Genomic DNA, 121896 nt, shown 5'->3' with positions numbered 1-121896 from the left:
GCCGCTCAGAATGGAAGAAGCCACTGCTCCAAAACCACCATAAAAAAAGCCAGACTACGGTTTGCAACTGCACATGGGGACAAATATCGTACTTTTTGGAGAAATGTTCTCTGGTCTGATAAAACAATAATAGACCTGTTTGGCCATGATGACCATCGTTATGTTTGGAGGAAATAAGGGGAGGCTTGCAAACCGAAGAACACCATCCCAACAATAAAGCACCGGGCTGGCAGCATCATGTTGTGGGGATGTTTTGCTGCAGGAGAGACTGGTGCACTTCACAAAATAGATGGCACCATGTGGAAAATGATGTGTATATATTGAAGCAACGTCTCAAGACAACAGTCAGGAAGTTAAAGCTTGGTCGCAAATGGGTCTTCCAAATGGACAATGACCCCAAGCATACTTCCAAAGTTGTGGCAAAATGGCTTAAGACAACAAAGTCAAGGTATTGGAGTGGCCATCACAAAGCCCTGACCTCAATCCCATAGAAAAGTTGTGGGCAGAACTGAAAAAGTGTGTGCGAGCAAGGATGCCTACAAACCTGACTAAGTTACACCAGCTCTGTCAGGAGGAATGGGCCAAAATTCACCCAACTTATTGTGGGAAGGCTACCCAAAACGTTTGACCCAAGTTCAACAATTTGAAGGCTATGCTACCAAATACTAATTGAGTGTATGTTTACTTCTGACCCAGTGGAAATATGATGAAAGACATAAAATCTGAAATAAATAATTCTCTCTACTATTATTCTGACATTTCACATTAAAACAAAGTAGTCACCTTAACTTACCTGAGACAGGGAATTTGTACCAGGATTAAATGTCAGAAATTGTGAAAAACTGAGTTTAAATGTATTTGGCTAAGGTGTATGTAAACTTCTGACTTCACTGTATATTCTCCTCTATTTACTCTCAAATTGAAAATCATGCAAGACTACAAATCCCTGCAAGCACCTGCATGTCATCTCTAGCTGACACCTTTGCTAACAGGTATTGTCAATGTAAAACTTGCACAAGACCGTTCACAGAATTGTCAATTTAAAGAAATGTATCCAATTTATTCATTACTAAATTTAGCTAACATTAGATAGTTAATCCAGAGATTCTTACCTTTGCCTCGATTCGGCAGTCTCTTCCAGATCATCATGGTGTTTGTAGTTCTTTATCATTATCTGCTAATTACCATTTCATTTTTGTGGTAAATAGAAACGAGTATATTGTTAAAAGTCACCTTGTCCTAGAGAGATATACACATGCACACCAGGGTAAGCCTACACAAAACACAGCCGTTATTTAAGTGCATCTAAAATTCCCTATGGGAGAAATTAGTAGTGGGAAAACGATTGGAACCATTTCCCTGTTTGACCACTAGGTTTTATGGGCATTATGAATCATACTGTGGTACTCTATTGTCACCAGCACAAGGTGCACCTGTGTTATGATCATGCTTTTTAATCAGCTTCTTGATATGCCGCACCTGTCAGGTGGATGGATTATCTTGGCAAAGGAGAAATGCTCACTAAAAGGGATGTAAATAAATTTGTGCACAACATTTTTGAGAAATACTTGTTTTGTGCGTATGGAAAATGTCTGGGATCTTTTATTTAAGCTCCTGAAACATGACCAACACTACATGTTTTATTTATATTTTTGTTCAGTGTACATTGTCTACTGGTATAATTTTAAATTGAGAACAAATAGCTCAACATGTAAACAATGTGTGAAAATAAGCTATTCTCTGCTTCAGATACCCTTAAGGCCAGTAATGCCCTCAAACTGTAGGTCTATGGCTGCATTGGCAATGCAAGCTGCTAAATGGATTCACATACCGTAGCTGATATACTGAGAGAGAGTGACAATCAAATAAAACAGATTTGAGATCATACAACTAGACAAAAAGGAAATGTTCATTTGAGAATACAATCTGGAGGCGAAAGAAACGCACACCTGTTTAGGCGAGGTGCTGGATGGCGAAGTAGAACACCTGTTTAGGCGAGGTGCTGGATGGCGAAGTAGAACACCTGTTTAGGCGAGGTGCTGGATGGCGAAGTAGAACACCTGTTTAGGCGAGGTGCTGGATGGCGAAGTAGAACAAAATTAAAGGAGAGCCGCACACTCTAGGAGCTCAGATGCAACAATTGAATAACCCAATATCCAACGTTTCAACAGACTTCATCAGTGTATAATGACAAACACTGCGGGTCACTAGTTTATATAGTGTCAAAGGACACACACAGGTGTCTGTAATCATGGCCGGGTGTGGTCTGATATCGTTGGTTATTTCTCAGATTTAAAAAATACAAAAAACATGAATCAGAGCATACAATCATAGATACAATTTGGCTATATGGGCCTATAAACATTTACAATGAATAGCAACATAATAATCACAAGAATGGCTTCAGATCAAAGTCCACGTTGAGACTAAAGGGACCGAGGGTCTTTAAATTAAAGATCCAGGCAGCCTCTCGTTTTAACAATAAATTGTCGAGGTCACCCCCTCTCCTAGGGAGAGTGACATGTTCAATGCCTATATAACATAGGGATGAAATCGAGTGGTTCGCTTCCAAAAAGTGGGCCCCAACTGGGTATGTCAAGTTTTTGCACCTAATGGTGCTCCGAGATTCATACTTTTAATTTGCGCTTTGTTTTACCCACATAATTTTTACCACAAGGACAAGTTATAAGATAAATAACTGCCTTAGTGGAGCACGTGATAACACCTTTGGGGAAACAGATCCCAATCAAAGGTGTTATCACTTCTTGAAATGTAACATCCAATCAAAATCTTGCTGGTCCGCTGGCTCCCAGCATTCAAACTGTTTTTTTTCAATACATTCTCCAGACCTCCAAGGGAGGCGTGACACGATGTGATTTTGGAGGTTTGGCAACTTTAGACTATTTGTCTACCAATCAGTTCAGAGTCGTTTGACCTTGTTGTGTTGGCTCTGCTGTGTGGTCATTGAATAGAATTGATAGGACAAGAGACAGAGGGGTCATTGAACAGATGTCAGCTGTTTGCTGTCTACAAATGGCACTGCATGGATTGTTCTCTGTGTGTGCATGTTTTTGTCAACTGACAAGGCATGTAAGGCCAACATTCCACCATATTGTTAGTCCTGTTTTTTTTGTCTACAATGTAGCAACTTGATTCTTCTATTGGTCTTAAAGCCAATGTTAAGCTGAATCCTGGACTATAAAATGATTCTTCAAAAGGAGCTTGCTTTTAAGTCCAGGAGTAGGCTTAATCCGGGTCTGGGAAACTGTCCCTTGACAGTTCTATATATATTAAATTACTGAGGATATCGCCATCAATATTACCTATTCCATATCTAGATTGCTTTTCAATCTAGGTATGGAATAATACCTTTTCTGTCAGATGTTTTTTTTTTCACTGCCATAACAATCCTTGATTGAAACGTTACAATACTTCACTCTTAGCCATGTTGTCCTCTTTGTGTCTCTCTGATTTAATCAACCTCCTGCAGGGAAGCAGAGAAGACACAGATATGGTTATCTATTTGGGATGTGCATCTTTCCCTTTTAAGACAATTCGATACGCATCTAGGTACATGGGCCCCGATATGATACAGGAACAATGTGTTTTGTTTGAAACGATTCTGTGCGATTCGGTTTGATTAGAGAACGAATCGATGCGTTTCGGTTCGATGCGATTGAATGCACTAACATTCTTGCATAAACACATTCATTTTCTATTCCAAATTTCAATTGGCTGCTGATGGAGCTCATGAGCTAGGCTTCTGAGCTGGATCTACAGCGCTGACGTGTGTGTGTGTGTGTGTGTGTGTGTGTGTGTGTATGTGTATGTGTATGTGTGTGTGTGTGCGTGTCAACATTCTCTGATGTGTGGACCTCCAACCATCTTTGTGGTACCATTTGAAAGTTTACATTTGAATTGTGTTCCCATTTTAGTTCAGTTATCAGCAAAAAACAAATATTAAATAGCGTCTAAGCTACAAAATATGCACATATTTAAAAAATCAAGTTCATACATGTTTAAATAATTGAATATTTAAAAAAGTTATATATATATATATAATATATTAAAAAAAACTGTTTAATTTTTTAAATTGTATCAAACTCAACTGTTTATTTTTTCCAATGATTTCTCATGGAATGGTGGGGTGTGCAAAATGGGTCAACTTTGAGCACCTCTATCTCCTTTGGCATTCGGGTCCAAAAAGTCATTTTCAGCCATTTCTTCCATGGGAAAACGTATGGAAAGTTTTGTTTAAATCCTACGGGATGCTGTCAAAAGGGATTGAATTCATATGAATTTACCCTGTAAAATAAGAATGGAGAACCTCTGTCTATGAACTTGCTTTATTACAGTGATTCTCCCAGGGTAACGTCAAAGAAATGATGGCTTGGTGTTTTCTAAAATGGCAGACGAGCCCAACTACCACAGGGAGAAGAATCTGTGTGTACCCCAGACACTTTATCTTCTACAAGTAAAGTCATCACACAGTTCACTATATCACAGCTAAAGTAGAGAGCGTATGTCTGCCTTGAAAACCTCCCCATCTACATTATATAGGCTACACCTTCACAGCTTGGAAGCTTGGCTACATTTTGGCTCACTCAGCAGTTAGGTGCTCTCGGATATGACGATTTGGTTCAGTGTGCTGTGCGCTGAGGTCTGATTGGTTGCTTTTGGCTCAGGCCACATAGTGCTATGTGCAATCAGCAGAATAGTCCCGTGGGGATTCATATTCAGCGTTACTTAACAGAAAACAGTCTCTACAAGGCACAGTGAATGGTTGGTAATGTGGAAGCTGAAGCTATGCACTTTGAATGAAGCATAACATAGTGAGCCATATTTTTGTTTTTAGGCTCCAGTACAGAATTAAGTATAACACATCTCTTTGTGCTTCTGTAGGCTTTCATAATGTTTTCCCTTGGATTTTTTATTTTCAAAAAAGTCAAAAGAACTTGCATTGTGAATGTGATGAAAAGAAAACAGAATTACCTGGAGATGTATTCCTCATTTAATGTTGAGGCCCTTTGAAATGATACTTGATCACGTATGTAATTAAATTAACATGTTTAGAGTTGATTTAATGAGCTGACATAAGCATGCGAAGGAAATGTATATTCACAGATGACAGCGCAAATTGGAGAATATCGATTGGGAATGTGTTGGGAACTTGTTTTTCCCCAGGGAACACAGGCTTAGAATCTCTGCAGGTAGCAACATCAGCCAAAGCAGGGTCATTATCATTAGGCACCAATCGGAAGAAAGTGGACTGAACGGGGAGGGACTTGTCCAATAAGAAATGCTTGATTTCGTTTTCTGTTACAAAACATTATTACATTGTTTCTATTGCGGGCCCTAATGAACATGAGTCCTATGCCCTATCCCAAAACTTGTAAACTGCAGCCCTCCTTCCTTCCTGCAATTATTAAGACTTGAACAGGGTCGTAGAGTGGTAGGTGTAGTATGGCACTTGTCAGACAGCACCTACGGTCATAGATCAATTAAAGGTCACGGCGCAATCTTTCTGATAACCCTGTCAGTCTCATTTCAGAGTAAAATTGTTTGTTTATCTTACTTTGCACTGTCCCCCATCTCTCCTTTCATGTCTTATGGGCCGGGGAGGATGAGGGGATAGCGGGATGAAGGAAAGCTTGCGGTGTGTTCTGATGCCAGGCGCTCTTTAGAGCCAGCTGTGTGCTTGTTGGGAGTTGTGTCAAAATGCCCCCCCCCCCCCCCCCCCCTTCTCTTTGCCTCTACTGCTATCCATCCCTCTCTCTTCTCCCTCCCTCCCTCTCTCTGTTTCCCAACCTGTTTTTTTTTCTATCCCCCTGTTTCATGGAATATTCATCTGAGCATGTAGTGAAAGGAATATTGTTTTTTTCTCCACTATCACTGTGCAAACCAAAGCCTGAAGGCCTGATTTGATATTTTCCACAAATAAACGTTTCTGTATCTGAACAAAATAAAATGTCATAGCTGGAGTATATCGCCCTCCACAAAAAAACATTGTTTCCTAACAATAGAGGAATAAACTGGCAAACCGGGGTGTTAATGGTGCAAAAGTGTAAGTGAGAGAAGTGAGGGTTTGATGTGTGCGCGTGAATTCTTGCAGGTGTATGCGTGCGATCTCGCATGCGTGTGAGAGACAGACTGAGAGGAGAGGTTGTTGTTGTTGTTGGTGTGTGTGTGTGTGTGTGTTTGGGGGGAGGGCGGATGGGCTGACAGCGAGAGTTAGGTGACGTCAGCCAGTGCAGCTCCATTCATGAACAGCCTGAATAATTGACGAGCCGGCCTCCGGAACAGTGCTGCACCATGCAGAAGCCATTATGCAAAGCAGCTAGCATCGGCAGCCATCTCTCCCCAGCTTCAGCATCACCCACACCATAGAGAGGGAGAGAGGGAAGGGGAAGACATGTAACGGAAGCAGGGAGAACGGGAAGAGCGAACAAGAAGCCAAGGAAGGATAGAGAGAAGGGAAGAAGGAAAAGAGGAGGCTTTGCAGTAGCCGAATAACGTGCCCGTGAATCACTGCAGAGAGAGGGAAAGACAGCGAGAGGGAAAGAGGGAGCAAGAGAGGGAGGCCATCACGGTGTCTGTTTGAGAGAGGGTGTGCTCCGAAAGCCTGTATGCGAGTGGTATCGGAGGGCTAGACGGTCGTGTCTAACCCAGACCCCACACACGAACCCCTGTCTGGGATGCAACGGGAGGCATCCCCCCCATCTCCTCTGCCTCCCCTTCTCGTGCTGGTCACTGAGTAAATGGATGAATGAAGCAGGTGGAAGCCAACAGGCGGGTTGAGTCCTTCATGGCTACCAGGTTAGTTCTTATCACTGCTTCAGGGGTAATTCACATTCGCATCCTCACCTTGCACTGTCTAGTAGAAATTAATAGGAGGGCTAATTAGCTTAGGCTAATGCTTATCAGAGCATCCGATGACGGAGGAGACCGGTTATCTCGTCTGTAGACGTGCTGGCAATGTTGTTGTTTTTTCTCCATTCCCAGCACTTCGACTAACAAGGTAACCTGTCTCCTCCGTTATCGGACGCTCTGATTAGCATTAACATAGCGTGAGCTAATTAGCCATGTTAGCCCCCCTCCTGTTCATTTATACTGTACAGTGCAAGGTGAAGATGCTAATGTACATTGGCTATACGGAAACATCAGGGATGTCTTGCACGAATGCCCAAACTGTTTAATCTTAACTGTCTGGCTTTAGGGCCGATGCATGTTAAGCAGAGTATAATCAAAGTGAGTGACTCGGAGCCTTAGTATTCTGTAGCACGCTAATGCTAACAACCAATCATTTGAATAGCCAATGGATAACCATGATCGCTACAGAAAGAAAATGAGAGGAGAGAGATATTAAGAATCAGAAATGCTGGCTGCAAGATGCATCCATCATTCCGTATTCATATCACCTTAATTTATGAGCATATCTATACAATTACTCTTTTGTCACAGAATAACCTGAAACATAATCCATCGTTTCACCCTTTTCAGTGTTATTAGAAGTGTAACCTGTGCTGCTGGGCTCTTGTTTTCAAGAACAGGAGTATGACCTTATGAAGAGTAGCTTGACCTGTGTCAACGATAGTGCCGTTTGACGTCAGTAAGCATAGCAACAGTTGACCTCCACTTCTCCCTCTCCAGTGGAATTTGGGTTCAGTGTCAAAAAATGTTCTGCATTTTACCATTGTATAAAGACACAGATGCTAGTAGGCTCAACCTGAGATTTAGGAAATGGGCTTCACCTGTATAGCAGGTGAATAAGTGTCCTCATCTGAGTGCTGTCAAGCCACAAAGCGGATGTGTAATGACTGCTAATGGATGCCAGGACATTGTTGTTTCTAGACACTGATTTAAGATCGTTTTTTACTGATGATAACACCCTTGAGAAGATGCACAGGTACACACACCCTCGTCCTCCTACCCAGCTATAATAAGCATCCCAGTATGGTGTATCAAGCAGTCTTCCTGTGTGTAGCCTGAAATAGACCAGATAAGGATGGATAGAGTAATGAAATGATAGATGAGAGGGTGAGGCACTGTACACACATCCTCCCACCATCCCTTATGTAAGGCAACAGCACACACACACACACAGAATGTATTATACAATCACTTCCAACCAGGTGGGTACTGTTTCAATAATATCACTCTCACCTGCTGGAGCTAGTTGAGACACACCTGTGTGTAATTGTCTATGCCTGTAATGTTGCCCATAGCAGATCAAAGTTCCACCAATAAGCTGTAATCTACTGAATGCAAGTTAGATGTCTCGAGTGAATTAGGGAGTATTACTGAAGCGTTGTGTGTGTGCAATGACCCAGCAATTTAACAAGCATAAACGCATGCCTCAATAGTAAAATGGCACTATAATTTCTCATATTGTAGCTGTCTAGGATGTCCTATGATCTCCCTCTCTCTTTGTTGGAATCTGTTTGCTTTTCCAGCCTGACACACACACACAAACTCTGCTTAAATAATAGTCTTCACCCAAAGCCCTTGGTGATGTAGAAAGTGAATTGTGGAGAAAGAGATGGGAGGAGTGAGAGAGAGAGGAAAATAGTGTGTGAAAGCTGATGGCAGGACACTCCACAGGGTACACTCCATGGGAGCTTACTGTTGGGATAGAGCAAGAGGGAGGGTGAGAGGGGGCGCCAACACCTGCAGCAGAGCTGCTGTTCTCTCACCAACCATGAAGAGGGTTGAGTGAAGTTAGTGTTCTCTCCACTGAGCTACACCAACATGGCCAAAAGAGCCTCAGTTAACTGATATCAAATGAAGTACATCTGTTGAATCTGCCAGCACTTAGACCTGAAGTTCTGGGTCTGTGTTCATAAAATATATTAGAGTCCTGATCTAGAATCAGATCCCTTCTCTTATTCATTGATTTTAAAAAGGCAAACTGATCCTCAATCAGCATTCCTACTCTGAGACGCTTTATGAATACGTGCCCTGCAGAGTAGACACTCTAGTCTGGATAGGAAATCAGTTAGTCAATACATTGTCCTCTCTCGTCAAGGGCAGAGACAGTGCCTCATTGATGTGCTCTGAATCAAAGACTAATCTGGCCCTCTGGAGGAAGTGAACACATTGTCATTGGGGAGGTTCCTGCTATCTTAAATTGTCTGATGGTCAAACAACGTAACTTGCAATGGAGTGGATGTTTTTTATAGGGTCTTTGTAAATCATGCATCATGTCAAGACTTCTATTTGTTTAATTGAGTACACCAGCCATACTGTACTCAACAGGAGGAGCACGGTCCGGGTCCAGAAACACTTTTTTTTCCTGCTGTTTAGAGTTGTAATAGTAGAATGCATAAGGTGCAATTTTGATATGTGTTAGTGCATGGGCAGTTTTCCTCTTATGTCATTCACTGGCAGACCTTAGAGAGCTATTTATAACCTGTCAAATGTCCAGTTGATCAACTACTAGCCCACATTGATTATTAGGGCATGAAATTAACTTTTTGGTCTACCAGCCAAATATTTTTTGCTGCTTAAATTACACCAACAAACCACAAATTAACAGATAAGCATGCTTTGTAATGTTTCTAAAACAGTACATGAATTACTAGTAAGAAGTAAATAATGTTTGTGACCGGTCTTTTATACAAAATATCACGACTCAAGTCATGTTTGTACCTGTGAGATTGACTAGTAGAAGTGTTGTCTTCTCTTCCCTAGCAGTTGAAACTCAAACATTGAAAAACAACCTAGCTTCTGAACAAAACAATGTAAATAGCCAAGAAACACAAGGACAAATTCTCATTTCAGTAAATTTTTGTTTCAAGTAAATTAGACAAACGTTTATTCCTGTGCGCAGTGCATCTAAAAATGAATCTTTCACTCAGCTCTTCACATGCGCACAGCCCCCAGCCAGGCTGTGTTGCGGCGCAAGGTGGAATAGGTTATATACGAAACTTTGAAAATGGCTACCACAGCATTTATTTGACGATAAATGTGATCATACTTGACTTTTTTTCCGCAAATGCGAGTGAAATGCTCAAACTGTGGAGCCCCGACCACCCACCAACATTGCTGTTGAAATAGACATCTTACCCGCCAATGTCAAAATCCACCCGCAGGTGGTGGGTGTTAATTTTAGACCCTGTTGATTTTGTTGAGTCACTCAGGTATCATATGAACACATAAGACATGGAAAATGTGTAGAATTTCTGGAAATTAGCTTTAAAACTGCAACATTTTCTTCTTAATTAACCCCATGGCAAAAGGTGTAGAATTGCAGGAAATGACCTTTTAAAAAGGCTAAATGTTCTCTCTGACATCAACAGGGGTGTGGGGTTGCAAGGTCGGGGTTTGTTACTGTGCTGATAAATGATCATATCCATCCCTACCTTTTACACCCCTGTGTGACTGAACCTTCTCAAATAGTAGTTGAGGACCCCTAGAGTACACATTTGAATCTCAAGGATTCAGCCCATAAGTGCTCTGAGTATCTCAGAGTTTAAACAATTATTTTAATGATTCCCTCTCTTTCCATCTCTCACTGACAGCACTGCCAGCAATTCGAACCGGAGCACGCCTGCTTGCTCGCCCATCCTGCGCCATCGCTCTCGCTCGCCCACACCCCAGCAGAGCTTGGAGCACAGTGGTGAGAACATGGTGGAGAAGGGCCACTTGGACCCCGCCTCTGACAAGGACAAGTCCCCCTCCACCCCAGAGCAGGTGGTGCAGCGCACCTACAGCCAGTCGGTACACTCCGCCACACGCAGCAGTGGAGGCAAGAACTCCAAGGTGAGCCCATGCACCTGGACCAGACATGCATTGGATATAACACGCACATGGGACAAAACATAATTGTGTATAGGGAGGGGGTGAACATTTATGCAGTAACGCACATACACACACACACACGCATGCATATCATACACAGTGCAGACACACACAAAATACTCCACATTACATACCTATCATGCTCTTAAATCTCCATTGAAGGAGGGTTTCCCCCTATCTCAGTCCTGTAATCTTCGGGAAATAACCATGCTCTGGTCTGGACCAGGGGCCAATGGGCAGGTGTGGACACGCCCCAAATACATAGCCTCTCTTGCCCGCCCACTGCATATCCTCACACATTTGCTCTGCCTTTTAATCACATCTTCACAGGACAATAAAGTTGTTTGCCTTTTGGGCCTTCTGATCCACTGGGGCTAAAAAGTAATCCACGCTCTCACAACAGAAGAAACAGCAGAGATCTCGGTACAAATGGTAATCTTGATTACTTCATCCCAGTTGAAATGAATATACTGTAGAATAAACTTCAGTGTGGGCTGTCTGAATGAAATCGACAAAGTTTGTGTGTGAAGAATGTTTGTCTGCCACTCAGTAGTGGATTTTGAAAATCTGCTTCTTAGTCAAGTATCATCGTAAGGTTCTTCTCAACCTTTTTCATATCCCATTCCATGGTGATGTTTGCCTCATTTCCACTCTTAGGGATTGACTTGTCCGTCGGTTGTCATGCCATGTTACTCCGCTGTTTTACTTTCCAGACATTGTTATGTTTCTGCACCAGCTGCACCATGTTAAAACCACTCACAATCCAAGTCTTTAACTTGAAATTCTTATGGATTTATTTTTTCTGCCTTAGGTGTTTGCTGTTTATTTGTTTTTGTTTTCTGATTTTCTTTGTTCTTCTTCTCATGCATGCTAGTCTCACAAGCGACTTTCCAAAGTAAGCATCAATCTTTTTCTGGTCTTTCTCCTTTCTCCTTCCCGCTAGCTTGTGCTCATGCCTGGTGACCTTCCTACTATCCCTGCAATACGCTAATTGTTTCTCCTCTATGCCACCTTACATTATGCTAAGTTAACGTGTGCCTCTATCCTGTTTTTGCCTATGCTACTTTACGCTACCTGATGAGACTGCCCAACCATCTCTACGCTAAACTATGTTAGCCTAACCTAGCTTACCCCTTGCTAACCAACTGTATTAGCCTACCCCTTGAACTGACCTGATCTTGTTTCCCTCATGCCTTGATAGCTAGAAGCGCTAGCTCACTTTGCCCTGTGTTTACCTATCCCACCCTGTAACGCCTCTACTATTTTCTAACCAACCTTTTTATTTATTAGACTTGGTGATCCTAAACTCCATTTCTCCTTACTCTATGCTGCACTATATCAATACCGGTTACCATCTTTTTTTCTGGAGAATCTCATTTCTATACTGCTTGAGCACATGTTAAAATGGTTACCATGGTAACCGGAAACCCTCAGTCTATTCAACATTACCCTAAATTGCCATTACTTAACTTTCCATCTCTCTATCACACCACATTATCCAAACCTATCTTAAAGGTACGCTCATCAATATGATGTCATCATCCAGTGCTGGAGACAACTTCCTGTTTACAGACAACTGAATTCAAATCTGCTAAGACTGACACTATTAGCTTTTTACAATTTATGCACTCCTTTGAGGCATGCCCACTTTGTGAAGAGTTTAGTTGTTGTTGACGTCTGTATGCGGGAAGTGGCCCCGCTTCGTATGATATCATATTGCAGAGTGTACCTTTTACCCACCTTTCCCCACATTTACCTTTCATCTGCATACACAAAGCTAACTTATTACTGACTAAAACCTAATGAGTTTACTAAGAGTAGGCTATACTAAGATTTTATACTAAGAGTATGTATATAGTAAAGAGTAGGCTATACTAAGATTTTATACTAAGAGTACGGCTATACTAAGAGTACGGCTATACTAAGATTTTATACTAAGAGTACGGCTATACTAAGATTTTATACTAAGAGTATGTATATAGTAAAGAGTAGGCTATACTAAGATTCTATACTAAGAGTACGGCTATACTAAGATTCTATACCAAGAGTACAGCTATACCAAGAGTACGGCTATACTAAGATTTTATACCAAGAGTACGGCTATACTAAGATTCTATACCAAGAGTACGGCTATACTAAGATTCTATACCAAGAGTGCGGCTATACTAAGATTCTATACCAAGAGTACGGCTATACTAAGATTCTATACCAAGAGTACGGCTATACTAAGATTCTATACCAAGAGTATGGCTATACTAAGATTTTATACTAAGAGTACGGCTATACTAAGATTCTATACCAAGAGTACGGCTATACTAAGATTTTATACTAAGAGTACGGCTATACTAAGATACTATACCAAGAGTACGGCTATACTAAGATGCTATACCAAGAGTACGGCTATACTAAGATGCTATACCAAGAGTACGGCTATACTAAGATTCTATACCAAGAGTACGGCTATACTAAGATTCTATACCAAGAGTACGGCTATACTAAGATTCTATACCAAGAGTACGGCTATACTAAGATTCTATACCAAGAGTACGGCTATACTAAGATTCTATACCAAGAGTACGGCTATACCAAGAGTACGGCTATACCAAGATTCTATACCAAGAGTACGGCTATACCAAGATTCTATACCAAGAGTACGGCTATACCAAGAGTACGGCTATACTAAGATTCTATACCAAGAGTACGGCAATACTAAGATTCTATACTAAGATTCTATACTAAGAGTACGGCTATACTAAGATTCTATACCAAGAGTACGGCTATACCAAGAGTACGGCTATACTAAGATTCTATACCAAGAGTACGGCTATACCAAGAGTACGGCTATACTAAGATTCTATACCAAGAGTACGGCTATACCAAGAGTACGGCTATACTAAGATTCTATACCAAGAGTACGGCTATACTAAGATTCTATACTAAGAGTACGGCTATACTAAGATTCTATACCAAGAGTACGGCTATACCAAGAGTACAGCTATACTAAGATTCTATACCAAGAGTACAACTATACTAAGATTCTATACTAATAGTATGTGATTGCAAAAGGCATCCGTGTCAGGAATATGCCAAGGCAGGATACTCTGAGTGCAGCCCAATCCAGAAATCTGGCAGTGGCTTCAGATTTAAATTCAATTTTCACGAAACCGCTTGTTGCAATTTCGATGAGGCTCTCTTGTTCAGTTATTGGTACGTGGACTGGAGGCATGCATGAAAGGGATAACAAATCTAGTTGTTTGTGTCATCTGTTTCGGAAAGTACCTGCGTAATTGCGCATCCAACTCATTCCGGTGCTTCGCTATATCACATTTAACGTTGTCCGTAAGCTTGAGTTCATTTGGACACAAAAAATCATACCATGATGGAAAGACCTGTGTGTTGTCCTTGTTAATGCAGACAGAGAAGAGCTCCAACTTCTTAATCATAGCCTCAATTATTTTGTCCCGCACATTGAATATAGTTGCGGTAAGTCCTTGTAATCCTAGATTCAGATCATTCAGACGAGAAAAAACATCACCCAGACAGGCCAGTCGTGTGAGAAACTCATCATCATGCAAGCGTTCAGACTAGTGAAAATGATGGTCAGTAAAGAACTTTAAGCTCGTCTCTCAATTCAATTAATGTGATTGGATGTTAATTATTTCTCTAGGCTACCTTTATTTGACATTGTGTTATTTCGCTGAACAATAGATTGTTTAATCAGTGCCGGTCCTGACCTCCCTGGGGCCCTAAGCAAAATTCTGCTAAGGGGCCCTCCTACCTGACCCGTGAGAACATGTAAACCATTTACTATTACCACACAGTCACACCTGACACCTCGGTGCTCCCACTACAATCCTCCCTCCTTTAAAACGGTTTGCTCCATCTGTCAGTCTAAGAATAAGTAGACCAGAACAGAATGAGGTATATGCAAACAACGTTTATTGAATATAATATTTTCTAAAGCATCTTAAGATAAGTGAATATTAACAAGAAATTGTAGAAAATAATAAAATATAACACTGAGCTTTGGCTCTGCTGCCTGGTAATTAGTCCAGTCCTCAAAACATTATACAATTAACTTTGTCAATACAATGTAAACACAAGCCTATAGGCTATGGCTGCAGCTATATGTCTTAAAATAGTCAAATAAAACCTATACATCTGTGTGATTAACTTTGGTTCCCTCTACAGCCTGGGCATTTTCAGCATCAGCATGGGTACCAGTCTATCTGGACTGTCTGGAAGAAATGGAGAAAGTATGTCATATAGTTAGTTAAGAAGTCATTTACACACATGCACTTCTGCCATACAATCTTAAATGTTACTAAGTATATAAACATTTAAATTTTTTAATTAAAATCTTACCATCAAAATATTCCTCTTCTGCACTTTATTAAGGCAAAATCATCATCAATGATGTCATCAAAGGACATGTGTTTCTCCACATCATGATTTATGCTCATGATGGCCAGACCACTATGACATGGGAGACCTCAGGTAGCTTTTGATGTGCTTTCATTTTGAAAAGCTCTTTTCTGCCAATGCTACTGTTACTGGTAGAGTGACTGCAATTATTAGGGCCATCCAAAGGTTAGGATAGATTTCCTTTAGGTTTTTCTCACAGAGAAAGAAAAGTGGCTCAAAGGCTGTCAGTCATCTTATCTGTTGGCAGATCAGGTCAATTCTGAATGTCGTGTGCCAGATCCATTCCACTGATGTCACAGTCATTTCTGAAGGTTAGAGTTTTCAACTTCCATGCACTGAGCCTTTAAAGATTCACTGGACATCTGAGAGGCAGTGCTGATGTTCAGCAGCACTCCATATTTGGTTTACACCTGGTTGAGTGTTTCAAATCTCGCATCCATGGATGTCACAGCAGAGTCGACCACAGTGTTGAAGTAGTTGACTTCAAGGTTTTTCAGTGCATTAGTTCATCAGGAGCCTCATAGCTGAAATGCCTCTTGCTGTTTCTCAGACTCTTTTCTTTCAGAACAGCCTCCACATTAATTTCTTCACAAATGCTTTTGGCTGTTATATGGGCCTCAGAGAATCCAGTTTCCCGGTATGTAGTGAGGGAGGTCTTTGCATTTGAGATTAAATTCACTGCGATATCCAACTGCATTGAGGGGGATTGGAGGAGCTTGTTCATCTTTTTTGTCATTGTCAGTATCTCACACCATACGACACAGCAATCAAGAAGAGGTAGGACCCAACTTCCTCTGCAAGTGCTTGTGCCTCCACTTTGGCCACAGGATCGTTGATCGTCTGTCTGGCTTCCAGTAATGCCTCCCGAACCTCAGAAGCCTGATACCTGATTGCATGAACACTTTGGAACCTACTCTCTCCCATCTTGTCACTCCATGACTTCACAGTTATGTTCACGTGTTTCTTCAAAACACTCCATCTTTGTGTGTGAAGAGCTTTTGCACATGCCCAAAAAACCGAACTGCATCTTTTGAATTTGGCAGCATCTGCAATGACAAGGTTTAGAGTATGGGACGAACACGGCAGTCTGGCTTGTACTCCTTGGTACTTGCCCTTCATGTTGACCTCATTATCATAAGTTTGCCCTCTGCAATCTTCAAATGGAATCTTCAGCTCTTTCAGCTTATCTAAGATGACGGTGGACAGATTCAAGCCTGTTGTAACAACAACATTCACAAAGCCAAGGAAGTGCTCCTTGATCTCTGGCTTTCCCTTTAAAACCACGCTTCTCAGAATAATGGACATTTGCTCCTGGTGACTAATGTCAGGTATACAGTCCAAGATAATGGAGAAGTACTATGAGTCGCTTACTTGAGTCACTATTGCTTCTAGAATCTTGTCACTCGCAATCTGTATCAGCTCATTCTGTGTGCGCTTCCCAAGGTAATGAGCATGTCTCTCCATCTTTAATTTTGCTGAGATGATTTTCCATAACGTGGTCAAATTTTGCCATTAATTCAACCTTGTTTAGGAAGTTTCCATTATCTGGTTGGAACAGCTTGTTTGAACCCCTGATTGCTAGGTTTCTTTCAGCCAGAGACTGGGTGATACTTATTAAGTGTGTAAGGACATGCTGCCATCTCTTTCTTTCAGCCTCAAAATTATCATCTGTATCTGGTCAAGAGTCTGTCCCTGACTTAGGTGCCAATCAAGTTCTCTCTACTTAATCATATTGTTGTGTTCAGCACTACCCTCATGGTGTTTCAGAATGGCGTTGATATTTGACCAGTCATTCACACCTTCCTTTATTATTTTGTAGTCTTCTGTAGAAAAGAGCATACAGCAAAAGCAATACGCAGTGTTGTTTTTGATTGAGTTTGAAAGCCAGCTCCTGGTAATCTTCTGTAATAAGCCTGAATGGGAACCTCTTCTAGACTTGTCTTTAGGTTAAGAAAAATTCACTCCTGGTTAGAATGGACCTCTGCCCTCTAACTCAGTCCTCATAAAGTCTGTGAAAACTGGGGGCCAATCTGGGTCATTTGGTGGAGCAGCAACTGTTCTATTATGGTCTGAGCTGCTTGTATCTGATGCTGGCTGTACACCTCTGGTTGTGCTAGTACTGGCTGAGGCTGACTGTACTTTACCTGGGTCTGTGTTAGTACTTGCTGAAGCTGCCAGTACTGGGTCTGTGTTAGTACTTGCTGAAGCTGCCAGTACTGGGTCTGTGTTAGTACTTGCTGAAGCTGGCTGTACTGGGTCTGTGTTAGTATTTGCTGAAGCTGGCTGTATTGTGTCTGTGTTAGTACTGGCTGAGGCTGGATGTGGATCAACTGAGTCTGTGCTTGTACTGGCTGATGATCCAGCATCTCCCTCTACTGACAAACTTAAGGATAGCACCTGTAAATTATAGATAGCAGAACTATTATTAATTTTATCAGCTGCATCAGACCCATTCAAACTGGCTCCCCCAGTTTCCTTTTATACATTCTCAAATATAAAATAGTATTTATACTATGGCGTGGCTGAATAATTGATGGTTATTATTTACTGAGAGGTGTGCATCCATATTTCCCAGTATGCCCAGCTAATCAACTTTTAAAATTCAATATATAAATCAATAGTCAATGTCAATCCATTGCTTTCCATCTTGCATTAGTCCAGAGTTGTACAACTAAACCTTGACTGAGAGACTAGACAATCATTGTCTATTTTTAAAATGTGCGCCTATGAGGGGTGCCATCACACCTATATATTTTCTGGACTGGTCCCCAAAGAGGTTGCTGCTGGAAAGCGAGAGGTTCATTTCGTGCACGCGCATATGAACGCATGTTCACGTGTGACGCGGTTATCTTTTCCGAGCTGCAGTTTATAATCATCGTTGCCCGTTTGCGTTTATCCAACGTAATAAATTGTTGTATTTCACTCTCACTTTTGTCAGGCACAAAGTCACATAACACAGCCCTGGAAGTGGCTGGCAAGCAAGACGCAGACAGACCAAGAGAGGCACTGCCCAGCTAGGTTAGCTAGACAGACAGACTAGAGAGAGATGCACTGCAAGCTTGCACATCAACTTAATGTTAGTTATTTGCTGACATCAAACTTGAAGAGGAGAGAACACAAGTTTACCTGATTTTTGTTCCTGCAATTCACCCTCATGGTGTTTTTTTCTTCTTCTCTTTTTGTGACCAGAAGAATAGTTCCGCTTCATCCTCTTATTCAAGTTGTAAACATTGACATCCACTTTGACACGAGGGTGATGCCGGGCCCTTGCGTAATTTGCGGGGCCCTAGACAAGTTGCGTAGTGAGCGTATAGGGCCGCCCGGCTCCAGTTTGGGAATACCTGCCTTACACTATTCTATGGACTTTATCCTAACCTTCTTTAACTTCTTGACTTTGCCTAACCCCTTCTAAGGGTTGTGTTCATGTTTTTTTTACAACTGAAATTTGTGTTTCTTATTGAACAAGGCCAGGTAGTCCCTGCCGGTTTCGGGTGTGTTTTCTTCTGTTGATGCCTAATCAACATGGCCCAGCCATCCTACCCTACTCTACCACTTTCCTGACAGCATCATTCATTCAATGATCCCCTATGTGCTTTTCTGTCTGAAATGTTCTGTGTTTCTGGAGAAGTTAACCCTAGATACTGATCTTGGGTCAGTTTAGCATTTTCCCCACTAATGGTTCAGGTTAGGATTGGGGAAGGGGAAGCAGATCCTAGATCTGTACCTAGAGAGAAATTCACTTTAGTGCTACTGTTCATGCTGTTCTTTAACTTTGATGGAGGACCGCACTGTACAAGTCTCTTCTGTGGTGAATTGTAGCATCGCTGTGGTACCAGGACAAATCCCAAACCATTAATATTTGAATGCATGTAGGCACACACACACACACGTAGATATTGTACACACGGATGCACACAGCTCCCCCTCCCACCGACCACCACTAGTTACTATTACTTCCTGAACAAGCTAACTACATGTCTCTGCACGTGGAAGGGGAAAGGTAATAGTCAGTCACCATTGGTCACTATCCTCTTAGTTGGAGGCCTTCACGAGTCCAAGAAGTTGTACCCATTCTGAAATGGACCTGGGGCTTTCCCATCTTGACCCGATATGCATCAATACATTAAAAAAAATATAGAGCTCCATTGGAAAGGACTAGAGGTCAACCGATTAATCGGCATGGCCGATTTAATTAGGGCCGATTTCAAGTTTTCATAATCAGTATTTTTGGACGCCGCTTATGGCCGATTACATTGCACTCCACAAGCAGCGTGGCAGGCTGACCACCTGTTACGCGAGTGCAGCAAGGAGCCAAGGTAAGTTACTAGCTAGCATCATCTCATAAAAAACGAATCTTAACATAATCACTAGTTAACTACACATGTTTGATGATATTACTAGTTAACAAGCTTGTCCTGCAAATAATCAATGCGGTGCCTGTTAATTTATCATCGAATCACAGTCTACTTCGCCAAAAGAGTGATGATTTAATACACAAGTATATATATTTAAACCTGCATATTTAGTTAAAGTAAATTAATGTTAGCAGGCAAAATTAACTAGGGAAATTGTGTCACTTCTCTTGCGTTCTGTGCAAGCAGAGTCAGGGTATATGCAACAGTTTGGGCCGCCTGGCTCGTTGCAAACGGTGTGAAGACCATTTCTTCCTAACAAAGACCGTAATTAATTTGCCAGAATATTACTTAATTATGACGTAACAGCAATATTTAGACATATGGATGCCACCCGTTCGATAAAATATGTAACGTTTCCATATTTCACTGACAGAATAAGACTCACGTTAAAAGGAACCACCAGCTTTCATATGTTCTCATGTTCTGAGTAAGGAACTTAAACGTTAGCTTTTTTTTACATGGCACATATTGCACTTTTACTTTCTTCTCCAACGCTCCAAATTGAACATGTTTCATTATTTTGAGACTACATAGATTTTGATTTATGCATTATAAGTTAAAATAGGTGTTCATTCAGTATTGTTGTAATTGTCATTATTACAAATATATATAACGGCCAATTAATCGGTATCGGCTTTTGTGGTCCTCCAATAATCCGTATCAGCGTTGAAAAATCATAAGTGGGCGACCTCTAGAACGGACCCGAGGACAACTAGACCCATTTCCGTATAGACCTGGTCGGATCCAGATCCAGTCCGATCCGAGTGAGAGAAGCAGCAAACAAGTCCATTTTGAAACTACTTTATTAGCCGATAAAACGTGAGAGAGAGGAGTTATAGGGAGTCGATGCTCTAACAGGGGCCGTGCTGTGTGTGTAGGCTTACTGTAAGTGTGAGTGAGTGACATGGTGCAGGGCGGAAGGAGGGAGGGAGAGACGGCCACCAACCATGCCAACTCTTGCTATAGTTAACTAATAGCTGCCATAGATGGGTTATTTATCATGCAATATTATTACGTAGTACCGGTTTTTGACTGCATCAAACTGGGAGAAGCTAGTTATGCTAGCTCGCTAGGCTAATTGAAGTCGCACGCGCTTTCTCATCCTACAGTTACAAACAACTCCATTCAGAATAGAAAGTAGCAGCCTACCTTTTGGCTCTTGGTCGTTGTTGCCTATATCCTCCAACTTGAACTTTTAATTCCATCTTCCATTGATTTAGATATCTCCCAACTTTTGCCACACAATGCCTGTAGCCTATTGCTGCTTTGATGACTTGATTGGCCAACAACAAGCTACATGCACCACTCTCGTGAAAAGCAAGAGCAGCAGCATAAATCATAATGTCTCTCTCTCTACTGCAGCAGTCACATTCAGATCTGTACGGTTTAAATGACCAACCCCGAGACCTGTGAAAATCATATGAGATTCGACGTAGACCCGTGACATTATTTACAGTTCTGGATCCGGACCCGCTCTGGTCCCGGATTGGGTCTTGGGTATTCGAGTACAGGTGGATCTGTGAAAACATTTATTTGGAGCACACACTCATATCTTCAGCCTCTCCAGCCTGAGTTATGACAAGCAGGACACAACGAACATAATCAACATATATCATCAACTGATTAGCAACCGACCAATGTTTTATTATTATTATTATTATTGGACATCATTATTGAACAGCTACGACATCATCAAGCGCTATCAATGTGTGACACAGTGCACACCAGCCCAACACAGTAGAGAGAGAGATATATATATATCACACACACACACACACACACAGTTGAAGTCGGAAGTTAACATACAGTCGTCGTTAAAAGTTTTGAGAATTGACACATATTAATTTTCACAAAGTCTGCTGCAGTTTGTATGATGGCAATTTGCATATACTCCAGAATGTTATGAAGAGTGATCAGATGAACTGCAATTAATTGCAAAGTCCCTCTGCCATGCAAATGAACTGAATCCCCCCCAAAAACATTTCCACTGCATTTCAGCCCTGCCACAAAAGGACCAGCTGACATTATGTCAGCGATTCTCTCGTTGACACACGTGTGAGTGTTGACAAGGACAAGGCTGGAGATCACGCTGTCATGCTGATTGAGTTTGATTAACAGACTGGAAGCTTCAAAAGGAGGGTGGTGCTTGGAATCATTGTTCTTCCTCTGTCAATCATGGTTACCTGCAAGGAAACACGTGCCGTCATCATTGCTTTGCACAAAAAGGGCTTCACAGGCAAGGATATTGCTGCCAGTAAGGTTGCACCTAAATCAACCATTTATCGGATCATCAAGAACTTCAAGGAGAGCGGTTCAATTGTTGTGAAGAAGGCTTCAGGGTGCCATTCAAGGACCGTCTCCTAAAGTTGATTCAGCTGCGGGATCGGGGCACCACCAGTACAGAGCTTGCTCAGGAATGGCAGCAGGCAGGTGTGAGTGCATCTGCACGCACAGTGAGGCAAAGAATTTTGGAGGATGGCCTGGTGTCAAGAAGGGCAGCAATGAAGCCACTTCTCTCCAGGAAAAATATCAGGGACAGACTGATATTCTGCAAAAGGTACAGGGATTGAACTGCTGAGGACTGGGGTAAAGTCATTTTCTCTGAATCCCCTTTCTGATTGTTTGGGGCATCCGGAAAAAGCTTGTCCGGAGAAGACAAGGTGAGCGCTACCATCAGTCCTGTGTCATGCCAACAGTAAAGTATCCTGAGACCATTCATGTGTGGGGTTGCTTCTCAGCCAAGGGAGTGGGCTCACTCACAATTTTGCCTAAGAACACAGCCATGAATAAAGAATGGTACCAACACATCCTCCGAGAGCAATTTTCCCAACCATCCAGAAACAGTTTGGTGAACAATGCCTTTTCCAGCATGATGGAGCACCTTGCCATAAAGGTAGAAGTGATAACTAAGTGGCTCGGGGAACAAAACATCGATATTTTGGGTGCATGGCCAGGAAACTCCCCAGACCTTAATCCCATTGAGAATTTGTGGTCAATCCTCAAGAGTCGGATGGACAAACAAAATCCCACATATTCTGACAAACTCCAAGCATTGATTTATGGAGGAATGTGCTGCCATCAGTCAGGATGTGGCCCAGAAGTTAATTGACAGCATGCCAGGGCAGATTGCAGAGCTCTTGAAAGAAGGGTCAACACTGCAAGTATTGACTCTTTGCATAATCTTCATGTAATTGTCAATAAAAGCATTTGACACTTATGAAATGCTTGTAATTAGACTTCAGTATTCCATAGTAACATCTGACAAAAATATCTAAAGACACTGAAGCAGCAAACTTTGTTGAAATTAATATTTGTCATTCTCAAAACTTTTGGCCACGACTGTACACCTTAGCCAAATACATTTAAAGTTTTTTTTCACAATTCCTGACATTTAATCCATGTACAAATTCCCTGTTTTAGGTCAGTTAGGATCACCACTTTATTTTAAGAATGTGAAATGTCAGAATAATACTAGAGAATTATTTATTTCAGCTTTATTTCTTTCATCACATTCCCAGTGGGTCAGAAGTTTACATACACTCAATTAGTATTTGGTAGCATTGCCTTTAAATTGTTGAAAATGGGTCAAATGTTTCAGAGAGCCTTCCACAAGCTTCCCACAATAAGTTGGGTGAATTTTGGCCCATTCCTCCTGACAGAGCTGGTGTAACTGAGTCAGGTTTGTAGGCCTCCTTGCTCGCACACGCTTTTTCAGTTCTGCCCACAAATTTTCTATGGGATTGAGGTCAGGGCTTTGTGATGGCCACTCCAATACCTTGACTTTGTTGTCCTTAAGCCATTTTGCCACAACTTTGGAAGTCTGCTTGGGGTCTGGTTGGAAGACCCATTTGCGACCAAGCTTTAACTTCCTGATTGATGTCTTGAGATGTTGCTTCAATGTATTCACATAATTTTCCTACCTCATGATGCCATTTATTTTGTGAAGTGCACCAGTCCCTCCTGCAGCAAAGCACCCCCACAACATGATGCTGCCACCCCCGTGCTTCACGGTTGGGATGGTGTTCTTTGGCTTGCAAGCATCCCCCTTTTTCCTCCATACATAACGACGGTCATCATGGCCAAACAGTTCTATTTTTGTTTCATCAGACCAGAGGACATTTGTCCAAAAAAGTAGGATCTTTGTTCCCATGTGCAGTTGCAAACCGTAGTCTGGCTTTTTATGGTGGTTTTGGAGCAGTGGCGGCTCCTTCCTTGTTGTTCCTTGTTGGCCTTTCAGGTTATGTTGATATAGGACTCGCTCTAGATACTCTAGATACTTTTGTACCTGTTTCCTCCAGCATCTTCACAAGGTCCTTTCTGTTGTTCTGAGATTGATTTGCACTTTTCGCACCAAAGGACGTTCCTCTCTAGGAGACAGAACACGTCTCCTCCCTGAGTGGTATGATGGCTGCGGGTTCCCATGGTGTTTATACTTGCGTACTATTGTTTGTACAGATGATCGTGATACCTTCAGGCGTTTGGAAATTGCTCCCAAGGATGAACCAGACTTGTGGAGGTCCACCATTTTTTTCTGGGGTCTTGGCTGAATTCTTTCAGATTTTCCCATGATGTCAAGCAAAGAGGCACTGAGTTTGAAGGTTGGCATTGAAATACATCCACAGGTACACCTCCAATTGACTCAGGCTAATTGACATCATTTATCAGAAGCTTCCAAAGCCATTACATAATTGTCTGGAATTTTCCAAGCTGTTTAAAATACACAGTCAACTTAGTGTATGTAAACTTCTGACCCGCTGGAATTGTGATACCGTGAATTCTATGTGCAGTAATCTGTCTGTAAGCAATTTTAGGAAAAATTACATGCACAAAGTGGATGTCCTAACTGAATTGTCAAAACTATAGTTTGTTAACAAGAAATGTGTGTAGTGGTTGAAAACGAGTTTTAATGACTTCAACCTAAGTGTATGTAAACTTCCGACTTCAACTGTGTGTGTGTGTGTGTGTGTGTGTGTGTGTGTGTGTGTGTGTGTGTGTGTGTTTTTTAGAACTATGGAATGTAAAGAACACCTCCTACAGTTCATGCCAATGGCCTCCCATCAAGAAACCACACCTCGCAGTTCTACTCAGGCACTTGATTAATGTTGATTTCATCCCGATGAGCAAAGATAAGCTCAAAATAATTTGATGCATAATCCAAAGAATGTTGATGGTCGGTTGTTTCATGTGTAATATGGATGGTTAATTTGTAATGTCAATATTATTACACAATTGAAGGCAGCTAGTTGTAAGCTGCTGTTATGAGAGGCCTTCATACAGATGTAGGATGCACTATATTCCCTGTATAGTGCAATACTTTTGAGCAGCTATAATGGGTCCTGGCCAAAAGTAGTACACTCTAGGGAATAGTGTTCCATTTGGGATGCAGTTTTAGTGTTCAAGTCTACTATAATATGGACAAGATACCTTCCTGTCAATAACTTCACTTTTGAGGGTCATCTTTTTTTCCCCAGTTATATGTAGCCCATTGTTGCCCTCTTCTGGCGTATATATGTATTGACTTTTATATTAACTGTTACTTACTTTTCAAATGTTTTTGTAAGCAGTAAGACTGACTGTGAGTGGGATACTTCTGTACAGGGTTGGAGTAACTGATTACATGTAATCTGATTTACAAAAAACCTACCTGTTACCAGCTAACATATTGTAATCGGATTACAGATACTTTTGAAAAACTAGATTACTTCTTGGATTAATAAAAAATCCAGAAAGGATGTTTGAGAAAAAAACAAACATTATATGACACCTTTCTGTTTTTTCAATGACATTCAAAAGGTGCAAGTTTGAGTTTGTTCCTGTGCGAGTCTGACCAACACTCAGAGACACTATGATAACACACCAAATGCTTTTAATGAATCATTTTTGTCTTCTAATTACTTTTAAAGGGAAAATTAATCCAAAAGTAACCGAAAGTGACTTTAAAAAAGTAACCGAAAGTGACTTTACTGATCTACCCAACCCTGCTTGTGTTTAAGGTGTGAAAGCTTTTTTCTGTGTATTTTTGTTGCCCTAGCACTAACACATCTCATCTTTCTCTCTTTTTTTTGTCTCCTTCTCCACCTTGATGTTCGACTCTTGTTTGTGAGCACAGAAAAGCCAGAGCTGGTACAATGTAAGTCTCTAACTCTTCTCCTACCTCTCCTTGGTGAGCTGTATGTAACTGTGGGTGATGTGTTGCACGTTCTGATGGCACAGTGGGTTGGAGCAAGGTGCTTGCAGTTGTGGGTTTGATTCTCACATGCGCCTCATGCAGTATACGGGAGGGTGTGTGTGTGTGTGTGTGTGTGTGTGTGTTTGTTTGTTTGAAGTTGCTTGGGAGAAAAGCAGCTGTTAAAAATACCATTATAACCATATTATATATTTCAGTGATATGGGTAGGACTGGTGTTCATGTTATCAGACTGTGTTGCACTTTGTCATTTGACTGTTGGCTGTTGCAAGGTTTAGGTCTACCAGAGTTTATACATGTTGGGCTATCATGCTATACCTAAGCATCATTTGAAGACCGATATTGGCTGAGCATGGGAACAGTTCAAGTTTTTAACAACGTTGATGTGCAACCGAACATCAACCCTAAACCGACATGAAGCAGAAGGTGTGAAGGACGTTTTCCCATTTTAAAATCAGATTTCTGAGGAGGGCCATCTCATGGTGAATGATTTTAGGAAGTGCTGTATGGACACCTTTGCTTCCTCTCCATAAATCCTTTTAAAAGAGAGCACATGGGGAAACCGATAGAGCCAACAGTTGCTATGCAGATTTGAAAAGTCCTGCCTGTGAAGTACTTCCCTTGCAAATAGTATGTCAACACATTCCTGGTAATGATGGCATTCATGTGAAATTATGAATTCACTTTTTATCCAAAGAAATTATTGAAAATTAGAGGCTAATGGCATCAAATTAATCATGAAATTGTCTTCAGTTGTGATTCGCATTGCTCCATGGTGAATAGTGAATACACATTTAACAATGCAGTTGCCTAGGGTGATTTTTCCCATGGGAAATGGAGAGATCTTAGAGACATGGCATTCAGTATGAGAAGTTGTTCAGTCACGTCGTATGTGGGTGGGTGTGCATTTGCAAACCTTCGTGTCGGCATATATGCTTGTGTGTGTGCGGTCCGTATTTGTACAAGTGTAAGTGTGTGTGTGTGTGTGTGTGTGTATTGACTTTTGTGTTTGTATGCACTTGTGTGTGTGTGCACAAAGGGCTTTTGTTGTATTTGGTTGCCTCTTGACTATAATCAGGGCCTGTGTTCCCTGACTGTAACCAGGGCCTGTGTTCCCTGACTATAATCAGGGCCTGTGTTCCCTGACTATAATCAGGGCCTGTGTTCCCTGACTGTAACCAGGGCCTGTGTTCCCTGACTGTAACCAGGGCCTGTGTTCCCTGACTGTAACCAGGGCCTGTGTTCCCTGACTATAATCAGGGCCTGTGTTCCCTGACTGTAACCAGGGCCTGTGTTCCCTGACTGTAACCAGGGCCTGTGTTCCCTGACTGTAACCAGGGCCTGTGTTCCCTGACTATAATCAGGGCCTGTGTTCCCTGACTGTAACCAGGGCCTGTGTTCCCTGACTATAATCAGGGCCTGTGTTCCCTGACTGTAACCAGGGCCTGTGTTCCCTGACTATAATCAGGGCCTGTGTTCCCTGACTGTAACCAGGGCCTGTGTTCCCTGACTGTAACCAGGGCCTGTGTTCCCTGACTATAATCAGGGCCTGTGTTCCCTGACTGTAACCAGGGCCTGTGTTCCCTGACTATAATCAGGGCCTGTGTTCCCTGACTGTAACCAGGGCCTGTGTTCCCTGACTGTAACCAGGGCCTGTGTTCCCTGACTGTAACCAGGGCCTGTGTTCCCTGACTGTAACCAGGGCCTGTGTTCCCTGACTATAATCAGGGCCTGTGTTCCCTGACTATAATCAGGGCCTGTGTTCCCTGACTGTAACCAGGGCCTGTGTTCCCTGACTATAATCAGGGCCTGTGTTCCCTGACTGTAACCAGGGCCTGTGTTCCCTGACTATAATCAGGGCCTGTGTTCCCTGACTGTAACCAGGGCCTGTGTTCCCTGACTGTAATCAGGGCCTGTGTTCCCTGACTATAATCAGGGCCTGTGTTCCCTGACTGTAACCAGGGCCTGTGTTCCCTGACTGTAACCAGGGCCTGTGTTCCCTGACTATAACCAGGGCCTGTGTTCCCTGACTATAATCAGGGCCTGTGTTCCCTGACTGTAACCAGGGCCTGTGTTCCCTGACTATAATCAGGGCCTGTGTTCCCTGACTGTAACCAGGGCCTGTGTTCCCTGACTGTAACCAGGGCCTGTGTTCCCTGACTGTAACCAGGGCCTGTGTTCCCTGACTGTAATCAGGGCCTGTGTTCCCTGACTGTAATCAGGGCCTGTGTTCCCTGACTGTAATCAGGGCCTGTGTTCCCTGACTGTAACCAGGGCCTGTGTTCCCTGACTATAATCAGGGCCTGTGTTCCCTGACTGTAACCAGGGCCTGTGTTCCCTGACTGTAACCAGGGCCTGTGTTCCCTGACTGTAACCAGGGCCTGTGTTCCCTGACTATAATCAGGGCCTGTGTTCCCTGACTATAATCAGGGCCTGTGTTCCCTGACTATAATCAGGGCCTGTGTTCCCTGACTGTAACCAGGGCCTGTGTTCCCTGACTGTAATCAGGGCCTGTGTTCCCTGACTGTAATCAGGGCCTGTGTTCCCTGACTGTAATCAGGGCCTGTGTTCCCTGACTGTAACCAGGGCCTGTGTTCCCTGACTGTAACCAGGGCCTGTGTTCCCTGACTGTAATCAGGGCCTGTGTTCCCTGACTGTAACCAGGGCCTGTGTTCCCTGACTATAATCAGGGCCTGTGTTCCCTGACTGTAATCAGGGCCTGTGTTCCCTGACTGTAACCAGGGCCTGTGTTCCCTGACTGTAATCAGGGCCTGTGTTCCCTGACTGTAATCAGGGCCTGTGTTCCCTGACTGTAACCAGGGCCTGTGTTCCCTGACTGTAACCAGGGCCTGTGTTCCCTGACTATAATCAGGGCCTGTGTTCCCTGACTGTAATCAGGGCCTGTGTTCCCTGACTGTAACCAGGGCCTGTGTTCCCTGACTATAATCAGGGCCTGTGTTCCCTGACTATAATCAGGGCCTGTGTTCCCTGACTGTAACCAGGGCCTGTGTTCCCTGACTATAATCAGGGCCTGTGTTCCCTGACTATAATCAGGGCCTGTGTTCCCTGACTATAATCAGGGCCTGTGTTCCCTGACTGTAACCAGGGCCTGTGTTCCCTGACTGTAACCAGGGCCTGTGTTCCCTGACTGTAACCAGGGCCTGTGTTCCCTGACTGTAACCAGGGCCTGTGTTCCCTGACTGTAACCAGGGCCTGGGTTCCCTGACTGTAACCAGGGCCTGGGTTCCCTGACTGTAACTAAGCAGTAGCTGACAATAGGCTAATCTCCCACCTCCCTCTGATAAACCAAGCTGACAAAAGGCCGATCTCTGTTTTAACCAAGCTGACAAAAGGCCGATCTCTGTTTTAACCAAGCTGACAAAAGGCCGATCTCTGTTTTAACCAAGCTGACAAAAGGCCGATCTCTGATTTAACCAAGTGGACAAAAGGCCGATCTCTGTTTTAACCAAGCGGACAAAAGGCCGATCTCTGATTTAACCAAGCTGACAAAAGGCCAGTCTCTGTTTTAACCAAGTGGACAAAAGGCCGATCTCTGTTTTAACCAAGTGGACAAAAGGCCGATCTCTGTTTTAACCAAGTGGACAAAAGGCCGATCTCTGTTTTAACCAAGTGGACAAAAGGCCGATCTCTGATTTAACCAAGTGGACTTTTGATCTGTGGACCAGGGCTGCATCCCAAATGGCACCTATTCCCTTTTTGCTGTTTCTAGTTTATGTCAAAAGACTGCAGTATATTATATGAACATGACTGTGTATTTTAATTCTCATGTACTCACTCTAGTGGTATAGCCCGTGTTCATTAGGCACCAATAATATTCATTTTATCTGACTATGGATTAGTCCAATAGGAAATGCTTGTTTCTGTTTTCAGTTGCGTTACATTGTGCCAGATTTAGTTATTGGTGTGCAGATAGTGAGAAGTGTGATGTGCTTCCTGTTTCTGAATATCAACAGGAAGTGTGAATTAGGGACATTGTTTTTAGGTGTCCATGGAACACATATGGTAGCCTACATCTGTACCGAACATTTGGTTCTGTCAGTCATGTTTAGATTTAGGCTACCCTTTGGTGATAAAGTAAGACTAGGTTTACACTCCACCTAGCATTATCCTTAGCAAAACATCACTGATGCTTGAGTGAAGTTACAGATTCTGGCATACACCCAAATCTCCACGCAGAGCCCTCCGTGTGGTGTGCAGTGAAGTCACAAAGCAGAACTTTGAAGAGCCGCTATGGAGTGCCCCTATAGTGGAGTCTAAGTCCAGCCGAACCAAACTCCAGGGATTGAGGACAGTATGACGGGATGCCTAACTAGATACAGATGAGGTGTTTCTGAACCGAACAGTTTGGCCTGTAAAACAAAACCACCATATGACTGAGCAGATGAGAAGCCGTTTTAGGTCTAGTTTCTTTATTACGATCCCTGTTTGCTGTTCCAGAAGATGTTCAGCTGCTCTTCCTGGGTCCACAACGTCTTGTGTTTACTGTTTACAGGCTATGTGGATAGTCTTCATAATGACCATGAGGTCATAAAAAAACAGACCTATCCAGACAGCCAGAGAAAGGAAAGGAAAGAAATAGGGTAAAAGAGAGCGGGTTAAACTAGGAAGGTGCAGTTTCACTGCATGGTAGTCCTAATAGTTAGGCTACAGTCGACTATGGCTGCCTGTCTATTGCCTGTCTATCATAGGGTTGTTCACACACCTTAGAACCTGTTGTTCCAGGGGCACAGTGGGAAAACCAAATATTTCTGTGCTCTGCAATGGATCTGGACTTCAACCGATCTATCATTGGCAGTCTTAAGACCAGGAAAAGGTTAGAGGATATGAGTCACACTGGTATAAAGGCTGTAATCCAACACACAAGAGTCATGTTCAGTAGTGAGAAAACATTTTAAAATGGAATGAAATTGTGGAGGTACTACTTAAACTTGTCCAATAAGACACACTCATTTTTGTTTTCTGTTGCAAATGTTTTGCTACAGTGTGTCTTAATGAATTCATCCCTGGTTCCTTTGGGTAATGTCAGAGAGAGACTGCGAAGTCTCAGACAGATGTTTGTGTAGGGGGAGACGAGGATGGTGGGGGAGAGCCAGGATGGGATGCAGGAGTTGGGTTGGGAGGGCAGTGTAGCTGTGTGAATCACCTTTCTGGTATGAGAGTAAGGGCCTCCCATGCCCATAACCCAAATCAGCCCGGTGAGAGGGTCTTTGGAGTTCATTCACCCCATGACCTGAGATAGAGGGGGAGACAGCGAGATCTGGCTTGGGCCTTGTCCTTGGCCCTGCTACAATGTTTACACCATATGACACACACGCACACAATGGGTTTTTCTGTTCGCTGCTCTCTCTCTGCATACAAAACCTCTGAATTCATTTTTGCCTCCCATACTTTTCCTGGAAGATAAATGTATTTATTTATTTGCATTTTTGCAGGATGAAAAAAAGAATACTTAGTAACAGTAATAATATGGCAACTACTAATAATAAAATAACTTTTTTTTAAACCTAAATTAACAGCATAAAAATGTTTTGTCCAGCTACTAATTTGTATTTATTTGTGATCCCCATTAGTTCCTGCCAAAGCAGATACTCTTCCTGGGGTCCAAACGTACCAAAGCACCCACATTACATATAAAACTACAGATAAAACAGTGAACTATGTGTTCTGAATTAACTAAAGGTAAAACAGTACATCCATATAACATCCCTACACCACCACATATCCACAACACAACATGTTTAATGCCACCATACAACAATACCACAATGTGTCTGTACCTTTTTGTGTGTGTCTCTTCAGTCCCCGCTGTTCCATAAGGTGTATTTGTACCTACTTTTGAAATCTGATTCTACTGCTTGCATCAGTTACCTGATGTGGAATAGAGCTCCATGTAGTACTGTGCGCCTCCCATAGTCTGTTCTGGACTTGGGGACTGTGAAGAGACCTGTCTCTGGTGGCATGTCTTGTGGGGTGTGCATGAGTGTCCGAGCTGTGTGCCAGTAGTTTAAACAGACAGGTCGGTACATTCAGCTTGTCCACACCTCCTACAAAAACAAGTAATGATGAAGTCCATCTCTCTTCCACTTTGAGCCATGAGAGATTGACCTGCATGCCATTAATGTTACCTCTCTGTGTACTTTTAAGGGCCAGCCGTGCTGCCCTGTTCTGAGCCAACTGCAATGTTCCCAAGTCCCTCTTTGTGGCACCTGACCACATGACTGAACAGTAGTCAAGGTGTGACAAAACTAGAGCCTGTAGGACCTGCCTTGTTGATAGTGTTGTTAAGAATGCAGAGCAGCGCTTTATTACGGACAGACTTCTCCCCATTTTAGCTACTGTTGTATCAATATGTTTTGACCGTGACCGTTTACGATCCAGGGTTACTCTAAGCAGTTTAGTCACCTCAATTTCCACATTATTCATTACGAGACGTAGTTGAGGTTTAGGGTTTAGTGAATGATTTGCCCAAATACAATGCTTTTAATTTTGGAAATATTTAGGCCTAGCTTATTCCTTGCTACCCATTCCGAAACTAACTGCAGCTCTTTGTTAAGTGTTAGTGTTATGTCATCTGCATACATACACACTGGCCTTACTCAAAGGCTGCATGTCGTTAGTAAAGATTTGAAATAGGCCTCCAGCTAATAAACTACTGTTACAACTACTAATACAATTAAGTACCTATAAAATATACATACATATTTTCAAAAATCTTCACATGGTGATGGTTCTATTAGTTCTTAACATTTGAAAAGGGGCTTTCTTAAATTGACTGGGATTTTAATGCCATGATTTCTATAGGTTAATGATTCCAGTCATTTGGGTCTTTGTATCTGAAACATCTTACTCCAACCTCATGATGTACTCTTGGAGTTTCTAATTACTGCTGTTGTTGAATGGACTAGTGTGAGTCTTGTAAAGTTAGGTGTTCCTTAATATATACAGTTGATACTAGAGGTCGACCGATTATGATATTTCAACCATGATACCGATACCGATTAATCGGCCGATTTTTATTTATAATAATGACAATTACAACAATACTGAATGAACACTTATTTTAACTTAATATAATACGTCAAAATCAATGAATCAAGTGAATAATGAAACATGTTCAATTTGGTTTAAATAATGCAAAAACAAAGTGTTGGAGAAGAAAGTAAAAGTGCAATATGTGCTATGTAAGAAAGCTAATGTTTCAGTTCCTTGCTCAGAACATGAGAACATATGAAAGCTGGTGGTTCCTTTTAACATGGGTCTTCAATATTCCCAGGTAAGAAGTTTTAGGTTGTAGTTATTGTAGGAGTTATAGGACTAATTCCCTCTATACCATTTGTATTTCATTAACCTTTGACTATTGGATGTTCTTATAGGCACTTTACTATTGCCAGTGTAACAGTATAGCTTCCGTCCCTCTCTTCGCTCCTCCCTGGGCTCGAACCAGCAACACAACGACAATTAGCGCGCGCTAACTAGCTAGCCATTTCACTTCGGTTACACCAGCCTCATCTCGGGAGTTGATAGGCTTGAAGTCATAAACAGCGCAATGCTTGACGAAGAGCTGCTGTCAAAACGCACGAAAGTGTTGTTTGAATGAATGTTTACGCGCCTGCTTCTGCCTACCACCATTCAGTCAGATACTTGTATTATTGTATGCTCAGTCAGATTATATGCAACACAGGACACACTAGATAATATCTAGTAATATCATCAACCATGTGTAGTTAACTAGTGATTATGATTGATTGTTTTTTATAAGTTAAGTTTAATGCTAGCTAGCAACTTACCTTTGCCTGTTACGCGAATGCAGTAAGCTGTCTCCTTGTGGAGTGCAACGAGAGAGAGGCAGGTCGTTATTGTGTTGGACTTGTTAACTGTACGGTTGCAAGATTGGATCCCCCGAGCTGACAATGTGAAAATCTGTCGTTCTGCCCCTGAACAAGCCATTTAACCCACCGTTCCTAGGCCGTCATTGAAAATAAGAATGTGTTCTTAACTGACTTGCCAAGTTAAATAAAGGTATAAAAAAAATAATAATAATCGGCAAATTGGCGCCCAAAAATACCGATATCCGATTGTTATGAAAACTTGAAATCGGCCCTAATTAATCGGCCATTCCGATTAATCGGTCGACCTCTAGTTGATACATTTCAAAATAGATGGGTACCAATGCAGTTGTCTTCTGTTTGGGAGGGACAGCCCATTGAGTGATTCAGACAGTGTGCAATGATGTCTTATAACGGCATCCAAGAATCAATCTGCAAAGATTGTTATGAATGACAAAGTAAGGTCTTGGTTGTGTTTTAATAGATGACGTCACCATAGACTAGGATAGGAAGCAGTAGTTGGGTTACTAAACTACTAAATTCACAGCGGGTATCATAAGAAAAGCCTTTGTGGTTCAAGTCAGGACTTCCGGATGGACACACACAACACACACGTGGATACATGACCTGTGCATACAGTGTAGCCTTAGGGTCTTCATAGAGAACCATAGAGGTCGACTGTTCAAAGGGCTTTTCAGGCTGAGAGATGGTTTTTGGAGGTGTTTTATAGCCTTAAAAACATACAAGCAGGTACACCTTCTGCTGCACTCAAGTGCACGCTAGTCCCTCCCATTTCTCCTCCCTCTCTCTCTCTGCCACTCTCTCCTTCCTTTTTCTCTCTCAATGCTCCTCCAATAGCACTTTCCTCGAGAATAGGGGAGGGAGGGAGAGATTTCAACAGTAGGACTAGAGTCCTGGTAGGAGCACACGGCTCTGTTGTGGTTTGCCTGGTCAGTAGTGTGCAGTGGTCCTTTTTGGTCAGTCACATGGGTTCCACTCTGTCCTGGGACGCACTGTTGACCACTTTGATTGATGAGCAATCGTCTCTTCACTGGACAAGCTAAAGCATCAAGCGGAGTGTTCTGTTTTCTGCTCTCCCTGAGGACAAAGACTGTGTGTGTCCATTTTAGAGAGAGAGAGAGAGCAATTGGACTTTGAGACTGCTTGAGCTGGGCTTATATATATGGTTTCTGTTAGTGCAGAAAGAGAGCTTTTTTTTCTCCATGTGGATTGTGTGTTTTTTGATATAGATATATATTGCTCTGAGAAATCATTTGAGGAGACCATGCCATTCTGCAGCACCTTTGGAGGTATCCCTATCTGAAATGACTTTGGGGATGACTGCATGTATAAGTGGGATTGTTTTATAAGAGGATTGTTTTAAACCAACTTTTTCCGTCAATTACAGACTGCAAAGCATCTTTTCTGTAGTCTAACTGGCTGGAGGCTTTTTCTGTGTCCCAGGTCTTAACCTTGTCTTAACCCTGTGTAAACCTGGTTCTGACTTGGTCTTAACCCATTCTTAAGCCGGACGAACCAGTGCACTTGGCCCAAATGGCCTATTAAGACTTACCAGGGGATCAACTATTTTTCAAAAACAGGAGGGAGGGGACATTTCCACTCCAGAAGAAGGGGGCTCCTTCTGTCCTGAGTGTAAATCAATATTTCCTTACGCCCTCCACCCAGTTTCTCATGCCTAACTGTACTCTATGGAGTACTCTCTCTGAGTTCTGTAGTTCTATATTTTGGGGTCCTGTAGCTAAACAGTTCAGAGAGTTAGGAAACGTTCACATTCCTTCATTCTTTAGTAATGTGAAATATGCTCTTATTAATTCTGTATTGTTAAGTTCTAGTGAGCTCTTAAGCTCTGCTAGTTACCTGTAGTGGTGAGAGATATTATTCCAGGTATCTCTGTCTCCCCAGCCTCTTTGGGAGGGTTCAGAGAAGTTCTCTGTTCCACCCAGGGGAGGGAGGGAGAGAGACGGAGAGCAAGAGGGAGGGAGGAGCTGATGACAAATGACCAGTCCCCTGAGGGCTGAGTTTACTGCAGGTCAACTGCAGCTTAGGCGCTGTGTGTAAGAGGAGCCAGGGCTAGACAACGTTTGACTCGTAGAGGAATTCCATTCCTTCATCGACAAAGGGGGAATACCAGACCAACACCAGACCAACACCAGACCACCCGACAGGCTGAAAGACCCTGCTCACACCTTCCACCTGAGGAAAGAAAGAAAGAAAGCGAGAGGGAGGGGACGGGTGGGAGCCAAAAGAAAACGGACATCCAGGCCATGGACATTGCAGTCAGCATGGACACTGAGACAGACCAGGTGTCTCTGTCTGAAGATGCCCTGGCCCACTGGGAGACCTGGGACTGGGAGTCAGAGAGGGTGCCAGCTGTAAGTCACCCTCTCTGGAGCTGGGGTGGAGACAGGTGTGGGGGGATGAGTGGGTGAGGGTTACAGTTTTAAATCCCAAGTTGATTATCGGTTTCTAAACTAGTATGTGATATTGTTGTGCTGTGCTGCAAAATGACTTATGGTGAACTTGTGGTCGCGGTCATTGTCTTGCACATTTTTGGGGGTTGATACAGGACTAGGGGTAAGGGTAGGCTGGACAGCGAGTGGAGTGGCTCTAGAATATTCGCTTAGGCGCATTGATTTGGGGCGGCAGGTAGCCTAGTGGTTAGAGCGTTGGGCCAGTAACCGAAAGGTTGCTAGATCGAATCACCGAGCAGACAAGGTAAAAATCTGTCGTTCTGTCCCTGAACAAGGCAGTTATCCCACTGTTCTTAGGCCGTCATTGTAAATAAGAATTTGTTCTTAACTGACTTTCCTAGTTTATTTAAAGGTTAATTTTAGTTTATTTAACATAATTTTATATAGGAATGTAGTGGAGTAAAAGTAAAAGCTGTAGAAAATATAAATAGTAAAGTACAGATACCCCCCAAAATTATTTAAGTAGTACTTTAAAGTAGTTTTACTTAAGTACTTTACTTCACTGCCTATAGAGGTGTAATAGAGAGCTCATCTATCTGTAAAGGCCTCTTCTGTGACAGCATGGCCAGCGGCATTGAGACAAGTGCCAGTCTCCATTTTAAAGTAGTGGTACCCTCTATCCAACTCTATGGCTAGACCTGATGACCAACACATTAACACTACAACTCGAGCTTTAGTTCTAGGCCATAGGCTCTTCCGTTGCTGTGCACTGGGCTGGTTAGAATGACCCAAGGCAATGTGTCCAGTCTAACACCATCACCACCACACTGAGAGCTCATTGGCTGCATTCCCTCCCTTTTCAGGATAAACAATGCAGTGTTGTGGAGAGACAGGCGAACTGGCTGTGGTCTGCAACTGCCGATAAGAGAACTCTCTCTTTATCTGGCCCTCTAGAAGGAAATGTGTTTATCTGAATGTGAGGGAGAGAAAGACAGGAGGAACTCCAGCTGAAGTATTATTAGCATCAGCGTGGATCATTTAGCATATTTTAAAGTGTTCCCGTTTGTGATAGGAGCTTTTATGTTATTTCAGACTCTGACAATCTGTAGAGAAAGAAAAGAGAGACAGAGTTTGATTCAATTTCTGCAGTAGCCATGGTCAGATAACATCACTGAATGGGGGTGGCAGCTAGCCTGGTGGTTAAGAGCATTGGGCCAATAACTGAAAGGTCGCTGGTTCAAATCCCCAAGCCGACTAGGTGAAAATTCTGTCGGTGCCCTTGAGCAAGGCACTTATCCCTAATTTCTCCTGTAAGTCACTCTGGATAAGAGCGTCTACTAAATGACTGAAATGTCAATTTAACTGGAATAAAATATATAGTCATGTCTACTACCATTTTCATAAAAAAACTGGGCAGAGTCATGTTATACAGATAAGTAAATTAGTTCCCTGTCTGTTTATTGCTGTCAGTGGGGGCATTACACTTGTTTGCATATCTAAAATATTTTATATTTGTTTAATTGTTAATATTGTTTAATTTAGTGTAAATGTGTTTTTTATGTTTTCCTTCTATCCCGCTACAGGTATTGAGTCCTACGTATAAGCAACGCAATGAGGACTTCAGAAAACTCTTCAAGCAGCTACCCGACTCAGAACGCCTCATCGTGGGTGAGTAAGATGGAAGGATCAATGAAAACTATATTCATATTTATTCTTGAACACCTTGGTGGTTTTCAGCAGGGCACACCGTACAGTAGCAAAAACATATTACAACGGAATAACAAAGTCTGTTTTCCTAAATTCAGATAGTGACTCTCTGTTTCAATTGTTTTCTCCCCGCTTAACATGACCTAGATTTTTATTTTTGTCCTGAACAGTACAGATCTGCAAATGTCTGCAAAGTATGACAAACTGAGTTAGGAGTGATTTAATGTGCAATGTCACCCCATCACAAGTATATTCAGAGATGTGAAACATTTAGAACGTTGCAGATGGAAATGTAACCAGTAGAGCCAACTCAAGCTCTCAAACAATAAAAACCATACATAAACAAAAGACAATAAACACAAATTTCAACAAACATTAATGACATCACACCTGCTCAGACCCACATGTTCCCACCGCAACCCCTACACATCACGTATGTCTCACAACCACACTCCCCCTCAACCTTCATCCCCTGGAACTTTCCAGTGCTTGTAGTTCTATTTTTCTCAGTAGCCCACACCTTTTCAATATTTAAATAATCATACATTTGATTCGTCCACTATCGTAGTGAGCGAGTTTTTAAGTAGACATTTTTTTGAAATTGCAAAAGTATGGTCCATCCCGTTTGGGTATCTCACCGCACCCTCATATGCGACCCGTTTCAGGAAACTAGGTGTATGTCGCGGGTCACTACTTCACAGGAAAGCCGCTTCAACGTAAACTTTTTTACGTCACCAACGCTCTGGATAACATGAAAGCAGCCTAATCAGCTCTGCTAGGCTGAGTAAAATGGTCAGAGTTTGAGTGGGGGCTAAAGCTTAAGAGGGTGTGAACGATTCTGAATGGGTGTTGACAAAGAAGAGCTCTCCAGTAGGTACAAAACAAAGGCTATTTTCTAAAAAGTGAGGTTACAAGCTACATAAGACCGAGTCAAGGCAGTTGGTCACATATGCCATGTCTTGAAATATGCAGAGAGACTGATTTAAAAGTCAACTTACATTGTAAAACTTTTGACAGCCAACTTTCTAACTCAGCCCATAACTTTTGGACTTTATAGCACTCCCAGAAGGCATAAATTATTCAGTCTTTATTAGTTTTATACTTAAGACATGACTGTGCTGTAGAATTTGTGAATTTTGTCTCTTGTATAATAAATTCTATACATTCGTTTATATTGGATTAAGCGTACAGTCGTGGCCAAATGTTTTGAGAATGACACAAATATTAATTTCCACAAAGTTTGCTGCTTCAGTCTTTAGATATTTTTGTCAGATGTTACTATGGAATACTGAAGTATAATTACAAGCATTTCATAAGTGTCAAAGGCTTTTATTGACAATTACAGTAGGGCAAAAAAGGATTTAGTCAGCCACCAATTGTGCAAGTTCTCCCACTTAAAAAGATGAGGCCTGTAATTTTCATCATAGGTACACTTCAACTATGACAGACAAAATGAGAAGAAAAAAATCCAGAAAATCACATTGTAGGATTTTTTATGAATTTATTTGCAAATTATGGTGGAAAATAAGTATTTGGTCACCTACAAACAAGCAAGATTTCTGGCTCTCTCAGACCTGTAACTTCTTCTTTTAAGATGCTCCTCTGTCCTCCACTTGTTACTTGTATTAATGGCACCTGTTTGAACTTATCAGTATAAAAGTCACCTGTCCACAACCTCAAACAGTCACACTCCAAACTCCACTATGGCCAAGACCAAAGAGCTGTCAAAGGACACCAGAAACAAAATTGTATACCTGCACCAGGCTGGGAAGACTGAATCTGCAATAGGTAAGCAGCTTGGTTTGAAGAAATCAACTGTGGGAGCAATTATTAGGAAATGGAAGACATACAAGACCACTGATAATCTCCCTCGATCTGGGGCTCCACGCAAGATGGACCCCGTGGGGTCAAAATGATCACAAGAACGGTGAGCAAAAATCCCAGAACCACACGGGGGGACCTAGTGAATGACCTGCAGAGAGCTGGGACCAAAGTAACAAAGCCTACCATCAGTAACACACTACGCCGCCAGGGACTCAAATCCTGCAGTGCCGGACGTGTCCCCCTGCTTAAGCAAGTACATGTCCAGGCCAAGTTGAAGTTTGCTAGAGAGCATTTGGATGATCCAGAAGAAGATTGGGAGAATGTCATATGGTCAGATGAAACCAAAATATAACTTTTTGGTAAAAACTCAACTCGTCGTGTTTGGAGGACAAAGAATGCTGAGTTGCATCCAAAGAACACCATACCTACTGTGAAGCATGGGGGTGGAAACATCATGCTTTGGGGCTGTTTTTCTACAAAGGGACCAGGACAACTGATCCGTGTAAAGGAAAGAATGAATGGGGCCATGTATTGTGAGATTTTGAGTGAAAACCTCCTTCCATCAGCAAGGGCATTGAAGATGAAACGTGGCTGGGTCTTTCAGCATGACAATGATCCCAAACACACCGCCCAGGCAACGAAGGAGTGGCTTCGTAAGAAGCATTTCGAGGTCCTGGAGTGGCCTAGCCAGTGTCCAGATCTCAACCCCATAGAAAATCTTTGAAGGGAGTTGAAAGTCCGTGTTGCCCAGCAACAGCCCCAAAACATCACTGCTCTAGAGGAGATCTGCATGGAGGAATGGGCCAAAATACCAGCAACAGTGTGTGAAAACCTTGTGAAGACTTACAGAAAACGTTTGACCTCTGTCATTGCCAACAAAGGGTATATAACAAAGTATTGAGATAAACTTTTGTTATTGACCAAATACTTATTTTCCACCATAAATTGCAAATAAATTCATAAAAAATCCTACAATGTGATTTTCTGGATTTTTTTTCTCATTCTTTCTGTCATTGTGGAAGTGTACCTATGACGAAAATTACATATTTTTAAGTGGGAGAACTTGCACAATTGGTGGCTGACTAAATACTTTTTTGCCCCACTGTACATGAAGTTGATGCAAAGAGTCAATATTTGCGGTGTTGACCCTTCTTTTTCAAGACCTCTGCAATCTGCCCTGGCATGCTGTCAATTAACCTCTGGGCCACATCCTGACTGATGGCAGCCCATTCTTGCATAATCAATGCTTGGAGTTTGTCAGAATTTGTGGGGTTTTGTTTGTCCACCCGCCTCTTGAGGATTGACCACAAGTTCTCAATGGGATTAAGGTCTGGAGTTTCCTGGCCATGGACCCAAAATATCTACACTGCTCCAAAAAATAAAGGGAACACTAAAATAACACATCCTAGATCTGAATGAATGAAATATTCTTATTAAATACTTTTTTCTTTACATAGTTGAATGTGCTGACAACAAAATCACACAAAAATTATCAATGGAAATCAAATTTATCAACCCATGGAGGTCTGGATTTGGAGTCACACTCAAAATTAAAGTGTAAAACTACACTACAGGCTGATCCAACTTTGATGTAATGTCCTTAAAAGAAGTCAAAATGAGGCTCAGTAGTGTGTGTGGCCTCCACGTGCCTGTATGACCTCCCTACAATGCCTGGGCATGCTCCTGATGATGTGGCGGATGGTCTCCTGAGGGATCTACTCCCAGACCTGGACTAAAGCATCCGCCAACTCCTGGACAGTCTGTGGTGCAATGGTGGATGGCGCGCCATGGTGGATGGTGCGAGACATGATTTCCCAGATGTGCTCAATTGGATTCAGGTCTGGGGAACGGGCGGGCCAGTCCATAGCATCAATGCCTTCCTCTTGCAGGAATTGCTGACACCCTCCAGCCACATGAGGTCTAGCATTGTCTTGCATTAGGAGGAACCCAGGGCCAACCACACCAGCATATGGTCTCACAAGGGGTCTGAGGATCTCATCTCGGTACCTAATGGCAGTCAGGCTACCTCTGGCGAGCACATGGAGGGCTGTGCGGCCCCCCAAAGAAATGCCACCCCACACCATGACTGACCCACCGCCAAACTGGTCATGCTGGAGGATGTTGCAGGCAGCAGAACGTTCTCCACGGCATCTCCAGACTCTGTCACGTCTGTCACATGTGCTCAGTGTGAACCTGCTTTCATCTGTGAAGAGATGGCGCTCCAGTGGCGAATTTGCCAATCTTGGTGTTCTCTGGCAAATGCCAAACGTCCTGCATGGTGTTGGGCTGTAAGCACAACACCCACCTGTGGACGTCGGGCCCTCATACCACCCTCATGGAGTCTGTTTCTGACCGTTTGAGCAGACACATGCACATTTGTGGCCTACTGGAGGTCATTTTGCTGGGCTCTGACAGTGCTCCTCCTGCTCCTCCTTGCACAAAGGCGGAGGCAGCGGTCCTGCTGCTGGGTTGTTGCCCTCCTACGGCCTCCCACGTCTCCTGATGTACTGGCCTGTCTCCTGGTAGCACCTCCATGCTCTGGACACTACGCTGACAGACACAGCAAACCTTCTTGCCACAGCTCGCATTGATGTGCCATCCTGGATGAGCTGCACTACCTGAGCCACTTGTGTGGGTTGTAGACTCCGTCTCATGCTACCACTAGAGTGAAAGCACCGCCAGCATTCAAAAGTGACCAAAACATCAGCCAGGAAGCATAGGAACTGAGAAGTGGTCTGTGGTCACCACCTGCAGAACCACTCCTTTATTGGGGGTGTCTTGCTAATTGCCTATAATTTACACCTGTTGTGTATTCCATTTGCACAGCAGCATGTGACATTTATTGTCAATCAGTGTTGCTTCCTAAGTGGACAGTTTGATTTCACAGAAGTGTAATTGACTTGGAGTTACATTGTGTTGTTTAAGTGTTCCCTTTATTTTTTTGAGCAGTGTATGTTTTGTTCTCCGAACCACTTAGTTATCACTTTTGCCTTATGGCAAGGTGCTCCGTCATGCTGGAAAAGGCATTGTTCGTCACCAAACTGTTTCTGGATGGTTGGGAGAAGTTGCTCTTGGAGGATGTGTTGGTACCATTCTTTATTCATGGCTGTGTTCTTAGGAAAAATTGTGAGTGAGCCCACTCCCTTGGCTGAGAAGCAACCCCACACATGAATGGTCTCAGGATGCTTTACTGTTGGACTGATGGTAACGTAATCAGTTTTTGATTTGTTAAAAAAGTTTGAAATATCCAATAAATGTCGTTCCACTTCATGATTGTGTCCCACTTGTTGTTGATTCTTCACAAAAAAATACAGTTTTATATCTTTGTTTGAAGCCTGAAATGTGGCAAAAGGTCGCAAAGTTCAAGGGGGCCGAATACTTTCGCAAGGCACTGTATTTGTTTGCAAGTTTCTATTTTAGTATGTATCAAGTCTGGTAATACTTTTGCCATTCTGTTGATTATGAGTTTTGTTATTTTATTGTCTCAATTTATTAAACCTATCACTCTGTAATCTGCTGGGGACTCTCCTGAAATAACTGTTTGATACATGGAACTCAGAAGCACTGCATTGAGTGGCATGTGTGTTTGTCATTTGCGTAAATAGGGGTGCTACTTTGTCCCAGAATATCAAATCCAATTCTACGTGAAAGCGGTCCATCCCTGGTGCTTTCTCTGAGCGATTGTTTTAACGGTGTCTTGTTTATTTTTTGGGTGAGTTCCATTTGCTGATCTCTACTTTAGGGTTATTGAGTCTAAGAAGGCTGTAGAATCAGTCCAACTGAAATATAATTCTTATTTATATAGATTTTCATGCAAGCTTTTATAATTGTTATTAGAAGCATTGTTTAATTAAAGCAATTGTATACTTAACTTAAAAAAGGATTACTTGTTTGGCGTGTATTCATTTTGTGTGGGCTGTGTGGTTGTTTACCGGTTTCTTTTGCCATTACATAGTATGCTTTAACTTGTAATTGTATGTTCTTTATTTTGTAAATATTTTTTTGTCTTTTTCGAAGATAATGATTTATTTGTATTTCATTTTAATTTCTAACTGATTGAACTTTTGCCAGGTATGAGATTATCATTCCCCTAATATATGCCTTAAAAGCATCCCAAAATGGCCTCTCGAGCGGCACAGTGGTCTTTATTTTTTCGTTTACATATTTAATACACTTCTTGTCTTGGAGATGTGCAATGTTCATTCTCCATATTCTGTCACTAAGTGTATTTTCTATTGGTTTAATTATGCATGATTCATGAGAATGATCCGATATCACTATATCATGGATTTTAGAACCAGTATAATGTTGTGCATTGTCATTTTATTTTTTTAAAGGTGTGGTCTTTTGTAGTTGGGAATACAAATCTCCAGATGTCCTGTAAAATATTTGTAGAGTCCCTTTTCGATAGACGGGTTGGTTGTTTAGCAAAAAAAACGATGCCTGTACAACTATGGGACAAAACAGATGGGGTTGGTTTAGATTGTTAACTATATTTTCTCTCCAATGTTTGTTGATAACAAATCAATTTGCACGATGAGCATTTGTTGCCTCTCGAATACATCATTACAGTTGTTGGTTGGCTAACTAGTGAATTTGAGGAATATTAGCATTGACATCAAATCAGTCAAAACACCTCAAAACAAAACACTGTATCAAGAACAAGATGAAACTAGCTGAAACAAGTCACTTACGATTCCCCACATGGCAGTTTCTTCTGATTGTTTGAAGCTATCTGGTCATCCAGAATCGCATCGTTTTCGTGACTTCAGCTAACCCATCTATATGACAGACAATCATACCTGTTCTACACAACACATTTCTGAACGTTCTATAACTTTTCACACCCCCTGAACAGGCCCCAGGTTTCGATTAATATGCTCAGCTGGCTTTTCTGCCATTGGACTTGTTTTGCAGCTCAAATGCACATAAACTCAGCAAAAAAAGAAACGTCCCTTTTTTCAGGAACCTGTCTTTCAAAGATAATTAGTACAAATCCAAATAACTTCACATATCTTCATTGTAAAGAGTTGAAACACTGTTTGCCATGCTTGTTCAATGAACCATAAACAATTCATGAACATGCACCTGTGGAACAGTCATTAAGACACTAACAGCTTATAGACGGTAGGCAATTAAGGTCACAGGTATGAAAACTTAGGACACTAACGAGGCCTTTCTACTGACTCTGAAAAACACCAAAGAAAGATGCCCAGGGTCCCTGCTCATCTGTGTGAATGTGCCTTAGGCATGCAGCAAGGAGGCATGAGGACTGCATTGTGGCCAGGGCAATAAATTGCAATGTCCTTACTGTAAGATGCCTAAGCGCTACAGGGAGACAGGACGGACAGCTGATCATCCTCGCAGTGGCAGATCACGTGTAACAACACCTGCACAGGATCGGTACATCCGAACATCACACCTGCGGGACAGGTACAGGATGACAACAACAACTGCCCGAGTTACACCAGGAACACACAATCCCTCCATCAGTGCTCAGACTGTCCGCAATAAGCTGAGAGAGGATGGACTGGGGCCTGTTGTAGGCCTGTAGGCCTGTTGTAAGGCTTGTAGGCCTGTTGTAAGGCAGGTCCTCACCAGACATCACCGGCAACAACGTCACCTAGAGGGCACAAACCCACCGTCACTGGACCAGACAGGACTGGCAAAAAGTGCTCTTCACTGAAGAGTCGCGGTTTTGTCTCACCAGGGGTGATGGTCGGATTCCTGTTTATCGTTGAAGGAATGAGCGTTACACCGAGGCCTGTACTCTGGAACGGGATCGAGGTGGAGGGTCCGTCATGGTCTGGGGCCGTGTGTCACAGCATCATCAGACTGAGCTTGTTGTCATTGCAGGCAATCTCAACGCTGTGGTTTCAGGGAAGACATCCTCCTCCCTCCATGTGGTACCCTTCCTGCAGGCTCATCCTGACATGACCCTCCAGCATGACAATGCCACCACGCACATAACGAGCAGTATTGCTGATTTCTTGCAAGACAGGAATGTCAGTGTTCTGCCATGGCCAGCGAAGAGCCCGGATCTCAATTGCATTGAGCACGTCTGGGACCTGTTGGATCAGAGGGTGAGGGCTAGGGCCATTCCTCACAGAAATGTCTGTGAACTTCAGGTGCCTTGGTGGAAGAGTGGGGTAACATCTCACAGCAAGAACTGGCAAATCTGGTGCAGTCCATGAGGAGGAGATGCACTGCAGTACTTAATGCAGCTGGTGGCCACACCAGATACTGACTGTTACTTTTGATTTTGACCCCCCCCCCCCTTTGTTCAGGGACACATTATTCCATTTCTGTTAGTCACATGTCTGTGGAACTTGTTCAGTTTGTCTCAATTGTTGAATCTTATGTTCATACAAATATTTACACGTTAAGTTTAGATGCAGCCTTGTCCCAGATCTGTTTGTGCTCATACATTCTATCCTTAATGAGGGCAGACTTTGGCATGATAATGAGTGACAAGGAGTTGGCATGAATAATAAATTGACTGGATAGATGTACAATGACGGGTAGGCTGTCATTAGAAGTAACAATTTGTTCTTAACTGACTTGCCTAGTTAAATAAGATGTAAAATAAAAATTTGATCTGCAGATGTTTTATATTTATTGGTAGAGCCATGACTTCTTATAAACCCCATGACCTTTAATAACCTGATGACCTTTGACCCTGTGTGGCAGACTACTCCTGTGCCCTGCAAAGAGATATCCTGCTGCAGGGGCGCCTCTATGTCTCAGAAAACTGGATTTGTTTCTATAGCAACATCTTCCGCTGGGAAACACTGGTATGGACTTTAGTTTCCTTTACCATTCTCTACACTGGGTTATTCTGTCCCTTAATGCACAATGTGCCAAATTGCCCTCATACTTATCTATAGGCCATCTATTTTCTCTTAATATAAGGTATTTAACTTCAAATTAAAGTGATTTGCTTGGTTTGTTCCACATACTGCAGTATTAAAGCTACAGTCCAGGATTTGTGATTCTGTAAAATCATATGTCTTATCAGAACCCAAAATATAAGGTTTTAATATTTCATGTTAACAAGCAACAAGAATGTAATCATACAATGTATATCTTCAGAATATAGTTGAAAGCATAGAATCTTTGATGCCAATGACTTGCAGCTAGAGCACTGTCTATCAATTTGAGTAGTGTTATGTTTCCCTCCGCTGTCTGGTTGAGGACCCCATTCTGTTGTTTTTCCAATCAGACTGTAGCTTTAATGATAACATATTTCATTTGCAATAGTTCTAGGCTTTTCAGGAGGGATGTTATCTGTAGTCTAACACAGTTTCTCGCTTTTCCTCTCTAGCTGACAGTCCGGCTGAAGGATATCTGCAGCATGACAAAGGAGAAGACTGCCCGCCTCATTCCCAACGCCATCCAGCTGTGCACTGACAATGACAAGGTCAGCACTGGACCCACACATGCATATATATACACAGGCATGGACGATTGCCACTGTTATTTGTCATTTTTTTATTTGAGTCGAGAAAAATGTGTCCTCAGACCTGGAGGGAAGCCAAAGTCATTCCACTACACAAGAATGGTAAAGCATCCTTTACTTGTTCTAACAGTTTACCAATCAGCTTGCTGCCGACTCTTAGCAAATGTTTTTGTTTTTTTTTAAAGGGAAAAAAGTGTTTGACCAGACACAATGCTATTGCTCTCTAAACAAATGAACAACAGACTTTCAGCATGCTGATGACTGATGATTGGTTGAAAGAAATTGATAAGAAGATGATTGTGGGAGCTGTACTGTTAGATTTCAGTGCAGCCTTTGATATTATTGACCATAACCTGTTGTTGAAAAAATTTGTGTGTTATGGTTTTACATTTATTTCAACCTGCTGTATCGTAGATTGCTGTGATCCATCTAAAATAACACATAGGGCTTTCTTTAATGGGAGCATCTCTAATGTTAAACATGTAAAGTGTGGTGTACCGTAGGGCAGCTCTCCTTGCCCTCTACTCATCTCTATTTTCACTAATGACCTGCCACTGGCATTAAACAAAGCCTGTGTGTCCATATATACTGATGATTCAACCATTTACGCTTCAGAAACCACAGCTAGTGAAATCACTGCAACTATAAACAAAGAGTTGCAGTGAATTTTAGAATGGGAGGCCGGTAATAAGCTAGTCCTGAACATCTCTAAAATTAAGAGGATTGTATTTGGTACAAATCATTCCCTAAATTCTAGACCTCAGCGGAATCTGATAATGAATAATGTGGCTATTGAGCAAGTTGAGGAGACTAAATTACTTGGTGTTACTTTAGAATGTAAACTGTCATGATCAAAACATATTGATTCAATGGTTGTAAATATGGGGAAAGGTCTGTCCATAATTAAGAGATGCTCTGCTTTTTTGACACCACACTCCATAAAGCAAGTCCTGCAGGCTCCAGTTTTATGTTATCTTTATTATTTCCCAGTCATAAGGTCAGGTGCTGCAAAGAAGGACCTAGAAAAAGTGCAGCTGGCGCAGAAAAGAGCGGCACGTCTTGCTCTTCACTGTAACCAGAGGGCTAATATCAATACAATGCATGTCAGTCTCTCTTGGCTGAAAGTAAGGAGCGACTGACTGCACCACTTATTTTTATTAGAACCTCCGTGTTCAAAGTTCCAAATTGTTTTCCATAGTCACCATGCACACAGCTCTAACACACACTCTTACCCCACCATACATGCCATCAGGGGTCATTCCACAGCCCCCAAATCCAGAACAAATTCAAGAAAATGTACAGTATTATACACTGAGTGTACAAAACATTAGGAACACCTTCCTTGTATTGAGTTGCAGCCCTTTTTGCCCTGAGAACAGCCTCAATTTGTTAGGGCATGGACTACACAAGCTGTCGAAAGCATTCCACAGGGATACTGGCCCATGTTGACTCCAATGCTTCCCACGGTTGGCTGCATGTCCTTTGGGTGATGGGCCATTCTTGGGACACACGGAAAACTGTTGAGCATGAAAAACTCAGCAGCGTTGCGGTTCTTGACCCACTCAAACCGGTCCGCGCCTGGCACCTACTACTATACCCTGTTCAAAGGCACTTAAATATTTTGTCTTGCCCATTCACCCTCTGAATGGCACACATGCGCAATCCATGTCTCAAGGCTTAAAAATCACCTGGTCAGTCTCTGTCATGGAAAGTTTTTCCTAATGTTTTGTATACTCAGTGTATAGCGCCATAATTGCATTGAATTCCCTTCCATCTCACATTGCTCAAGTGAACACCAAACCTGGTTTCAAAAAACAGATAAAGCCACACCTCTCAGCACAATGCCTCTCCCCCATGTGACCTAGATATTTTGTGTGTATGTACTGATACTTTTGTTTATATAGTGTATGTGGACACCTCTTCAAATTAGTGGATTTGGCTATTTCAGCCATACCTGTTACTGACAGGTGTGTAAAATTGAGCCCACAGTCTGTAGACAAACATTGGCAGTAGAATGGCCTTACTAAAGAGCTCAGTGACTTTCAACGTGGCATTGTCATGGGATGCTACCTTTCCAACAAGTCAGTTTGTCAAATTTCTGCCCTGCTAGAGCTGCCCCGGTCAACTATAAGTGCTTTTATTGTGAAATGGAAACGTCTAGGAGCAACAACGGCTCATCCACGAAGTGGTAGGCCGCACAAGCGTACAGAACGGGACCGCAGAGTGCTGTAGCGCGTAGCTTGTAAACATTCTGTCCTCGGTTGCAACACTTACTACCGAGTTCCAAACTGCCTCTGGAAGCAACGTCAGCACAAGAACAGTTCATTGGGAGCTTCATAAAATCGCTTTCCATGGCCGAACAGCCACACATAAGCCTAAGATCACCATGCGCAATGCCAAGCGTCGGCTGGAGTGGTGTAAAGCTCGCTGCCGTTTAGACTCTGGAGCAGTGGAAACGCTCCAGTGCTCCAGAGTGATGTTTTTCCAGTGAGGGGAAATCTTAACGCTACAGCATACAATGACATTCTAAACGATTCTGTGCTTCCAACTTTGTGGCAACAGTTTGGGAAAGGCCCTTTCCTGTTTCCGCATGACAATGCCCCTGTGCACAAAGCCAGATCGATGCAGAAATGATTTGTCGAGATCGGTGTGGAAGAACTTCGCTGGCCTCCACAGAGCCCTTACCTCAACCCCATCGAACACCTTTGAGAGAAATTATATCACTGACTGCGAGCCAGGCCTAATCGCCTAACATCAGTGCCCGAACACTGTCAATGGAAATAGTCCGGGTGGTCATTTCATTAATTGTTCAGGAGTCTTATCGTTTGGGGTAGAAGCTGTCAAGGAGCCTTTTGGACCTAGACTTGGTGCTCCGGTACCGCTTTCCAGGCGGTCTTTGACCATCAGAGGAAGGCCCCAAAAATGGTCAAAGACTCCAGTCACCCAACTCAGACTGTTCTCTCTGCTACCGAGCAGAGAGAACAGTCTGAGTTGGGTGACTGGAGTCTTTGACCATTTTTGGGGCCTTCCTCTGACACCGCCTAGTATAGAGGTCCTGGATGGCAGGAAGCTTGGCCCCAGTGATGTACTCTGGGCCATGCGCACTACCCTCTGTTGCGCCTTACGGTCAGATGCCGAGCAGTTGCCATACCAGGCGGTGATGCATCCGGTCGGCATGCTCTCGATGTATGTAGTTCTGTCCTTGAGCTGTTTTTGTCTATTAATGTTCTGTATTATGTTTCATGTGGACCCCAGGAAGAGTAGCTGCTGCTTTCGCAACAGCTAATGGGACCCTAATAAATTACCAAATAAAAGACCAAATGCTCACACAAACATATGCATGCACATACTTTATATACACACATGCGCAAATAAATGATTGAACCTTTTTTATGACAGACAGATGGCTTTCCTATCAGGTTGGTGATATAGTATCCTAACCTTTTCTTGCTTCCCACAGCACTTTTTCACCTCGTTCGGCGCAAGGGATCGGACATACATGATGATGTTCAGACTATGGCAGAATGCTCTGCTAGAAAAGGTACGACTGTTACATGTATGACTGTTCACTTTTAATTCAAATACAACACTGTGGAGAGTGTATTGTAGCCAATTTAATCAAATCTCACCTTTTCCCCCTTCTATCACTTCTCCCTCTTTCATCTCTCCTTTCTCCCTCTCTCTATCTATCTCAGCCTTTGTGTCCCAAAGAGTTGTGGCACTTTGTCCATCAGTGTTATGGCAATGAGCTGGGTCTGACCAGCGACGACGAGGACTACGTGCCTCCAGACGATGACTTCAACACCATGGGGTGAGTTTTGACCCCATAGTCACACACACCATCGGTGACCCCGATGACCATGGGTAAAGCGCTGGCACCGTTCCCCGTGCTGATAATGGTGACCTACAGCTGTTGTGCTTCCCCGTGCTGATAACGGTGACCTAAAGCTGTCGTGCTTCCCCGTGCTGATAACGGTGACCTACAGCTGTTGTGCTTCCCCGTGCTGATAACGGTGACCTAAAGCTGTTGTGCTTCCCCGTGCTGATAACGGTGACCTACAGCTGTTGTGCTTCCCCGTGCTGATAACGGTGACCTACAGCTGTTGTGCTTCCCCGTGCTGATAACGGTGACCTAAAGCTGTTGTGCTTCCCCGTGCTGATAACGGTGACCTACAGCTGTTGTGCTTCCCCGTGCTGATAACGGTGACCTACAGCTGTTGTGCTTCCCCGTGCTGATAACGGTGACCTACAGCTGTTGTGCTTCCCCGTGCTGATAACGGTGACCTACAGCTGCTGTGCTTCCCCGTGCTGACAACGGTGACCTACAGCTGTTGTGCTTCCCTGTGTTTTAGGTATTGCGAGGAGCTGCCGGTGGAGGAGAACGACGCCAATGACGCCACCACCCTCGCCAAGACGGCAGACGTCAAAGGCGACACCAGCCCCCTGTTGTCCCGCAGAGTCTTCCCCGACAACATCCTGCCCTGCCCGGGCATCATCGACCCTCTCCTTCCCGTGAGTACCACTAGATATTAGACCAATTCTTGCTTTGCATCACCTACAGACAAAATGTATAGTGTTCTAGAGTCAGCAACTTAGTCAGCTAGCCCACCTCAGACTCTGCTACCCAAGCCTGACGGGCCCGAACACTATACATTGGGTTAGGGATGGATAGGGCCTGTTTTTACATCAATATCTAGGATACAGGCAGGGCTCAGTTATCACTAAATTGATCTCAAACTTTTTAAAGCTGAGCAATTTGCTTGTGCTCTGCTGTGCAGTACAGTCACATCTGACTAAGATCAACTTCAACCTCGTCAAATATAAGACCGAGAGGAGAGATTATTTCACAGAAAAAAATTACGTTCCTTGAATTTTGTCTGAGATTATCATCACTGTCAAACGCTCCCTGAAACAATTCAGCGAGCAGGCCTGTCTAATCAACCTGGCCGGGGTATCCTGGAAGGATATTGATCTCATCCCGTCAGTAGAGGATGCCTGTTTTTTTTAAATGCCTTCCTAGCCATCTTAAATAAGCATGCCCCATTCAAGAAATGTAGAACCAGGAACAGATATAGCCCTTGGTTCGCCCCAGACCTGACTGCCCTTAACCAACACAAAACCATCCTATGGCGTTCTGCATTAGCATCGAACAGCCCCCGTGATATGCAGCTTTTCAGGGAAGCTAGAAACCATAAGACACAGGCAGTTAGAAAAGCCAAGGCTAGCTTTTTCAAGCAGAAATTGTCTTCCTGCAACACTAACTCAAAAAAGTTCTGGGACACTGTAAAGTCTATGGAGAATAAGAACACCTCTTCCCAGCTGCCCACTGCACTGAAGATAGAAAACACTGTCACCACTGATAAATCCACTATAATTGAGAATTTCAATAAGCATTTTTCTACGGCTGGCCATGCTTTCCACCTGGCTACCCCTACCCCTGTCAACAGCACTGCACCCCCCACAGCAACTCGCCCAGGCCTTCCCCATTTCTCCTTCTCCCAAATCTAGTCAGCTGATGTTCTGAAAGAGCTGCAAAATCTGAACACCTACAAATCCGCCGGGCTAGACAATCTGGGCCCTCTCTTTCTAAAATGATCTGCTGAAATTGTTTTCACCCCTATTACTAGCCTGTTCAACCTCTCTTTCGTGTCGTCTGAGATTCCCAAAGATTGGAAAGCAGCTGTGGTCATCCCCCTCTTCAAAGGGGGGACACTCTTGACCCAAACTGCTACAGACCTATATCTATCCTACCCTGCCTTTCTAAGGTCTTCAAAAGCCAAGTCAACAAACAGATTACCGACTATTTCGAATCTCACCATACCCTCTCTGCTATGCAATCTGGTTTCAGAGCTGGTCATGGGTGCACCTCAGCCACGCTCAAGGTCCTAAACAATATCTTAACCGCCATCGATAAGAAACATTACTGTGCAGCCGTATTCATTGATCTGGCCAAGGCTTTCGACTCTGTCAATCACCACATCCTTATCGGCAGACTCGATAGCCTTGGTTTCTCAAATGATTGCCTCGCCTGTTTCACCAACTACTTCTCTGATAGAGTTGAGTGTGTCATATCGGAGGGCCTGTTGTCCGGACCTCTGGCAGTCTCTATGGGGGTGCCACAGGGTTCAATTCTTGGACCGACTCTCTTCTCTGTATACATCAATGATGTCGCTCTTGCTGCTGGTGAGTCTCTGATCCACCTCTACGCAGACGACACCATTCTGTATACTTCTGGCCCTTCTTTGGACACTGTGTTAACAACCCTCCAGGCAAGCTTCAATGCCATACAACTCTCCTTCTGTGGCCTCCAATTGCTCTTAAATACAAGTAAAACTAAATGCATGCTCTTCAACCGATCGCTGCCTGCACCTGCCGCCTGTCCAACATCACTACTCTCTACGGCTCTGACTTAAATACGTGGACAACTACAAATATCTAGGTGTCTGGTTAGACTGTAAACTCTCCTTCCAGACCCACATCAAACATCTCCAATCCAAAGTTAAATATAGAATTGGCTTCCTATTTCACAACAAAGCATCCTTCACTCATGCCACCAAACATACCCTTGTACAACTGACCATCCTACCAATCCTCGACTTCGGCGATGTCATTTACAAAATAGCCTCCAATACCCTACTCAACAAATTGGATGCAGTCTATCACAGTGCCATCCGTTTTGTCAACAAAGCCCCATATACTACCCACCATTGCGACCTGTACGCTCTCGTTGGCTGGCCCTCGCTTCATACTCGTCGCCAAACCCACTGGCTCCATGTCATCTACAAGACCCTGCTAGGTAAAGTCCCCCCTTATCTCAGCTCGCTGGTCACCATAGCATCACCCACCAGTAGCACGCGCTCCAGCAGGTATATCTCTCTGGTCACCCCCATAACCAATTCTTTCTTTGGCCGCCTCTTCTTCCAGTTCTCTGCTGCCAATGACTGGAACGAACTACAAAAATCTCTGAAACTGGAAACACTTATCTCCCTCACTAGCTTTAAGCACCAGCTGTCAGAGCAGCTCACAGATTACTGCACCTGTACATAGCCCACCTATAATTTAGCCCAAACAACTACCTCTTTCCCTACTGTATTTATTTATTTATTTATTTTATTTATTTATTTTGCTCCTTTGCACCCCATTATTTTTATTTCTACTTTTCACATTCTTCCACTGCAAATCTACAATTTCAGTGTTTTACTTGCTATATTGTATTTACTTTGCCACCATGGTCTTTTTTTGCCTTTAACTCCCTTATCTCACCTCATTTGCTCACATCGTATATAGACTTGTTTATACTGTATTATTGACTATGTTTGTTTTACTCCATGTGTAACTCTGTGTCGTTGTATGTGTCGAACTGCTTTGCTTTATCTTGGCCAGGTCTCAACTGTTCTCAACTTGCCTACCTGGTTAAATAAAGGTGAAATAAATAAAATAAAATAAATTAGAGTAAGGAAATGTAACTAGCTAACAGCTAACTGCTCTTGTTCACATCTCCTGAGCACCCCAAGGTGGAACCGTTGCTATGGATACTCACACATAGACTAGCAGAAGAGCAGCCCTGGGAGTGAGGGGCAGAGACCAGCAGTTAATGGATACTAACAAAGGAAGGGCCTGAGTAGGGTAGGGCCTGGATGTTGCATGCATGGGTAGGGCTCAAGCTTAAAATTCAATGCAGGGCCCTCCCAAGATCACACCACACCAGTGGCATTTCAACCATATTATCCCTTGCTGAGCTTTCAATTTTACAAGTATGTAGGCAGTAGGTAGGGCAATGATCTGTGATTATGGTTTGACTTGACCCTTCGCTCATGACCCCCTCTTCCTCTGTAGTTTGATTTGGCCACCGTGGACGATTTCCCCCTGTGTCTCCCTGATGGCGAACTCCTGACACTCCAGTTGCCGGGGTTGGACAACCGGAGCAGTGGTCACAGCAGTCCCGCCCCCTCGCCCTCGCTGGACTTCAACGACAATGAGGACCTCCCTACTGAGCTCAGCGACTCTTCCGAGACGCACGACGAAGGTTTGGGTCTCTGAAACATGCACATGCGCGCTCACTTGCACACATGCGTGCATACACGACGACTCATTCACTCACTCACACACTCACACTCACTCTGTCACTGTCCTATTCCTGTATATTAAAACACATACACACACACACTCACTCACTTGCTCTCCTTCCTCTGTGTGTGTGCAGCAGGGGAGGTGCAGGCCTTTCATGAAGACCTGAATGGGAAGCAGTACATGAACGAGGTGTATGAGTTCAGCGTTGACAAGATGTACGACATCCTCTTCACCGAGTCCACCTTTATGAGGGACTTCCTAGAGCAGAGACGCTTTTCAGGTGACACCACAGTACCCAGACCAGTTTTACCTTTTAGATCTTAATGATGAAGATTACATGGACGGGGGTGACCTGATCCTTGATCAGTTTTTCTCTCCTTCCTCCCTTGAGGTAAATCCTTATCTGACATGGCTGGATTGGTAAAGTGGACACCACAATAACTCACAGATCAGATTTGAAGGAAGGCAGGAAGGTTGCATTTTGAAAGAATTCAATGTGTGTCAGACTAAAACCTGGGCAAATGTTAAAGGAGTAAGGGCTGATCTTTCTGTCTGTCTTCACTCTTCGTCTAGACATTGTCTATCACCCCTGGAAGAAAGAGAAAGACGAGGCAGGCAACCAGACCAGAGAGATCATGTACACCGTCTCCCTCACCAACCCCTTGGCGCCCAAGACCGCCACCGTCACTGAGACTCAGGTGAGTGGAGCCTCCCAGTGGCAATGCAGGTCATAGAGGTTTTAAATGTTGTACATAGTTTGTTTTCATGCTTTGTTTGCGTTTGACGTAACGTAACTACAGTCACTGTTATGATCACCTGTGTGTAATGCATTATGAATGCTATTACGTTATGAATGTATTTACAGGCTGCTTTTGGGAGCCACAGGTTGTTATGAATGTATTTACAGGCTGCTTTTGGGAGCCACGGGTTGTTATGAATGTATTTACAGGCTGCTTTTGGGAGACACGGGTTGTTATGAATGTATTTACAGGCTGCTTTTGGGAGCCACAGGTTGTTATGAATGTACTTACAGGCTGCTTTTGGGAGCCACGGGTTGTTATGAATATATTTACAGGCTGCTTTTGGGAGCCACGGGTTGTTATGAATGTACTTACAGGCTGCTTTTGGGAGCCACAGGTTGTTATGAATGTATTTACAGGCTGCTTTTGGGAACCACGGGTTGTTATGAATGTATTTACAGGCTGCTTTTGGGAGCCACGGGTTGTTATGAATGTATTTACAGGCTGCTTTTGGGAGCCACGGGTTGTTATGAATGTATTTACAGGCTGCTTTTGGGAGCCACGGGTTGTTATGAATGTACTTACAGGCTGCTTTTGGGAGCCACGGGTTGTTATGTTACAGGCTGCTTTTGGGAGCCACGGGTTGTTATGAATGTATTTACAGGCTGCTTTTGGGAGCCACGGGTTGTTATGAATGTATTTACAGGCTGCTTTTGGGAGCCACGGGTTGTTATGAATGTATTTACAGGCTGCTTTTGGGAGCCAGGTTGTTATGAATGTATTTACAGGCTGCTTTTGGGAGCCACGGGTTGTTATGAATGTATTTACAGGCTGCTTTTGGGAGACACAGGTTGTTATGAATGTATTTACAGGCTGCTTTTGGGAGCCACAGGTTGTTATGAATGTACTTACAGGCTGCTTTTGGGAGCCACGGGTTGTTATGAATATATTTACAGGCTGCTTTTGGGAGCCACGGGTTGTTATGAATGTACTTACAGGCTGCTTTTGGGAGCCACAGGTTGTTATGAATGTATTTACAGGCTGCTTTTGGGAACCACGGGTTGTTATGAATGTATTTACAGGCTGCTTTTGGGAGCCACGGGTTGTTATGAATGTATTTACAGGCTGCTTTTGGGAGCCACGGGTTGTTATGAATGTATTTACAGGCTGCTTTTGGGAGCCACGGGTTGTTATGAATGTACTTACAGGCTGCTTTTGGGAGCCACGGGTTGTTATGAATGTACTTACAGGCTGCTTTTGGGAGCCACGGGTTGTTATGAATGTATTTACAGGCTGCTTTTGGGAGCCACGGGTTGTTATGAATGTATTTACAGGCTGCTTTTGGGAGCCACGGGTTGTTATGAATGTATTTACAGGCTGCTTTTGGGAGCCACGGGTTGTTATGAATGTATTTACAGGCTGCTTTTGGGAGCCACGGGTTGTTATGAATGTATTTACAGGCTGCTTTTGGGAGCCACGGGTTGTTATGAATGTATTTACAGGCTGCTTTTGGGAGCCACGGGTTGTTATGAATGTATTTACAGGCTGCTTTTGGGAGCCACGGGTTGTTATGAATGTACTTACAGGCTGCTTTTGGGAGCCACGGGTTGTTATGAATGTATTTACAGGCTGCTTTTGGGAGCCACGGGTTGTTATGAATGTATTTACAGGCTGCTTTTGGGAGCCACGGGTTGTTATGAATGTATTTACAGGCTGCTTTTGGGAGCCACGGGTTGTTATGAATGTACTTACAGGCTGCTTTTGGGAGCCACAGGTTGTTATGAATGCTTATAAAAAATATTATGAATGCTGATAGCAATGTTCTTATTATTGATTATTTATAGAAGGTACTAAAACATATAGAAAAACCACCACATTCATTTTCAGATGACAAATGGCTTAATGTCATTTGCAGCCTTCCAATTGCCAGAATAGGCCTCTTTTGTTGTTGTCTGTTAACACCACTATTCCACACCACTATTCCATATTCCATATCATATCTTTAGACGCTGTACAAGGCCAGCCAGGAGAGCGAGTGCTACATCATAGATGCCGAGGTGATAGCACACGACGTCCCCTACCATGACTACTTCTACACCCTAAACCGCTACGTGCTCACCAGGGTGGCCAGGAAGAAGTGTCGGCTAAGGTGAGAGATTTCCCTCTATTCTTCCTATGATTGGAGATTGGGTGCTCCACTCTATTAAAATTAGCTGTTAAAATTCCAACCAGGGTTGTGTTCAGTGGGGCACACTAGCAAAATGCTTTACAACGGAAGACAATAACAAGTGTTCTGATTGGACATGTTTAGGTAGTGCCACTTCATTTCACTCTGTTTAAAAAATGTTTTCTCCCTACTGAACACAACCTTGATAATGCAGTACTTGACTCCTTGGGTGAAATGTATTCAAAATGTATTAAAAGAATAAGTAAAATTTAAGGTTGACCAAGTAGGTGTAATAACGGTTGAATTATGTGTGTCTGTGTGTGTGTGTCCTGCAGGGTATCCACAGAGTTGCGCTACAAGAAACAGCCGTGGGGGCTGGTCAAGGGCTTTATCGAGAGGAACTTCTGGAGCGGCCTGGACGAGTACTTCAGACACTTAGGTCAGTTGGACTATAGTTTAATCTAGAATATGAATGGTGTGGAGCCTGGGGTCATTCTTGGAGCCTAGTATTTGTTAGCCTGATCCACCATCCTGCCAGCTGTGCTCTCGTTTCACTTCACTTCATCAAGAATCCGTGTAGCGAAACAGAATGTAAGCTCGCGAGATCAGGATGGTGGTGAGAGGCTAGGGATTTGTCTTTCTTAAAACATTTAAATCAACTGTATTCTCACTTGAGAAACTAGAATGAGTACTCTTTAGATAGTGCTTAATCACCAGGATAAATTATTTAAGTAAATATTTAACTCAAAGAATTAAGTAATTTACTTTGCTTAAACCTGTAGTTTGCATGCCGGTCTGTTTCTACTTAAGTGGGTCCTTTGGTAGTTGCCTTGCCAACAACTCACAACAAAGAAGTAAATAGCAGAAACATACTGGCACCCTGGCTATTGAATCTCTCCATGATTTAAGACCCAGCTTCTGTGAATACCATACAGTGTCATACTGGTTGCATCCCTAATGGCACCCTATTCCCTATATAGTGCACTACTTTGGACCAGAGCCTTAAGGGCCCTGATCAAAAGTAGTACACTGTCTAGAGAATAGGGTGCCATTTGAGAGAAACTGTGTTATGCAGCTTGTGAAATAAGCATAAACCCTTTCCTTTAACTCTTTCCAGAGCTGGAGCTGAGTAAAGTGGAGGTGGTCCTGGTTGAGCCCCACAGGCAGTCCCCCAAGGCCAGGGCTCTACGGGCAGGGGCGTTGAGGCGGCGGAAAAGGCCCTTGATCCACCTGCGGCCCCCCCACATGGACGAGGCCCTCAGCCCCGTCACCACCCCCGAGGACGAGGAGGTCACCCACCACCATCGCATCAAACAAGTGGCAGGTCAGACTGACTGCTGATGACTGTTTGACTCAGAGTATGGTGTACATTTTAGGACACCCTTAAGCCTCATGAGCAGCTGTGCTCAATTTCTAATGAGTTTTCAATCAGACCTGGGTTCAAATAATATTCAAATTCTTAAGATGCTTGTGATTTGCGTTTTCCTGGCACAATGGAACAACTGTCAGAACAATTGCCGCAATGTTTGTGTAGCACTGCGCTGTAGATTTTCATAGCGATTGTCATCACAAAAACCTGTACTGTATCAGGGTTGTGAAAAACAAATAGTTTATTACCTGCAGCTGTAATATTTGATATGGGCAGGAATAAAGCATTAGGTATTGCGTGGCTTTTTGTATTGATCCAAAATGGTCACCTGTCTTCCTGCAGGTTCCACTCAGACCAGACACATCCCGGACCATGTCCCAGGGGGCCTAGCGCTCTACAGCGTCTCCAAGCTACTCCTCATCATCAGCTTTGTGTGAGTATCCTTCCACCACCACCCTGGGGGGCTGTCACCATGGCAACACCTGGTTGTTTGAGATTCTCTTTCATGTGTTTACTGAGAGGTACAACCATATAAATATAATTACTAGAATGGCCAAAGCCCCTCAAATGTCCATTCTAGTAACTCTAATTCTATGGGTGGAGAACTATCCATTGAAGATCCCATAGATATCTCTGGTCTCTACTTTTCTCAGTTGATGTTGAATGTTTTGGGTGTCATTTATGTGTCCAAGTTGCCTGTGGTGACTCATCTGATTTAAATCTGTCCACTTCAACTTGTCTTGTTCTTGGTGTACTAAAGTGGAGAATGTCAGAAGGTTAACATTAATGGAGACACCTTTTGAAGACCGCGTCGTATTTGCTAGCAAAGGTGGTGCTCTTGCTAATGAACTGTTACTGCACTCTTTAGCTAACTACCGTAACACTATTGTTTAAAAAAACATCAATCAAAATACTGACGAGGTGTCTCAAGTTGTGATAACATTTTAACATTGTGACACTCCCATGCGTTTCCACTTTCTAGGCGTACTGAAACCAAACATTGACAATCTAATATATTTTATTTTTCCCCCTCTCCTACTACTCTAAAGCAGAAAAACCCTGTCTTCTTGTCTGGTGATGTGTGTAATTGTCCTCTCTCTCTCTCTCTCTCTCTCTTTCCCTGTCTCCATTCATGCATCCTATAGGATCTGTATAAGGTATTCAACTTTTTTCATAACACCATGTTGATTAGATATGTGTTTGTGTTTGATGGACTTGGTTCACCCCATACATACACTAGACATGAGTGTTAACATATTCTTCCTTTGCAGTAGTTGAAGGCATGCACATTCCAGGGGAATCCTGCTATCCTTAGTCTAACATAGATTTATGTCATCTCTACCTCTCTTTACTCTAAATATCTCTCTCTACTTTACCTCTTTCTCTCTTCTCTACATCTCTCTCTCTCTCGGTTTATTCTCTCGCACTCTCTGGCTTCACACTCTCTCTCTCACTCTACTCTCTGTTTACTCTCTCTCTATCTACAGTCTAGTATTGCTGGTGTTTCTGAACATGATGCTGTTCTATAAGCTGTGGATGCTGGAGTACACCACACAGAGTCTCACCTCATGGCATGGCATACGACCACAAGAAAGGTACTTCACACAAATACACTACAACCCAATTCGATACCAGCCCTGTGGAATGACTTTGGAATTGTATGTTAGTCTGTTTTAGAGTTTAGAACATTATTAAAGTGTCACCACAATATGACAGTAATTGACCAGACAAATTACAGATTAAAAACAGTGTTTGTGTGTGTTTCTCGCTCTCCCCTTCTCTCAGTAAACTGCCCCAGACCCAGATGGAGTGGGCCCAGCTCCTGGAGTCGCAGCAGCGTTACCATGACGACGAGCTGCAGAAGTGGAAGGAGATCATCAAGTCGTCTGTGATGTTGCTGGATGAGGTGAGACAGCCAATCAGTAGAATACTGATGGCCTTCGCATTACTGACCAATTAGGTCAGAGAAGGATTGTTCATTCACAAACTTTACCATTTGAGAATGTGTGTGTGTGTGTGTGTCATAGATGGTTGTTCAAACACATGCAGTACTGTATTCAATGTGACGGCATGTAATGTGTATTCAATGTGATGTGAATTTAGGAATCAACTTAATTTACGAATGCTAAAAATCTTTGACATTGCATATACTTCCTATTGACTTCAATGCATGATTTTCAACAAAATAAAAAATGTATGATTTTTGCAAAAAGTTTTGAAGTCGAGCTTGTGAAGTTGAAATGTTTCCTTTGTCCCTCTACAGATGAAGGACTCATTACTAAACCTGCAGAAGGGCATGGGTTTAAAGGACTTTAACTCTGAATCGGAGGAGAAAGGGAGTCGATATCACTGAGAAACAATCCCAAGGCCACCAGCCGGGACATTATGTGCAATATCTAACCAACCATTCATTGGAACTCTTGGGCAAAGAACAGAAGGATGTTCTATTGCAAGGTGGACAGGGCCACTCTCCCACTGCCCAACTTCCGGCATGAAGTGACCTCATCACCATCAGGACCGGAGTGGGACGGCAGCCATCGTTGCATCATGTGAAAAGACCGCAGTGATGGTCCTTGTTACCCAGGATCCTTGGGACGTCCCTACCCCATTGAAGTTTAAATTTGAAATCATTTAAGGTAAGGGTTAAGGTTAGGTAAAGGTTATAGCGAAAGTTAGCGTTAGGGGTTAATGTTAGGGATTAGGGTATGAACGTCCCAAGGATCCCGGATAGCACTAGCTGTGCCGTGACCCACCTTGGCCTGAACTCTGAACTTTTTATCACCTTGTTTTCCGAGAATGTCGTACTGTAAAGTTTTTTGTTTTTGGGGGCCACGTGCGGACTGGGATGGCGTGGGGGGCCGGTGAAAGCATGCAGTTTCTTGTCTCCGTCTGAAGAAAACAAATTGCTTTCCTGGTGGAGATGTGTATTGAAACCTCTGCGTACTCTGTCTCAGACTGGGTAAGGGGTTAGTTAGTACATCGCCTTTTTAGGAACTCTTGGACAAAGTGGTGGAGCTGCAGTATCCTTTTTTTTTTAACAGACCTTAGGACTCTGGGAACAGGTTACGACCGTACCGGAAGCATAATCAGCATGCAGTGTTTCAACACAATCCATCATTTCTAGGATAGAACCACAAAGAATCAAAGTATATTATAAATGAAAATATAATTCCGTATTTATTTTTTGTGGAAGTCGATTGCAGTCAGGGCACACTTTTACCAGGCTTCCGTGGTGTATCAGGGCAGGTTTCCCTGAGAGCTTGTGCCATGGCTTTGTTATTCTCTGTTTAAGTGTTTGTCGTTTTCTAAGGCATGTTCTCTACTGTGTGTAGAGTAGCCCAACCCCTTTTGATTTGTGGACAGGGGAGCTAGCTATAGCTGTTAGCAGCAGTGAGAATATATTGGTTGTTACCATATATGGATGAGAAAGCAGTCTGCTTTTGCAGAGGTACACAGTATGTTTTGATGATGCAACCCTCTTCCATAAACAGGGCATTCTTTGCCCTAGCCAACCCCAAACGCTATCTCAACGTTGTGCTTAGGTTTTATCCAAACATGTCTCCAACCTTATCCTTCAGGATGATTTGTTTTAGGTTATGGATACACCTATTCATTGTTGCCAAGATTTGTGTCAACTTTTATGCTAACGTGTGTTTTTTCAATTTGGGCAGTATTCTTGTCATCTTTTATTTGGCCACTTTGTGTTGTATCAATTCATCTGTGGCTATCCTGTCCTTGGCTTGAATAGAATGTACTCAGAGTGTACTGTATAGGCCTTGGTATGTTCCCTAAGTGATTTTACACATGCAATGGAGCTTGAATTTCTGCGCTACAGAGATCATTCATGTTTTTCCCCCAGTATTTGTTACCAGCCTAAATACTGTCAGACAGAGAGAATAATGACCAGTGTTATGATAATGTGGATGTTATACTCTCACTCTATGAACTTTAAAGTGTTCAGCTTTTAACCAGAGAGGGAGTAGACAGTATTTTAGGGAGGGTATTTTTTTCGTAGAGACGTTTACAAAGGGATACTGCAGCTGAACTGAAGTACGACAATTACAACGATGTATTTGATGATTAAAACTGTGAAATTCCTCATTGAAAAATATGCTTGAAGCTGTAGAAAAAGAATAATGCATATTGTACAGTTCAGATATTTATTGATTTATTTATGTACAGTGTAAAAGAAACGTTTGGGGAAATGATCAGTGTTCACCCTCTGCAGACCTCTATTCAAATACCATTTTAAAATATTTCAGCTTTGCTTGATTAAGCTTGTCTGGCCTTGTGGACCAATAGAAAAGTCCTAAAACTGCAAACCCCAACCACTTGGTATTCTAGGCTGGCTAATGCAAACACTCAAAGTATTTTAAAAATGTCTAAATGTATTTGAACTCGGGTCTGACCTTCTGTAGTCCTTTGTGTCGTCCCAAAAATGTCTGCCATGGGCTATATTCTGGCATATTGGATGTGTCAAATTGACGCTATCAACCATTACCACTTTGTGTCTGTCGATTTTGTCTAACGATTTCTACTGTGGCCGAAGCTATCTGTTTAGTATCTCCCGCATCTGTCTATGGAAGCATATAGCTATCAAAAGACATGTTATTTTCAGATTGAATTTTGACTGCTATATACGTCCATATTTACCTGCCACCCATGTATTTATCATTGACTCTCTAGGATTCTTATGATGACTTGGGAAACAAACAAAGCCTTGTTCAAAAGTTGATTCAGCCACTAACTGGTGTGTTTGAGGGATTGGTTCACGGTGTGCAGAAATAACATTTGAGCCAAAAGAATGTCAGAATTGAAAAATGTTATGCATTGGGATACAATGCTTTAGCCATGGGTTGTATTCAGTAGGAAGCAAACGAGCCAAAACAGGGAGGACCTACCTGAATTTGTCAAATAAGATATTCATTTTTGTTTTCAGTTGCAAAACATTTTGCTGTGGTGTGCACTAATGAATACGACCCTGGACTCATTAGCATTGCACAGAGAGGGGATGGGTTCAACTCACGTACATTCCAAAAAGAGGAGGGTTTCATCTGAATGAAGAAAAAAAACAATATGGATTGATACAGTCGGTAGCATTTCACACACATTTTTGATTGCGAGTCATTTACGTTATTGCAGAATGATTTTCCCCGACTCCCTTGCGCTATGACATGGTTTAATGTTACTAAAATGGCCATTTGACCTTGTTTAGGACAAATTGCCCAATTTTAACAATGACAACGTGACAATTCAGGGCAGATTTATTTTTAAGAGAAAGGGCCCATGATGAGATTACAATGACCTGTACTGTACTTTACATTTTTTGCCTGTATCTCACCATGGCAATCATTTCTGTTGACGTTGTGGCCCTTAGAAGAGGAGTAGAAAGCAGTCAACCAATGTGGGACGATGTGCAACTAAAAAGAGTATTTGGGAGGAATAGTAAGGTATTCTGAGGTAATAGTAATCTCTTCCAAATGACTTGGTGACCCTTAAAGATAAAACTATTAATCTTATGCAATACATGTATTTAATGAATTCACTAACATTGACAGCAAGCTGCCTTCGTTAGGGTTTCTGAAAAACTTGAGACCCTTGTGGACCCTTCGATAGTGAATGCATGCTAGCTTCCTGTCCCATTTGTTCTCATTCACAATCTGATGCGTTCTATGCATGGGTGCTTTATATTGCAAGAATGCCTCAAATAGCCCAGAAAAAAATGTACTCTGTTCAACAACCTACATGAATCTAATATATTGGTAGTTGAAAGCTTGCAGAGTGTTTTACAATAGAATGGTCAGCAAGCATGTTTGAGTGTCTGAGAAAACAAACAAAATATATTGCAGCCAAAGAGTAGTGTTCTTCAAAAACCTGAAACTGAAAGAGCTTTACTCATTTGAATGCTCACAAAGCCACAGACCTGTTCATGTTTGCCGAATTGTAGAACATTCTAAATCAATTCTTAACAATTTGCAGAATATAGAGAATGTGTTATACTGAGTATGAGACATAAATAGCTAATTGAAAGGATGTATTTTAGAGCTTGTGGTTGTAGTTATGTTTCCTGACGACTCAAACTGAATTCTTCCACTGCTCTGTGTTCGCTACATACTTCAGTCTGAGACTTCCATCGTTGAAGTCGTTTGTGGTTATGTCAAAATGAGGGGTGTTGTACCAAACAGTCATCAGCGATCGGATCATGTCAAACCAATCAGATTATTTTCAAAAAGCTGCTTGACCTGCGTGTGTTCTGGCTCTGGCCCAACCTGTCCGTTTCTGGGACCAATTCAGAACAGTTAGCATTCTAGAAATGGTCGGGGAGATACTCAGATCCAGACTCATTGTGTGGGAGAAACTACTGTCCGTGGGTGTGGCATAACGTTTGGCCGGAGCAAGGTGTTTGGGTAGCCAGGTAAAGAAGCCTGACAAATTCTTTCAAACCCTTCACTTCATTACACACACACCTCAGACAGGTGCAATTTCTTCAGATTTTTTTCCATCTCAAACACTGTGGTATTATATCCTCTGTATCAATACCAGATGTTTTTTTTAAAGCCTTCTGATCTCCGATATATGACTGAAATATTCTGCTGAGGGGAGGACAGCTCATAATAATTGCTGGAACTGGAATGACATCAAACACATGGAAACCATGTATGATACCATTCCATCGATTTCGCTCCAGCCATTACGGTGAGCCTGTCCTCTCTAAGGTGCCACCAACCTGTGTTATACAGATAATATATTGTATTTCTATGTTGTGTATCGTTTCAGTGTACACAGACTAGTGAAACCCTTCTGCGCTGGTCGTGGTTTTGGGAAAAACTCTGAAAGAAAAAGATTCTAAAGGCTTTATTGGTTTGTGGAGGAGAGATGGAGGGAATGAAATAAAGTCAATCAAATAGGTATTTTCTGTCTGACTCATCCCTGCAGCTGTCTGTTTCTGTCCATACCAATGAATTGTGATGTTTTTTCAATGGGGGATTCTTCAGTACCCCCTTGAGCAATGTTCACATTGCTTCCAATTGTCAGTGCTACATTTGATCATTCATTCAGTTCAATTAATTTCTAGTCACTATTTTCATTCATGTCATTTAATCTAATAATGATGCTGCCATGTTACTAAGACATTTGTAAATGAGACATGCATTTTATAGCCCTATTAAATAAGTGAGAGGAGGCATTTCGAAAGTCAGCTGTTAATCATTGTTCCTTTGTGTCCTTGCTCGTTATATCAGAGGTTGTTTAAGGTTATCTGATGATGCGTAGCAAATGGCACCCTATTCCCTATACAGTACACTATTTTTGTCCAGAGCCCTACATAGACATACACTTCGAGACATACTCTACAAAGGGAACAGGGTGCCATTTGCGAAGCAACTAGCTATCTCCCAGCAATGATTAGGTGAGAGGTGTGGACTCTTCAGGCTGCATGTTCCATATAGGCAAATGTTCCAGACCCCTGAAGACGTGAGATTAGAAACAGTTGATATGTACACCCAATCTGTTATGTAGCACTAATGTGATTTAAGTCTCATTTCATCATCACTCTGCAATGATCTGAAAACCGATTATATCACTGTATATGAGCAGATCCCACATTTCAACTGTCCACAGGCCCAAAGGGAGACTATGTAGGACTATTGAGATGCTACGCTGCACTCTAGGCTGGGTCTTGCACCTATAGTTCATACCAAAAGTGGGTGGGCATGTGTGCGTGTGAGAGGGAGAAATAAAAAGAGATACATGTGGCCACCAGATGGCGCCTTCCCCTTGTTAGGCTGTAATGTACACAATCTACAGGCAGGGAGTATGTCTCCAGTAGCCTACTTATCAGTGAACTTTGCAACCAACCTTTGTTATTTGTTTCAAGTATAAATAGCGTATAGAACCGTCGGTCTCCCTTGCAGCTAGTCATACGATATCACTGATTCCGTTTTCACTGACAATGGGTTTATAGGCGAGGTAGCCAGAGAAGGTGCTTGGATTTTCATGAAAGGCTGGTACAACGTGATCAACGCTTCACGATCCCTTGGTGTTAACTTTTAGGCATTAATGAAAGATTAATTCATTGAACTGGCTGGGTGAATGTGACCTTGCGCGTTTAGGAATACAAAGGATAGCTCGTTGTCCAATCACATCTTGAAGAGCAGAATACTTATGAATATTAACTATTGTGGGTTCTGGGTAACCAATGGACCCTCTGAAAAACCCGGGCATGCTAATGTACAATTGACAGCTACGGAATTGGAATCCAGCAACATCATTGAGCGAGCAGTAGGTATGGGTTCGGTTCTGCATACAATGGTTCGCAGCTGTATTTATAGTTTACATTCGCTACTTCGCTTTAAAACATGTATATCAAACCAAAGAGTAAAGTCACTTTGAAATTAAATATGCAGACAATTTAGCCTCACTTGGATACTAGTAGGAAGGAACGACCAACGGCTGAGAAACGATTAAAGAGCCAAAGAGTAAGCACTCAGCCACTCTCCGAGCAAGGGAGAACGATGTACCGAACGTTTTCTTTCCCAATGACAGCGGAGCGCAATCGGAATAAGGAGCGCCTTGAGGCGAGTTTGGCCGGTCTGTGTGAGTTGGAGCTGCTGAAACAGAGGCAGGAATGCCTGGTGCTCAGTGCCCTCTCCCTCGGGGTCTCTGTCCCAGGACGCCCGGCATGGGGCGATGTACAGCCGGCCTGGCCCGTTCCGGAGACAACCAACTGTGCGTCAGACGACTTTAGTTATAGGCGCCATACGGTAAGACGACTTTCGTATTATTGTACTTATAATGCATATTGTAAATTTCTATAATTTTGTATTACTGCGCGTTCATGGAAAGCTGTAGAAGCGGATTTGTTACGCGTGTAATGCTCTTGGAATGACGGCCGTGAAATTATAAATCTATCATATATAACTAACCTATATAGAGTGGATCTGTGCCGAATAACGGTACCATCCGAAATGTGGACCAGACAGCCCCATACTGTGTGACCGGAGCGCGCGTGACCATTTAAGGCAAACTTCGGTGCTTGGGTTTTTCATTCCGTTGTCCCTTGACGCTGTTTCGAAAAAAATATCAGCCGGCTGTATTGTCTTTATCGAGTTAGTGATAAATGATCCGTTGTTCTGAAAAGGTCGGACCGTGCCCACCACCATGTCGATCCTGGAGTTCTGTGTAGGCCTATAGTTGCTGTATTGTGGTAGTTTCCACCATTATTTGGGGCATCTGTAAATTATCTTTCCACTCAGTAGGCTAATAATATGATGAATAACATCTCCATATCTTTTATCGTGTTTTACTTTTTCTATTTAATTATTTAATTATTTATCTAGGAATATTACATGCTTTCCCTTGGCTGCATTTTTAAAGAGAATACCTGGGGTGCGATGTGGTTGGAGTTCCATATCCTTAATTAATTAGGTTTGAGTAGCATAATATGCTTAAAACCCCCAAAATTATATTTATAGCTAAATGGAGACCCACTCAGTTAAAATATTTGAACAGACATTTGTTCAAGTGCTGCGCTTGATGCAAGTGTTGCTATCTCTTCATCATGGTATTAGGTGATGTCCATAACGCAGAGATTACAACAGCATTGGCAACCTAACAGGTAAGGAAAATATTCTGCAATTTTTCATCAAGTAGTATTTTCTCTATGGATGAAATTGGTGATATGGGGATAACCTGGACATGCAATATTGATCCATATGTTTTATGGTAAATACATTTACTTCCGCGGGCAATGAACTATCTAGTTTAACAATTAATTAACCTCTCTGGGATAGGGGGCAGTATTTTCACGCCACGGATGAAAAGCGTGCCCAAAGTAAACTGCCTGCTACTCAGGCCAAGAAGCTAGGATAAGCATATAATTAGTAGATTTGGATAGAAAACACTCTGAAGTTTCTAAAGCTGTTAGAATAATGTTTGTGAGTATAACAGAACTGATTTGGCAGGCGAAACCCGAGCACAATCCATCCAGGGGGGGAAATTTGAGGTCGCTGTGTTTTCCAATATTTTTCTATGGGAGACCTGATTTATTAAGGCCCAGATTGCAGTTCGTATGGCTTCCACTAGATGTCAACAGTCTTTAGAAATTGTTAGATGTTTTTCTTTTGAGAAATGAAGTAGGGCTGTTCTTTGTAGGTGTCACTCTGAAGGGCTTTAGTCTTTTGTTGTGTGTGAACTGGAGCGCGCTTCACGTTGTTTTTATCCGGTATTAGAAACAGTTTATTCAGTCTTAAATTGTATTTTATTTACATTTTAGGATACCTGAAGTTGGATTAGGAACGTTGTTTGAAATGTTTGGACCAAGTTTACAGGTAACTTATTAGATACTTTGTAGTCATGTTGGAACCAGTGTATTTCTGAATCAAATGCGCCAAATAAATTGACATTTTGGGGATATAAAGAAGGAATTTATCGAACAAAACGGCCGCTCATTGTGTCACTGAGACATTTGAGATTACAAAAAGAAGATCTTCAAAGGTAAGGCATTTATTATATGGCTATTTCTGACTTTTGGCTTTGGGTTAAATGGATATTGATAGGGCCATTGCTCTTGTGTTGTGACACATTGATAACCTTGTGGACCATTTGGTTAGGCGTTAATGGTTAAAATATTGTTTTGGGTTGTCTTCGTGGGTTTTGAACATTATGTTTCAATACTTTCAAAATGTTAGTCATGTTGGCTAGTCCACATAATTATCTAATGATTTTATGACTATTTTTACATAAAATAAAGATAGGGCCATGCAGTTTCCTGATTGATTCTCAATTGAAAGTAATTGTTGGTCCTTATCCCATCATGCTCTAGCGACTCCAGTCTAGCAACTCCTATGGCAGGCAGGGCACATGCAGGTTGACACAGTCACGGGTTGTGCCTAGAGGTCGACCATTATGATTTTTCAACGCCGATACCGATTATTGGAGGACAAAAAAAAGCCGATACCGATTTAATCGGACAGATTTTTTAAATGTATTTAAATATATATATATACACACACATTTTTGTAATAATGACAATTGTAACAATACTGAATGAACAATGAACACTTTTATTTTAACTTAATATAATACATGGGTGTTCTTAAGGTGATTCCACAGGTTGGTGGTATTTTTTGATTTAGCCGTTGCTGACCCCATGCTTACATCTTTATCACAAATAAGACACCTTGCTTTCCCTGGTGCCAATTCCATGTAATAGTCCCACACTGGTGCTTTGCTTTTCTCTGCCATCTGTAAAACACACACACAGCTCTGAAGTGACAATGATACTGATGAGTCTGCATAGGAGACAAATACTCTCAACTGTTTGAATAAAAATAGAGTTTAAGTTACCTGTGATGAATGTTGTAAACAAAAACTAATTTCTATATGCAGGAAATCCTATTTTAATAATGGACATGGTAAGAATTGACTACCAAAGTGCGAGTCATCATTCCCATGACTCTTTCTAGCAAAATCTGAAAATATCGGTTCCTTCATTCATTTATTCCATAAGATATTTTTAGATTAACTTAAAATAAGGTCTGTGTTTCGTGTAGGCTTACACCACCTTGCCAATTTTATAACTGTGTAGATATCCATAGGAGAGGGTAACTCTGATCAATATTGGCTAAATATAAGCGAAGATCATTTTTTTTGTAGAGTGGATTTATGAAAATATGTTGACAAACCTTTTCCTAGTGAGATTTACACGGGTATCAAAACGCAGAGGCGGTTTAAGCCTGCACCCTAACCTGCACCCTAACCTGCACGAAACACAGACCTTATTGGAAGTAGATCAAGATATTCTCTATGGAAGACATGAACGGTAAAATAACGAAGGAACCCCTTTCAAGTTCAGCCGCAAGTTACTATAGGAATTATAACGCCTCGACTATTTCTCTCTAAACCATATACCTTTGACTATTACGAGCCTGCTGCTGCCTACCACCCCTCAGTCAGACTGCTCTATCAAATATCAAATCATAGACTTAACTATAATAAACACACAGAAATACGAGCCTTAGGTCAAATCCGGAAACTATCACCTCGAAAACAAAACGTTTATCCCGTTCCATGTTTCATCTAATGGGTGGCATCCATGAGTCTAAATATTCCTGTTACATTGCACAACCTTCAATGTTATGTCATAATTACGTACAATTCTGGCAAATTAGTTTGCAAAGAGCCAGGTGGCCCAAACTGTTGCATATACCCTGACTCTGCGTGCAATGAACGCAAGAGAAGTGACACAATTTCACTTGGTTAATATTGCCTGCTAACCTGGATTTATTTTAGCTAAATATGCAGGTTTTAAAAATATATACTTGTGTATTGATTTTAAGGCATTGATGTTTATGGTTAAGTACACATTGGTGCAACGACAGTCGTTGATTGTTTTTTTATAAGATAAGTTAATGCTAGCTAGCAACTTACCTTAACTTACTGCATTCGCGTAACAGGCAGGCTCCTCATGAGGCAGGTGGTTATAGCGTTGGAGTAGTTAACTGTACGGTTGCAAGATTGGATCCTCCGAGCTGACAATGTAAAAATCTGTGTTTCTGCCTCGTTCCTAGGCCGTCATTGAAAATAAGAATGTGTTCTTAACTGACTTGCCTAGTTAAATAAAGATTAAATAAATCTGCAAAATCTGCGCCCCAAAATACCGATTTCCGATTGTTATGAAGACTTGAAATCGTCCCTAATTAATCGGCCATTCCAATTAATCGGTCAACCTCTAGTTGTGCCTAGAAGGCCAGCATCCCGAAGTCGCCTCTTCACTGATGACGTTGAGACTGGTGTTTTGCGGGTACTATTTAATGAAGCTGCCAGTTCAGGACTTGTGAAGCGTCTGTTTCTCAAACTAGACACTAATGTACTTGTCCTCTTGCTCAGTTGTGCACCAGGGCCTCCCACTCCCCTTTATATTCTGGTTAGAGCCCGTCTGTGCTGTTCTCTGAAGATCTTCAGTTTCTTGGCAATTTCTGACTGACGAGTTTCAGAAGAAAGCCAACAAATGCTGACACTCAACTAGTCTAATGAAGGCCCGTTTTATTGCTTCTTTAATCAGCACAAGTTTTCAGCTGAGCCTTTGCCGATAGCCTGCTCTAAGACCAGACCTCACATCTGCCTGATTGTTAACTAAACAATGCTTGATTCTCCCTCTGTAGTGGGATAAAGATAAGGCCAGGTGTAAGGTGTAAAGATAAGTTCAGGGACAGGTATAAGGGGTTGGTTTGTGTGTGTGTGTGTGTGAGACACAGGAGAAAGTTGAGTGTGTGTGTGAGGAAGGTGCTGCCATGTGATTAAGGTTGATTTTGTGTGTGTGCGTGCATGTGTGAGCAGACTCTCCAGGTTTGTTCCTGTGGCGGTGGTGCTGACAGCCATCAGACAACAGCTGGGAAATCAAATATTGCCCCTGTTCCAGAGGGGAAGTATGTGTGCTTGTGTTTAAAAGAGAGAACAAATTAATGTGGGTGTGGGAGGGGCGGGGTGTTGGAGGACAGATTGTGTGTATTGTTTTTGATATCTGATCAGTGCTGCTATGTGATATCAAAGTATGTGTGAGAATTTCATTCAAAGTATGTGTGTGTGTGTGTGTGTTTCCTCATATTAGCAGGCTGTACTGTAAGCCCCCATGGAGCCCCTTGCAGCTGTGGCCATGTGTCATCGGAGCCTCCCATATGTGACATACACAATTATCATACTCTACTGTAATGTGTGTGTTTGCGTAGCCTACAGTGTGTGCGTGTGTGTGTTTTCAAGCCTAGCTGTGTTGGGTTAACATTGTGGAGTGTCAGGCGAATGTGTGCACAGAGTCAAAGTGGGGGGTAAGTGAGAGGCATAATGTCGGTTGTTGTCACGTCTGTCTTGTTGTGGGGTTTCTAGACAAGCTCTGGGGTGACAGTTTACTTCGGTACAGATCTAGGATCAGATTTGTATTTATTATGGATCCCCATGCCAAAGCAGCAGCCACTCTTCCTGGGGTCGTGCAAAATTAAGGCAATTTATACCATTTTTAAAACATTACAATACATTCACAGATTTCACAACACACTGTGTGCCCTCAGGCCCCTACTCCACCACTACCACATATCTACAGTACTAAATCCATGTGTATGTATTCCCATCCCCATACCTAAACTTAACCATTAGTGGGGAAAATGCTAAACTCACCCAACATATGCCTCTTGGGTAACTTCACCCTAGTCCCTCTACACACACAGTCCATGGGATGTGGAGAGAAGCCCCTAACCACTGATGTAGGGTCAGATCTTTCCCTTCCCACTAATGGTGTCACGCCCTGATCTGTTTCACCTGTCCTTGTGCTTGTCTCCACTCCCTCCAGGTGTTGCCCATCTTCCCCATTATCCCCTGGGTACCTATGTTTTCTGTCTGTGCCAGTTCCTTTTGTTTGTTCAAACCTACCAGCAGTTTCCCTTTCTCCTGTCTTTGCTATAGTCCCTGTTTTCTGGTTTTGACCTTTCCTGCCTGCCCTGACTTTGAGCCTGCCTGCCGTCCTGTACCTTTGCCTCTACTCTGTATTACCGACCTTTGCCTGACCTGACCCTGAGCCCGCCTGCTGTTCCGGTGCCTTACACCCTCTCTGGATCATTGACCCCTGCCTGCTTGACCTGTAGTTTTCCCACCCCTGTTTAAAGAATAAATGTTAGTTTCTTCAACACTGTCTGCACCTGGGTCATACCTTAAAACGTGATAAATGGTTTATATAAGGGGGTAAGGTTATCTGATCCTAGATCTGTGTCTAAGGACAACCTCGAATTTCTACCCCACACCATCTCCAACCCCTGAAAATAACCCCCATGTTGGCTTCTTTCCACCACCACAGAGCTCCACGGAAGCTGACTATCAACCTCCATACCCAGCTTCGGTGCTCCCTGCTGGGCTTCGCTGAGCAGAGGGTTGGCCTGTCTTCCCTGCTGGGAGTTTGAGGATCCAGCAGGGGCATAATTAGCCATGCTCAGTGCTGAGGGATGCTGTTAGCGGTTGTTAGCGGTTAGCTGCAGCGCAGGCTGTTAATAATTGATGGGAACAAAAGGTTTAATTGCACAGGAATCCTGCCTGAGGAGAGACATGAGTGAGAAGCTAGGGATGAGGAGTGTGTGTGGGGGTGTATTATAGCTGGGTTGAAAGGGAGTTGTATTGTAGTGCTGGTGTCTGTCTGTTAGGGTGAGAGTTTTGGTAGTGGGAGAGGGCTGGATAATTCATCCAGAGAGATGGGGATGCCCGTGGAGATTGATTGATTGAGTGTTGCTCTAAGGCAGTGGTAACCAACCTTCCCTGAGTCAAGATCACGTTCTGAGTCAAAATTCAAGCCGAGATCTACCGCTCAGATTTGTTTTAACATGTAAGCCTATGCAACATTAACCAATTCAAAATAGTTATGTAGCAATGAGGTTTGTGCAATAGGTTATAGGCCCAAGACGTTATCACTGCATATTGACTATGCTTGAATTGTCCTGCCAATGTTGTTCTTCTCAGACCATTTTGAAATTACAGTGCCTTCGGAAAATATTCAGACACCTTGACTTTTTCCACATCTTGTTACGTTACAGCCTTATTCTAAAATGTATTAAATAGTTTTTTCCCCTCATAAATTTACACACAATACCCTATAATGACAAAGCAAAAACATGTTTTTAAAAATGTTTGTTAATTTATAAAAAATGTACTGAAATAATACATTTACATAAGTATTCGGACCCCTTACTCAGTACTTTGTTGAAGCACCAGTGGCAGCGATTTACAGCATCAATTCTTCTTAGGTACAAGCTTGGCACACCTGTATTTGGGGAGTTTCTCCCATTCTTCTCTGCAGATCCTCTCAATCTCTGGCAGGTTGGATGGGGAGAGTTGCTGCACAGCTATTTTCAGGTCTCCAGAGATGTTTGATTTGGTTCAAGTCCGGGCTCTGGCTGGGCTACTCAAGGGCATTCAGAGACTTGTCCCAAAGCCACTACTGCATTTCCTTGGTTGTGTGCTTAGGGTTGTTGTCCTGTTGGAAGGTGAACCTCACCCAAATCTGAGGTTGTGAGCACTCTGGAGCAGGTTTTCATCAAGGATCTCTCTGTACTTTTTTCCATTCATCTTTGCCTCTATCCTGACTAGTTTCCCAGTCCCTGCCGCTGAAAAACATCCCCACCGCATGATGCTACCACCACCATGCTTCATTGTGGGGATGGTGCCAGGTTTTCTCCAGACGTGACGCTTGGCATTCAGAATCGTTAGGTGCCTTTGGCAAACTCCTAGCGAGCTGTCATGTGCCTTTTACTGAGGAGTGGCTTCCGTCTGGCCGCTCTACCATAAAGGCTTAATTGGTGGATTGCTGCAGAGATGGTTGTCCTTCTGGAAGTTTCTCCCATCTCCACAGAGGAACTCTGGAGCTCTATCAGAGTGACCATCGGGTTCTTGGTTGCCCCCCTGACCAAGACCCTTCTCCCACGATTGCTCAGTTTGACCGGGCGGCTAGCTCTAGGAAGAGTCATGGTGGTTCCAAACTTCTTCCATTTAAGAATGATGGAGGCCACTGTGTTCTTTGGGACCTTCGATGCTGCAGAATTTTTTGTACCCTTCCCCAGATCTGTGCCTCGACACAATCCTGTCTCTGAACTCTACGGACAATTCCTTTATCCTTTTTGCTCTGACATGCACTGTCAACTGTGGGGAAATCATTTCCAAATCATGTCCAATCAATTTAATTTACCACACGTGGACTCAAATGAAGTTATAGAAACATCTCAAGGACGATCAATGGGTCAATTGAGTCTCATTGCAAAGGGGCTGAATACTTATGTGAATAAGGAATTTCAGTTTTTTACTTGTAAGACATTTGCAAACATTTCTAAAAACCTGTTTTCGCTTTGTCATTATGGGGTATTGTGTGTAGAATGCGGAAGATTTTATTTATTTAATACATTTTAGGGCGCCCGAGTGGTGCAGCGGTCTAAGCCACTGCATCTCAGTGCAAGAAGTGTCACTATAGTACTTGGTTCGAATCCAGGCTGTATCACATCTGGCCGTGATTGGGAGTCCCATAGGGTGGTGAACAATTGGCTGTAATGTAACAAAATGTGGAAAAAGTCAAGGGGTCTGAATACTTTCTGAAGGCACTATATATTTAAAAAATGTAGGTATATGATCACACTAGTAATAGATAATTTGTTGTATTACTTGTGAGGCACAGCTGAGTGAGCATAATAATTCATTTTTTTTTCTGGACTGATGGCCTGCTTCTGAGGGGAGGGAGGGAGCAGTGGTGAGGCTACCTCTCACCTGACTCACAGTCCCTCCGCCCTCCTTCCGTCCGCTGAGAAAAGGGGACACAGTCTTCCAACTTATTGCAAAACTCAAGTAGCATTGCATTATTTCTGCCTCATGCACCAATTCATGTTGTTACTCCTATGGCCAGAGAAAGTGAAATATTCCTCAATATTAAAAAAGACACAAGATGCTAATAATAACAACGCAAGCTTAAACACTTTGCTATATACATTCATTGCACCTGCAGTGCTGGTTATAGCGTGAGTGAAAGAAGGGAGGAATCACATTTTATGGCTACTAAAGGAGCAACGCTGCTATTGGGCACGCAGTCAGAATGCCTGAGTGTGATTAACCTTTCTTCACTTCCCATCACCACTTCTTTCATCCCCACTGCATCATGTAATGACTTTGACACCACAATAGAGTTTTAGAAATGATTTAGTACATTGAGACTTAGGGAGTTCTTCTGTCCCATAAATGAGGAGTCTAAATGTGAATGTGTCAAGTATGGTTGAGACGAGTGTTCGGACACAATAGAGAATGACATTTCCCACAGAACGAATACCCCTTTTGAGCCAAATCCACCTTTTGTCTGCCCAGATACAGAAATCCCTCTCTAGAAACATACTGCAGATTGGCAGAAAAAGATGTCTCTGATTCTGAATAAATAACAAGAATAGAGAGTCTAATCTCCCTAAAGAACAGAGACAAGCATTGGATGATTTAAAAAATGATTCCACTTTGATAGGGCGTAATGCTGATAAGAGCAAAGCTGTGGTGTTGTTAAACCGTGATGACTATGTGAATGAGATCCGGGGACAATTGAACACCACCACTTTCTATCAGAAATTGTCACGTGACCCCACACCACTGTTCAAAGAACATTCACTGCAAGCTGAAGTCTCTTGTGGAAAGGTGAGACATTATGCAAAAATAATGAGAATATGAAAGTAGACTATCCAATCAGGAGCATTATTCATGTCTTCCCAAAAATCCACAAATTATGGGATAAGCCACCAGGGAGACCTATTATGGCCTCCATTGGCTCATTGACTGAAAATATTTCTGCTTTTGTGTCAGCTCGACTGGTTGATTACCACGGCTCTCAGGGGATCGCTGTGTCTTGCTTTCAATCACACTCTGTCGCTCTCACTATTTCTCTGTCTCTCTCTCTCTGTATAACTCACTCAGTCTCTGTGTATAACTCACTCTCTCTCTCTCTCTCTCTCTCTGTGTATAACTCACTCAGTCTTTGTCTCTCTCTTTCTGTCTCTCTCACTCTCTCTGTGTATAACTCACTCAGTCTCTGTTTCTCTCTCTCTTTCTGTGTCTCGCTCACTCTCTCTGTGTATAACTCACTCAATCTCTCTGTCTCTCTCTCTGTCTCTCTGTCTGTCTCTCTCACTTTCTCTGTGTATAACTCACTCAGTCTGTTTCTCTCTCTCTCTCTCTCTTTCTGTGTCTCTCTCTCTCTCTCTGTGTATAACTCACTCAGTCTCTGTTTCTCTCTCTCTGTCTGTCTCTCACTCTCTCTGTGTATAACTCACTCAATCTCTCTGTCTCTCTGTCAATTCAAGAGGCTTTATTGACATGGGAAACATATGTTTACATTGCCAAAGTAAGTGAAATAGATAAAACAAAAGTGAAATAAACAATAAAAAAATGAACAGTAAGCATTACACTCACAAAAGTTCAAAAATAATAGACATTTAAAATGTAATTATGTCTATATACAGTGTTGTAATGATGTGCAAATAGTTAAAATACAAAAGGGAAAATTAAAAAACAAATATAAGTTGTATTTACAATTGTTTGTTCTTCACTGGTGTCCCCTTTCTTGTGCCAACAGGTAAAACATCTTGCAGCTGTGATCACTCTAGATATGGGAGTTGATCAAAATTGGATTTGTTTTTTTGAATTCCTTGTAGGTCTGTGTAATCTGAGGGAAATATGTGTCTAATATGGTCATATATTTGGCAGGAGGTTAGGAAGTGCAGCTCAGTTTCCACCTCATTTTGTGGGCAGTGTGCACATGGCCTGTCTGCTCTTGAGAGCCAAGTCTGCCTATGGCGCCCTTTCTCAATAGCAAAGCAATTAGTCAAAGATTTTCTTAATTTTGAGTCAGTCACAAGTGGCCAGGTATTCTGCCACTGTGTGTTCTCTGTTTAGGGCCAAATAGCATTCTAGTTTGCTCTGTTTTTTTGTAAATTCTTTCCAATGTGTCAAGTAATTATCTTTTTGTTTTCTCATGGTTTGGTTGGGTCTAATTGTGTTGCTGTCCTGGGGCTCTATGGGGTCTGTTTGTCTTTGTGAACAGAGCCCCAGGACCAGTTTACTTAGAGGGCTCTTCTCCGGGTTAATTTATCTGTAGGTGATGGCTTTATGGAAGGTTTGGGCATCACTTCCTTTTAGGTGGTTATAGAATTTAACGACTCTTTTCTGGATTTTGATAATTAGCGGATATCGGCTTGCATTATTTGGTGTTTTACGTTGTACACATAGGATATTTTTTGCTGAATTCTGCATGCAGAGTCTCAATTTGGTGTTTGCCCCATATTGTGAATTATTGGTTGGTGAGCAGACCCCAGACCTCACAACCATAAAGTGCATTGGGTTCTATAACTGATTCAAGTATTTTTAGCCAGATCCAAATTGGTATGTCAAATTTTATGTTCCTTTTGATGGCATAGAATGTCCATCTTGCCTTGTCTCTCAGATCGTTGACAGCTTTGTGGAAGTTACCTGTGGTGCTGATATTTAGGCCGAGGTATGTATCATTTTTGTGTGCTCTAGGGCAACAGTGTCTAGATGGAATTTGTATTCTTGGTCCTGGCAACTGGACCTTTTTGGAACACCATTTTTTGTCTTACTGAGATTTACTGTCAGGGCCCAGGTCTGACAAAATCTTTGCAGAAGATCTAGGTGCTGCTGTAGGCCCTCCTCAGTTGGGGACAGAAGCACCGGATTATCATCACACAATAGACATTTGACTTCAGATTCTAGTAGGGTGAGGCCAGGTGCTGCAGACTTCTAGTGCCATCACCAATCCTTTGATATATACACTACCATTCAAAGGTTTGGGGTCACTCAGAAACATCAAATTGATCAGAAATATAGTGTAGACATTGTTAATGTTGTGCATGACTATTGTAGCTGGAAACGGATGATTTTTAATGGAATATCTACATAGGCACATTATCAGCAACCATCACTCCTGTGTTCCAATGTCACGTTGTGTTAGCTTATCCAAGTGTATCATTTTAAATGGCTAATTGATCACTAGAAAACACTTTTGCAATTATTTTAGCACAGCTGAAAACTTGTGCTGATTAGAGAAGCAATAAAATGGGCCTTCTTTAGACTAGTTGAGTATCTGGAGCATCAGCATTTGTGGGTTCGATTACAGGCTCAAAATGGCAGGAAACAAATAACTTTATTCTGAAACTCGTCAGTCTATTCTTGTTCTGAGAAATGAAGGCTATTCCATGCGAGAAATTGCCAAGAAACTGAAGATCTCGTACAACGCTGTGTTCTACTCCCTTCACAGAACAGCACAAACTGGCTCTAACCAGAATAGAAAGAGGAGTGTGAGGCCCCGGCGCACAACTGAGCAAGAGGACAAGTACATTAGACTGTCTAGTTTGAGAAACAGACACCTTACAAGTCCTGACTGGCAGCTTCATTAAATAGTACCCGCAAAACAACAATCTCATCGTCAGCAGTGAAGAGGCGACTTCGGGATGCTGGCCTTCTAGGCAGAGTTGCAAAGAAAAAGCCATATCTCAGACTGATCAATAAAAATAAAATATTAAGATGGGCAAAAGAACAGACACTGGACAGAGGAACTCTGCCTAGAAGGCCAACATCCCGGAGTCGCATTAATGTAATGTTATTTTAATGGACAAAAAAAAAGAGCTTTTATTTAAAAAACAAGGATATTTCTAAGTGACCCCAAACTTTTGAACGGTAGTGTATGTTAATGAGGGTGGGGCTTAAGCTGCATCCCTGTCTCACCCCCTGGCCCTGTGAAAATAAATGTGTGGCAGCGCATCAAGCACAGTTGGTGAAGTCGAATGTTCTGAATAGACAACAGTAGTATTGAAAACTGGAACAAAAAGAAAATTGCCTAAAATTGGAGTGGAGTGGCCTCAGACTCTTCACGGAGCAGCCTGTTAATTACAAACAAAACAGTGAAAGCTTTGTATTGAAGTGGGATTGCACATTTTGCAACTCATGATTACATCTTTGGTCATCGTGGGAAAGACGCATCATTAAAAACATTTGTAAACAACTGTCTGCAGTTCAGAGCCAACCTGGATACTGAGGAGATCCTGGGGGAAATGGATGAGAATCAACAGCTTCATGCTATAGAGGAACAACATACTCCATCCTGGAAAGATCCGCCTACTGTACCTCACAGAATAACTCTAACCCTACAAAAAAAAGAAAGACAGATTCATCTACAAACACGGACTATTTACTTACTTTGAAGTAGAGGCTAGTACTCTTGCTGGAATCCATGCAACACAAATTGTGTTTGCAGGTAGCAGGGCTGAGGGTAAGTTTGGAATTTTGCCAGAGTGAAATTCTAATGCGCCAAGGAGAGAACAGCCAAGGTAAAATCCCTCGATTCCAACATGGATTGTCTACTCAGGGAAAAGAGGGTGATAAGTGGGTCACTACTAGACATACAAACCTGGAGCATGTGTGAAAATATCATATTTTCTGTGATTCCTGAGGACTCATCCAATAATAATCCAGAGGGGGCAATCAGAGTTCATGCAATCCGCTTTGAAACTTCCTCTAGAGACTGTAAACAAGGTTGTTTTCCACTAGGTTTGCACATTTTGGTGTATATTCAGAGGTGGAAACTTTCCATGGGAATATATGGCAATTAATGGAAATATTTGCAAATTCATATTTAAATGTAGATGTTTTTTTGCATTGGATATATTTACCATACGACATGGAGACAGAAACATTAACATTTTACCTTAACATACAGTGCCTTGCGAAAGTATTTGGCCCCCTTGAACTTTGCGACCTTTTGCCACATTTCAGGCTTCAAACATAAAGATATAAAACTGTATTTTTTTGTGAAGAATCAACAACAAGTGGGACACAATCATGAAGTGGAACGACATTTATTGGATATTTCAAACTTTTTTAACAAATCAAAAACTGAAAAATTGGGCGTGCAAAATTATTCAGCCCCCTTAAGTTAATACTTTGTAGCGCCACCTTTTGCTGCGATTACAGATGTAAGTCGCTTGGGGTATGTCTCTATCAGTTTTGCACATCGAGAGACTGACATTTTTTCCCATTCCTCCTTGCAAAACAGCTCGAGCTCAGTGAGGTTGGATGGAGAGCATTTGTGAACAGCAGTTTTCAGTTCTTTCCACAGATTCTCAATTGGATTCAGGTCTGGACTTTGACTTGGCCATTCTGACACCTGGATATGTTTATTTTTGAACCATTCCATTGTAGATTTTGCTTTATGTTTTGGATCATTGTCTTGTTGGAAGACAAATCTCCGTCCCAGTCTCAGGTCTTTTGCAGACTCCATCAGGTTTTCTTCCAGAATGGTCCTGTATTTGGCTCCATCCATCTTCCCATCAATTTTAACCATCTTCCCTGTCCCTGCTGAAGAAAAGCAGGCCCAAACCATGATGCTGCCACCACCATGTTTGACAGTGGGGATGGTGTGTTCAGCTGTGTTGCTTTTACGCCAAACATAACGTTTTGCATTGTTGCCAAAAAGTTCCATTTTGGTTTCATCTGACCAGAGCACCTTCTTCCACATGTTTGGTGTGTCTCCCAGGTGGCTTGTGGCAAACTTTAAACGACACTTTTTATGGATATCTTTAAGAAATGGCTTTCTTTTTGCCACTCTTCCATAAAGGCCAGATTTGTGCAATATACGACTGATTGTTGTCCTATGGACAGAGTCTCCCACCTCAGCTGTAGATCTCTGCAGTTCATCCAGAGTGATCATGGGCCTCTTGGCTGCATCTCTGATCAGTCTTCTCCTTGTATGAGCTGAAAGTTTAGAGGGACGGCCAGGTCTTGGTAGATTTGCAGTGGTCTGATACTCCTTCCATTTCAATATTATCGCTTGCACAGTGCTCCTTGGGATGTTTAAAGCTTGGGAAATCTTTTTGTATCCAAATCCGGCTTTAAACTTCTTCACAACAGTATCTCGGACCTGCCTGGTGTGTTCCTTGTTCTTCATGATGCTCTCTGCGCTTTTAACGGACCTCTGAGACTATCACAGTGCAGGTGCATTTATACGGAGACTTGATTACACACAGGTGGATTGTATTTATCATCATTAGTCATTTAGGTCAACATTGGATCATTCAGAGATCCTCACTGAACTTCTGGAGAGAGTTTGCTGCACTGAAAGTAAAGGGGCTGAATAATTTTGCACGCCCAATTTTTCAGTTTTTGATTTGTTAAAAAAGTTTGAAATATCCAATAAATGTCGTTCCACTTCATGATTGTGTCCCACTTGTTGTTGATTCTTCACAAAAAAATACAGTTTTATATCTTTATGTTTGAAGCCTGAAATGTGGCAAAGGGTCGCAAAGTTCAAGGGGGCCCAATACTTTCGCAAGGCACTGTAAGTAGAAATAATTGCAAATGATTACATTTTTCCAATAGGAAAAAAACTATTTATGAATTGAACTTTAATTAAATAAGTTGACTCTTCACATGGGATGGTTTCACTGAACAAAAGAAAGGGAATATTGAATGATCCCAATGATCCATCACATCTCCCAAAAATGTTTTCAACGTACATCTGTAAAATGATAGTTTAGAAACTAAAGCTTTGGTTGTCTTCCTCCCAGGCTTCCATGTCTTCTCCATGGACCGCTTCAATGTCCACCTCTTGAACATCAGAATGTGAGGCCTCATCTTCCCTGTCACTTTCCAACCTTGTTGAGGATGGCTCGTTGTCAGGCTCAAAAATCCTTAAATTTACCCAGATGGTCACCAATTTTTCAACCCTTGTATTGGTCAGCCACTTGCGTGCTTTGGTGTGTGTGTTCCCAAACAAGGACCAGTTGCGCTCTGAGGCTGCTGATGTTGGTGGGATTTGGAGGATGATGGAGGCAACGGGAAAGAGCCTCAGATCCACAAACTCCCTTCCTCCAGGTGGCTGATGAGATATGTTGGCACGACTGCCATATTGTAACTCCATCCCATAGCCCTTGCTTGGAAGTGTACTCTGCCAGACTGCCAATAACCTTGCCCTCATCCAGGCCAAGGTAGTGAGATATGGTAGTGATGACACCATAGGCCTTGTTGATCTCTGCACCAGACAGGATGCTCTTGCTAGCCTACTTGGGGTCCAACATGTACGCTGGGCTTCAGGCAGAAGTCTTCACGCTTTTTGATGTTTTTCAGAACTGCAGTTTCCTCTGCTTGGAGCAACAGTGAAGTGGGCAAATGTATGCATGCACAGGCAGACTGTGATATCGGCAGATTGTGATATGGCCATTTCTTGGAGAGACTTCTTCCCCTCCAGGAGACTGCCAAACATGATGACAACACCACCTCAACAGGTGTTGCTGGGCAGCTTCAATGTGGTGCTCTTATTCTTCTCACTTTGCATGGTGAGGTAGATTGCTGCTATAACTTGATGACCCTTCACATACCTAACCATTTTCTTGGCTCTCTTGTAGAGTGTATCAATTGTTTTCAGTGCCATGATGTCCTTGAGGAGCAGATTCAATGCATGAGCAGCACAGACAATGGATGTGATGTGAGGGTAGGACTCCTCCACTTTAGACCAAGTAGCCTTCATATTTGCAGCATTTGCAGTATTGTCTGTCACCAGTGCAAATACCTTCTGTGGTCCAACGTAATTGATGACTGCCTTCAGCTCATCTGCATTGTAGAGACCGGTGTGTCTGTTGTCCCTTGTGTCTGTGCGCTTGTAGAATACTGGTTGAGAGGTGGAGGTGATGTAGCAATTATTCTTTGCCCACGAACATTCAACCACCCATCAGAGAATTCCAATACAGTCTGCTTTCTCTATGATTTGCTTGACCTTCACTTGAACTCTGCATCCAGCAAAGAATGTCTGGTTGGAGGGGTGTATGCTGGGCGAAGAACATTCAGAAATCTCTTCCAATACACATTGCCTGTGAGCATCAGAGGTGAACCAGTTGCGTGCACAGCTCGAGCAAGACATTCATCAGCATTTCTCTGACTACGTTACTCCATTGAGTAACATAGTCAGAGAACTAACTTTGGATTCCAGGAGGACCATCGATAAGTTGTCATTCGTCATCTTCACCTCGAATAGAAGTAGAGGGACTTGGCCTCCCGGATGGCGCAGTGGTTAAGGGCGCTGTACTGCAGCGCCAGCTGTGCCACCAGAGACTCCGGGTTCGCGCCCAGGCTCTGTCGTGACCGGGAGGTCCGTGGGGCGACAAACAATTGGCCTAGCGTCGTCCGGGTTAGCCGGTAGGGATATCCTTGTCTCATCGCGACTCCTGTGGCGGGCCGGGCGCAGTGCGCGCTAACCAAGGTTGCCAGGTGCACGGTGTTTCCTCCAACACAACCTGGCTTCCGGGTTGGAATCGCTGTGTTAAGCAGCAGTGCGTCTCTCCCGAGGAGTTGTAGCAATTAGACAAGATAGTAGCTACTAAACAATTGGATACCACAAAATTGGGGAGAAAACGGGGCACAATTCAAAGAAAAAAAACACACAAAAAAAGAAGGAGGACTTTTGTCATTTTTGGCCAGATGATTCCTCATCTTTGTTGCATCTTTGTTTACATATGATTAGGCACAGTATTTGCAAATGTACACAACTTTTCCTTCTACAATAGCTGCAGTGAAATGTCTCCACACATCAGATTTTCCTGTAAAGATTAGAAAACAGAGTACATTTAAAAAAAAATACAATTCCAGGTACATATAAATAGTTAAGCAGTTAGATTAAAACAACTCCTTTGTAAGATACATTTTTTTAAATGTATGGAAACAGGTGAATTAACACTACACAGATAGCAGGCTAAAGCAAGCTAAAACCCACATGGTAGCAGAAACTAACTAGCAGAAATTGTTAACAAGTTAGAAATGATTTAAACACACCTTGCTGTACTATTTACTAGTTAACAAAAAATCATGCATGTCATATAAAATATATTCACCCCACCCAGTATTGTAATCAAAACTTACCAGAAAGCATGTAGTCCTTGGCTATCTGTATCATGAATATGAATTGGATGGGTTGAGATTATTAAATATAAAAACACTAAACCTCTCTAAAAGCTCAACTTATTCAAACGTTTTACTTGAACCCTAAATGGTTCTCAAGTAGATTACTAAGAAAAGCTCATCCACTGTTTAAATATGGCCTTTTGCCTTTGTGCAGATTGCCATGTCTCATTTTCGATTAATTGAAAATTATACTTTTTTCCACGTAACTCTCTTTTTCAAACAAGCATTGCAGAGCTGGCTACAATTTCAATTTCATCCCCCTGAAAAGATAGAACAAATATTATGGCTGAACTCAAATGTCCTGGTTGATAAAATAACTGTATTTATGGGAAAGGGTATTTTGTTTTTAAATAATATTGTAAATTGGAATGGTAGCATTATGTCTGTCATGGAGTTATCAGAATTGTATGGGAAGGTCTGCTCAAAAATGGAGGAGGCAGGGTAGCTGAGGGAAGCTGAATTGTATGGGAAGCTGAGAGTTGGGATGTGGAATTGGAGACAAGTGGGAGTGGAGTTGCTGGGCGGGGGATAGAACGACGGTCAAAGATAAAAGTCGAAATTAAACATAACAAAAAGTAAGTTTGAATGACACTGAGGGGCAGTGTTGTTACAGCTAATGCCTGTTTGCCTGAGGCTGATGCCATGCAGGTGTTTGTACACATGCATATACACACACTCTCATTTGAATGCACACATGTGAATATACATGGACACACACATGTAAATAGTGCCATACATGCACTCAAACATATTCAGTTGGCCTTGCTGTTATTATTTTTGTTGTCCTTGATATCTTTTGTTTTTTGCATTGTTGTTTTCTGTTTTCCTTTGTCTTTCTCTTTTTTCTCTTTTGATCATTTTGTTGATTGTTGGTGCATTTGGGAGGGGTCTTGGGGGTGGGGAAAGGAGTTATTGTATTTTTCTCGGTGGGGGGCAGCTCTTGGGGAACTATGCCTTGGAGGGCTGTGGCCTAGCGGTTGGGAGCTTGGGCTGATGGATCACTGGTTCGGGTCCCCGTTATTGACCTTGTGGGAGATGTGTCGACTTGCCCTACAGCGGGGCATTGACCCTGGTTGCTTCTGTGTGTCGCTCTGGAGGGGAGTCTGTTAGATGACTAATGTGATGTAGTTGTTGAGTGGCTTCACTGCAAGTATATTGTATATTTAAAAAATAAATGTGTGTGTTTTTTGTCCATTTTTAACCGCACACTTGTTGTTTGTGTACATGGATTTTATAATGTCATGTTTTTCCCCCAACACCACTTTCCATCAATTTGTATAGCAGACCCTCATGCCAAATTGAGTCAAAAGCTTTTTTGAAATCAACTAAGCATGAGAAGACTTTTCCTTTGTTTTGGTTTATTTGTTTGTTAATTAGGGTGTGCAGGGCGAATATGTGATGTGGTCTGTCGTACGGTAATTTGGTCAAAAGACAATTTGACATTTGCTCAGTACATTGTTTTCGCTGAGGAAATGTACGAGTCTACGGATAATGATAATGCAGAGGATTTTCTCAAGGTTGCTGTTGACGCATATCCCCGGGTAGTTAATGGGGTCAAATTTATCTCCACTTTTTTGGATTGGGCTGATCAGTCCTTGGTTCCAAATATTGGGGAAGTTGCCAGAGCTGAGGGTGATGTTAACAAGTTTAAGTATAGCCAATTGGAATTTGTGGTCTGTATATTTTCTCATTTATTTTAGGATACCATCAACCCCACAGGCCTTTTTGGGTTGGAGGGTTTGTATTTTGTCCTGTAGTTCATCCAATGTAACTGGATAATCTCTCCCCATTTCTCATTCTCTCTTCCCATTTTTTTCTCTCCCTCTCTCTCACTCCTGGAGAAGGCACCTCACTTTGTTGCCATGGTGAAAGTAGGGGGGGTTACATAATTGGGTTTGCTAACAAGTTTAAGGCTGTCTCAAATGACACCCTATTCCCTTTATAGTACACTACTTTTGATGGGCCCTGGTCAAAAGTAGTGCACTATATAGCGAATACACTGGGATGCAAAGTTAGAGTAGATTTTATTTTGGGAGCTTCCAGCGGGCCCTCTTGGGGCCCCCCGCGTCAGCAAACACAAACACACCATAGTGAGTTGACCTATCAGAGAGAGGGCCCCACACAAAGGCCTCCCGCTTACTCACACACACTACACAACTCCACTGCACCACAGTACACTACACAGGGTGGGGGCTACTGTTTGGGCTGGGGGGTTTTGTGCCCTCCAACGGGGGGGGGGGGCAAGCGCGTGCGTGTGTGTGTGTGCACACTACTGCACAACTCACAATACAATAAAGTCTATACAGTTAAGCACAATGTGACTTCATTCAGATGCACCACTCTGGAAACTCTGTGTGCCTCCCAAATGGTACCCTATTCCCAAAATAGTACACGCCTTCTGACCAGGGCACATAGGGCTCTTGTCAAATGTGGTCCACTACATAGGGAATAGGGTGCCATTTGGGACACAGTCTCTAAATGGCATGCTTGATTTCACGGAGTAATTTCAGAAAGTGGTGCATTCACATGGAAAACATGAGGTAATGCACCAAACTGATGGTGTTCAGTATACCATTGATAATCCATTCAAATCTTATTTGTCACATGCTTCGTAATCGGAAACAACAGATGTGGACTAGCAGTGAAGGCCCTCCTCAACAATGCAGAGAGAAAGAAAATCAAGAAACAATAGAAAAGTAAAACGCGTAATAATAAATACACAATGAGTAATGATAACTTGGCTAGATACAAGCTGTTCAGCATCCTGTTGGTTCCAGACTTGGTGCATAGGTACAGCTTGCCGTGCGGTAGCAGAGAGAACAGTCTATGACTTGGGTGGCTGTCTTTGACAATTTGTAGGGTCTTCCGCTGACACTGCCTGGTATAGAGGTCCTGGATGGCAGGGAGCTCGGCCTAAGTGATGTAATAGGCTGTACGCACTACCCTCTGTAGTGCCTTCCAGTCAAATGCGAAGCAGTTGCCATACCAAGCGGTGATGCAGCCAGTCAAGATGCTCTCAATGGTGCAGCTGTATAACTTTTTGAGGTTCTGAGGGCCCATGCCAAATCTTTTCAGCGCCCTGAGGGGGAAGAGGCGTTGTCGTGCCTTCTTCACGACTGTGTTGGTGTATTTGGACCACGATAGTTTATTAGGGATGTGGACGCCGAGGAACTTGAAGCTCTCCACTATAGACCCGTCAATGTGAATGGGGGCGTGCTCGGCCCTCCATTTCCTGTGGTCTACATCAGCTCCTTTGTCTTGCTCACATTGAGAGAGAGGTTGTTGTCCTGGCACCTCACTGCCAGGTCTCTGACATCCCTATAGGCTGTCTCATCGTCGTTGGTGATTAGTCCTTAGTCCTACCACTGTTGTGTCGTCAGCAAACCTAATTATGGTGTTGGAGTCATGCTCGGCCACGCAGTCGTGGGTGAACAGGGAGTACAGGAGGGGACTAAACACGCACCCCATTGGGGCCCCTGTGTTGAGGGTCAGCATAGGGGATGTGTTGTGTCCCTGGTGTCAGAGTTATTTTCCAAGCCCAGCTGTGTAAACACCTTTTAATTATCACAATTCAAATGTTATCTTCACTATACTGAATTTCAGATGGAACAGTATGTCATTTGCACATAATTACATTTTACTTTTGGAGGCAGTGTGTAGTGCGAAATCTCATTGTAGTATAATGTTTATCATATTGATTGGGTATCAATGGCTCTCAATTGATATATATATATATATATATATATATATATATATATATATATATATATATATATATATATATATATATATAAATATATAAATATATAGTGGTATTGTATTAGAATAGGGAAGCGTATATCTGTCAAAATCCAATTTAAAAATATATATTGAATAAATCTATATCATATTTGCTATATGCTTACATAATAGAATGTACCTTTATCAACTGAACCACGGTGAGAACATTGTTGGTGTTGGCTTCCAATGACATCGTATCTTATGTCCTTTCACTCAATGTCAGTAATGTATTATGGGGTCAACTAGTTTTCTATTCGTAGTCAGGAAATTACTCTATGGCAGTGGTCGCCAACCATGGCCCTGAAGAGTGCAGGCTTTTTGTTCTAATCCAGCACTATGATGATACCCTACTAAGCTAATGTACATCTCATCAACACCATGGTTAGCTGAATCAGGTATGGTTGTGCTAGCCTGGGTGACAGTCTGTTTCTGCTCTCTTGCCAACAACCTATGGAATTGTCATGCCCACTTGAAACAGACTGGTAACCAGGCTACAGGTCAGCTCTCATATGACAGGTAATGAGCATTTTCACCCTCACTCGTTGGCTCAGCTAGAGCAACCTAGCTGCTTTCTTTGTCTAGCACATTCAATGAGAGAGAGAGATTCCTCTTGTCCAGATGGGGTAAGGCAATAGGATGGGAATTGCGTCATCCGTGGATCTGTTGGGGCAGTATGCAAATTGTAGTGGGTCTAGTAAGGTGTAGCTTATATGATCCTTAACTAGCCTCTCAAAGAACTTCATGATGACAGAAGTGAGTGTTACGGGGACATAGTAATTTAGTTCAGTTACGTTCACTTTCTTGGGTACAGGAACAATGGTGGACATCTTGAAGCAAGTGGGGACAGCAGACTGGGATAGGGAGAATATGTTTATGAATATGTTCATAAACTCCAGCCAGTTGGTCTGCACATGTTCTGAGGACCCGGCAAGGGATGCCATCTGTGCCTGCAGCCTTGCGAGGGTTAACACGCCTAAAGGCATAGCTGGACTATTTGTACTCGTCCATGTTCCCAGTCACCTTGCCGTGGTTAAATGCAGTGGTTTTGCGCTTTCAGTTTTGCTCAATGCTGTCATCTATCCACGTTTTTGGTTTGGGTAAGTTCTAATCATCACAGTAGGAACAACATCCTCTAGGCCCTTCCTGATGAACTGAGTCAATGTTATTCTCAGAGGCAACCCGGAACATATCCCAGTCCACGTAATCAAAACTTGAAGCATAGATTCTGATTGGTCAGACCAACATTGAACAGTCCTTACCACAGGAACTTCCTGTTTAAGTTTATGCCTATAGGAAGGGAGGAGCAGAATGGGGAAAGGGACAGGGAAAAGGGGATACCTAGTCAGTTGTACAACTGAATGCATTCAACAGAAATGTGTCTTCCAACATTTAACCCTCTGAATCAGAGAGGTGCGGGGGCTGCCTTCATTGATGTCCACGTCATCAGAGCCCAGGGTACAGGTGTTGTTGGGGGTTAACTTCTTTTCTCAAGAGCAGAATGGCAGATTTCGAACCAACGTTCTTAACCGCTAAGCTACCTGAGCCTTGATCTGATTTGCCGAAGGGAGTGCGTGGGAGGGTTTTGTAGCGGTGCTGGAAGGAGGAATAGCAATGGTCAAGAGTTCTCGATGAGTGAGTAGCGCAGCCGATGTGTTAACTTTGGGAGAGTTTTCCTCAGAATTGCTTTATTAAAGTCCTCAGCTACAATAAATGCAGCCTCAGGATATGCGGTTTCCAGTTTGCACAAAGTCCGCTGTAGTTCTTTGAGAGTCGTCGCGGTGTCGGCTTTAGGGCGAATAATCACTGCAGTGTCATGGGAAGTAACTTCAGAGCAGCTCGTAAATGAGTCAAGAGTTTAAGTCATATTTAATTACTTTTTAAACATGGCTTGAATCATTTAGAGAGAAAATAATCACTTAGGGAGATGAAATGTAGGGGAGGGAGGGACTTGGAGTAATGCTTTACTGCAGTTAAGGGTGTAACTCAAGGCAATTTCTGTTTAAAACGTTTTAGTGGTTCACATGATTTGGAGTTATACTGTGTGCTTATATATCCTGTATGACATACAAAACACATGGATTCCACTTAAGATGAACTGAGTTACATCCTAACTTTACTTCAACAACATTGGAAATTAGTAAAGGTTTTGTGCTCTCGGTCGGGCTGCCCTCTTGTATCCGCTTGTTTTCTTTGTAAACTGAACTCTTGTATCATGTCTTTACTAACAGTGATGCCAACATGACACGTGGCCTTGAACCTTACCAGACTAGCATAATCAAATGAATGAAGAAGTCATCCTCTTATTGTGCCATTATGTAACAAGCTTTAGACATGCACTGGGTGAGCATGGCTTGGGCTTATTCTATAGCTTGTGTGTGTCTACGTGTGTGCAAATGAACTGGGCTAATGTCATGCATGCGCTGGATGAAAGGACCTGTGTGTGGGTTTAGGAGTCACTCAAGTGAGACAACACCGGCTCAATGGGCACGTTTCCTCTGCACACACACACAAGCACAAGCACATGCACACACACACACACACACCTCACAGCCACTGTGTATATAATCCCTGAGATCAAATCGCTGTTAACCCTATAGAGGTCAAACTATAAAGGCTTTGGCCCTATATCTTCTGTATTAAGTGATTACCACTCAAAGTACACCAATCAACTCCACTTCCATTCCAGTCCATTCAAGAGGCATGGAGAAATCACTGTGGGGAAGGGTCACCAAACTTTAGTCCCCCAATCCTGGCAGGCTTTTGTTCCAGACCAGCACTACCTGTCGTACTACTACCCTGATAACCCTCAAATTAGTGAATGTATTCATCCCCCTCTCTAACATCTTTACCCTCCCTCTTCTCTCCCCTCCTCCTCATTCCCCTCCTCCTCCCACTCCTCCCACTCTTCCCTAATTCCCCTCCTCCCCCTCCACCTCAGCAGTTAAAGTTCCTGAGAGCACAAAGACTGACTCAGTCTTACTAGAGAGAGAGAGACGGGGAGGGGGGGGGGGGTGAGAGACTGACAGCCCAGGGTGGTATGTTTACATCCCCTGTCCCCCCCCCCCCCCCCCCTCTTCCCTGAGGGTGTTGGACTGACCCTGCCCCTGGCCTGAGTGACGGGCCTGCTCCCTGCTCTGACAGGTCGCTCAACTATGGACCCCTGGAAGGGGGAGAGGGAGGGGGAAGGGAGAGGCCACTAGGGCTATAGAAAGAGAGTTTCTGTTTTTCGACCTGGCGTTTTGTCAGGGTGATTGACACTCACAGACTGAACGGAAAAAGACTCATTCGTGATGACAAGATGCATGGTGTGCAGGGACTAGTGGTGATTGTGTATGCTGTTCCTCCCTCATTTCCCCCCTCTTTCATGTTGTCTTGATCTCTTTCTCTCCCTCTCTTTCTTTCAATTCAATTTATTTTAAACGTATTGGTATGGAAAGTGAGAGCACTTACATTCAGTGGTGGTAAAAGTACCCAATTTTGATAAAAGTAAAGATACTTTAATAGAAAATGAATCAAGTAAAAGTGAAAGTCACCCAGTAAATTACTACTTGAGTAAAAGTCTAAAAATATTTGATTTTAAATAGACTTAAGTATCAAAAGTATAAGTCATTTCAAATTCCTTATATTAAGCAAACCAGGCAGCACCATTTTCTTATGGAGAGACAGGGGCTCCAACACTCAGACATCATTTACAAATGAAGCCTGTGTGTTAGGTGACTCCACCAGATCAGAGGCAGTAGGGATGACCAGGGATGTTCTCTTAATAAGTGTGTGAAATGGACCATTTTCCTGTCCTGCTAAGCATTCAAAATGTAACTACTACTTTTGGTTGTCAAGGAAAATGTATGGAGTAAAAAGTACAATGTTTTCTTAAAGAATGTTTATTTATTTAATCTTTATTTAACTAGGCATGTCAGTTAAAAACAAATTCTTATTTACAATGACGGCCTACCCCGGACAAACCCTAAACCAGACGACACTGGGTCAATTGTGCGCCACCCTATGGGACTTCCAATCACGGCCATTTGTGATACAGCCTGGAATTGAACCTCGGTCTGTAGTGATGCCTCTAGCACTGAGATACAGTGCCTTACACCGCTACACCACTCGGGAGCCCACTCGGGAATGTAGGGAAGTAAAAGTAGTCAAAAATATAAATACCCCAAAAAACTACTTAAGTACTACTTAAGTACTACTTAAGTAGTACGTTAAAGTATTTTTACTGAAGTACTTTACATCACAGCTTACATTGTCAAAGCAAACATAAAACATGGATGGCTGAGTAAGACAGAAATCTTATCCTTTTCTCTCCCTGTTATCTATCTCTTTCTCTCTCTCTCTCTCTCTCTCTGTCTCTCTCTCTCCACAACTCTTCCCATCTTCCCCCCTTTCTCCTTCCCCCTCTTTCCAGTAAGTTCACCATTATTTCATGGACAGGTCAGCATGTCTGTGTTTTTAACCCACAGCTTCCCTGCCTTTTATATGGTATTTTTTACTGGGTGAGAAGCCCTGATTTACACAGGGAAAACCATTGAGTAAGGCTATGGGTTGTTAGGGAGTTAGTTTGTTTGTTAGCTGCACTGTGGACCCCTCCCCCCGTCCCCCTTCCATCAGATGTTTAACTTCAGTTTCACAGCAGGCTCCCCCAGCGAGTCTAGTGTGTGTGTGTGTGTGCGTGCGTGTGTGTGTCTGCATTTTTTGGGGTGTTTGAGTTTTTCAATCAGTTTGTGGGTTTTCAGTGTGTGTGAGTTTTCATTCGAAGTGTACAATTTGTGTGTGTGCAGGTGTGCTTTGTCAGTGTCAGCTTGTGTGCCCACACACACAGACGTCTCAGCGTTATTCCCAGAGTTCTCCTCTCTCCTCTGAATTACTGTAAATATGGAACTTTCTCTACCACATGACCAGCAGGCTTTTCTACCTTCTCAGGTAGTCAAACCACGCCCGATGTTATAAGCCAGCAGAGTGTGTGTGTGTGTAACTCTGTACACCTCTATAGCACAGGAGGCTGCTGAGGGGAGAATGTCTCATAATAATGGCTGGAATGGAGTAAATGGAATGGTATCAAATACATGGACACCATATGTATACTTTGTTCGATACCATTCCGTTTATTCCATTCCAGACATTACTATAAGCTCGTCCTCCCCAATTACGGTGCCACTCTTATTTTCCATCTCTCACTCTGTCACCCTTTTATCTCCCCCTTCTCTCTCACTCTTTGTCTCTCTCTCTCTCTTTCTTTTCTTTTTCTCTCTCTCTCTCTCTCTCTCTCCTTCTGTCTGTAATATATTCGGTTCTTCACGTCCGCTGAGGGCTGTTGTTTTGACAGCTTTAACCTTCTCCAAAGCCGATGCTGTTCCTATCCTTCGCTAGCCATTTGAGATTTGGCTGTGTGTGTGTGTGTGTGTGTGTGTGTGTGTGTGTGTGTGTGTGTGTGTGTGTGTGTGTGTGTGTGTGTGTGTGTGTGCGCGCGCGCGCGCGCGTGTGTGTGTTTGTGTGTGTAGAACATCCAAATACAGTCTTTAACCCTGATTCTATGTCTCTCATTGTGTTCCAGAGCAGTCTACAGTGTACTCCATGTGGTCTGATGGCATCTCTGGAGCAGCAGGTTGGGGAGCTGAGGATGGATACAGAGGATAATGCGGTGGAGGCCTCTACTGAGCTGATGGACATTCGGCCCAGCTCAGGTAACACAACACTGCACAAATTGGACCCTTAAGTAGGGAGGGTTGCAAAATTCCCAGGTTTTCCAGATATTCTGGTGGGAAGATTCCTGGAGTCAGCTGGCAATAAGCAGTAAATATGGGAAACATTCCTCTGGGATTTCTGGAGAAAATGTTTTGGGGGAGGGGGAGTTACCAGAATTTTGCAACCTTGCCATTGGTTCAATCTATCATACAGTATTTCTGCTAAACACAGCGTAGCTATATTCGGTAGCCTATCACAGTGCCATCCGTTTTGTCAACAAAGCCCCATATACTACCCACCATTGCGACCTGTACGCTCTCGTTGGCTGGCCCTCGCTTCATACTCGTCGCCAAACCCACTGGCTCCATGTCATCTACAAGACCCTGCTAGGTAAAGTCCCCCCTTATCTCAGCTCGCTGGTCACCATAGCATCTCCCACCTGTAGCACACGCTCCAGCAGGTATATCTCTCTAGTCACCCCCAAAACCAATTATTTATTTGGCCACCTCTCCTTCCAGTTCTCTGCTGCCAATGACTGGAACGAACTACAAAAATCTCTGAAACTGGAAACACTTATCTCCCTCACTAGCTTTAAGCACCAACTGTCAGAGCAGCTCACAGATTACTGCACCTGTACATAGCCCACCTATAATTTAGCCCAAACAACTACCTCTTTCCCTACTGTATTTAATTTATTTATTTATTTTGCTCCTTTGCACCCCATTATTTTTATTTCTACTTTGCACATTCTTCCATTGCAAATCTACCATTCCAGTGTTTTACTTGCTATATTGTATTTACTTTGCCACCATGGCCTTTTTTTGCCTTTACCTCCCTTCTCACCGCATTTGCTCACATTGTATATAGACTTGTTTATACTGTATTATTGACTGTATGTTTGTTTTACTCCATTAGTAACTCTGTGTCGTTGTATGTGTCGAACTGCTTTGCTTTATCTTGGCCAGGTCGCAATTGTAAATGAGAACTGGTTCTCAACTTGCCTACCTGGTTAAATAAAGGTGAAATAAATAAATACATAAATAAAAGTATGACTGTTTGGTGTTGGAGAAAGCAGTGTTGTACTACTGAGTCTCGGGCTCAAGTCACGATTTTCATGACTCGTGACTCGACTCTGACTCAACCAGTTGTGATTTTGCTGTCATAAAGCCTTTCTCCCTTGCATAAGTTAACATGCTAGATAGCCACTGTACTAGCAGCTAGGCCTTATCAGCTAGCATTCTACATGACAAAATATAGTTTAAAATATTTTTAGACCTCATCCTAGGGAACCGTGACTCAACTCTGGACTCAAGTCAAGGGCTTGAACCTGCTCTAGTTCCAGGCCTTTATGCTGTAGTTCCATCAGAGAGAGTCGTCACCGAGGCCCATTTAGTTTCTCTCCTTGGCTCAGAGGCTGACATCATTATATGAGGTTTGGTAGCCTGGCAGGAACAATTGCAGGCAGACGCGTCGGCGCCATTTTAGAATGGTTAACTTAAATGATACCACAGTAGGCCCATTACTGCTCTGTACAGATGTAGGATCTTAATTTGATCACTCTTTTGTTGCAGAGAATTTTCCTGGACAGAAGGAAATGCAAACTTGTAGTGTATTTGAGTTTCGAAAAGGGTTCAAAAGTTTGCCATTTCCGCCATGAAATTTCAGACTTAATTTTCCCCAATGAAAAATGTATCAACCCCTACAAAATGTGTATGAATTATAATCCACATAATTATTACTATTTCCTGTTGCTGCAGTATTATTTTCCTTCTGTAGCAAACTGGCTCAAATAAATATCCTACATCTGTATAGCTATCTCACCCCTATCTCACCTCATTCTTACTGTATTGTACTGTATATTTCACGCTTGTCTTTTTGGAGAGAGAGCCAAGGTCGTATGTGATATAGCGGGATTTGTCGAGGGCTGCGTAGGTCATGTGCTTTATGAATCAGTGCAGGAAATGTTTCCAAAGCCCACATTAAACTGATAAATGGATTCCATTTTCAGAGGAGCATTTTTGCTAGGAGTTGAAAACTACTTGGCTTGGAGAGTTGTGAGCCATCCAATGAAAATGTACTTTCGGCTCCCAGAGTTTTAAGTCCATGGCTAATGTTGTGCCATTTACCTCAAAATATACACAGACGGCTGGCTATTTGGAGATTGAGGGTGGCACGTTGAAAAAACGCTTTGAGAAACCGTCACAGGTTAAGAAAAGTAAACCTTGAGAGGCATCAAATGCCTTCAGGAATGGCTAAATGACTAACGTGCCATTCGCTTTCAATGTGAAAAACAACACAGTATATCTCCCTTAGAAAAATACTAAATGAACTGGAAAAACACTAGACTCTCCTACATTCCAAGCTAGGCTAGTAATGATGTGCTACCAGTCCTCTCTTCATAACTGAATGTTCCTCAGCTACAGTCAAATGAAAGAGATGCTGTGTAAGTCTTTTAAGAGAGGATACTCTTCTGTAGTTATTTTTGGGACCCAATTGTACTTACTTGCTTACTATACTTTTATTATTTCACAGTAACATAACCTTTAAAAAATGCACAGACCTAAAATGACTCTTAGTGGCATGCAGAGAAAGACCATAACACATTCAAAATAAAAAGCTCACTACTACACTAAAGAGATTACAATGAAATCTAGAGTGAGAGGCCAATATAATATAAGGGGGACCCACCCGTCTACGGCCGACAAAGTCACACAAGTGAAGGTGGATATAAGTTTACATGGCAGTCTCTTTCTATTCAAATCAGTTAGTGTTCCGGTTCATAAGAAAAGTAAGCAAGAGACTGTTTGCATACCCAATGACTGTAGAAACAACCATCCACAGGAAACACAGACTGTTGCACTTGCATACCAGTACTCCCAAAGGTCATTTGGATGAGACTTGAGTGGTATTGGTCCTGTGTGGCTCAGTTAGTAAGAGCATCAAATCAAATTTTATTTGAAAAATGCACAAAAAACAACAGGTGTGGACCTTACAGTGAAATGCTTACTTACAGGCTCTAACCAACAGTGCAAAAAAGGTATTAGGTGAACAGTAAAAAGACAGTGAAAAATAACAGTAGCGAGGCTATAGCAGTAGTGAGGCAACGTACAGACACCGGTTAGTCAGGCTGATTGAGGTAGTATGTACATGTAAATGTGGTTAAAGTGACTATGCATATATGATGAACAGAGAGTAGCAGTAGCGTACAAGAGGGGTTGGCGGGTGGTGGATGGCGGGACACAATGCAGATAGCCTGGTTAGCCAATGTGTGGCAAAACTGGTTGGTCGGGCCAAATGAGGTAATATGTACATGAATGTATTATTAAAGTGACTATGCATATATGATAAACAGAGAGTAGCCGCAGCGTAAAAGAGCGGCGTAAAAGAGGGGTTGGGGGGGAGGGGTTGGCACAGTATTGTATTGTGCTTTTATTTTCTGGACACTACACTACAAAAAAGTGGTATTTTTTTTAGATAGATCCATGTCCCAGGCCATCTGTTTTGTAGATCCAGCTATGCCACTATCTAAAATGAATGAAATTTGCTGATTTGCTGTGCATATTCCATTCATTTGGGGTTGATCCACACAACCAATGTATACCTTTATTTAGCCAGGTACTGGATCTTCTATGATAATAACCTGGTTGGTCAAGAAATCAGGCATGGGATGTGGACATATCTTGGCATTAGACCCCTTATGAGATGTCTGCATCCCACATGGCACCCTATTTCATACATAGTGCACTAAATAGGGAATAGGGTGCCATTGTGGACACATGCAGTGTGTTGTACAAGGCAGTGGTTCCCAAACTGTGGGGCAATACACCTCTGGCCTCCCCCCCCAAAAAAGGAACCCAACTTATTCTTGAAAGTGGGAATAGTAGAATGCACAAGGTGAAATTTCGATATTGGGTAGTACATCATCAGTTTTCCTCTTGTTGTACCAATTAGCCTGAAGCTAGCCCGGACAGGGCTCCTGTGCTACCACCGAAGCCCACTCCTGGGCTACAATATCCGAACCCCTTCTACTGCCGGTACGGGGCACGGAACCCCGCTGATCCTCTATGACTGGAATACCGACATAATCTGCCCGAGGATTCCAACAGGTCCCTCAGGCGCGACGCCCACTGAAGGCCCATTCTGCTAAACGGCTAGGCCTGCTAGCTACCTAGAGCTACTTGGAACCCTACTAATTCCACAACTGGTCTATTGACGTTATGAGGCAAAAACAGACTTACCCCCATCGCGACGTCCCCCATAGGCTAACTTGCTAGCCCCGGTCTGCTAACTGCTACCTTGCCTGCACCGGTCTGCTAACTGCTAGCTTGACTGCCTCGGTCTGCTAACTGCTAGCCCCTGCTAACTGCTTGCTTGCTAACCCGGTCTGCTAACTGCTAGCCCCTGCTAACTGCTTGCTTGCTAACCCGGTCTGCTAACTGCTAGCTTGTTTAGCCCCGGCCTACTAACTGTTAGCGTGTTAGCATCAACCTGCTAACTGTCTGAATCGCCGTGTCCCCAGTCAGCCCAACCACTCACTGGACCCATATGTTCACTTGGCTACGCATTCCTCTCTCTAATATTAATATGCCTCGTCCATTACTGTCCTGGTTAGTGATTACTGTCTTATTTCACTGTAGAGCCTCTAGCCCTGCTCAATATGCCTTAACCAACCATGCTGTTCCACCTCCTGTATATGCAATGACATAAAACATCTCTCATTAAACGTCTCTAGAGACGATATCTCTCATCATTACTCAATGCCTAGGTTTACCTCCAATGTACTCACATCCTACCTTACCTTTGTCTGTACATTATGCCTTGAATCTATGCTATCGTGCCCAGAAACCTGCTCCTTTTACTCTCTATTCCGAACGTGCTAGACGGCCAGTTCGTATAGCATTTAGCCGTACCCTTATCCTACTTCTTCTCTGTTCCTCTGGTGATGTAGAGGTTAATCCAGGTCCTGCAGTGCCTAGCTCCACTCCCACTCCCCATGTACTCTCATTTTTTGACTTCTGTAACCGTAAAAGCCTTGGTTTCATGCATGTTAAAGTTAGAAGCCTACTCCCTAAGTTTGTTTTACTCACTGCTTTAGCACACTCTGCCAACCCGGATGTCTTAGCCGTGTCTGAATCCTGGCTTAGGAAAACCACAAAACCCTGAAATCTCTATTGCTAACTATAACATTTTCCTCCCAAGATAGAACTACCAATGGGGGCGGTGTTGCAATCCACTGCAAAGATAGATAGATAGAGTTCTGTATTACTATCCAAGTCTGTAACCAAACAATTCGAGCTTCTACTTTTAAAAATTCACCTTTCCAGAAACAAGTCTCTCACTGTTGCCGCTTGCTATAGACCTCCCTCTGCCCCCAGCTGTGCCCTCGATACCATATGTGAATTGATTGCCCCCCATCTATCTTCTGAGCTCGTGCTGCTAGGTGACCTAAACTGGGACATGCTTAACACCCCGGCCATCCTACAATCCAAGCTTGTTGCCCTCAATCTCACACAAATTATCAATGAACCTACCAGGTACAACTCTAAATCCATAAACACGGGCATCCTCATAAATGTCATCCGAACTAACTCTCCCTCCAAATACACCTCTGCTGTTTTCAATCAAGATCTCAGCGACCACTGCCTCATTGCCTGCATCCGTAATGGGTCTGCGACCAAACAACCACCTCTCATCACTGTCAAACGCTCCATAAAACACTTCTGCGAGCGGGCCTTTCTAATCGACCTGGCTGGGATATCCTGGAATGACATTGACCTCATCCCATCAGTAGATGATGCCTGGCTATTCTTTAAAAGTGCCTTCCTCGCCATCTTAAATAAGCATGCCCCATTCAATTTTTTTAAAACTAGGAATAGATGTAGTCCTTGGTTCAGCACAAAAACATCCTGTGGCGTTCTGCATTAGCATCGAATATCCCCCGTGATATGCAACTTTTCAGGGAAGTTAGGAACAAATATACACAGGCAGTTAGTAAAGCTAAGGCTAGCTTTTTCAAACAGAAATTTGCATCTTGTAGTACTAACTCAAAGTTCTGGGACACTGTAAAGTCCATGGAGAATAAGAGCACCTCCTCCCAGCTGCCCATTGCTCTGAAGCTAGGAAACACTGTCACCACCAATAAATCCACTATAATTGAGAATTTCAATAAGCATTTCTCTACGGCTGGCCATGCTTTCCACCTGGCTACCCCTACCCCGGTCAACTGCCCGGCACCCTCCACAGCAGTCCACCAAAGCCCCCACCATTTCTCCTTCACCCAAAAACAGATAGCTGATGTTCTGAAAGAGCGGAAAAATCTGGACCCCTACAAATCAACCGGGCTAGACAATCTGGACCCTCTCTTTCTAAAATGATCTGCCGAAATTGTTGCAACCCCTATTATTAGCCTGTTCAACCTCTCTTTCGTATTGTCTGAGAATCCCAAAGATTGGAAAGCTGCCACGGTCAACCCCCTCTTTAAAGGGGGTGACACTTTAGACCCAAACTTCTACAGACCTATATCTATCATACCCTGTCTTTCTAAGGTCTTCGAAAGCCAAACAGATTACCGACCATTTCAAATCCCACCGTACCTTCCTGCCAAACAGATTACCGACCATTTCAAATCCCACCGTACCTTCTCAGCTATGCAATCTGGTTTCAGAGCTGGTCATGGGTGCACCTCATCCACACTCAAGGTTCTAAACGATAGCATAACCGCCATCGATAAGAGACATTACTGTGCAGCCGTATTCATCGACCTGGCCAAGGCTTTCGACTCTGTCAATCACCACATTCTTATTGGCAGACTCGACAGCCTTGGTTTCTCAAATGATTGCCTCGCCTGGTTCACCAACTACTTCTCAGACAGAGTTCGGTGTGCCAAATCGGGGGGGCCTGTTGTCCAGATCTCTGGCAGGCTCTATGGGGGTGCCACAGGGTTCAATCCTCGGGCCGACTCTCTTCTCTGTTTACATCAATGATGTTGCTCTTGCTGCTGGTGATTCTCTGATACACCTCTACGCAGACGACACCATTCTGTATACTTCTGGCCCCTCTTTGGACACTGTGTTAACTAACCTCCAGATGAGCTTCAATGCCATACAACTTTCGTTCCGTGGCCTCCAACTGCTCTTAAATAAAAGTAAAACTAAATGCATGCTATTCAACCGATCACTGCCCGCACCTGCTCGCCTGTCCAGCATCACTACTTTGGACGACTATCACTTAGAATACGTGGACAACTACAAATACATAGGTGTCTGGTTAGACTGTAAACTCTCCAACCAGACTCACATTAAGCATCTCCAATCCAAAATTAAATCTAGAATCGGCTTCCTATATCACAACAAGGCATCCCTCACTCATGCTGCCAAACATACCCTCGTAAAACTGACCATCCTACCAATCATTGACTTCGGTGATGTCATCTATTAAATTGCCTCCAACACTCTACTCAACAAACTGGATGCAGTCAATCACAGTGCCATCCGTTTTGTCATCAAAGCCCCATATACTACCCACCATTGCGACCTGTACGCTCTCGTTGGTTGGCCTTCGCTTCATACTCATCGCCAAACTCACTGGCTACAGGTTATCTACAAGTCTCTGCTAGGTAAAGCTCCGCCTTATCTCAGCTTACTGGTCACCATAGCAGCACCCACCCGTAGCACGGGCACCAGCAGGTATATCTCACTGGTCACCCCCAAAGCCAATTCCTCTTGGGTAGTACATCATCAGTTTTCCTCTTGTCGTACCAGTAATTGCATACCTTAGAGCAGGGATCATCAACTAGATTCAGCCGAGGGTAAATTTTTTCTTGAGCAGATGGTTGGGGGGCCAGAATATAATTACAAATAATTAGCAAATTGACCGCGAGAGTTGGAAACAGATAATATTTGACTAAAATATAATAATTTCAAACCTTGCTTACATTTGTATATGATCACATCTCTCTATTATGCCTAGGAATACTTGGGAACAGTTCCTCAATGCTGGAAGGGGGGCCAGAGTGAAAAAGTTTGGGAACCCCTGGTAAAAGAGGGGACTGCCTGTGCCCAGTGACATTGATAAATTAGGGTACTGGGTGTGCTGGTGGAGGGGTGAAAGGAGAGACTGGTTGTTCATGTTTTGATGTGTAACGGCATCAGTGGACTGTCTTGTGGTGATTATGCAGGGGCCTAGATTATAGTCATGGGATTAAGACAAGGCTGCTCTGTACAGACTCAGTCGGAGAGAGAAAGATACCCACTGTAGCATGTTAGAGACACACACACACACACACTTACAGACTCTCTCTCACACACACACACACACACACTTACAGACTCTCTCACACACACACACACACACACACACACACACACACACACACACACACACACACACACACACACACACTTGAACAAACACACAGGCAGAGAGACTCTCAAACATTAATACTCACACACCCACACATACATAGACTCTCAAAGACACACACATACTGTACATAGACACTGTTAGAGTGCATCTTACCCAGTCTGGCCATGGTTGTGCTGACGTTCCTAAAAGGAATGCGCCCCTATGGGATGCAGCAGACTAGTTTAGGGAAAACAGAATGCGTGTCCCAAATCACACCCTATTCCCTTTATAGTGCACTGCTTTTGACCAGAACCCTATGGGCCCTTGTCAAAAGTAGTGCACTCAAAAGGAAATAGGGTGCCATTTGGGACACAAGCCAGACTTCAGTTTGATGTACAGTAGAGTAGATCCCTGGTGGTCAACCTCTTGTTACCTCAGCTGCTCATTCTATCTGAAGGATTCAACAGAACACTGTCTACGCCCCAAATGGCACCCTGTTCCTTATATAGTGCAGGACCCTGGTCAAAAGTAGTGCACTATGTAGGTAACAGGGTGCCTTTTGGAACAGAGCCTGTGTTGTATCTGTAACCGCCTGGTCATAATAAACAGCGTCCGCTGTTTTTGCAGCTGTGTATTGTACATACAGCTAGAGCTACGTCCGTGGTGCCTGGTGTATGTTTGCTCATTCACCTGAGTGGGTTTGTATACCTATTTCCCATAACGTGCTCCTTTTCAATGATAGTTTGTCAGCAATGCCTCACAATACTGTAAGTGCTACTGCAGGCTAGTGACTAGAGATGGCATTTCTTCAGAAGCGACATAGCCCATTTGAGCATGGGTCTAATTTCATCTGGGATAAAGGTAAAGTCTCCGTTTTGGATAGAAAACCAAATGTAAAAAAATTGGTTTGAGATGAGCGTGGTTCCCCAATTTTGTGTCCTGACACACTCCAACATCCTTTAGGCTGTAATAGATAGTGTGTTGGTCCCTCGAGTATACGGCATATTGCACTTTCACTTTAAATGTGTAGCCATAGCACTTTGAATGAATTATTTTGTGTAGTTTGTGTTTTCATGTTGTATGTACGTCTTTTTAAGCACATGACCAAATAAAGTTGATCCGAATGACAAAATCTCACTGTAGATGCATCATTATCTTATGTCTGTGGGTTCTCATGTCTGTGGGTTTTCTTGTCTGTGGTGTTGTTCTCTGCTTTGTCTGATTATAACTGTGTTATTGGTTCTGTTTTCCAGGGGAATTCTTCGTGGCCAATCGGGAAGGACAGCCAGAATCCGGGTCCCGCCCCACAGTCCCCCTCTCCTTCTCGGCCCCCTACCCCTCCCTGGAAGGCATCGCCGAGGGGGCCGGCGAGGGGGAAGACAAGGCCTGGGCCTGGGACCACAGCTCAGGGCCAGGAGGAGGGCTGGATGTGGAGGGGGAGCCCACGGAGGAGGACTACCGTCAGGCCCAGCGTGTTGAGACATATATCCTGAGCCTGATCCAGCGGCGCGCCCTGTCCCCTCGGCCCTGCAAGCCCCGCACCGCCATCACCGTGGCCCGCCAGAGCAGCCTCTGCCGCAAGGACCCCCTGCCTCCACCACCCGCTGCCTCCATCCCTGAGCACCACCCCCACCACCACCAAGCCGCTGGTCCCCCTCCCTCCGAGGGTCCCCCTGCATCCTGGGCCTGCCACAGCCTGGACCAGGAGCCATACGCATGCATTGCCTTGCTCCCCAATGACTCCCCTCTCCACCATCACCACCCTCACCCTCACTACCCCCAACCAAGGCCCAGACAGCCCTTGGCCAACACCCGCTCTGCCTCCCTGGACTCCCCCTGCAGCATACCTCCATCCCAGGGCCCAAGCAGCCACGAGCCCGAATCACCCCATCCCTTCCACCACTGCTACCCGGCCCCTCCCCTGCCCCGTTCGCCTCCCTCGCCTGACGAGCAGCTGGTCAACGCCCAGTACATCCCTGCCCAACCTCTCCGGGCCCCCACCGCCAGGGCCTCCGCACACTCCCACTCCCACAGGGGGGCCCCTGGGGGACCCAAACCCAGCCGGGGTGCCTATTCTCCAGAGAGGGGTTCTCAACAGCAGCCGGCCCCACAGCAGCTGCAGCAAGCCAAGTCTAAAGCCGCCCCCAAGAAGTGTCGCTTTAGCGAGGAGAGGGAAAGGGAGAGGGACAAGGAGAGGGAGAGAGACAGAGAGAGAGAGCGGGAGCGGCCAGTAGGCTCCAAGAAGCCTGGAAGACGAGCCTGCAGGTCCCAGTCTGAGAACAGCCTCAATGGGCAACGGGGTGTCCCTGAACGCAAGTACAACACGGTGGAGAGAGACGGGGGAGGATCAGGGTCAGGAAGCGGCCGCGGAAGCCAGTCCAAGGGGAAGAGGCCCCAGCCGGGCAGCACAGGCTACCGCCGCTGGCGCTCCACCCTTGAGCTCAGCCAGGATGAAGCTGAGCAGCCTCCACAGCCGCCCCCAGCTGACCAGGGCTCCAGGCGCACCCGCAAACCCCGGCCTCCTCCTCCACCTTATGCCTACATCAACCCACACCCGCATCATCACCCCCATCTGGAGTACCTGGACCGAGAGCTCGCAACCTTGTGTCGGCCCGAGGAGCGCTACCCCCACCCTGGGCAGGGCGAGTCCGAGTCGAGCCTGAGTGAAGACTCGCCGGCCTCCAGCTCGCTGTCAAGTGACTCAGATGAGAGCGGGGGTCTGGTGTGGCCCCAGCAGCTCCCCCCTCAGCTCTCCTCCCCCCTGACGGCCACCGCTCCAGCTGGGGCCCCCCTGCAGCCCAAAGCCTTCGTCAAGATCAAGGCCTCCCACGCGCTCAAGAAGAAGATCCTGCGCTTCCGCACGGGCTCCCTCAAAGTCATGACCACCGTTTAGAGTGCCGCACAGGACCCGTGCTTAGTAGTTGGGGGTTAAGACAATTTAGTGTCTCTCTCTATATGCACCTGGTTTCCTTTGAGGAGAAGCACAGTCTGTTTTGAAGAGCCACAAGTACAGAAGACAGCAAATTTAACTCACTGCACTGCCTAACTGTACATGCATATACATAGACTCTTTGGCTTTCAATGCATCCTTCACAGGCCTCAGATCTGCCATAAACCCTCCTGAACAAGCAAACAGAACTGAGCCTGAGCTCTAAACTATGATCCCAGAGCTGTGAAGCTTTCGGCTATTGCTTGAACCCAACCAGGCGGGGTCTGAGACAAGATAATATGCTATGGGGCTTGAGTTGGCCTTATTCCCCTTTCCCTCCCCCTGACAGAGAGTACTGTGAGCATGATATGTCCCGTCTTGTGACTCAGCATCAACGTGTCTGTAGTCTAGGTTGCGTTCCAGGCCACACTACTTTGCAGACATTGTATCAACCAATGGATACATGCCATGTTATTAACTGCATAACGCAGTTGGGTATCAGACTGCTAAATCATATGTGGTTAGCTGATACGTTAAACACCTATCTAGCTGTGAAATCTGACGTTGTCATATTTGGCAGGTGTATGCAATGTAGCCTGGAACCCTGCCCTCCTCTGCACATGACCACCTGTGTGGTGTGATTTACTCACTCCTGTATTTATGAATGTATTCTGTAAATAAAATGAGCTGGGACCATAGAACCTTAAGGGGACCACAGAGGTCTTGTCTCTCGACCACCGGCTGTCAATGTGTGTTTCATTGGACGGAGAGAGAGTGAAAGTGAGTGACTGTGGGTGTGTTTGCCTCTCTAGCTCTTTAAAGCTCTCAAGCTGTGATGCATTATTAGTGTTGTTAGTGTTCCGTCCTGAATCGCACCCAGGTTTACCACGCAAAAGACCATGCATGGGCTGTGTCTGAAAACATTACTGGCTGTCAAATCCTTGCTGTTTCTGTGTACTCAATTCCTCACCTTCCTCTCAAAGCTCTTTGGAGGAGAAGGCCCAAGGGGAGGGATATTGGGTACTCTGTTCCAATGCACTTTGAGAGGGAGGAGAGGACTGGTGGAAACAAGGACGGAGGATGCAAGGATTTGTCAGCTAGAAATGTTTTCAGACACGTCCATGGATGGGCTCTTTCTAAAATATGCTTTCTTCAATTCCTTGCTTACTCTTTCCTCGCCTCCTTCTTAAATTGTATTAGAGGAAAAGATCTGAGGTGAGGAAACTTAGACCTTCTCTTTCAATGCATTTTGAGAGGGAGGTGAGGAGAGTGGATGCTAGGGGAGAAAAAGAAACCCAAGCTGGACGTCCATTTCAGAGCAAGGATAAAGCTATGACGAAATGATGTAAGACAACCTTGCAGTAAAGGTACCGATAACATGATTAATTTTAAGAGAGCTACATGATACACATTTTCCTTCTGACAATTCAGACCACATGTGGCATATCTGACACTGTAGCCAGTCCAGTTGCTCTATCTCATGGAGATAAAATGTAAACTACAGTGGGGGAGTCCCAAATGGCTCCCTATTCACTACATAGTGATCTACTTTTTACCAGAGCCCAATGGGCCCTTGTCAAAAGTAGTGGACTATATAGGGAATAGGGTGACATTTGGGACATAACCAGTATCTGCTGTGCTGGGTGGTACCAGTGGAGCCAACTGCGCTAATAACCTTTCACTGAGGTAGGTGGTGGAACACACACAGGCAGGGAAACACACACACCCTTTTAGCAGTGAAAAGCCTGGTGCTGCAGGTGATGTAGGTGTTAATTGAAAGAAAAGAGGGAGTTGGTGAGGGGTAAAGGAGGATAGTTGGGGGGGAGGGGTAAAGGAGGGTAGTTGACAGAGGGTGGAAGGAGGGAAAGCGGGGTAGATGGACATGGAAAAGCATGTGAAAGCAGGTGAGGGGCTGGTTTCTGGGTTAGAGATGGTATCTTGTTTTTGTTGTTGTTGTCATGCAGGTCTAGTCTGGCGTGTCACCAACATGGCTGCAAGCCAGAAGACAGGAATTCACATAAACACTTAATCAGTTTCTTCCCCTGGAGAACAAGATCATTAGCCCCAGATGTAGCGGAGCAACTTCCTACAAACACAAACACACACACACATACATACACACACACACACACACACACACACACACATACACACATACATACATACACACACACACACACACACATGCTTGAGCAAACACACAGGCACTGGCACACACCCAGACACATATTCAGGCACTGGCATACACATTCACAGGCACTGCCATAGGCACACACATGCATACACACGCGCAGACACATACACATAAACCAAGTGGGAAAGAAGTGCAGGAAAGCGTCATCATGTAAGATCCTGAGAACTCCTATGACAATTTTGACAGACACCCATTCTTACACACACAGTTACACACTTCAAAAAGGCCCTTGCCCTACGACCTTTCCTTCCATTGCCACATTCTGGTAAACACACACAAATGCACGTCTTAGGGCAGCTGTAGAACACAGCACTATTGAGTAAATGAACAGGGAGTGTGTGAGGCTGGGGGAAGAGAAGAGGACATGGATTTTTGGGATATGGGTTGGGCATTATGACACTGTTCCAGCTGTGTCAGTCATCTGTCCTGCTGCAACAGGAATAGAAAAGAGAGTGCAGGAGAGGAGAGGAAGGCTCCAGAAAAGAAGATGGGCGGTTGAGAGAAACTAGCTGAAACTAGTGAGCCCCTTACCCTAATCAATCCTGCTGGAAATAGAGAGGGAGGAGAGATAGGGAGAGAGACTGAGAGAAAGAGGGAGAACTCAGGCAAAAGAAAGAACTCTCTGTAGCCTCCCTCTCTCTTCACTCGTTCACTGTCTCGCTCTCAGGCATTTCCCCGCCCACCACCCCCTCTCTTTCTCACCCTCCCTCCCTATACCTCTCTCCCTCCCTCCATCTGGATTTGGTTAGAGAAGCATGCACCCTTCAGGGCTAGGAACCTGGGGTATTTCCTGAGAAGCAGTGATACAAGAGAGCGGGCCAGTCAGCCAGCACCAGGCCAGAAGAGGAAACCAAAACACAGAAAGAGAAACAGAGAAAAGGAGGGAGGGAGAAAGGGAAAAAAGGAGAGTCAAACTCAACTGAATGGAGGCCTGGCCGGCGCCACATCTGGGTTTGATTTGAGGGAGAGGGAGGGACTGAGAGTTAGAGAGAGAGAGACGAAAGAACGGGGGATGGTGTTGAGTGAAGGAAGAGAGAGAGAGAGAGAGAGAGAGAGAGAGAGAGAGAGAGAGAAAAAAGGGGCTTTATTTTGGGCACTTGTTTGGATTCAGAGTGATTGACCTATTTTCTCTTTTTCTCTAGTTTTTATTGCTGTCTTTATCTCCTTGCGCCCCGACTTTGATGACTTTGTCCTGTTCTCAAGAGAAAAAGCAGCAGCAGACTGAGCAGCCGTTCACTCCTTTTCTCATTTTCACTCTGTCTGTGTCTCTCCTTTCTCTGCTCTCTCCTCACCCCTACTCCTCTCCCCTACTCCTCACCCCTACTCCTCACAATTCCAAATTCACACACATACTCTTCTCTACCACTGATGGCCGTAAACCTATGTGAACTTTCCTTCATATCTAAATGTGATGAGTTTGCGGCATATTTCAGAGATAAGATAACCTACATTAGGCTGGGTATCAGTCAAGCAAGACCTGATGAGAAGTTTGTTGATATGTATCCTAGCCTACCATGCAAGAGCAGTATGGTTTTATTTTCCCTGGTTGGCACAGACATGCTCAGGAAAGTGATATCTGAACTAAACATTAGGAATGTGACCTAAATATATTTTTAGGAGGAACATTGCTAAGGGGCGGCTGTTTCTCTTTCAGACTGATACAGAGAGACTCATCAATGCTTTTATTACAAGCAGGCTTGACTAATGTAATGCTCTCCTTCCTGTCTGGTCTACCAGAGAAAGCCATTGGTCAACTGCAAAACATACAGAATGCTGCAGCACGGGTACTGACCAAGACCAGATGGAGAGCGCACATTACACCGGTTTTAAGGTCTCTGCACTGGCTGCCTGTGAGTTTTAGAATTATTTAAGATTCTTCTATAGGTTTTTAAAACAATCCACAATTGTGCTTTTAAGTTATGTACCCAGTAGGTCCCTCAGGTACTGACCTTTTAACTATCCATGGATAGTCAGCCTTTAGTTATTTAAACTTTATTTAACTAGGCAAGTCAGTTAAAGCCTAGCAGCAGTGGGTTAACTGCCTTGTTCAGGGGCAGAACAACAGATTTGTACCTTGCCAGCTCGGGGATTCAATCTTGCAACCATTTCGGTTACTAGTCCAGCGCTCTAACCACTAGGCTACCTGCCGCCCCTATTATGCCCCCAGCCTCTGGAATAGCCTGCCAAAGAACCTGAGTGGTTCTGTGGACATATTTAAAAGAGATCTTAAAACTTTTTAGCTTTGCTTTTCCTCTGGGTGCTTTTTAGTTGTTCAGTTTGTGTCATTCTTTAGTTTTTTATCTTATGCTTGTTCTGTAGTAAATATTTCAGCTTTTATTTTCTTCGTTTTTTCTTGTAATTCACATTCATGTCTGAAATGTGCTGTATAAATTATGCTTGATTTGATTTGATATACACACCACACACAAACACACACACCCTCAAACCCCCAATAACCATGTCTGCCTTTTTCCATATCCATAACCCAACATAAAGAGGGGCTCACACACAGGAGCTATGTGTCGGGCCGCAGTTCTGCATACCACGGTCTGGGAGCCCAGCCAGCAATGTTACAGAGAGAGAGGGGGGGGGGGGGGGGGGGGGGGGGGGGTTTATGAAGGAGGAGACTGGGTGAAAGTGGCTTGTTTGATGGGGAGGGGGCAAGAACTTTGTGGACAGACACCCCAACCTCTGGGATAACTCATACCCCCCTCCCATGACAGACAGCTCCCCCCAGGGTCCAGCCCTATAGCTGGCCCCCAAACCCTCTTCCCTCCAGTCCAGGCGATCAGACAGACAGACAGACCGACTGATGAAGGACAGAGCCCAAAGCAGCAGGCACATAGAACAGAAACACTGGTGGCCCACATCGGACACAAAACAGCCGCTGTGACGCCACGCCAGCGGTGCATCACAGGGTGTGTGTGTGTGTGTGTGTGTGTGTGTGTGTGTGTGTGTGCGTGTGTGTGTGTGCGTGTGTGCGTGTGTCTGTGTGTGTGTGTATGAACACAGTCCCACAATCAATGTCCATCTCATTTCACACTGATGTACTCTAGATTTTGCTTGCATGTACAGCGTAGGAACTTCACCTTTAATGGTGAAGACACACAGAGAAATGTGACTGCTGGAAGATACTTAGCACAGTAGGAGGCCATTCCTGCTTTTGCTAGAACAAAAGATGTTCCTCCTGTGTATCGTCCTGGTACCGACGAACCAGACTTTTGTACTTGTAGAATCACAAGAACTTGAGAGTACAAACCTCCACGTGGGGGAGCCGACAGATGTGACAAGAACGATGAAAAAAAAAAAGGACACTATTCCCTTCTTATCAGAATGTTCTAACTAAAACAAAAAAGCTGCATCTACCTTTTACATCTAGCTAAGATTTTTTTGTTAGGTTCAGTTTGATAATGTGCAGTTTGATAATGTAGCGCCTACAGAGATGGTCACCTCGCTTTGCGTTCCTAGGAAACTATGCAATATTTAGTTTTTTTATGTATTATTTCTTACACTGTTACTCCAGGAAATCTTAAGTCTTATTACATACAGCCGGGAGGAACTATTGGATATAAGAGCAACATCAACTTACCAACATTACGAACAGGAATGCGACTTTCCCGAAGCGCATCATCTGTTTGGACCACCACCCAGGACAATGGATCGGATCCCAGTAGGCGACCCAAAACAACGGCGCCGCAGAAGGGGCAGACGGAGCGGTCTTCTGGTCAGGCTCCGTAAACGGGCACACCGCTCACCGCTCCCGAGGATACTACTCGCCAATGTCCAGTCTCTTGACAACAAGGTAGACGAAATTCAAGCAAGGGTTGCCTTCTAGAGAGACATCAGAGATTGTAACATTCTCTATTTCACGGAAACATGGCTCACTCGGGATACCTTACCAGAGTCGGTACAGCCACCCGGTTTCTTCACGTATCGCGCCGACAGAAACAAACATCTCTCTGGTAAGAAGAAGTGCGGGGGTGTATGCCTTATTATTAACAAGTCGTGGTGTGATCATAACAACATACAGGAACTCAAGTCCTTTTGTTTACCTGACCTAGAATTCCTTACAATCAAATGCCGACTGCATTACTGAGAGAATTCTCTTCGATTATAATCACAGCCGTGTATATCCCCCCTCGACGGCCCTGAAAGAACTTCATTGGACTCTATGTAAACTGGAAACCACATATCCTGAGGCTGCATTTATTGTAGCTGGGGATTTTAACAAGGCTAATCTGAAAACAAGGCTCCCTGAGTTTTATCAGCATATCGAATGCACGTCCCGGGCTGGTAAAATTCTGGGTCATTGCTACTCTAACTTCCGCGACACATACAAAGTCCTCCCTTGCCCTCCTTTCGGCAAATCTGACCACGACTCCATTGTGTTGCTCCCAGCATATAGTCAGAAACTGAAACAGGAAACGCTTGTGTTCAAGTCTGTTCAACGCTGGTCCGACCAATCTGATTCCACGCTTCAAGATAGCTTCAATCACGTGGACTGGGATATGTTCCGGATAGCCTCAGACAACAACATTGATGTATACGCTGATTCGGTGGGCGAGTTTATTAGCAAGTGCATCGGTGATGTTGTACCCACAGTGACTATTAATACCTTCCCCAACCAGAAACCGGGGATTGATGGGAGCATTCACGCAAAACTGAAAGCGCATTACTGAGAGAATTCTCTTCGATTATAATCACAGCCGTGTATATCCCCCTTCGACGGCCCTGAAAGTATCCTCTGCTTTTAATTATGGCAAGGTGACCGGAATCATGACTGAATACAAACAGTGTAGCTATTCCCTCCGCAAGGCAATCAAACAAGCTAAGCGTCTGTATAGAGACAAAGTGGAGTCGCAATTCAACGTATTACAAAAAGAAAAACAGCCCTGTCGTGGACACCGATGCTTGGTCCCAAACAAACTAAATAACTTCTTTGCTCGCTTTGAGGACAATACAGTGCCACTGACATGGCCCGCTACCAAAACCTGTGGGTTCCCCTTCACCGCAGCCAACGTGAGTAAAACATTTAAACGTGTTAACCCTCGCAAGGCTGCTGGCCCAGATGGCATCCCTAGCCATGTCCTCAGAGCATGCGCAGACCAGCTGGCTGGTGTGTTTACGGACATATTCCATCAATCCCTAATCAATCCCTATCCCAGTCTGCTGTTCCCACCACATGCTTCAAGAGGGCCACTATTGTTCCTGTTCCCAAGAAAGCAAAGGTAACTGAGCTAAACGACTATCGCCCTGTAGCACTCACTTCCTTCATCATGAAGTCGCATTAACATCTGCTAACCATGTGTATGTGACCAATAAAATTAGATTTGATTTGACCTGCTCATTAGTTAACTAAGCCACAGTCACACGCGTAATATGAATGGAATTGGGTGGTAAGTGCAGCACAATGAACACAACAATACATGCTTTATCAAGATAGCTATCTAGCAAGATGATGAAGAAATTATTTGTATACAGTACCAGTAAAAAAGTTTGGTTAAAAAAGTTTATTTTGTAAAAAGTAAAACGTTTATTTTGACTGTTTTCTACTTTGTAGAATAATAGTGAAGACATCAAAACTATGAAATAACACAAAACTATGAAATAACACACATAATGCAGTCACCAAAAAAGTGTTAAAAAATATTTTAAGTAGCCACCCTTTACCTTGATGACAGCTTTTCACACTCTTGGCATTCTCTCAACCAGCTTCATGAGGAATGCTTTTCCAACAGTATTGAAGGAGTTCCCACATGTGCTGAGCACTTGTTGGCTGCTTTTCCTTCACTCTGCGGTCCAACTCATCCCAAACCATCTTTATTGGGTTGAGGTCGGGTGATTGTGAGGCCAGGTCATCTGCTGCAGCACTCCATCACTCTCATTTTTGGTTTAAATAGCCCTTACACAGCCTGGAGTTGTGTTTTGGGTCATTGTCCTGTTGAAAAACAAATGATAGTCCAACTAAGTGCAAACCAGATGGGATGGTGTATCGCTGCAGAATGCTGTGGTAGCCATGCTGGTTAAGTGTGCCTTGTGTTCTAAGTAAATCACTGACAGTGTCACCAGCAAAGCACCCCCACACCATCACACCTCCTCCTCCATACTTCATGGTGGGAACCACACATGCGGAGATAATCCGTTCACCTACTCTGCGTCTCACAAAGGCACGGTTGTTGTAACCAAAACTCTCACATTTGGACTCATCAGATCAAGGTACAGATTTCCACCGGTCTAATGTCCAATGATCGTGTTCTTGGCCCAAGCAAGTCTCTTCTTATTATTGGTGTCCTGTAGTAGAGGTTTATTTGCAGCAACTGAACCATGAAGGCCTGATTCACGCGGTCTCCTCTGAACAGTTGTGTCTGTTATATGTACTCTGTGAAGTATTTATTTGGGCTGCAATTTCTGAGGCTGGTAACTCTAATGAACTTATCCTCTGCAGCAGAGGTAACTCTGGGTCTTCCTTTTCTGTGGCAGTCCTCATGAGAGCCAGTTTCATTATAGCGCTTGATGGTTTTTGCGACTGCACTTGAAGAAACTTTCAAAGTTCTAGAAATTTTCCATATTAAAGTAATGATGGACTGTCATTTCTCTTTGCTTATTTGAGCTCTTCTTGCCATAATATAGAAAATAAAGAAAAACCCTTGAATGAGTAGGTGTGTCCAAACATTTTACTGGTACTGTAATTCACTCTCCATTATCCCATACTACCAGTGCCAGTACGCTTGCTTGTGTCATGACGTTGCCCTCTTTGGAGATAGCACTAGATAGTACCATCCCTCTCTCTCTGCACCATCCCTCTCTCTCTCTCACCACCTCTCTCTCTTCCCCCTACCAACAGGCTCTGTTAGGCAGGTTATAAATTCCTAGAGAAGTTCTCTCCTCATTGCCAGAATGTAAGAGAGAGTGAGTTTTCATAGAGAGAACAAAGGAACTTCTTCCACATCACAGAACTTGAGAACTGAACAATATTCATGTTCTGGAGAATGTATAAACGGTCGGTGAAGTAGCCAGCTACGAACTGGTCCGTTTTGCACAATTTGGTGACCTCAGGAAAGACAATACAGCCACATTACCATAACTCTATTTATACAAGAGTCTCAGATGTGAGGCTTGCATCTAATTGTTGTATAAAATTAATGAGTAAAGATGAAACTATTTGTGAAATTATGTAATGTGATTTTAACATACACTGTCTGGAACATCGACCTCTTCACTTGGTTTTCAATGGAGCCTCACTCCTTCTTTCTTCTTTCTTTCTCTCTCTCTCTATTTCTCTCTTTCTTTCTCGTTCTCTCCCTCTTCCTCTCTCTCGCCCGTTCTCTCCCAGAGGTTGCCTAATTTTTAAATATTCGTTGCCATGGAGTGCTTTTATATTTAGCCCGCTTCTGGTAGAGGGACCTGTGGTTTCCTTGTCTGCTAGGATTTAAAGTTCAGAGGCGATGTGCTTTGCAGGTGCTGCTCTCTCTGCAGCATGGACAGCAACTCTCACCCACTGTTTAGACTCCTGTGACAGCCCAGTTGATCTGTGTTGTTTACAGACGAAACAGTATCAGCACAATGAGCCTACTGTGAAAGCAGCATTGTGAAATGTTGTGAAAGACGCCACAAAAATCAATTTCAGCACCAGGTAATGTGAGATCTGGATCTCTGTCAGTAGTAGGCCTATTGTACAGGAGGTTGGTGACACCTTAATTGGGGAGGATGGGCTCGTGGTCATGGCTCGAGTGGAATGGTATCAAACACATGGTTTGATGCCATTCCACCTGCTCCGTTCCAGACATTATTATGAGCCTTCCTCCCCTCAGCAGCCTCCAGTGGGCCCTACTGCATGCTCTGACAACAACTGCCAACTGAGTTTTTTTTTCTCGAAACTGACAGATTTGTCTGATTTTTCTATTTATTTTTATTTAACCTTCATTTATCTAGGCAAGTCAATTAGGAACAAGTTCTTATTTACAATGACGGCCTACCACATCAGGACACGAGAGACACCACAACACTACATAAAGAGTGACCTAAGACAACAACAGAGCATGGTAGCAACACAACATGACAACAACACAGCAGCAGCACAACATGGTAACAGCACAAACATGGTACAAACATTGTTCGGCACAGGCAACAGCACAGAGGGCAAAAAGGTAGAGACAACCATTCATCAAGTGAAGCAGCCACAACTGTCCTAATATGGATGTCGTACGTGTAGTTATTCCTTCAAGCTCCAATCTCCATGTTGAGTACCATCAGAGTTAATATACGAGATGAGAGTTGGTTGATACTTTTTTACATGTGGAGGACCACTGTAAACATAAGATTAAAGGGTTGTATTGCTACTCTTCAACTATTAAAATGGCAGTAATGCAATTGTGCTCCTTTTGTGCCTCGCAACAGAGTTTTGTTTCAGAAATAGACATCTGGGAGGTCTAGACTCAATAATTTGAGACATGAACATTTGTAACCCACAGTAGCCTACAAATTCTGCTTTATAAATAATGCATGAGGATGCAGTTGTCTCGTCCATCTTCAGTGTCATTTTAGTAGCAAAATTCCAAGATCCTTTGTTCTAAAATGCCCTTATGCTCAAGTAGTGATTGTGTAACTGTAGCTTATTGGAAATTGCATTGGAGTTATTGGGCGAGGGTTGGAGAGCGAAGTGGAGTTGGCCTGCTGTTGTGCTGCCCACGTGAGGTCTGGTAGTGTAACTGCATCGTTACTTGAAACACGAACACAGAAATATCTAATTTACTTATGTATTCACACCCCTGAGTCAATACTTTGTAGAAGCACCTTTGGCAGCGATTACAGCTGTGAGTCTTTCTGGTTAAGTCTCTAAGAGATTTTCACAGCTGGATTGTGCAAGGTCCATTATTATTTTCTAAATTCTTCAAGTTCTGTCCAATTGGTTGTTGATCATTGCAAGACAACCCTTTCCAGGTCCTTTCAAGTAGATTTAAGTCAAAACTGTAACTCGGCCACACAGGAACATTCACTGTTTTCTTGGTAAGCAACTTCCGAGTGGGAGCCACTTGGTAAACAACTGTAGGGCTTCTGAGTGGCGCAGCGGTCTAAGGCACTGCATCTTAGTGCTGGAGGTGTCACTGCAGAAGCTGGTTTGATTCTGGGCTGTATCACAACTGGCCGTGATTGGAAGTCCCATAGGGCGTTGCACAATTGGCCCAGCGTTGTCCGGGGCTGGGGTAGGCTGTCATTGTAAATAACAATTTGTACTTAACTGGCTTGCCTAGTTGGAAAAAAAACAAAAAAACTCCAGTGTAGATTTGGCCTTGTGTTTTAGGTTATTGTCCTGATGAAGGCAGTGGTTCATTTGTAAAACGGGAGGTGCCGGAACCAAAAGTGAGTGCAAGAGGGGGGTGACCTGGGAAGTTTTGAGGTACCGGAATGCATGAGAAAAAAATGATGACCTTTATAATAAAGCATGCATATCATCGCATTTGTGTAGTGACAGAGCAGTAGAATAGAAGCATTTAAAGGACTTGCACATATGGGGAACATTTTTAGTGGCCAAGGGCCTGGGAAAAACGTGGCCTTTTATAAACGCATTTCATGCAATTCTACGTCATTTTACATGACTGGAGACTTTGGCAAAATATTTTTTAATAGAGCACAAATTATCAAAATGGCAGGCTACTTTGACACTGACAAACTGAAAATCTGAGATCAATGAAAACTACCTTGTCTTGCATCCCCCATCCGCCTAGGCATAGGTGTCTGGAGACAAATCGCAGGCTACAATATGAGGAGGAAATTATAGTCCTAAAAATGCTTTCCAGTTTCACTGACTCACCCAATGATGCACAGCTCATTCACTGGTGATGGCTGATGCACTCGTGCCGAAAGCCTATCTGTCTCTCTCTCTCTCTTTTGTTAAACAATATTTTATAATATAAGTTGATCAAATATTTTGGTAGCCAACAGCACAGAGTCCTCTCTTTACAGCAGAAGCCATCTGCTTTCCAACCTGTGTTTTCCCTCCATTGTATTTGAAATATTGCGAAAGGCCTGTTTTGTCTGCATGATGTTTTTTTCACTGACAGATTTGTAGGCTAATCCTTGTTATTGGGCTACAATCCACAGCTAGGCTATTTTTAAAAATAAGCTATTGATCGTCTGTGTCTAAATTATAGGCCTTCTCATGGTGTACAGTAGTAGGCTATTCTGAATGATTTCATTAACAGACAGCAGTAATTCAATAATTTTGGCAAATGTATTTTATTTTATCAGGGTTGCTGCAGTGCTTCATTAAGGGAAAAAATGATTAAGTGCATGAGTTGCAAGCTCATGTCTACCAGAGCAGTGAGGGAGAGGGATCATATCAATGGAATCTTATTCTAGTTATGTGAGAGATACTGGTGCGTTTCTCACACAGCCACCACCAAGCGTTGGTCTCAAACATGTTACAATGTCGCGCAAACCATAAGCCCGGGCCAGCCCAACACAAATCAACTCTTAGAATATCAGGCCCAGGCTGAAAATGTACTTTTTCACATAATTGTTTTTTTTGTGGAGGTAGGAGAATTAATGAAGAGACAACTCAAATTAACTTTGATCGCCTTTTAAAATACTTTTTACATTGAAAAAAGTGAATTATTTTTCATGCCACGAGTGGTACAGGATCCAGCCAAGTAGGTTCCGGAACAAAACAGTCCAAAACAGAGAGGTGGCTCAAATGAAGCACTGACTGAAAGGTGAAAGGTGCTTCACTGGCTCAAAGGTGCTTCAACAAAGTACTGCGTAAAGGGTCTGAAGACTTATGTAAATGATATATACGTTTTTTATTTTTTATAAATTTACAACAACAACAAAAAGTTTTTGCTCAATTTGTAGAATAAGGCTGTAATGTAACAAAATGTGGAAAAAGTAATGGTGTCTGAATACTTTCCCAATGCACTGTAATTGGATGGATTCACAGAAATGCTGGGTTTCTTGAGTTTCAGTGCTCTTGTTTCACATAGGGAAAGACTATGCCAGACCAGTATTCGATAAGGAGGTGTTTACTAATATCTTTGATGAAATATTACACATAAATGCAGAGTTTTACTCAATATGGGCCATTTGGGTTTGCTCCAACGTATACTATTTGATGGTGCCTGGCGGGCAAAATATTCAATAATCCTTAAAGGAATTTCAACCCAAGGAGATAATGTACAAACACATCTGTGTTGCCACAATTAGAAGTTGCATGCATTCATGATGAATAAAAATGATCTGGTGAATATTCATGATGAGCTATGTTCATGTATTCATTTATTTTCCTTTTTTGTGCTAGAGAGAAGTGCAATATCCTCATTTGAATGTCCCAATCAGTGGCACGTGCTCACAAAAACGTACTTGTAGTATGGTAATAAAAAAAGATATCAAAATAGTATAGTAGTCCTACACAATACTATGTAGCGTCATTCAATTATTTCTCAGCCTCTTTTCAAAATGTCTCCAAACAAGTGATTTCTACCTTTTAATTCTACTGTGCGGCTGCTTGCGTCTCAATAAAATCCAAACGTGTCTCTACAAGATTATCAACAGGGAGATGCAGGAGTAACTATGCAGGGGTAATGACACAAGCAGCTTGTTGAACTGATGTACAACCAATTTGACAAAAGTGTTACATAACTGTTGTGTAGACACCACACAATGGTTGTGTAAAAAGATATGTGCACACAAATTCTCAGTTTGATCACAAAAATAAAGAGTGTATCACAACCATTGTGCCAAATGTGCAAATCAGTTGTACAGTACCAGTCAAAAGTGTTTCTCCATTTTACAATTTTCTACATTGCAGAATAATAGAGAAGACATCAAAACTATGAAATAACACACATGGAATCATGTAGTAACCAAAAAAGTGTTAAACACATCAAAATATATTTTATATTTGAGATTCTTCAAAGTAGCCACCCTTTGCCTTGACAACAGCTTGCACAATCTTGGCATTCTCTCAACCAGATTCATGAGGTAGTCACCTGGAATGCATTTCAATTAACAGATGTGCCTTGTTAAAAGTTAATTTGTGGAATTTCTTTCCTTCTTAATGCTCAAACAGCCAATCAGTTGTGTTCTTACAAGGTAGGGGGGGTATACAACAGATCACTCTAGTTGGTGAAAACCAAGTCCATATTATGGCAAGAACAGCTCAAATAAGCAAAGAGAAATGACAGTCCAGCATTACTTTAAGACATGAAGGTCAGTCAAAATTTCAAGAACTTTTAAAGTTTCTTCAAGAGCAGTCGCAAAAACCATCAAGCGCTATGATGAAACTGGCTCTCGTGAGGACCACCACAGGAAAAGAAGACCCAGAGTTACCTCTGACGCAGAGGACAAGTTCATTAGAGTTACCAACCTCAGAAATTGAAGCCCAAATAAATGCTTCAGAGTTCAAGTAACAGACACATCTCAACATCAACTGTTCAGAGGAGACTGTGTGAATCAGGCCTTCATGGTAGAATTGATAATGATCTCCTGATGTGTGGTTCCTACCGTGAAGCATGGAGTAGGAGGTGTGATGTGTGGGTGTGCTTTGCTGGTTACACTGTCAGTGAGTTACTTAGAATTCAAGGCAAACTTAACCAGCATGGCTACCACAGCATTCTGCAGTGATACACCATCCCATCTGGTTTGTGCTTAGTGGCACTATCATTTGTTTTTCAAGGGCTATTTGACCAAGAAGGAGAGTGATGGAGTGCTGCGTCAGATGACCTGGCCTCCACAATCACCTGACCTCAACCCAGTTGAGATGGTTTGGGATGAGTTGGACCGCAGAGTGATGGAAAAGCATCCAACAAGTGCTCAGCATAATGTGGGAACTCCTTTGAGCATTCCAGGTGAAGCTGGTTGAGAGAATGCCAAGAGTGTGAAAAGCTGTCAGTGTTTAACACTTTTTTGGTTACTACATGATTCCATATGTGTGATTTCATAGTTTTGATGTCTTCACTATTATTCTACAATGTAGAAAATAAAAGAAGAAGAAAAGAACCCTTGAATGAGTAGGT

General features: G+C 43.2%; 2 protein-coding genes across 5 annotated transcripts; both read left to right on the top strand.

Moving 5' to 3' along the window:
- Nucleotides 1-6781: 6781 nt before the first annotated feature.
- Nucleotides 6782-66344, top strand: LOC139418058 (protein Aster-B-like). Of its 2 annotated transcripts, XM_071167214.1 has the most exons (20): nt 6782-6816; nt 10521-10761; nt 11675-11695; nt 25750-25770; nt 37689-37773; nt 46327-46430; nt 46961-47056; nt 50556-50636; nt 50791-50906; nt 51448-51607; nt 54932-55121; nt 55299-55445; nt 55739-55863; nt 57912-58054; nt 58408-58511; nt 59190-59396; nt 59784-59874; nt 60929-61036; nt 61227-61347; nt 61705-66344. In XM_071167214.1, the coding sequence occupies exons 1-20, from the start codon at nt 6806-6808 to the stop codon at nt 61792-61794; spliced, it is 2262 nt and encodes a 753-aa protein (XP_071023315.1). In that variant the 5' UTR covers nt 6782-6805; the 3' UTR covers nt 61795-66344. The 2 variants fall into 2 exon arrangements, with proteins under 2 accessions (XP_071023315.1, XP_071023316.1); XM_071167215.1 differs by lacking the exons at nt 6782-6816; nt 10521-10761; nt 11675-11695; nt 25750-25770 and adding an exon at nt 35722-36066.
- A 1046-nt stretch (nt 66345-67390) lies between these two features.
- LOC139418057 (dapper homolog 3-like) lies at nt 67391-107434 on the top strand. 3 transcript variants are annotated; one of them, XM_071167210.1, is made up of 3 exons: nt 67391-68203; nt 95290-95419; nt 105017-107434. In XM_071167210.1, the coding sequence occupies exons 1-3, from the start codon at nt 67955-67957 to the stop codon at nt 106654-106656; spliced, it is 2019 nt and encodes a 672-aa protein (XP_071023311.1). In that variant the 5' UTR covers nt 67391-67954; the 3' UTR covers nt 106657-107434. The 3 variants fall into 3 exon arrangements, with proteins under 3 accessions (XP_071023311.1, XP_071023313.1, XP_071023314.1); XM_071167212.1 differs by having other exon boundaries at nt 95295-95419; nt 105017-107427; XM_071167213.1 differs by lacking the exon at nt 67391-68203 and adding an exon at nt 68836-69057 and having other exon boundaries at nt 105017-107427.
- Nucleotides 107435-121896: the final 14462 nt, after the last annotated feature.

Source organism: Oncorhynchus clarkii, chromosome 10 (assembly GCF_045791955.1).
Source record: "Oncorhynchus clarkii lewisi isolate Uvic-CL-2024 chromosome 10, UVic_Ocla_1.0, whole genome shotgun sequence".
Taxonomy (NCBI): domain Eukaryota; kingdom Metazoa; phylum Chordata; class Actinopteri; order Salmoniformes; family Salmonidae; genus Oncorhynchus; species Oncorhynchus clarkii.
Note: the sequence above shows the minus strand (reverse complement) of the source record. Positions and strands in the feature narration are given on the sequence as shown.

Bases quoted from the DNA above. Each gene is read 5' to 3' on its own strand.
- LOC139418057 (XM_071167210.1), top strand. From the start codon at position 67,955: ATGTACCGAACGTTTTCTTTCCCAATGACAGCGGAGCGCAATCGGAAT. The intron at 68,204-95,289 runs GTAAGACGACTT...ATTGTGTTCCAG, and splicing joins TTAGTTATAGGCGCCATACG to AGCAGTCTACAGTGTACTCC. The intron at 95,420-105,016 runs GTAACACAACAC...TCTGTTTTCCAG, and splicing joins GGACATTCGGCCCAGCTCAG to GGGAATTCTTCGTGGCCAAT.
- LOC139418058 (XM_071167214.1), top strand. The intron at 47,057-50,555 runs GTCAGCACTGGA...TGCTTCCCACAG, and splicing joins TGTGCACTGACAATGACAAG to CACTTTTTCACCTCGTTCGG. The intron at 50,907-51,447 runs GTGAGTTTTGAC...CCTGTGTTTTAG, and splicing joins GATGACTTCAACACCATGGG to GTATTGCGAGGAGCTGCCGG.